General features: G+C 34.3%; 10 protein-coding genes and 8 pseudogenes across 15 annotated transcripts; 8 read left to right on the forward strand and 10 right to left on the reverse strand.

The window, feature by feature from the left end:
* The first annotated feature begins 944 nt into the window (after nucleotides 1-944).
* LOC120161021 (condensin complex subunit 2-like) lies at nucleotides 945-6,436 on the forward strand. The gene is made up of 13 exons (XM_039171326.1): nucleotides 945-1,310; nucleotides 1,537-1,638; nucleotides 2,283-2,400; nucleotides 2,923-2,993; nucleotides 3,063-3,123; nucleotides 3,200-3,400; nucleotides 3,495-3,778; nucleotides 3,862-4,006; nucleotides 4,102-4,358; nucleotides 4,453-4,486; nucleotides 5,037-5,173; nucleotides 5,405-5,515; nucleotides 5,966-6,436. The coding sequence occupies exons 1-13, from the start codon at nucleotides 1,053-1,055 to the stop codon at nucleotides 6,155-6,157; spliced, it is 1,971 nt and encodes a 656-aa protein (XP_039027257.1). The 5' UTR covers nucleotides 945-1,052; the 3' UTR covers nucleotides 6,158-6,436.
* A 210-nt stretch (nucleotides 6,437-6,646) lies between these two features.
* Nucleotides 6,647-8,200, reverse strand: LOC120161022 (annotated as a pseudogene).
* A 400-nt stretch (nucleotides 8,201-8,600) lies between these two features.
* On the forward strand, nucleotides 8,601-11,942 carry LOC120161370. 2 transcript variants are annotated; one of them, XM_039171648.1, is made up of 5 exons: nucleotides 8,601-9,006; nucleotides 9,113-9,554; nucleotides 9,657-9,818; nucleotides 9,912-11,109; nucleotides 11,691-11,942. In XM_039171648.1, exons 1-5 carry the CDS (start codon nucleotides 8,701-8,703, stop codon nucleotides 11,887-11,889), a joined length of 2,307 nt encoding a protein of 768 aa, XP_039027579.1. In that variant the 5' UTR covers nucleotides 8,601-8,700; the 3' UTR covers nucleotides 11,890-11,942. The 2 variants fall into 2 exon arrangements, with proteins under 2 accessions (XP_039027579.1, XP_039027578.1); XM_039171647.1 differs by having other exon boundaries at nucleotides 8,602-9,006; nucleotides 9,113-9,818.
* A 5,116-nt stretch (nucleotides 11,943-17,058) lies between these two features.
* Nucleotides 17,059-20,059, forward strand: LOC120161124 (annotated as a pseudogene).
* A 743-nt stretch (nucleotides 20,060-20,802) lies between these two features.
* Nucleotides 20,803-22,457, forward strand: LOC120161049 (annotated as a pseudogene).
* Nucleotides 22,458-25,206: 2,749 nt separating this feature from the next.
* LOC120161184 (zinc transporter 5-like) lies at nucleotides 25,207-26,636 on the reverse strand. The gene is made up of 3 exons (XM_039171448.1): nucleotides 25,998-26,636; nucleotides 25,770-25,919; nucleotides 25,207-25,683 (listed from the first exon to the last, which is right to left on the reverse strand). Exons 1-3 carry the CDS (start codon nucleotides 26,580-26,582, stop codon nucleotides 25,378-25,380), a joined length of 1,041 nt encoding a protein of 346 aa, XP_039027379.1. The 5' UTR covers nucleotides 26,583-26,636; the 3' UTR covers nucleotides 25,207-25,377.
* A 954-nt stretch (nucleotides 26,637-27,590) lies between these two features.
* Nucleotides 27,591-28,028, forward strand: LOC120161125 (23.6 kDa heat shock protein, mitochondrial-like; the record flags this gene model as incomplete). The annotated part of the gene is made up of 1 exon (XM_039171393.1): nucleotides 27,591-28,028. A coding segment is annotated over one exon (438 nt), but the record flags the coding sequence as incomplete, so codon positions are not given.
* A 9,074-nt stretch (nucleotides 28,029-37,102) lies between these two features.
* LOC120161126 (VQ motif-containing protein 22-like) lies at nucleotides 37,103-37,794 on the reverse strand. The gene has a single exon (XM_039171394.1). The coding sequence runs from the start codon at nucleotides 37,792-37,794 to the stop codon at nucleotides 37,150-37,152; it is 645 nt and encodes a 214-aa protein (XP_039027325.1). The 3' UTR covers nucleotides 37,103-37,149.
* Nucleotides 37,795-41,595: 3,801 nt separating this feature from the next.
* Nucleotides 41,596-67,037, forward strand: LOC120161325 (annotated as a pseudogene).
* Nucleotides 67,038-74,155: 7,118 nt separating this feature from the next.
* LOC120161234 (putative leucine-rich repeat-containing protein DDB_G0290503) lies at nucleotides 74,156-80,008 on the forward strand. The gene is made up of 7 exons (XM_039171501.1): nucleotides 74,156-74,171; nucleotides 74,919-75,008; nucleotides 75,118-78,336; nucleotides 78,419-78,661; nucleotides 78,760-78,918; nucleotides 79,157-79,309; nucleotides 79,512-80,008. The coding sequence occupies exons 2-7, from the start codon at nucleotides 74,925-74,927 to the stop codon at nucleotides 79,755-79,757; spliced, it is 4,104 nt and encodes a 1,367-aa protein (XP_039027432.1). The 5' UTR covers nucleotides 74,156-74,171; nucleotides 74,919-74,924; the 3' UTR covers nucleotides 79,758-80,008.
* A 397-nt stretch (nucleotides 80,009-80,405) lies between these two features.
* On the reverse strand, nucleotides 80,406-83,970 carry LOC120161236. 3 transcript variants are annotated; one of them, XM_039171503.1, is made up of 5 exons: nucleotides 83,738-83,968; nucleotides 81,867-83,626; nucleotides 81,406-81,607; nucleotides 81,110-81,309; nucleotides 80,406-81,036 (listed from the first exon to the last, which is right to left on the reverse strand). In XM_039171503.1, exons 1-5 carry the CDS (start codon nucleotides 83,767-83,769, stop codon nucleotides 80,981-80,983), a joined length of 2,250 nt encoding a protein of 749 aa, XP_039027434.1. In that variant the 5' UTR covers nucleotides 83,770-83,968; the 3' UTR covers nucleotides 80,406-80,980. The 3 variants fall into 3 exon arrangements, with proteins under 3 accessions (XP_039027434.1, XP_039027435.1, XP_039027433.1); XM_039171504.1 differs by having other exon boundaries at nucleotides 81,140-81,309; nucleotides 81,867-83,970; XM_039171502.1 differs by having other exon boundaries at nucleotides 81,867-83,968.
* On the reverse strand, nucleotides 81,467-92,260 carry LOC120161237 (annotated as a pseudogene).
* A 1,785-nt stretch (nucleotides 92,261-94,045) lies between these two features.
* LOC120161145 (cysteine-rich and transmembrane domain-containing protein WIH2-like) lies at nucleotides 94,046-94,759 on the reverse strand. Its single transcript, XM_039171406.1, has 4 exons — nucleotides 94,626-94,759; nucleotides 94,380-94,524; nucleotides 94,188-94,272; nucleotides 94,046-94,150 (listed from the first exon to the last, which is right to left on the reverse strand). Exons 1-3 carry the CDS (start codon nucleotides 94,663-94,665, stop codon nucleotides 94,227-94,229), a joined length of 231 nt encoding a protein of 76 aa, XP_039027337.1. The 5' UTR covers nucleotides 94,666-94,759; the 3' UTR covers nucleotides 94,046-94,150; nucleotides 94,188-94,226.
* A 9,196-nt stretch (nucleotides 94,760-103,955) lies between these two features.
* LOC120161266 (carnosine N-methyltransferase-like) lies at nucleotides 103,956-114,435 on the reverse strand. Its single transcript, XM_039171539.1, has 18 exons — nucleotides 114,200-114,435; nucleotides 113,479-113,551; nucleotides 112,575-112,618; nucleotides 112,245-112,287; nucleotides 111,941-112,150; nucleotides 111,697-111,813; nucleotides 110,166-110,237; nucleotides 109,857-109,901; nucleotides 109,649-109,728; nucleotides 109,259-109,323; nucleotides 109,108-109,174; nucleotides 108,877-108,990; nucleotides 108,168-108,241; nucleotides 105,520-105,617; nucleotides 105,377-105,436; nucleotides 104,759-104,827; nucleotides 104,590-104,643; nucleotides 103,956-104,200 (listed from the first exon to the last, which is right to left on the reverse strand). Exons 1-18 carry the CDS (start codon nucleotides 114,301-114,303, stop codon nucleotides 104,144-104,146), a joined length of 1,446 nt encoding a protein of 481 aa, XP_039027470.1. The 5' UTR covers nucleotides 114,304-114,435; the 3' UTR covers nucleotides 103,956-104,143.
* Nucleotides 114,436-117,639: 3,204 nt separating this feature from the next.
* Nucleotides 117,640-119,143, forward strand: LOC120161128 (annotated as a pseudogene).
* A 356-nt stretch (nucleotides 119,144-119,499) lies between these two features.
* Nucleotides 119,500-125,161, reverse strand: LOC120161267 (tobamovirus multiplication protein 1-like). 3 transcript variants are annotated; one of them, XM_039171540.1, is made up of 13 exons: nucleotides 124,909-125,161; nucleotides 123,940-123,990; nucleotides 123,445-123,478; nucleotides 122,650-122,736; nucleotides 122,490-122,541; nucleotides 122,058-122,235; nucleotides 121,881-121,976; nucleotides 121,239-121,299; nucleotides 120,661-120,725; nucleotides 120,443-120,517; nucleotides 120,260-120,335; nucleotides 119,937-120,106; nucleotides 119,500-119,821 (listed from the first exon to the last, which is right to left on the reverse strand). In XM_039171540.1, the coding sequence occupies exons 1-13, from the start codon at nucleotides 124,996-124,998 to the stop codon at nucleotides 119,798-119,800; spliced, it is 1,059 nt and encodes a 352-aa protein (XP_039027471.1). In that variant the 5' UTR covers nucleotides 124,999-125,161; the 3' UTR covers nucleotides 119,500-119,797. The 3 variants fall into 3 exon arrangements, with proteins under 3 accessions (XP_039027471.1, XP_039027472.1, XP_039027473.1); XM_039171541.1 differs by lacking the exon at nucleotides 124,909-125,161 and adding an exon at nucleotides 124,680-124,757; XM_039171542.1 differs by lacking the exon at nucleotides 124,909-125,161 and adding an exon at nucleotides 124,680-124,753 and having other exon boundaries at nucleotides 122,650-122,690.
* Nucleotides 125,162-126,968: 1,807 nt separating this feature from the next.
* On the reverse strand, nucleotides 126,969-127,951 carry LOC120161269 (annotated as a pseudogene).
* A 7,244-nt stretch (nucleotides 127,952-135,195) lies between these two features.
* Nucleotides 135,196-136,951, reverse strand: LOC120161018 (annotated as a pseudogene).
* Nucleotides 136,952-144,179: the final 7,228 nt, after the last annotated feature.

Consider the following 144,179-nt stretch of genomic DNA (forward strand, 5'->3'; position numbering starts at 1 on the left):
ACAAACAAATGTTTAAATTATACATATTTTTTCACTTTAGTGTCTAATATTTTTAGTTAATGTAGGTGCTTGACCTTTTTGACATTATTATTTTATATGTCTGGTTCGTCATAATCATTAAAAAATTCGTTAAAAATCAATCAACTACTCAAAATGTGACACGTGCTAAGTTTATAAATTTTTATTTTAAAAAATTTAAAATTTTTATTATTTTTTCAAAAAAAAAAAAAACTCCACCTTTTTTTTGTAAAATCTCAAAAAAAATCTTTCCTTAATCCCAAAACAACAATCCCCGTCGATCGTCTACTCACTCATCGTCAGTCACTTATAATAGTTTTAATCCTCAAAATCCTTAAACCCAATTATTTTTGTATAAGGACTATAAATAGTGGTTGACGAGTGAGTAGGTGAACGCCAACCATAATGACGATCGACAACAAGATTTTAGAGATATTTTTGGAGTTTTATAATGTTTGAGGTATTTTTTTGTATAATAGAAAATTTTATTTTTTAAAAAAATAAAAGGAAATTAAAAATTAAATCAAGTGTTAAATAATGATTGGTTGATTAATTTTTAACGATTGTGATAGATCATACATTTAAAATGATAACGTCGAAAACGTTAGACGACTATATTAAAAAAATATTTAAACGAAAAAAAGTATAATTTAAATATTTTTTATATTAAGTTTTTTTAAATTACATAAAATTATATGATACATCAAATTTTAGGTTTTTTTGTCAACAAAATTACAGGGTCAATGGGATTATGGAAAAACTTAAAAGTAAAATAAACCGACGGTTTTGATTCATAGATCTCGGACTCCGCACGCAACTAGAACTACAAAATTGTCTTTGAGATTCAAACCATGAAATTGGAGGGAAATGAAAATATATATTTATTGTTTAATTATTTTTCTTATAACGAGAGAGTGAAGAAACTGCATTTTTCCCCTTTTTCTTTTTCCGCCAATTTCAGACTACAGAAGCTCTGAACAAGGAGGCTCCGTCGAACTGTTAAAGAAGAAAAACGCCTAAGCCCCCTTTAGCCAATGGCCGAAGCGCTAAGCCCTAACCCTAGGCCACGGATCCCTATGGCTGCTCGCATCCAGTCCCCAACAAGCCCCTTCTTCTTGGGCTCTAACGACGACAAACTCGAGCGTGCGCAGGCTCGAGTCGCGCGAGCCGCAGCTATCCGCCGGAAGCCCATAACTTCACAGGCTCAGCCGCCAACTGATCCCGATCCTTGCCTCGATAAAGTTCAGATTCTAGAGTTGTTCCAAAATTGCATCAAATTGGCCAGTGAAAATGTCTCTAATTCCCGCTCAATCTCTCTATCCCATTAATGCGAGTTTTTGTTTTGTAGGTTTAAGTAAATGAAATTTAAAATCTTTGCGTTACTGCATCCTGTTTTCTTTTTCTTTTTTCAATTTAAGAAAATAGTAAGCGGTAGCATTTGAGTTTTGGTGGTTGGATTGTTCTAATGTCTTTTTATGTGTATTTAATTTATTATTTTTCTTTTTTTTTTGGAAGCAGAAAATTAATCAAAAGAATACTTGGGAGCTGAATTTAATAGACCATCTTCGCGACATTATCAAGGTTGAAGAAGAAAATGATGTGGAGACGAACTTTCAAAAGGTATGTTTAGCGTTTTTATTACGTTTAACATGGTAGGAAGTGGATTAAACAAGATATGAATTTGACCCCGATAACAAAATCAACAAAATAATTCCGAGGCTAATGTTGGGGACTATAATAGGTGTATTTAGGAATATGTTTCACCTTTATTGCTTATTATTACAGAAGGCATTTCCTTTTAGTTATTAATAGTGATTTTACCATCTAATATGGAAGTAAATCAATGCTTAGACTGAGAGTCCGAAACAAGAAGTTCCTTATGTTGTTCTGGATCAGTGCAACTGCATTTTCAACTGTGTCAGACTGAGTATCTGTCGTGTAAATGTGAGCTGAACCAGTTGCTTATAACTAGACCTCCTATATCCTTGTCGCGTTCATATATTTTGTTGTTCCATAATTATGTTTAGAGTATTGTATACTTGCATAAATATTTTTTTATACATTAATGAGTTTGTTTCTATAGATTTTCATAAATTTTTATATTTGTATCTGTGTCTAATATTGCTAAGTCTAGAGGTAACTGTGAAAGCCAAAACTATCAGAAATGTTTGGAGAAAAAAGGCTAAAAAAATTATAGCCTGATTAATTGATTATATTACCATTGTTTCTTCATGTTTAATGGAGTTGCAATATACTTTGTACAGGCCAGTTGTACTTTGGAAGCTGGTGTCAAGATTTACTCGTTGAGGGTGGATTCGGTTCATTCAGAGGCATACAAGGTTCTCGGCGGGATAAACAGAGCAGGTTATGAAAATGAGCAAGGTTAGATTTGTTTTATGCTGGTGCCTACATTATTTCTCTCTATCACTTTTTGTATGTCTGATTTGACATTTAGCGACATAAGCTCTCCATTGCATTTGCTTTTCTTCAGATTAGCGTCTTGTTTTTTTTAAACCTGTTAATTAAAGGAGCAGGCTATGCTAAGGGCGTAATCTGCCCAAGTGCTTGGCATGAAATGCAAGAGTCTGTACAAATGCTTGCTATGTTAAACATTTAATAAATATTACCAGACATTGTTGTTGATCCTAACTAATCATTTTCTTTAAGTACACACTGTAGTAGATGGTAGATAAAACAGACGAGTTAATCCACCTATGCTATCCAAAGTCCAAACATATATTTTATACCAACTTCAAGTTCTAGAACCTCAACAGATTCAGACTAATCAATCAGTATTTTTTTCATGGAAAATAAGAATAGGTTACAGTCAGATTTCTATCTGTTGACTTGCTCAGCTTTATCTGCCTGATTTTAGCTAAATGCTATGTTATGTTACAATGCTAGGTTCTGGGAAGGAGGATATCAATGCTGCCACCGCACAGAAAGGCAATCCAAAGAAAGAGTCAGAGAAAAAGGTTTGTGGTCTTTAAATTCAAAGAAATTTATTACTTAAACAATACATTAATGATTGTCTATGTATACAGATGTCACCTTTATCAACATTGGAATCTTCTTTTGAGGCTCTTAATGTAAAGAAATTTGATGGTAAATACACATACCAACAATCTTGATTCCAGTATGAGGCACAAGCTTTGGTTATGACACAATCTTTTTTGTTCAGTTGCCTTCGCAGTGGATCCTCTATATCATCAAACATCTGCACAATTTGATGAAGGTGGAGCCAAAGGTCTTTTGTTGAATAATCTTGGTGTTTATGCTGGATGCCGGGTTCTCTTTGATTCATTTGAAGTGCCAGGGAAGGAAATTCCTTGTTCAAATCAACATGATGTATCTGAAACAATTGATCTATCTTTTGGTGAAGGTTTGTCTTTGGTTTCCTTTGGTGTGTTTTGACATCTTTATTTGAGAAAAGTAGGTATTGATATTTATTACTTTCATTCTTTGATCTGTTACAGAATACCTTGAGCGTATGGTATTGAACATGCAAGCAAAGGATGAAATTTCACCGACTCTCAAGAATATAGTCAATCAATTTGATGAAGATAACAGAAGGCCACTGGAGAACTTTTCCTGCAGTCAGAGATCAGCAGACCAAGCTTATAGTATAAATAATGAAAATGAGTTCAATGGTGTTGCATTTGAGAGTTTTGAAACTGATGGTTTTGATCATGATGACCAGCCAAGCTATGTCGATGAGGAATTTAACAGAGTGGAACCATCTTTCACGAGTTATCACGAGGTTTAACATATTTTCTTCTCTTAATAGTTTAAAGTGGTTAAGAATAGATTTATGTGCTTATTAATCGTAATTGAATTCCACAGGATACAGAGCAATTTTCTTTTAACAATCGCGATGCAGATGGCATATTTGAAGAAGTTGATGAATATTTGTTTTTGAGCTTGGGATTTCCTTCGAAGCAAAATACTTGGGCCGGTCCTGATCATTGGAAATATCGGAAAACTAAAGGTACATGTCGCGGAGCTAGTGACAGGTGCTATATTTTATCAACATTTTTACCTTTCATGGCTCAATAACATGGTTTCGTGCGTTGAATACCATAGGTTCTGAGAATGTCTCTAACGAAGAAAATGCAACAACTTTAACAACAAAGAAAGCCAGAAATAAGAAACAAGCAGAGCCTGATATTGATTTCACAAAAGCCTTGGATAATGAAGTGCCAGACATCTTTGCTCCTCCTAAAAATCTAAAGTCATTACTGCTACCTTCAAATAGAGCACCTTGTAATACAAAGCTTCCTGAAGATTGCCACTATCAACCTGAGGATCTTGTCAAATTGTTTCTTTTACCAGATGCGATGGTAATGCACGATCACAAGTTTCCTACTAAAATATGACTTGGTCTAATGTTTTTCTCATTATTTGATTTTCATTTAATAAGACATTCTTTTGCAGTGCCTTGGCAGAAGGAGGAGAAGGAAGTTGTCTGGTAAATTTCTCATAGATACTTCTCAAATGGTAGTATTTTTCTTGAATGTTTGTAAACTGCCAATCAGTCTAACATATCTTTCCCATGTTGATTGGGACAACATTGTAGTCTGTCATATTTCGCTAGTTGTTTCTTGAAGTTTTTTCCCTCACATCATGATGGAGGGAGCTCTGTTGTCTGAACGAGTTAAAGCTAAAAGGATGGTTTTTACTTGTTCTTTAGCATAGAGGATACAATATTATTGTGTATGCATTTAAAATGTTCTAAAATATGTAATTTGATTATAATCTCTTACAGAAACTACTTACCAGCTCATGAATGCATACTAGGAAAGAAACTACTTACCAGCTCATGAATGCATACTAGGAACTTGTTTTTTCAAAAATGTTCATGTTAATGGTTGTCTTGTTTTGTTTCTAATAGATTACATCTTGTCTCATGGCTAAAAAGAAGGGATCTTGTTCAAATGCATCTATTGATTGTAAAATGTAGAACATTTACTGATGTGCTATGGTATAGTTATTATCTTCACATGTTACATGATTTTCAGACGAATCAAGGGAACAGTGCGGTGATTATGATCCACAGGCATCCTGGGAAGAGCAAGGTGCATTTGGTGGTTTTGATGATGAAGTTGATCATAGCGATCTTGATTACTCCGGCATGCTTGTTTCTCAGCCTCGACAGGTTGTTCTTTTAGATTTCTGGTGTTTCTCCATGCTGGCCCTAGATGGTCCTCTCTGGATTGAAACAAGGAATTGTAGCGACTGTTTTTTATTTCAGTAATTACAACCTTAACTACTGCTTTGCTAGTTTTTGGGATGGGTTATTTGTAATTTAAAATTTATCTCATACATTGAAATATGTAGTTAAATGCTAGTTATTTTATGGTTCTCACTTTCCTCATTTCATTTTCAGGTTAGTAAAATTGAAGTCGAGTATGATAAGGCATCAAAACAAGTTGATGTCCAAGCTTTGAAAGAAACTCTTTGGGATCAGATACAACAATCTCAAGAAACATCATTTCAGGTACCAATTTTCTTTTGCTTTCTGTAGCATAGATGATAGTCATCTTAATATCCTTATTTTTGCTCACTTAATAAGTGGTTAGAATATCCTCAAATTGGCTTTGCCTGCATCTGGAGGCCTCAAATTCATTCGTACTTTTTGTACCATTAGGAGTGCAAACACAAAACATTTAAGTAATGCTCCTCACATAAAAAGAAGATGAAAGAGAATATATCAAAAAGGTAAGCTATAAAATGAAGCTCAATAGCAATATCATGTATAATGAAGAATAGAATCAAAGCAGGATAATGAAATGAGAACTTGATTCTGTCCCCTAGAAATTTGATTTCTTTCATTGACTGATAATCTAACATTGATGTTGCCGGAGTCAATTTGATTGTTTGTCATTAAATGAGGACCGGGGCACTCACTGCTATCATTCTAATTTTCAACTTGTTTTCTTTTGTGAAGATCCCTGAAAAAAAGCTATCATTCAGGCATCTCTTGGCAAGCTTTCCTGCTGATTGCAAAGCAGCTGGAGCAACCAAGGAGATTTCGCCTCATCTGTTTTTCATATGCCTGCTACATTTGGCCAACGAGCATGGACTGTGCATCCACGGTCAGCCTGACATGTATGATCTTGGTATACAACTTCCTCACTAGGGGAAGTATACAAATGAAACGATCCAGTTCATCTTTGAAAACTCAATACTGCTTGTAAAAATTGTTTATTAGACCAGGTAGCTCAGCAACAACTGAGTTGCTGGGGCTTATGATAGTGATGTAAACTTGTTCTTGTTCATACTTTTAAGTAGGCTGCTTAAAATCTCTACCTCAACACTAAGAGATTGATGCTCTGTACCTCAGAATCCAATGTTCTTTCAGAACTGTTGATTTTTGCTACATAATGATTATTGTTGGGAGGTTATTTTCTGCCAATTGTTGGAGGAATTTTAACTATTAAGTATTTTGATATGATGCTGCAATTATTTATTCAGAATAAAAGAATAAATAAATTCCCACTAAATAATATAATATTTTGATTGATGTTATTATATAATTCATTATTGTTATAAACAATTGTGATATTATAAATGAGGTGAAGAGAACCTCAATGCTCGATGGAACTGGAACAAGTAACTATTCTTTTTCCTATATCACAAATCATAATCACTTTTAAGAGTTACTAGAATGCCAGAAGAATTAAAAACGGTCTTACAAGAGCAACAGTTCACAAAGAACACCAACATCTTCAAGCTTTTTAATGGATGTCGCTGTTGAGTGGCACCACGAAAAGCAAGGGTAACTATACTTAAGATCACAAGAGCAAAATCAGACTACATATAGGATTAACTCTGGAACCCTTGACTATAAGACCAGCTTTAACGGTAAGACGCGATAAGTTACTCCAGAATCCACATGCCTAGCACCAAGCAGTGTGAAAAACGAAATGCATCTTCTAATAGTTCTTTTACAAGGCCATGCTGGATCATTTAGACAGCTTGGACATTACCTTGCGAGTTTGTATGAGATTTAGCAACCCCTTCTCTCCACCCTTTTTGGCGAGCTCTTGCTTCCCACATCGCTGTCAATTTCTTCTGAGCCACCAGAGCCACTTCGGCTCTCTCCCTTGCTTCTTCACATGTTTCCATACCTGAACTAAACTTGTCTGCTTCCTTTTGATACTGCGATGCTATCTTCTTAGCCTAGAGTAATGCCATGTCGGCCTGTTGCTGACTTTCCAAAGCTTAAGCTTCAGTTCCCCAGTCAAAAGTTCTGCAAAGTTATTTTCAGTATCCTCGTCCATCTCTGGATCATGCTTCGCACAATCTGCAGAATATTGAAGTAAAACCTTCAAAACACGGGCTGTATAAAAGAACACAAATAGACCAGTATTACCCTGGAATAAATAGTTTCATTATTAATTCATACACAAGGGACCCAGTGATATAACCATTCTATAATTTTCCTAACGAACTGTTCCTAAAATCACAAATTTCCTTCAAATTGAGTTATTTAGTTCTATATTCCAATAAATATATCCATGACATCGACAGTAGAAAACTGACCTACTAAGGAAGCATTGCTCAGTCCTGCAAAAATTAAAGACAGAATCACAAATTTAGCATAGATTTGAACCAGTAAAAAAGGAGAAAGAAATAAACAATATGAGCTAACTAAATAAAGAAATTAAATGATTCCAGATCGACCAAACTAGATTGTTTACTACTATGGTGCAATTTGAGCTTGGGATATTGATGAAATCCAAGATAAATCACATTAAGAAAAAGAAGAAGAAACGGCTGAAGAAAAGAGATCTAACCCAGATCTGGAAATACCTTCGGGGATTGTGAGAAGCAGATGAGAAAAGCAGTCACAAAGGCAAGGTGGGCAAGTGTTGGAGGTGCGGCTGACGGCGGCTAACCCTTCCATGAGGTGCCAGTATAGCGGTGGACCAACTATGTACCCGAACAAACACAGGCCAACCCCACCTTTACCACCGCCGCCTGGTTCATGGCCATCTCTTTTTATCGGTCACTGTTGTTGGGTTCAGTGGGAGATCGAAATGGAGATAGAATTTTGCCAAAATCTTATAGATTCAGAGACTAGTTTGAGGTAGAAGTAGGCAAATGTCAAATCCTAGCATCACCTCCAACACTGATTTCTTCGACTTTATTACTGCTATTGTTTTATTGGTTTTTTTATTCAACTTTGTTTTGCCGGCCTTAAGTTTTCCATTGTTTAACCGTGCTGCCTTTGAGTGCAACGAATTAAGTTTGGTTGGATTTTTATCTACTCCGATTTTAATTTGATATAATGAACTTATAATTAGATTTTGATTTTAATATTATTTGATTTTATTCAATTTTAACTTTATAATTAAAATTACATTAAATTAAAATTCGTATACCATGTTAATTAATGTTTAATTAGATTAGATCCAAAAAATAAATTTGAAGTTTAACTATTTGATTCGATTATATCAAAATAGAACATGGGCCGACACCTAAACACCCAATTAAATAAAATGCAAATCGAAAACTGGGAAGGAAAACCAGTTATAAAACGGCACCGTTCAGTTACGAATCGAATCCCCCTGCCATCGTCATTCATCGGCTCGCCATTGGAATGATAAAGCGATGCCGATGAGATCAGATATGACACAAAGACGATAACTAGAAAAAGATCGTTAATTCAGAAGACAAATGGCTGTTGGAATCTCAAAGGATTTAATAAACCAACTCCAGATCTCACTTCGCAAGCAAGCCAACGTTCCATCCTACGATCCGAATGACCCATCGCTTCCCGGTCTCCCTTCCTTCCTTCACTCGACTGATGACTCTCCCAACCTCCGCTGCCACCACTGCAAGGCTCGTCTCCTCCGAGGCTCCGATTCTGTCCTTTGCATTTTCTGCGGCAAACGCCCCACCGAGACGTCGCCTCCGTCCATCAAATTCCAGTCCACTTCGGGTTACCGATGGTTTCTTCACTCTCTTAATTTGGATGGATCTGTAAGTCACTTTTTTATTTGTTTATGTTTTTATTTTGTCATAAAAAATGACGGGTTTTAGCTGTTGTTTCAAAATTTCTTAATGAAGTAAAAAATTGTTGTTGTAGGAAATTGTGGGAGAGACTTTAGACGGGAATGAAAGGGATAAAGAACGTAGAGAGGAGTCTTCTTTATCTGATATTTTAGGTTTAGAAATAAGGTGGAATGATTCAGAGCCTGAGGGGTTTGATTCTGGTTTAAGAAAGGGTAATCCGTTGAATTTGGCTGGATTTGATCTTGGTGATGATTTTTTAGCTGAAAGAAAAGAAGATTCTGATACGATACCCTCTGAAGGGACATCGGCGGCAAAGAAAGGGATTGATTCTACTGGAAGTACTGTGCTTGTCGAATCGGTTGGCAATTTTCAGGGTTCTGTCTCTGGTTGGCAGGCTGACTTTCAGTCTGCCGATTCTAGAGCTGATCAAGGTGCTATTAGCTCCGCGTCGTTTGATCCTTTTGTGAGTTCCTCAAAAGATATTTCTTCCAACATGGGCACGGTCTTCGGACAGGGTACTAGTTTATTTGATGGAAAAGAAAAAAGCAATCAAACTTCTTTGGTTTCCAAAACTTCAGACTGGTTTCAAGGTGATTTGAAGAGTAATTCCATTTCAGGTGATCAAGATCAAATCAGAACCAGCAATGCCCCTGGTGTCAGGACTCTTGATGTCGATGATGATTCCTGGAATGATTTTAAGGGTTCCACCATTGCACAAGATGTTGGTCAGAATTCTTCAGACCAGACTTCTGGTGGTTTGAAGTCAATGCATGAAAAAGGTAGTGATTCTTTTTCTTGATTGGGAGCTGACTCTGAATCTACTATTTTTGAAGCTCACCGTGAGGTATCCAAATCTATTGATCATTTTGCAGGTTCTTCTGCCGATCTTTCTACTCACGTGGATAGTGTCTTTGGTACAGGAGACTTCTTTGAGGGAGAAGCAGTAGATAACACTACTTCATCACAAACTACTAATTGGTTTCAGGATGATCTATGGAGTAGTTCCTCCTCAAAGACAGTTCATCATACTGTAGAATCTGATGAGAATCTGGGTGATAAGGATGGCAGGGCATTAGCAAATATAAATGATTCTTCTGTGAGTATAAACAAAATTCAAGATGATCAATGGCCATTGAGTGGAGTCGAAGCAGCTGACAGTGCAACCAATGATGAAGATGATGAATCATTTGGAGCTTGGAATGATTTTAAGAGCTCAAGTGTCCTGAATTCTTCAAAAAGTTCTTCGAAAGAACATGCTATCCATACTACTTCTACTGAAGTAAAGAGTAGGGACCCCTTTTCTGGATGGAACCCTGACTTCCAATCTGCCAAATTTGAAACTAATCACATGAGATCCAAATCATCTGATCCTTTTGTGGGTTCTTCAGTTGATCTTTATGATCATATTGATACTGTTTTTACATCGGGAAAAGATTTGTTTGATGGGAAAGCAAAAGATAGCTCTAATGCTTCTGATGCAAATAGGTGGTTTCAGGATGATCTATGGTCCAATTCTACCTCAAATTTAACTCAAGCTGAAAACTTGGATGCAACTGTTAATAGTATGGATTCTGGAACAGCTAGGGGTGTGCATGATCCTCCCTCAATGGATGTTGATTGGTTTCCTGATGATCAATGGTTAACAGGTAACCAGCAGAAGGCATCTGATAGAAAACCTATTGAGGAATCAGATGATTCATTTGGTGATTGGTTCGACTTCAAAAGCTCAATTACTAAGCAAGATTCTCTTAGTAATTCTTCGAAACAAGCTGTTAGAACTGATAATCAGACCATTGATGATAATAACAGCTTGTCTGCTACCTGGAATGATTTTTCAAGCTCAACTAGAGTGAAAGACCCTTCAAGTATTTCTGTAGAGCAAACTGCTGTCCATCAAGAAATGCTTTCCATTGAAACTTCAGAAGTGAACTTGTTCAGTGCGGATAACAATTCAACCGATAACAATTTTGGTAGTTCATCTCAACATGATTTCTTTTCAGGGGCATTCAGCAATCAAAATGGCTCAACTGAAACCAATATTTTCTGGTCTGCAGCTCCTCTTTCAGACTGGTGTGTACACTTATTCTATCATTTTACTTCCTACAGAACTGATATTTTACTTGCTGTTTAGTTTTAACATATTCTTCTTCATTATGGTGATTACAATGTTTAGTTTTAACTCAATTATTTTCTTGTTATTGAGAATATTTTGGGAAGAACCAGAGAGTAATTAGAATGATTCCTTTGATAAAGCCTAACTATAAATAGACACAACTTTTCACTTTTTTAGCTTCCATAATTGATAATTGATTAAATGCTGTCTAGACTCTATTTTTCTTAAGTATCTATTTTTGTCCGATACATATTTTGGACAAAGGTTCATGGATAGGAATGGAGCTCCCCCACTGAAAATTTTAATTTCTCACATAATATATATATATATTCTATTGATAATTTATTTTAGTCTTCCTAAAATTTTATAAGTTTGCATCCTTCATAAAATTTTACGTTTGTCTCTGATTCATAGACATGATTCTCCTCATATGTGGGAAAAAAGTGAGTATACCCATGACAAGAACATGCTTGTTTCCCACACTTGCCATGAGAAAGAGGGAGGAAAAATTTCTGATATGTGCATTCACATGTTTCAGTATGGGTGATGCAAATGTAAGAGGCAGTAGTGAAGCTGAAGGTGCAAAAGATGGTGATATCTGTAATGCTACATCAACAGGTTCAAAAAGTGATGAAATAGAGAGATTGATGTCGCAAATGCATGATCTTTCATTTATGTTAGAAAGCAATCTTTCAATACCTGCAAAAGTATATGAATGTGAACATTCTAATGACTGAGAGCCATTCGAGTTCTTTATCATATTATTAGATCTTGTTTGCCTTGCGTTCTAGTTTTGGTTGGTCCACGTATTTGTATTATTTCATCCTCTGTATCCTGTGGTGGTCATCTGTCTTGGTTCCTTGAATATTAGTTGAATGTATTATGAAACGATGATCCAAGAAAAAATTTGTTAAATTGCATTTTCGGCAATTATTTGTTCCATGTAAAATGTTTTTAATCGTTTATTGAAAAACAGTAATCATATTTGATTTGCTCCATTTTTTTTAATGTTGAGTTATTTGAGTTGAAAATTTTGAGTCAATTTGAATTTTTAATTTGCATTTTTAGTTTGAATTTATAAAGTTCAAATTATATTAGAAAATAAAAATTAAAATCTGTGTTTGAATTTATAAAGTTCAATAATTGCGGGACTGGGCAGCTGTCCGTGATCTTTGGCTGTGGATCTCCCTTCCCAGCTCATTTCAGGTTCTTTTCACCTGATGCTGCATGGTTTCTCTTAATCTCTCCGATGGCTTCCCCTCTCCATGTCCGACTACTCTATGGATTGTATTGTTCCCCACGATCTTGTGGCAGCTTTGGAAATGCAGAAATGCTCTTGTGGCAGCCTTGGAAACGCCGAAATAGTTACGTTTTCGCCGATGTATCTCCTTCGATGAACGATGTTCTACAAGGGAGTATAGTTTAGGCCTCAAATTTTGCAGGTTGCGTCCCTCCTCTCATTCACAAGTACCAAGGTCCTTCGAGCTAATTATGTGGAAGCCGCCTGCTGATGATTGTTGCTGCTTAAACACATGCTACTGCCGATCCCTGCTCAGGTTTAGCTTCTACAGGAGGCATCATTCGAGCGAACGATGGCTCATGGCTTGTTGGCTATAAAAAAGCAGTTGGCGTCTCCTCGCCTCTACAAGTTGAACTGTGGAGCATCTTCATGGGCCTGCAGCTTGCATGGTGTCGTAGTCGGAGAGGAAGAAGAGCGTTTAGACGAGAAGGAATTGGGAATTGAAGGTCGAGGGTTAGGGATTGAAGCCACCAAATTGAGGAATTCTATCTGCACGGCACGTGAGAAGCACGAGGGAGTTATAACACCCTCATCAGCCCGCTCGATGGATGCTGGATCAGCCCAGAAGAGGAAGCCCAATACACCTGCAAAGAGACGCCAGCTGGCATTTAATAGATTTTCAGTACAATGTAAACAAATAAAACATGGTACTCCGTGTAAATGAGGCATGCAATTTGTGAAAGAAATTTGTTTCTCTCAATTCTCTATTCTTTTCTCTTCTTCGATCCCAAACTTCTCTAAATTCAACGTAAGGATATAACGCATGGTCTTACGGTTTTTAAGTTCCTCCAGGTTTAATCCGATTGCGCTCAAGCAATTCAGCTGCTCAGTGATCCAAATGCGGGTCAAGGTTCGGTTCCTGCAATTTCTGCAATTCGTAGGCGTAGTTAGTTTACTGAATTCATATGGATCCCATGTGAAGAAAACATGGTATAGTAGACAAGCTGACGAAGTTTGATACTCCCAACACTTATTTAAGGTGATTACAACTGAAATGGGATCATAAATGTATATTTTCATGCATGTTTAACGTCTAAATCGTTCAGACCAATTCACTAGCAATGAACCACACAACTATGTTTCAAACACTTGTACAAGTAGGCAAACCAACATACAATAAATTTCAAGTAGTAGAGATAAGTTAGGAGCGTCATAGAGTACAGCTAACTCATCTGTCATTTGCAGATGATCTATTGATTTTTATAAAGATAAACCAGAATCTGTTGCAGGCATAGGGAGTATCCTTTCTCAATTTTATGAATTGTCAGGGTTGCAACTTAACTCCTCAAAGAGTGAGGTATGTGCTGCTGGTGTTTTATTGAAGGATTTGGAATTAATTAAAAGCATTATTGACTTTTAACTTGGTATGCTTTATGTTAGATACTTGGGATACCTTTGGTGATCAGGATATTATCTGAAAAGGATTATAGTCCACTGCTGCAGAAAATTAAAGCTAAGGTAACAGGTTAATTGGTATGCTTCGAAACTTAGATTTGCTATACGATTACAGTTTGTATTTCAAATGCAAAATTATTGGTGCATGCATTTTATCTTGCCTAAAGCAATACTCAAAAGGATTAATCAGATCTGTTCTAGATTCTTGGAAAGGAGATGATGTACCTACATTAAGAGCATGTGTTCAGTAGAGTAAAATATGCTCTCCCAAATCATAAGGGGGACTTGGAATAAAACAATTAGAGATGTGGAACAAAGCATGTATTGCTTGGTTCACTATGTGTTGCTTGGTTGTGTGAATATATATGGAAGGTAGACTCTATATGCAGGTTTTCCTTAAAGGAAATGCTAGTTGGTGCTGGAGGAAGATATTGAAGCTCAGAGAAGAGGCTGATCCCCGTCATTGCTAATCTTAGTAAAATGAATGAAAAGATAACAACTATCAATTTTAGCAAGGCTAAAATAATCTACAATATACTAATAATCTATTGGTGCGAAATTCAAAGATTTGACAATCATATCCGTTTAGTATGTCACCTTAGGAAGGGGCTCTTTCTTTTCCTTTTATTTCTCATCTTTCATTCATTTCTTACAAAAAAATATCACTCAATGACCATATCAATACCGCCATAACTATTTGCTCAAATTAAAAGGTGAGAACTCTTCACGACCAACTACCTAAATTATTCAATCAATTAAAATGGAGAACAAACGAAAATAAAGAAAAATACAAGGAAGGGAAAATTGGTGTGCATATATAATATTGTCATATCTTTTATTTACATTACTTTTACTTTTATTATATATATATATATATATATTTATATGTGTGTGTATAGATGTTAAAATTGGTAGCATATTGTGCTGTGCTTCCTTAGTGTTCTAATTCTATTTCATAATTGAACTATTAAGATTTTAATCATAAAAAATGTGACACAATAATATTATAATTGAAATAAAACATCCACACATATCTCTTTGCATTCACATCAAATTTGAGAAATAATAGGATTTTATAAACCACTCATGATTTCTAGTGACAATATTATATAGTCTCAATTAAATGAATCACGTTTTAATTCCAATCTTTTCACTTTCTGCTCACTACTTATATAAACTTGCATTCCTTTCCCTCTTTGTTTTCTTATAATAGTTTATCTCCTAAACATTATTTGCCTTTTAGAACAAGTTTTTCACTATTATTTTGACGTGAATTATGTGTTTCGTGTTTATCTATTTTAACAATTTAAATAAAATTTATTTAATTAAATCAATAAAATCACAAGAATAATAAAATAACGTAAATTATGACTACCATGTAAACTTTATATTATCTCAAATGAAACATATTTCATTTTTCAATAGTCTAGATTGATTACAAGGTAATATATGTTCAGAATTTTATTAATAATGCACACACGTTCTGCAAACATTATCATTCGAATCCAAAATCTTTATGAGATAAATATTCCTTTTACCAATGAAGCCGCTTGATAGATTCGAACATATTTCATTATATGTTAAGTAAAATATTTTTTAATAATGTCATTACAACAAATAAGTAAATCAAACGCTAAAATAAGTAGTAAGTGGAGAGGAGGAGGACCAAAGTCCAAAAGGACTTCCATTTTTTTTACTTAATTCTTCAAATAAAGAGGCGTATTTCACTAGCTCTTGCATTTTCCTTTTTGTTTTAACTTGCAAGTGCAACCACTATGCTTAATATTTACGTCCTCTGGATTATTTAAGTAATTAATAACTTAATTTCATAACAAATGAAGAATTAAAAAACAAATAATTTCATTTTTTTGAAAATGAAAAGAAATAATAATTATTTTTAAATAAATACGCATCAAATCAATATAAGCCGGTGGCCAAGCAAGTGGGGATGAATGCAAGGAATTCGGTCCATTCCATGTTTTCTCCATATGAAAAGGAGAGCAAAGGCAAGGCTATTAAGTCAACCCGGTTGCATCGGTCCAACCAGGAGACGACCAATCCTACGTGGAATATTAATAAAGTCAAAAATCAAGAATTATCCTAACAAGTGAAGTGGGCCGCATTCACTCGGTCATCAAGCATCTTCGGGTTGACTCGGATTACCTTTTTGTACACTGTTCCAACATGTGGGCTCTACTTGTTTGCCATATCTCCCTCTGATTAGATGAATTTCCCAAAAACAAGAAGATTTTTCTGTTACTGTTGCAGGCTAATATTATATATATTCAAGGATAATTTACTGTTGCAGGCTAAACATGCCTGCTTGTTTGAGCTGCTCCTTCCCTCTAGGCTTACAATTTGCTAGTCAGATTTTTCTGTTATTACAATTCACAATTTTTGCTTTCATTTCTAGGAGACAATGGGTTAGGGAAGAAGATTTAGCAAAGAAGTTAAAACTACATTCAAAGCAACTTCGGAGGACTCTATGGCTATTTGAGGAAGAAAAAATAATCACACGTGATCATAGAAAAGAGGTTAAAATCCGATAATGTCCACTTTTCTCTTCCCCTATACTCATGTTTCTAAGTTACATCTGCTTATTTTTCTATAAGTAAGTTCTTTGTATTTTTTTCTGAATCATGCTAACCATATCTAATTCTTAGTTTTATTGATTTGCTTGCATTCTGATGTTTGATTTGGTAACAGATGGCTAAAGGAGAAAAGATATATAGTGCTGCAGTTGCTGCAACAGTTGATGGTCAACCAGGAGGGAAAGAGGGAGAGGAGAAGGTTAAATTACACACTCACTCTTACTGTTGTCTGGATTATGCACAGGTAGCAATTTTATTTCTTCATTTTCTTTGCTTTCTCCAATTCTGATATGCATGTTTCAATTTGTCAATAATGGATTGGATGAGAAGTCAAAAGACCTCTTTTTCCATCTTATCATTCGCAGAGCAGATTTTGGCTTCTGACTGAAAATCTCTGAAGCAATGTGTTCTGTAGATATATGATGTTGTTCGGTATAGATTGCATCGTATGAAGAAAAAATTAAAGGATGAACTTGAGGACTAGAATACTGTTCAGGAGTATGTGTGCCCTGGATGTGGGAAAAGGTTTCTGTCACTGCCTTTCTCTTTCCTCCTCTTTTCTTCTTTCCCAAGGTTATTTGAGATGCGTATAGGACTTGAATTTGTAATTATGGAAAATTTATGGTGTCGTGTATCGTGTTTTCAGGTACAATGCTTTGGACGCATTGCGATTGATTTCCTTGGAGGATGAATCTTTTCATTGTGAAAGATGTAACGGAGAATTGGTGGCAGAGAGTGACAAGTTAGCAGCACAAGATGTAGGAGAGGGAGATGATAAAGCAAGACGAAGGCGACGTGAAAAATTGAAGGACATGCTTCAGAAAATGGAGGTATGTTTTCTTTTAAAGTTCCTTTTTATTACCTTAATTTGCATGCTCTTTTCTACTTGATCTATTACATGAATCTCTTGAAACGACAAAGTAAATCCCTTTACGAGAAAACAAAATTCTTAGCATGTTCACTGATTTTAAATAAATTTTGTATTGTGAAAAGATGTCATTCACATACGATTCCTTTTTACTAGCTGTAGTTGTTTTTGATGCCACTAGGAGTTGATTAAAGGTTGAAACATTAACTTTGGGTCAAACCAATGAGGTCCTTTTATATTAAGCTTAATTCTTTGTCCTTGGCTTGCAAATGTCAATGAATCTAGTGCTTCATGCAAATTCTTCTTGAAAAGGAAAAAAGGGAACTTATTATCAAAATTTTCTTGATAGGGATAAACGGAACTTAGTTATCAAAATTCTTGTTTTTATGATGTGTCGTGGCTATCGATTTTGGAATTTTTGTGCCTCTTGAAAAACACAGTTTGAGGACAATTTTTCCTGGGGTTAATGTCCTTCTGATAAGCCCAACTTACTTATCTAGTATGACCTTTTATTTATTATTGTCGATCTTGATTTTGTGATGAAACAGTGAGTGAAACTTAATCTATTGTTAAATGTGCTCCTATCAAAGAAATTAAAGAATCAATAATCTAAACATTGACGTTCAGTACATCATGAAGAGCTAGGGGAAAATGATTGCAAAATTGCTCCTCAGATTGCTCATCTCTTTCACTGTATCAAAATTTCCGTATTAAATAGCAGTGACAACGAATTTTGATAATCAACTGAATCCTTTCCAACTCCATTGTATTTAACTTATTTATTTGTTTCACGGTATATGTTCATAGAAATATGCAAATAAAAATTTTGATTTCATTGTCTGTGTTTTGGATGCCATTTTAAGAGTTAACAATGAAATGACTGCAGGTACAACTTAAACCATTAATGGAACAACTCAACAGGGTAAAAGACATGCCTATTCCAGAATTTGGAACTCTCCAAGCATGGGAAGCTCGAGCAGGTGCTGCTGGGCGTGGTTTCGGCGATCTTGTTTCTATCCTTCAAAAGCTCAGGGTTATGGTGGAACACCCATGCCATTTCTTGGGGAGACAAAGGTAAGATTTACTTTGGCATATTACTTGAGAAAATTATTAATTTAATCTTCTAGACTCTTTCATTCTTTGAATGGTATTTTCTGGTCATGTTTCCAGATTTGAAAGTTCAAACTTTGGCAACATGCTAATTTAGCTAAAAGGCATTGCTTCTCATTCCAAAGAATAAGTTCTCCAACCTCTGCTGGAGTTTGGATTTTCTATTCTTATCAATTTTACTAGAGATTTGCCTCAACAGTGTTGAACATGCTATTTCTTAACTTTAATTATTGGATATTCTACCATCAAGTTGGATTGAAATTAAAGCTTTTTGGCCATTGACAGGTTGAAGTTGCTTTTGCTGGTCTTGATAGCAAGGAAGATGTCAAAACTGAAAGTGCAAGAACATCCATGAAAGTTTTGCCACCTTGGATGATAAAGCAAGGAATGAACCTGACAAAGGAACAATGTGGAGAGGTCAAGCAGGAGGAGTCAAAGACAGATGGCAGTTCAGCACAACCAGATTTTAAAGATGACAAAAAGTCGGCCGTTGAAAATGATGATAAGAAGAATATACAGGTATGTACAATGAGATGGATTGTTATTCTTTCCTTCATCCTGTCTATGCCGTCTAGTTCTTTGATTCATTTTTCTTTTGCTTTTCCTGCCTTAGAGGTTTTACATTTACTAGAATTGACATTCTTTTTCTCCCCATTTTATATTGGAAGGACGAGTATCTTAAAGCTGATTATGCTGCTCTGTATAAGAAACAACAAGAACTAGAAGAAGCGGCTAAGAAACAACACGATTTGTCAGACATTCCTCTGGAAACAGGTCTTTCTGACTCTTCCGAGCGGCAAGTTGGCATTAAAGCTAAACGTGAAGATGATGATGAGGGAGATGATGATATTAACTGGGAAGAAGATCTCATTGCAGGTAAGCACCGGCTTTTATTTATTTATTTTATTCAGAGTATAACTTGGTTTCTCTTTGATGGCCATGAAAACTATTCAAAATTAAATGTTTGAATTATTAAGATTGTCATTGTGCTTGGTTGTTCTTATATGTAAAAAAAATGATTTTAAAAATATATTTAATATGCAAACAAGCTATGGAAAACCTTGCAAGGGAACTTTATCCTGAATCAAGTTAATGTAAATCCTTTAATGTTTTATCTATCAATATGTATGATCTTGGACCATCAATAATGGTTTTCTTCCCGAGTTTGACTGCTCTATGGATTCGATTACCTCTTTTATATCATTATTAAATACTACTTTTGGAAATTTTGTTCTTATTTACAGCGACAAATATGTCTCATGATCAAGGATTTTAGAGACTTTTTGCTAATAAGCAAGTTGATAAATGTTGAATCTTCATTATGTATCTTATTGATAATTACAAGTTCATTATGATTATGATGTATTTTATTGATAATTACAAGTTCGTTATGATTATGATGTATTTTATTGATAATTACAAGTTCATTACAAATTGACAATGTATCTTATTGATAATTACAAGTTCATTATGATTATGATGTTGGTGTATTCCTAAGTAAATATCTTCATACAATTTCAGGCAATACAACGGATGATTTCAAGGTCAATGACCTGAATGATGAAGTGGAAGCATCTGGCGGCGGTGATGAAGTGGAAGCATTTGTAGTACGAATTCACTTGTCAACTTATATATTGAATTAGGATTCGTCATTTAAAAAAAATGTAATAGCAATTTAGATATAGTTAGATATTCTGTTTCAGGTGTTGTACTAAGAAACATCAAGCAATGGCTTGTGCTCATAATCCAAAATTTTACTCGGCATATAATACTGATAAAACAAAACAAGAGTTAAGTGATAAAAAAAGATGTTAATTCCGTCACTTGAGCAGTGTATAAACATTTGGAATGGCCAGCTAATGAAAGGTGCTTGCTTTTTGATTTTGTTTCTATCTATCAATAAACCTTGTACCATATTCAAACTATACCAATGTAAGGGTCGTTTGCATACTTTTTAACCTATGAACTGAAAGCATAAAAAGGTTGCCTTTTTCAATTCTGAATACCCAAAGTAATCAGAACGCAACTTTAAACATCAACGTAAGACGATGACAGAGATGAACGAAGTTGGCAATCCCAATGTACAATTTGGTGATGCAAACCTTAAGCAAGTAGCAGCTTCCAATGGACAATTTGGTGAAGTAATTTCGGGAACCAGAAATAAGCCAATGATGGACCCTAACAAAACGATAATGATAAAGTAAAGTCTAAACTTTTCCATTTATTTGAGTGGCGGACCCATCTTGTTTGGTATGTAAGAAAATCTTTCAAGAAAGGACAGGGTGATCTGCAAGGCATGCCATCCACGTCCCTTAAACTTCAAGTGCATGCATGTTTATGGCTGATCATCCACTTACATACACCCCATTTATCCCACTACCAAAATTAATAACATAATGAGTCCCAAAAGCCTTTGCTTCACTCTTCTTGTTGCCGTTTTTGCTGTTCTTGCATCCAGGTTTGTCATCAACCCAAGCCCTCAGTTTCTCAACTATATTGTCGATATCAGTCTAACCATCTCATCTTCATCATCCATAGTTGCCAACTTCATCCCGTTTCGACCACATAAACACCCTGATAAGGGCAAACCAATCTCCGTTTGTGAAGGCTTCCCTCCCAACTTCCCACCTTCGGGAACCAATACGACGTTAACGCTTTGAGTCGACCGATTCGGATGTTGTAATTTCACGACGGTGCAAGCTACCGTCGATGCAGTCCCGAACCTTAGCATCAAAAGAACTGTAATTTGGATAAACTCGGGCATTTACTTGTGAGTTCCCATCCATATACATAATGTTACAATTGTTATTTAGCGATACATCCAAAAATATGGATACAAATTCATTTTCTTTTCTTTTACAGTGAGAAAGTAATTATTCCAAAAACCAAACCGAACATTACACTTCAAGGACAAGGCTATACATCCACTTCAATAGCTTGGAATGATACTGCAGTTTCTGCAAATGGAACATTTTACAGTGGTTCAGTTCAAGTTTTCTCCACCAACTTTATTGCCAAGAACATAAGCTTCATGGTGAGATAAACATAGTCAAATCAAACATGATATATTAAGATTAATGTATATTGATTTCTCTGATGTATGCGAGTTGTTATCATAGAACGTGGCTCCTATACCTCGTCCAGGTGATGTTGGGGCACAAGCAGTGGCCATTAGAATAGCCGGAGACCAAGCAGCCTTCTGGGGTTGCGGTTTATTCGGAGCTCAAGACACCCTCCACGACGACCGTGGCCGCCATTACTTCAAGGATTGCTATATTCAAGGCTCGATCGACTTCATTTTCGGGAACGGGAAGTCTTTTTACTAGGTAATACACTTTTACCATGCAAACAAGAAATAATTTAGAACATCATCGATATATGTCGCTTGATAAGATTCAATCTTGAACAGGACTGTCAGTTGTTATCCATGGCTAGCCCCGTGGCACCGGGATCGAAATCCATAAATGGAGCGGTGACGGCACAAGGACGAGCTTCGGCGGATGATAACTCCGGCTTTGCGTTCGCCAACTGCAGCGTGGGTGGAACCGGGAGAATATGGCTCGGCCGTGCATGGAAGCCGTTTTCTCGTGTCGTTTTCGCGTTCACATCTATGACGGATATCATTACACCAGAGGGATGGGATGACTTCAATGACCCTACACGAGACCAGTACGTATGAATTGAAAATTGAATACAATGAGTTAATGGTGACAACTTTTTTATATATAAATTTAGATATAAATTAATAAGAAAATACTTTAAACATATAATGAGAAAAGTGGTCAATTTTGAAAATAATATTGAATCCTTTAATTTAAAGTTGGAGAAAATTGTGATTAATTGATGGTTAATTAATGATATAGGACCATATTCTATGGAGAATACAATTGTACGGGTGCAGGAGCAAATATGAGTGGGAGGCCACCGTATGTTCAAAGGCTGAGCGATACGCAGGCTTCTGCTTTTCTCAATACGTCATTTGTCGATGGAGATCAATGGCTGCTGTCTTACGATAGTTAGATCATTTGTCAATGTTATATATGTTATTAATTGATGTAACAAAGAATTTAGAGACCAAGTTGGGGAAAATATGATTTATTATATTTTGATACATAATTTGGTTTTAAGGTGTAATTTAAAGTACCTGAACATGGATTTAAAGTTTAGCTTGATTGCTAAAGGTTCTTTTGATCCGATTAGGTACATGAATTAACTTATTAATTTAAATCGGTACCTGAATTTTACTTTTTGGTTCAAATTGATACTTAAAATTGATACTTATGGTAAATAATATATTTAATCCAATTTGAATTATGAGACCAACTTTAGGTGCTAATTTGAACCTAAAAGTCAAGTTCAAGTACATAATTTGACCAAAAAAAATAGTTTACGTGTCAAATTGTAATTTAAAGTCAAGTTCAGGTACTAAAATGTATAGTTACCCTAAAGTCACCTTTAACTATAACGTCGGTCTAACGCATTAGAGTCATTAGTTTATGCTACTTTCAGTTATTCTTTTGTGTTGGTTGAGATATACATTGTGCTTTAAATTTATATATTGTTTTATTCTTCTTCTTCTTCTTCTTCTTTTCAGTTTGGATTTTGTAGAAAGGTACAAACCACACCCCCATACTTCATATCATTAACAAATAATAAACAATATCGATCTCTAAGTCATATTTCATACATAAGAAACTATATTGTTCATAAAATGGACACCCCTTCAGCACATAGGTGTTTATATCCTGAATATAATATTGTATATTTGACTCCAAGTTTCTCAACTGACTTTTTTTTTCATTGATTTCTGTCTTTGATTTATTGTAGCATATTTATTTCTTGTTGTCTTGCATAAACAAATTGCAAATTTTCTATCAAGTTTAGTATCTTTGGATGTTTAATCAAATACTCATTTCTTGTTGGTATACTTCACCCTTGTTTTTATCATAAAAAGTAGGGTAAACTACGTATTTAATTATTATTATTTTTCAAAATCATACTTAACATTGCGTTTTGGTTCCATTTTGGTCACCCACTATTAAAAAATACCTACACTGTTATGGTTTTGGTGAGGCTCCTTCAAAGTTCAAATCATCCCCTTCATCTGTATTAAACTTAGGGGAGACCACATGATACACGTATAGGAAGGGTAAAACTGAAATCCTAAAATATCATTTGACTTGTAATAAATTTTCATACGAGATTTAGGTATTTCTAAGTTAATATATCTTCTTACGAAATGATGGAGCGTTAATTGTCTTTCCAATGCATCTTGAAACACCTCAATCAGATATCAAGAACTCAAAATATTTTTATTTTAGTGAAGACAATGCAATCAAAAAATTCTATACGGGTTCAATATGAGATTTTAAAAAAAAGAAGAACAAAATTTTATTAATTATCTATAATTAAATTTAACTTAATATCATACTATTAAGATCATATTTAATTATGTCGTTTAAATAATTTAAGATCATATTTAACATATATTTAATATATTAAGAGATTTGGATAAAATTAGATTTTATTCATTATTTATATTATTCAATCTTTTAGATAAATTCATAAACGATATCCAGTAAATTATCTCTACCTCTAACTAAAATTTAGGATTTTTTTCTAACTTAGGTTCTCCTCTTTTGTCCTTGAAAACATCAATTCATAACAATGAAAAGCAGACAAAAAAAATTTTGTGCTTCCTAGAAATATCAATAAAAGTAATTATTCCACCTTTTTATTGGTTCTGTTAATCTGACGAATATTTAGATGGAAGATAGTAATTGACAATTTTTTTCCGATAAATATAATATAAAATATGAGATATGATTTATTTTCAGATAATTTACGTATTTTACCCTACATTTTGACATTGAGTAAAAATATACCAAACATTTCAATTTAACTTATATAATTAAATTGTTAAAGTGGTAGAAAACAATGAGACAAGTTCGTCGGTGTGTCTAGGATGGTCATAAAAGACATCGAAGAATAACAATTTTTAGTGGTAGCTAAAAATAGAAGAAAATCCTAATTTTGATGAAAATGTGTTGTGTTGGAATAAGTTTTTTAGCTTTCACATTAGTACCAAACTACCACATCATCTTACTATTAATGAATTAACAGTCCAATGACAAAAAAAATTAATGTCAAAAGATTAGTGTTAAAATTAAAGGTTTTTAAAGTTTAGTGATGAAAATATTATATAAACTAAAGTTCATTGACTAACGAGATAATTTACCCTATAAAAATTGTAAGATAAAAATTCAAATCCAAGTACACCGGCAGACAACTACATGTAGGGGTGTGAAAAAATAGACCCGGTTGATTTGACCCGTCGACCCGAACTTAAAAAACGGAGTAATTTTTTTAAAAAATTACTTGATCGGGTCAGGTACCCGGTCCGACATTTTTCGGGTCAGGCCCGGGTCACCAAATTGAGTTTTTCCAGGTAATGGTTACCCGAGTACCTAGTTAGTTTATATATATATATATATATATATATATATATATATATATATGATTGTTTATATTATGGATTATTAGATTTTGTATTTCGAACTTTTAAATTTTATGTTCAGATATTGGAATATGTAATTCAAAGTTTCGAACATTTAAATTTGTGTATATATTTTTTAAATTAATAATTTAAAAAAGAAAAACAAACCGAATACTTGCAAAATCCGTAATCGGGTACCCGCAATATTTGGGTCGAAACACTGGTCGAGAAATCACCTACCCTGATGTTGCAGGTACCCGGGTTTGCACACCCCTAACTACAGGCACATGTCCGGTTTTAAGAAAAAACTAAGTGGTGAAGTATTTGTGCTAAGCTGATCCAAATGGTCAATGGTGCTTACATTATAGTAAATCTCCCGACATCGTATTTGCTATTTACAATATAAAGACAGTTATATTATTCGGAAATGATAAGAAGGCAACAGATTTGGATGACTCCAAGCTTTTAAGCCCAAACAGCCATGAGAGACATGAAGGCAGCTCCAAGAAGAAGAGAGACAGTAGCTCCCGCCTGAAGTGTTGCGTTGTTTTGCAACTTAGGGTTCATGAAATCAGCTGCGAGCAGATCCACAAGCGCCGTGTATATTAAAATCCCCGCCGATGCGGCGTTGAAAACCCCTTCGACGATAAGAGCCTTGGGGCTGCTGTCATTGTACCCTTTCGATATAATTATTCCTACAGCGATTCCAAATGGGGTTGTGAGAGAGAAAAAGAGTGCCATAATTGCAACCCCACCAAGCTTGAATTGTGCCTAACGAAAACAACAAAATCACAAAGATTCCTGAGATTTGTACCATGGGAACTAACGGAACTCATTAAAGATATATGTTAATTTACCTGGGAAATGCTTCCACCCAGTCCCATGCCTTCAAAGAACTGATGGAAGCTTAGTGCACCCACCAATGGCTTTATAGTATTTGGATTTTTTGAAGCTCCCAAAGATACTCCTATTATCACCGAATGCACCACTATCCCCAACTCCAAAACCTTTAAAAAAAATCAAATTATCAAAATCAAAAGTTTATCAAAATTGCATTAATCATGAATGAATTTCAGTTGTGTTACCTGAGATATTACTCGATAACGAAGAAGCTCAGACGAAACATGAGTATGAACATGCACGAAATTTCCATCATCATGTTCCTCGGTTTTCTCTTCATCACCACCATCAACCTGTGGTGTTTGATTCTTAAGGTGAGACTTGGTGTAATGAGAAGTAGCGTAAACATCGACGATCAATGTAGCGATCGCAAACGTCATCGCCACTAATCCGGCGAACGGGAACTTTCTCCAAGGACGTTCGTCGAGGCAATGGCATGTCAATTTCTCAGTAGCATCGGGAAGAACATGGATGAACCCGGTAGACAATATCACACCGGCAGCAAATGCTTTGATTAGGAAGAAAACGTTCTTCTCGGGACGTAAAGCATTGATGGTTTTCCCAAGAAGGGGAACGCAAACGCCAATAGATCCAGCAACAAGAATTGAAGCTATAGCAATGATCTTGTATCTAAGAGCTAAAGACTTTTTATTGGATTCATCAGTTTCTTCTTCGCACGTGCAGTTGTCATCTCCTCGTACAATGGAAGGAAATACGATGAAAAAACAGCAAAGAAACGCTAAGAGCCGAGCTTGCTTGAAGTTGGTCATGGCTGCTGTGAACTGAAAACTAAAATCCCATATTTTTTTTAAAAGATTTTGATGAGAAAGTTAATGGGTTAAAATGGGACTTGCAATTTGCAATGTCCTTTTTGTAAACTCCAGTAACCAATCAAGTGGCAACAGACAAGCAAACTATCTGTTCATGGAAAATATGACCATGTAAGGTCAAGGAAAGATTGTTGTTTTGTGTGAAATTAGCGTGTAGGACAAGGACGACTTAGGCTACTGATTACAAAGATTGAACACTCTGTGGGCAGTGGATTGGTAAATTATTTGCAATAATTTAAAGGGTTTAGGGTTAATATTTGATTTAGCTCTCTGTTTTCGACAATGTCACATCAAAGCTTAAACTGGTCCTAAATAGCATCTTTTGAATTTTCAAAAGCAGAGTTGTTACTTTCGTTACCATGCTCTGGAAAATGAAATGAAGTTCTTCTTAGGTCCACACTGTTTTCCTCTCGTAAATGCTTCCTTAGCTAAATCTATGCGCCACTTTATTCCCATCGATCTTTCCACGCATGCTTTAAAACATAAGAAACAAACTGATCTTTCACCTGTATGATGTTTAATAATCTGTTTTGATTTGGATAAAGAGTCCTTAAATAAAAATGGTAATCAAAGTGAAGACTCGAATTCAACTTCCTCTATTCAGGGAGGAAGAGCAAACAGAAAGAAAGATCCCTAATTTCCTTTGTTCTCCTCCACTCTATGGTAGAGAGAAAGAGTCTTCCTATATATTTTGTCTCTGACTATTAGAACTAAATAGCTAGAGTTAGTTAAGAGCAGTTAGTGTTGTTAGCAGTCAGTTGAGGAAGTTACAGAGCTTCTAGAATTGTGCCAAGCTTCTGTTAGCTATTATAAAACCATGTACACGATCACTGGAATTAATAAGAAAAGCATTCAATGTTTGTTGAACATTAAAGCTTAATCTAGCTTTCCAACATGATATCTTTCGCCAAAGTCCTAGAAATTTTGGTTTCACGCTTCTAAACTTTCTTCCCTAGCTCCTTGCGCATGGTACGCCCAGTGGCCATCGCTTCACCGACCTCCAGGCTCTTTAACAGCAACGCCATGCGTGAGTTCGATAGCGACAATGACGAGAGTGAGTTCAGTGATGATCGTTGCCGCGAACGCTCACTTTCTCGCTGTAGTGATGGTTTCTTCTCATATGTGTTTGATCCTTTCTCCCCAGCGAGGAACCTGAGCCAAGTCCTGAACATGATGAATCAATTCATGGAGAATCCATTTGTGGCTGCATCGCATGGCATGGGAGGAGGTCTTCGCCGAAGCTGGAGCGCTAAGGAAACGGAAGACGCCTTGAACCGTCGAATTGACATGCATGGGCTCGGGAAAGAGGATGTCAAAGTGTCCTTGGAACAGAACACTCTGGTCATCGAAGGCGAGGCCAAAGAATCTAACGAGGGGGGAATCTAAAATCCTCAGACGTTTCAACGTCAATGGCCATAAGACGCCTAAGGCAAATGTTTCAATGATGTTGCTGGTGTTTGGCTTGTTTCACATTGTTGTTATAGAATAAGGTTTTTTTTTAGAATTTTTTTTGGTGCATGTTCATTCACATCAAAAGTTTTTTTAAATTTTTTTTAGAATAGGCAAATGTCAAGAACCTTGTAAAAGAGGGTGAAGAAGAAAGAAATGAAAGTGAATAAGAAGAACGAAATGAAGCATCAGCACTTTCGATTCAAAGTGAACGGAAGGAAGCATCCGCACTTTCGATTCAAGAAGAACGAAAGGAAGTATCGGCACTTTCTATTCAAGTGAACGGAAGGAAACATCCGCACTTTCGATTCAATTGTCCATCTTTTCAATTGTTCAAGGCTAAGATGTGTATGTTACCTTGTTGAAGGAGGAGGAGAAAGTAGAGGTAATATTAGAACTAAATAGCTAGAGTTAATTAAGAGCAGTTAGTATTATTAGCAGTCAGTTGAGGAAGTTACAGAGCTTCTAGAATTGTGTAAAGCTTCTGTTAGCTATTATAAAATCATATACACGATCACTAGAATTAATAAGAAAAGCATTCAATATTTGTTGAACGTTAAAGCTTAATCTAGCTTTCCAATACTGACACCACATGGTACTAATAGATCGATGGATAATTGAGAATATATAAAACATTTAAATAGGTTGGTTTAGAGTCTATCATGTCAATTCAATATCGTACGTTTGATTTTAGTCATAGGAGGTGATTAAATAAATTATATTATTTTGTTTGAATAAAGAAGTACTTAGGGCTATAACTCTACTTTGAAATTAAGGCGTCAGAGAATGTTGAATGGTGTAATGCTTCAATAATGATTCCGATAGATCCTTTAAACCTATCAAGAATGGTCTATTGATGGTATGATATAACACATATTAGTTTGTTTTCATTGAAAAACATTTTAGATAATTTCTTAATTAATTAATACTATAGTTACTAATATAATCATATTGATAATTATATCTATTTTGTTAATGTATTAATTTGAATATTACATTATAATAATTTTAATAATATGTACTTAATATATAAAAAAATTTCATAAAATGAATGATAAGATTGGTTTAAATTATAAGAAGAAAAGGTGAAAATGTCCTGAAAATTATCTTCAATATCTAACATTACATGAGGAAGGACTGACATTGTCATTAAAATTATCACGTATTTAAAAATCTAGGCATTATATCAATAATCAGTTGGTCTAGTGGAATGAGACACTATGTCCCTTAACCAAGGTTAAGAGTTTGAATCCTGACGTTTGTGAATGAAACAAACTGGGTTAGGAGGGTCGCCCTCGTCTCTGCAGTACCTGATCTAAATTAGTCGGCCAATAAATCAGATATCAGTGATTAATTTAAAAAAAATCTCGACACTATTAAAAATATAAATTATCAACTCAAATTAATTTTTAAGAATCAGATGTATGAATATTACGTCAAAATATAATATTATTACATAAATCTCACAAGGTTTCAATGTTTATCTCATTTTTTAAAAAAAATAAAAAGAAATAAAAGATATTTTATGATTTATTTAATAATATAAAAATATTAGAGCTAGAGTCCAAAGAGAAATTTGTTCCCATTTCGCACGACGAGACATAAGGGTGAAAGACAACGTCAAAATTTCCAAACGATAGCATCCATGATATTTTCCTAAGATGTCAATAATAGGATTGTCTTTTCATTATTATTGATTCGATACTTGATATATAATAATCATATTTTTTTAATATATATATATATATATCAAAACTCACGCATATATATAAATTATAGTAAATTATATTGTGAAACTTAAATTATTAAAGAACAACAATTTTTTCTAATTACTAGAACTATTACAAGTTTATGAAAATCATATTTTTTTGTTGTTGATAAATCTAGAGTAAATACAAAATAATATATTTTCTCAATCCTTTAACAATAAAAGCTCAAGTTTTTATATAACAATATTTGAACCCACATATATAACAACAAAATCCTTAATCATTAAGGTAACTTAACTTAGTTCGTGCTCTTAAAGTCATACTTGAATATGCAATTATTGTATAATTGTAGTTTATTTAAAAAGGATAATTACATTGCTAATCACTTAATTAGTAAGATATTATGGAAACAAATGAAGAAGATGACAAATTATCACATAAGGGCAACCATTGTTCGTGGGTGTTTATTCCTCTTAGATTTGAGATAACACCGTTAATAAAAAGGGTAAACAATGTATTTAGTCACTCACTTATTCTCACGGTTTTATTTTGGTCACTCAATATTTTTTTAAAATAAAATTCAACGTTACGTTTTAGTTCCATTTTGATCACTTATCATTAAACAAATTAATGTGATGTTAATGTATCACCATAAGATAATTTCACATCATCATTAAAAAATAAAAAATTATCACGTTAACAGTTTTGTTTGTGAAACCAAAATGGAGCGTTTGGTATGATTTTGAAGAAAAAAAATACTTGGTGATTAAAACGGAACCACAATAATATATGGGTGACTAATTACGGAGTTTACCCTAATAAAAAACTTAGCATTTGTCTATCTATTTCTTTTTTATAAGATAACTCTTAACCATCTGACATTGAATGCTTAGACCACTGACATTCATAGGGCTCAAACCTGAAATCTAAAAAAATAACAACAATTCTTTTACCACCGAGATCGTTTAGTTTGAACATTTCTTTTTCTTTTTAAATGTCAAGATGTTAGTGAAATGAAAGTCAAACTATCAAAGACCACTCTAAGAAACCTTTGGAATCAAACCCAAGAATACTTAGAAAAGTAAAGGGTTGTGAAACATTTGATGCTTCGACCAGGAAAAAAAATGACACAACCAACACCAAATCTCAACTTCAACAAATTTTCAATCTTGCCGTGGAGAATGGCATCAATCTTTTTGATACTGCCTACTCTTATGGGATTGGAAGACTTAATGGACAGTGTGAGAAGCTTCATTACAGAATTTGCAGGTTGGTTCATTTCTTGTTCCAATCCAAATTCAACCCGCCCTGTATGAATTAACATTGAATTTTCCTTTGCCTTATCTTGTGTCAAAACGGTTTTCCGAATGGGGAAATAAGGGGTCTCGTGTCGAAATAATTTTTGATGACCGGTTAACGATAAAATGTGGTTCGAGGAGTTGCTACAAATCTTTGATTAGGGTGTGATTGGGATCCCAAAAAATTATTTGTCATTTTAATAAAATATCAATTTTAATTAAAACAACAAACTTACGGTATGCGCTACCAAAATTCGAGTTCAGGAGTCGGTTACGTGTGAGGAAGGATTAGCACCCCCACAGTGCCCTAAATCAGTACCTAGTCGATTAATTAATTAGTTGTCTTTACGATGAAATTTATGAGTTCGAGTCTGATTTAATTTAAGATCCCCTAAAAATAATATTCTTTGAATTTTTGGACGAAACATGATAAGATTTAATTATTTCATATCGAGAAGAATTGATCTCTCATACCTTAAATCAATCAATTCTTACTCCAGTCGAAATAAAGAAATATTAAAATTACATTCTAAAGTTCATTATTAATTCAAAATAACAACACCCAAAATAATTTTAAGAGAGAAAAATGATATTTAATTATTTCCAATCGATAATAAATGACCTCTCATGCCTTAAAACAATCATTTATCACTCCAATCGAAATGAAGAGATATCGCTATTCTGTCTTAAAATTCAAAATCGATTCGAGTGGAAACGATAATATCTAATGATTTTCAACTGAGAATAAATGACCTATCATACCTTAAAGCAGTCATTTATTGCTTCAATCGAAATGAAGAGATATCACTATTTCATCTTAATTAATTCGAGAGAAAACAGTAATATCGAATTATTTCCAATCGAAAATAAATGACCTCTCATGCCTTAAAGCAGTCATTTATTACTCCAACCGAAATGAAAATATATTACTATTTTCAATATCGATCTGAATGTTATTATTTTGAAAACCCATTGGAGAACACATGCAAAAATAAAGCAAATTAAAAGCATATCAAGCAAGTATAATTAATTAATTATTTTACCAATATTTAATGAGAATAAGGATGTTCAATTATTTAAATATCTCGAGACGAGACCTTAGATTAAAATCTAACAGTCTTTTCTCGATGAATTGAATTAAAAGAACGTGATCTTTTTCCAAATCCCCGAATTTTAAAATGAATTTGATGTAATTCGTGTCACTAAATGGGATATACTTTCGTTTTAAAATTATAGAAAGTAACTTTCTTATACGTTAAGACAGTCACTTTACGACAATATTAAAATGAACGAATATTACCCTTAGTCAATTTATTTCGATTCGAGCCAATAGATGCTTATGAGGGTATCATGCAAAATTAATTAAGGACTAAAATGAATTAACATGCAAGCAATATCCTAAAATAAAAATAAAATAAAAATAGGGCTAAAATATAAACAATCAAACCATCATGTCAAAATTAAAATAAAATAAAGTATATAAGTGACTAAAATGAGCATGCTTAATATTGGGTGCTAAAATTACAAAGAATAAAAATAAATAAAACATGGGGACTAAATTAAAATAAACTAAAATCGCATGGCTAAATTAAAATAAATAAAAAGATAGATTCTGGTTCGAAATACAAACATGCAAAACTACAGGGGCTATTTCCTAAATACTCCTTTTTTCCTAGCCTAAATATACATTCGAATAAAAAAAGAAAAAAAATTACTAAATCAGTCCATTAGCATTTAAAAAATTAAATAGTCACTACACGTGGCCAAAATGTAAAACAACATAAATATACAGGGACTAAACAGAAAATAACTCTAAAATTATATAACATGCATAAAAGTGAGTAAATTACAAAAACAGTCCCCACATGTGACTATCGTGCAAAAACATGGCTAAACTAGGGGACTAAACAACAAATAACCCTAAAAATATAAAGCATGCACGAAAAGGGGAAATAATAGGTTTGGTCCTTACAAATGAACGATTTTGCAAAAACAAGCATAACTTAGGGGGACCTAAGTGCAATTTCCCCCCTAAAATTTCCTATATGTCATTTTATCTTTTTTTTATTTTTTAATTTTCTCTTTGTTTTAAAAAATCTAGAGAGAGAGTTTCCCTTCTCTCTAAAATTCGGCCCCTCGTCGGCCGCCAATTGGAATTCTGAAACCTACCCAAAATGTCCCCCAAGTTCAGATCTACAACCCTAGACACAAAACCTAGGCCTAAAAGCTCCTTAAATACCCCAAAAAAGCTTCACTTTTTTTCAACTCCGGCTGCAGCGAAGACGAATCGGTTGGACGTTTCGACTCCCCCTCATGTATATTTCCTTGATATATCCCTCTTCTCTCTGTTTTTCTTACATGCAAGGTGGTTGTTTTTCCCCTTTTTTACTTCGAAATTGGAAAAACGAACAAAAATAAATACCTTCATTGCTCTTGAATTTCTTTTTGTTTTTTTATTGCTTTTTCAAACCGATAAGGAAACCCTTTTTATATTTTTTGTTAGGGTTTTTATAAGCATGTTTTTACAAATTTTCTCTGATATTAAATTATTACAAAAAATGATGTTTGCTTGTGTGTTGATTTGTGTTTCTGACATGGCAGGGGGCTCGGTTGATGGTAGTAATGGTGGTAGATGATTGGTGGAGATAGGCGGCGGCAGAGGCTCGATCTGGACTATTGGATGGGTCCAGATCGTGCAGCTGAGATGAATGGCGGCTAGAGCTATGGGTAAAACCCTAATCAGTCTCTGGAAAATGAGGAAACCCTATCGGGTTCGAGCCTCCATACATGAACAGTGGCATTGGGCTATGGGTTGTTGGGTTAGGATTTGTATTCTGGGCTCCGGGTTTGGGTTGTTTTGTGGCCCAATCGGGCTTGTTGCTTTTGTAAATTGGCCAAGAAAAATAAAATAAAATAATAATAATATGAAAACGTCGGACGATAACCGCTGTCCACATCTTTTCCATTGAATGCTCCCCCACAAGAGTTAGCGCTTTGGAACGGTTTAGTGGTAATTAATATATGAGAAGTTCAACCTTGAATTACTTTTACGTAGTTATTGTTCGATTTTATCATTCAATTATATTATTTTTTATTTTATTTATGTTTATATCACCCTCTAAAAAAAATAACTTTATTGTTCTGCGTAGGATAAAGATGCACCTTATCAAAACTACCTTCCAAAAAAATATGTTTTATGTAATGTCTTTCCCTTCCGTGATATAATCGGTTAAAAAAAAGGGGAATACGTGTTTTATAAAACGCGTTTTTTTAATTCTTTTATTTTTAATTTAGGTAATCAATTTAGGTTTTAGAATTGGGTGGTTTAGGTTTTTTTAATTATTGTCGGGGTATAATTCAATGCTTATTTTTATATTCAGCTTCAAGGAAGCATTGATTTGTGACTTTTTGGCTCCCGGCTAATCTTGCTAATATATATATATATATATATATATAAATTGTTGTGCGAAAGAAAGTGATTAGGGTTTTTAAGTTAAGGATTTTGAAAGGTTGTTTAGGACTTTAAACTTGACCAAATATAGAAAATATAAGCTGAGACTCAGATTGAGATAAAATCAAACTATTCGAGCTTGAGAGCGCTTACCAACTCTAATTATCATTTGCATGTAAAAGTGGGAATACTATATTAATGAAAAACACATTTAAGCTTATAAGTCATTCGAGTCAAGTGATATGTAAAGGTGTTGATAATCAGATTTTGTATTTTCGGCTATCCGAAATATTAAATATATGAGATTTTTTAATATCAAAAAGTCGGTCCGTATCCTAGCCCATTTCATTTAGATATATGTAAGTCGAATACTCGTAAAGCTCAAGTCTACATTTTCAGGTTATAGGTATTCGGTTCATATTTATTTTATTTTTTCTTTAAATTATATATATATATATATTAAATCAGATAGAAAAAATATAAAAAATAAAATTTAAAAGTGCATAATCCATAATTTACCCATATAATTTAGAAATTCGAATTACATAATTCAAAAGTAAAACTTAAGATTTCAAAAAATAAAAATAGAATTAAAGCAATACAACTAAATTTAGAATGTTTTGAGGTTAAAAGAAATAATTTAGAATCTAGGGTAAAATAATTTGAGAAATTTGAAATTTAGAATGTTATGGTGAAATATTTTGAAAATTTGAAATGAAAAATTAATATAAAATAAAAAAAACAGAGAACTGAATACCCGTCAATCTGACGGGCCTGAAATTTTGGCCCATGACCTGACCCGTGACTTGTAAAATTAACAAGTCATATACCCAGTGGGAGAATTCAAATATTTAAAAAGAAAGTTTAATTTTTATCCGAATCTATAAATCAACGAGTCAAATATGTTAACTAATTTTTTTAAAATATATTTAATTTTATAGTATTCAAATATAACTTGATCGATAATCCAATTATTATCCTATCAAATTCAATTTTTTAAATCAAATTTGAATCACTTACCAAAAATACTTTTTCATTAACACCATAGCAAAGACTAGCCTAAACATGACTTTGTCATTCCTATTTTCTTCCTTAATGTTATTTGGGTCCCATTGCACGGCTAAGATTCAGCCCCTCTTCCCAAATCATTTCACCCTCATATTTGTCCTTTCTTATTTTTCTATCAAATTTTGAATTCATTTATCTACCTTTTCTCTCTTTTCTTCATTTATTTATTTGCATCAATAAATATGCCGAAATAGTTACTTTTCCTTTTTTAAAGGAAATAAAGTTAAATTTTATTCCTATTTTTTCTATTTAATTAAGTTATAAATTTAATTTATATTCTCTAGTCCTCTGACTTTCTAAAATATGAAATTTTGGTATTAATCCAATAGTATCTGTAAATTTGTTAAGTCATTATTTTATTAGTCTCTATATTCTATATAAATTGTAAAATTTATTTATGTTTTTCAATTTGATTATTTCTTTTAAATATATATATAATGGGATTAACATTAATTAAACTAGAGTATATAGATCATATTCATAATTTATACATAATAAATTGGCTAATGATAAATTTTGATAAAATGTATTCACATTAATTTTCCCCTATTTTGTTTCTACTCCAAACTTGAAAATCAAAATTTAAAACAAAATATGTTTGGATTATTTTCATTGACTACCTTACTCGCATTATATTGTTGCATTGGTCAAGCTGCTCATCTTTGTTCTCTCATATTTTTAAGTCATGGGTTCTAGACTCATTAGGAGCACTATTCTCCTTCTCCTAGAGTTCCATATTCCCCTCCCATCTGGATAGGATTATGATTATATTTATAATTTGTCAAAAAAAGTTAAAATTATAAATAATTTAAGTATTATATAAAAATATTTTTATTATTTTCACACTAATATAAGATTTTTTGACAGAAACTAGATATATAATATAAATTCATTCAATCAACTCATAATAAAAAGGGAGAATACTTGCACAAATTGTATATAACTATATGTACTATCATAAAATTAGATGACATTAAAAATTTTAAGATGATATATGATCATTTCAATCATTCACAATATATAAAATTATATACTATAAATATATTAGATATTAACTTTTTAAAATAAAAGTTGATTGTATAAAAATATAAACATTAATATTTAAAGTTTAAATATTATAAATATCCACATTTATTTAATTAATTAATAACTACTATTAAAAGTTTTTTAAAAAATAAAAAATAAACCTTAAATCCAAACGTTGGAGGCCATCTAGTAGGAGCCAATAACATAAAAAGGTTGAAAAATAAAAGAAAAGAAAGTATAACAAAAAATAAAATATTTTTGAATAGTAAAAATAATTAAAAGATAATATGTGTTTAAAATCTTTATTAATCAATAATAAATATACCTTATAAATATTGATACTCAAATTCGAAACTTTTATAGAGAATACCAATCTATCTTATTACTAAAATCGCTTTAACAATTTGAAAAACAAAATATTTACATTGGTCAAGGTTTGTCGTGAACATTTTTTCTTTCTCTATCAAAGTCTGAAAAACATGTCTGACCAAAAACCAAAAGAAGACTCAAAACATGAATGAAGTGTGAGTCCTGTTCTCATTGGAGGAACCGGTTCTGGAAGAAATAACCTGCGAGGAAACACCCTCTGCAACAAAGCCTTCGGACACAGCCTCCACGTTCGGTCTAGGGTTACCCACAAGTCTTTGAACCAAATGGTCCCCTGCCCCAAGATTATTATCATTGCTGTTCAACATGTATACCTGGTTCTGATGTTGCATTAAATGTTGTTGTTGATATTGCAACTGGAATCCGACTGGAGGAACCGTGAGGGAACCGGAGTTAAGATGCACTTGACGTCCTCCGAAACCGAACTCGAAAGTTGGTCCACCAGGGTGAGCTGAGCCTGCTGCAAAACTAGGACAGCCGGTGAATTGTTGAACCATAGCTCGGAAATTTGTGGTGTCGGTATTGAGCAAAGTGGTAGGGGTTCTCCTTGAAGCCCTTGATCGTTTTCGAGCTGGTTTCCCAACGCGGCCGCCTTCAAGACTCAAATGGCCACCATTTGAACAAGCTGGGACTGAGCCTACTGCACTAGGTTTGCCCGTAGCGGTAACAACGGTGGTGTCGTAGGCCTGGTCGCCGAACATTGGCTCCTGATTCGAAAGATTTTGTTGGTAAAAGTGAAGCCAATCATCAGTGGGGCTAGACATGAGAGAGAAGAAGAACAATTATGGCAGTTAAAAATACTGAAGAAATGTGATTTCTCTTGGATGTGTGAGAAAGAAGTGAAGGGGAAGAAGAGAGCGTAAGATTATAGTATTTATGGTACCTTTGGTGACGGTCAAAAGGAGAATAATCGGAAACTCGTTGCCATTAATTTTCGTTGGATACGTGAAAGTAACACCAAGTGGGGCACGGCGGAAAAATAATAAGTGTTAGGTAGAATTGCGTGGGCTTCTTTTACTAAAAAAAAAGTTAATTCTTTTTTTCACCGTAACACATGTTTCTAATTAATTCTTAAAATGATACATTTTTATATCACATACAGTAAAAGTATATTCAATCAATCATATCTTTTAAAAATATGAATGACTGGACGTGTTTTTATCGTACAAACAATCAACATCATAATATTATTTTATTAACAAAATAAAGAAATACATCTTATGAAGTAATCTTTCATAAAATTTTAGAGAAAAAAATATGATTTTATGATTTAGTGTTTTAAAATTATATGGTTTAAGATTTTTATGTTTGAGATTTAAGGATGCTAATAGAATTAAATGTTTTTCATATCGTGACTCGTTTTTCTATAATATTTGCACCGTTTATGGTATTTAAAGCTTTCTTATATCTATATATTGTCGTAAATCTTACTCGATGTGGAATGACCTTTTAGAGTTCTACGCAATGAAGGATCCAATAACATTATAAACCTAGTGACACCTCCATTCTATTACATTTCGTTAATTGATCAAATAGATGAAGATATATGAGAGTAGGTATACATCATCTATGTATCTTATATAATCAATGTGGATATACGAATGTGGGGCAAAGATATTTAACTTCTTAAAAGAACCAACACTCACATCTTCAAACTATTAGATTCATTTAGTATGAGTAATTTATTAAATCTTTTATGGGTTGTGTTATCTGCGTAACACAACAAGTATAATTTCGTTAAAAAAAATCAATCTGACATCGCATTTTATTTTTAGCTTTATCTTCTAATTGTGCATTAAATTTGGATGAAAAATTATACTGGAATCTATCATAGCAACTATATCTCTCTGTACGTTTAAGATAAACGTAGACAACCGATAATATATTACTTTGATGAGAAAAATATTGGCAAATGGTGTGTCGACTATATCGATTCCTCATTCTATCTTTGAGTCCACGTTTTCTTACAGATTTTTTTTAATTGACACGTAACACTTCCGTTAAGGAGTTAATGGAAGTTAACGCTTGAGGGACTAAATCTGAACAAACCTATACTATAAGGGATCAAAATTATTCTTTTTTTCTAAATTGGTGATCAAAATTGATCAGACTAATAATATAAGGTACCATTTGTATAATTTACCCAAGAATAAATAATATATCAAATAAGGAAGTTAATTTCACATGATATCCTCAAACTATGACACCTATTTTAAATTGATTTTTAAATCTTAAAATATTCTATATCAATTATATTTTTATCCTTATTTTAAAGTATCATTAACTCTACTGTTTTTTTTTGTTGTTGTTGAAAATATAGGAATTAAACATTTGACATTTTAAAAAATTATTTTTTTATTTATAAATGTTCTATGAATTGGAATCGTGACCTTCTAAAAAATGTGATCTATTTTTGAAGGTCCCGTGAATTTTTAGAAGGTAAACTTTAATTCTCAATACCTTCAAAACAAAATATTTCTTTTAATCAGCAAAGTTAACAGCACTTTAACAAAATGATCAAAATGAAATAAGATTGATAGTTTAAGAACTAATATATAATATTTAAAGTTTAAGAATGATTTTAAAACATGATTATAATTTAAACACATATAAAATATTTTAAAATTTAAAAACCAGTTTAAAATAAAATTATAATTTGAAGATTTTTTATACAATTATCTTGAAATATTATCATTAAACTTATACATTTATAGGTTGTTATTTTAAATAAATTGGGTATCTCTAAAAAGAAGGATGAAATAATGGAATATTAATATTCACACGATCACTACAAAATATTTATAACAAATTGAGGAGCATGCATTAACAAGATATAAGCTAATAGAGTAGTACAACTCTCTCTCTCTCTCTCTCTCTCTCTCTATATATATATATATATATATATATATATATATAATGAGTAAATAATAAATTTTATCATTTAATTTTTATTTCACTCTTATTTCGGTCATTAAACTTTAAATATTTTTAAATTGATCACTCAATTTTGAAGGTTGATTTTTTTCCATTACTTCACCATTGTCTTTGTACCAATATGATGATATGCCTTATTTTATTAAAATTTGATTCATACAGACACCAAATAATATTCATGTATTTGAATTGAATGTTGTTAAAAGAAGACAGGTTGGTGTTAGGGCTGTAAACAAACTGAGTCGAGCTCGAGTATTGCTGAGCTGAGTCGAGCTCGAGTATTGCTGAGCTCGAACTCGAAAAGTTTAAAATTAGGCTTGACTCGACTCGAAAACTCGCGAGCTAAAGATTATCAAGTTCAGCTCGAACTCGAAATATAATATTGAAACTCAACTCGAACTCGAAAAGGCTCGAACTAAAAAAAAATTAGGAGCTCGGTTGAAGCTCGAGACTCGAGCTCGATTTTGAGCTCGATTCAAGCTCGAACTCAATTCAAGATTGAACTTAAACTCGAATTTGAACCTACAAAAATCTTATATTACATTTAAAAATATATTTTTAAAAATTTATAATTATCAATAATGTATTTTTAATATATTTTTAATAATGTAATTTTTAAAAAAAACTAAAATTATAATATAACATTTTTTCGAGTAGCTCGTAAATTTTTCGAGTCGAGTATTAAGTAGTTCGTTTTAGTTCGTTAAGAATTCGAGTTGAGTTCATTCGATTCGAGTGTTGATCGAGCTTTGACTGAGTCGATCTCAAGTAGCTTGCGATCTATCTCGTCTAATTTACAACCCTAATTGGTGTAACAAAAAATATTCATTTATAATTGAAAATATAGTGATCACTAAAATCAGTTAATTATTTTCATTACATCCATTGTCCCATCAAATATTGTTATGAAGAAAAAGATACAATTAGTCAAGAAAATTAATATGTCATTTTAAAAATTTCAAACGCGAAAAATGATCATATTCAGTTTTGAAGGGTCTTCAATGACCATATCTCCGATCAAACTCCACCCAACAACAAGCGACATTAATTGAAGAACACGAAACATAATCTAAATATATATTTGTGGATTTTGAGGTGTTTTCTATTAAACAAATAACGAATTCGTGATTAAGAAAATAAAATGAGGTTAATATACTAATATCAGGACTCATCAATCATCAATAATGATAGTCGATAGTGGTTAGAACGGTGAAGAACATAACGATAAACGATGACTGAAATATAGTTTGATTTAAGGAAAAGGAGAGAAAAAGAAATAATACAGAAGAAAATAAGGGCAGGAAAGAAAAAAAAAAGATTTTTTTTTTTATAAAGATCTAAAATAATGTTGTTTTGGTGTAAATTGTTAATGCATTATACCACTTGTGACTTAATGTCAGAGTGATTAAGAGTAATTCAAAAATCAAATGTTTTTAAAATTTAGTGATAAAAACAACAGTGAGGTAAAAGTTTATAGGTAAAATTTGTAGTTTACCCTTTTTTTATTGAGTAAAACAGAAAAGAAAAATGACCAGTTTATTACCTGGGAGGCCGCGATTTACTTCCTTTCTTTTTATGTCAACGATTTTCACTTTTGTCAAGTTCTGATTTTTTTCTTCTTCACATTCTCTACTTTCCTTTACTATTCTTTTATCTCTCACCGTTTCCCCTATATCATATGCCGCCCTCTTCTGTCTTCCATTCTTCCCTTATTTATTGCTTTCATTTGCTTTTCATGGACTAACTCTTGACTTCATACTGGGAACCCATTGCTAACATTCTCTCATTTCTTTGTTCTTTTGGACTATTTTTTGCGGGTTCTCAATTTGGTCTTTGGTTGCAAAGAGGAAAACCCGTTTTCTTTCTCTTTCCGTCTCTTCCATAACTGTTTTGTTTTGTGCTTGTTATGGGATTCTGTTCCTAGGGTCTTTTTTTGTAGTTAGTGTCGTAACCGGTTTTCGTCCGGGCACGAAATATTAATTTTAGCGGGAAAAGTGATGTGAATAAATGGTTTTGAAAATAATTTGGGAGTCGCCATCGGCCTTTTGGGTCAGGTAGGTCGAATACCTAAAAAAAATATTTTTTTTAAAAGAGTTTTAAGAAAACATCAATTAAAAAATTAAACTGATATGCGTTTATAACCAAAAATTCGTTCTTTTTAATAATAAAAAGGGATTCGTGGTCGGTTACGTTTAGGGAAGGATTAGCACCCCTACAACGCCCAAAATTGGTACTTTTTAATTATAAATTGTCTCTATTATTAAAATTTAAAAATTCAAAAATATATTTAATTTATAATCCTATTATTTTCAAAATTATATTTATTTAAAAATATCCGAAAAGAACTTCTAGGTGCCTTAAGACAGTTCTTTTCTTTGATATTGATAAATATTAATTTAAATAATATTATTTAATTTTTAATTTTAAAATATCAGAATAGGACATCCAGTTGTATTAAGACTGTCCTTTTCTTCGATATTAAAAATAAATATTTAAAAGTTACTATTTATTATATATATTTATGAATATATATCAAAATATTTAACAAGATAATAAAAGAAAAATTCTATTAAAACAATATATTTAAAAACAATAAATTAAAACATATAAAATAAATGACTAAATTTCAGTAAAAATAAAATTAAAAATCTAATTCATAATTAATCAAAACTATAGGGATTAAATAGGTTATTTTTTTATTTTATTTATTTAGTGATTAAAATAAAATTATCTAAAATTCGGATATTAGATTCAAATAAATTAAAAATATAAACTAGGGATTAAAAAATTATTTATTAAAATTAAGGGATTAAATCTGTCATTTATCCTAAATATATTATTTTAATAAAAGGGACTAAAATGAATAAAATTAAAATTCAAAGACTGAATTAAAATTATTATAAATTCAGTTTAGTGATCAAAATAAAACATTTACAAGTTGGGAGGACTACGGAAGGGATTTAACTATTTCATAATTACGCGCATAGTCCTTCCCGAAACGACGTCGTTCGGGAAGGACTATAAATGGTCCAAACCGGCTGGCCCGAAGGGCCAGCCATTTCATTTCTTCTTCTTTTTTCTTTAAGCAGAAAGAGAGAGAGAGAGAGAGAATTCTCTCTGGCCTCTCTCTAGATTCCCTCACCGGAGGGAATCCGGCAGCCGTCTGCCGCCGCGAGTGTCCCCGCCGGCCACCGCATCCGGTGGCCGGAAAATTTATTTTTATACTATTGGATAGATCGGACCGTCCTAAGGACGGTTCCGATGTTCTTTTTCCTTAAATGGCTCCCAATCGGAGCAGATCTATAAATATACCTTCGGTATTTTCGGTTCTCCGGCGATGTTCAGTGTTTCCGGCGACGGTCAAGGCTTCCTTGGTAAGCTTCTCTCCTCTCTTTTTCCTTCTGTTTTTGTTTTTGCTCTGTTGGGATCGTTGGTAGTTTTATATCTCTCTCTATTTTCCTTTTTTTTTCTTTTTGGTTCTGTCTCTGTCCCTGGTTTATGTCTCCTTTTTTTTTTCTTTCGCAGATGGGTGGTGACTTTTATAGCCACCACCGGTGTTCGTCTCAGACCGGTCCGAAGAGGGGGCCTCGGTGAGTCACCGGACTACCAGTGGTGACTCACCCCGTAGCCTTGCATGGACGGCTGGCGTTGATCTTCTGGAGTCTTCATTCGGGACGTGGCAGCGGCGGAGGCGGTGAGGGCTGTCAGCAGCCCCGTGGAAGCTGGAGCGGCGCCGCGTGGCCCTAGGGTATCAAACCCTAGGGTTTCTCTCTGGAACCATGTGGACCGTTGGATCTTGCCAGATCCAACGGTTGTGATGAGGCGGCTGGTTTAGATTAGGGTTAGGAAACCCTAACTGGAAACCCAAATATTTAGGGTTTCTGGTTGGATTTGGACCGGCTCTGGTTGGTTTGTAACTGGGCCGGTCCAGTTGTAATTGGGCCTGTAATTATATATATTTTTTATTTATTTTTAATAATATTTATATGTATTTAATATATTTAATAATAATAGTAATAATAATAATAATAATAATAATAATAATAATAATAATATGGATAAAAAAATTAGTATCTTCAGCTGCCCCTCTTTGCTCATTCTTGTGTTAACAAGAATAGGGCAAAGATGAAAATATAATAAAATTTTTTATCCATTTGACTTTACTTTGATCATCATGGAGATATTGAATAAATTCTTCTCTCTCTCCAAATAAGTTCTTCTTATTATGAACTTTCTGCTGGGGATGATGATGACCTCCTTTCCGTGATAGAGTCATTCAAAAGGTTGAATAAGCTCTTGATGAGTTCTTCTCATTATGAACTTTCTCTAGAAAAGATGATCCATCAAATGATGAATTCAGGTAAAAGGTTGAACAAATTCTTCTCATTATGAACTTCTTCTTCCTTCTTCAGATGAGTTCTTCTCATTATGAACTTTCTCTGGAAAAGATGATCCACCAAATGATGGATTCAGGTAAAAGGTTGAACAAATTCTTCTCATTATGAATTTCTTCTTCCTTCTTCAGATGAGTTCTTCTCATTATGAACTTTCTCTGGAAAAGATGATCCACCAAATGATGGATTCAGGTAAAAGGTTGAACAAATTCTTCTCATTATGAACTTCTTCTTCCTTCTTCAGATGAGTTCTTCTCATTATGAACTTTCTTCTGGAAAAGATGATCCACCAAATGATGGATTCAGGTAAAAGGTTGAACAAATTCTTCTCATTATGAACTTCTTCTTCCTTCTTCGGATGAGTTCTTCTCATTATGAACTCTTTCTGGAAAAGCTGATCCATCAAATGATGGATTTGAATCTTTGCTAAAATCTTTGAAATTCCTGTTAAAATTTCAACAAGAATAAAAATGAATGAAAATGCATCTATTTTTGCAAATGCCTAAATATGATGCATGAATGTTAAGTTGTTTGATTTCAAATTGGTGAATTGAGTATTTCTTCAATTGTAAAAACCCAATAGATCTTTCTTCTTCGAATCAGAGAATCTATCATCTTTGACAAATGTAGATGTAGATATAATGTCACAAAACCTCTTGAGAATAAAACTCAATAGTATAGGCTCTTGAAAAGCTTGCATTCAGGCAACATGTTGAGTCTGATAACAATTCATCTGATTATGAAGTGACCTTTCAAGATGATTTCACAGATATCGATAGTTCTTCTAATACCAAGAAATCTTGAATTCTGATTCTGATGAAGAGAATAAACTGTTATACTTGACAAAAATGGGATTCTCAGATGCTGAAGCTTCAATAGCCATGTAGAGACGTGGTCCAGATTCATCAATTGCAGAACTGATAAATTTTATATGTGCTGTGCAAATGACTAAGGCTGCTGATGCCCTTCTTCTGGTAAAAGATAGTAAGTCATTATGCAATGATCCCCATTACAAGAAAAAGTGAAATTTGGGCTATGATTTTTGAGAAGGGAATAAGCAAAAGAAGCTTGAAAAGAAACTTCTTAATGAAGATGATCACGCAGTTCATCTTTTAATTCCAACGATTGGTTCTGAGGTTCCTACTGAATCAGATCAAATAACTCAAAGAACACTTCCAGAAGATGCTATGGACATTCATCTTCCAAATTCAATGATTGGTTTTATCAAACCAGATCAGATAACTCAAAGAATACTTCCAGAAGATGCTATGAACATTCATCTTCCAAATTCAATGCTTGGTTCTGTCCAACCAGATCAGATAACTCAAAGAACACTTCCAGAAGATGCTATTGACATTCATCTTCCTAATTCAATGCTTGGTTCTGTCCAACCAGATCAGATAACTCAAAGAACACTTCCAGAAGATGCTATTGAGCCATTCATCTTATAAATTCAATGCTTGGTTTTATCAAACCAGATCAGATAACTCAAAGAATACTTCCAGAAGATGCTATGAACATTCATCTTCTAAATTCAATGCTTGGTTCTGTCCAACCAGCTCAGATAACTCAAAGAACACTTCCAGAAGATGCTATTGACATTCATCTTCCTAATTCAATGATTGGTTCTGTCTAACCAGATTAGATAACTCAAAGAACACTTCCAGAAGATGCTATGGACATTCATCTTCCAAATTCAATGCTTGGTTCTGTCCAACCAGATCAGATAACTCAAAGAACACTTCCAGAAGATGCTATTGACATTCATCTTCCTAATTCAATGATTGGTTTTATCAAACCATATCAGATAACTCAAAGAACACTTCCAGAAGATGTTATTGAGCCATTCATCTTATATATTCAATGATTGGTTCTGTCTAACCAGATCAGATAACTCAAAGAACACTTCCAGAAAATGCTATTGAGCCCATATAAAAGGTTGAATTGTTTATAAACATGTACAGGAAGTGCCAAATTGACAGAAAGGATCTGTAAGGCTTTTGAAGCTTATGACAATGAGACACCTTCGATTGTCCAGAAGTATGTTCTTAATGAGTGCTGAAAATGGAATCTAGTATGGGTTGGAAGGAACAAAGTTACTCCACTTGAACCTGATGAAGTGGAAATGCTTCTAGATTTCCTTAAAGACCATACACAAGGATCTGTATAGAAACGTATTTCCCAGTGATATCAACGTCTTGTTTCCTTTTGTTGGAATTAGTGCTGTAAAGATCACCTTCTATTGTCTTGGTATATTTTTGGAAACAGATGTGCAAGAACTGAATGGTGATCGGTTGGAGCAATTGATGAGTAGATTTGGCGGATTCGACCTGGTTGTCGGTAGCATCCCGTGTAACAATCTTGATGTTCATGGCTTTAAGATGGTGATGATTTGCCTACTTTGTATTCCATGTATTTAAAAGTATTAACATAAAGTGATATTCAGAAATCTTTAAATTATTTCAAAATTATGTTAAGTCAATAGAAAAGAATAAATTGAATTTCCAAAAATAAATTGAATCTCCAATAAATTGAACTTGAAATAGATAGAATTGTATTCAAAGTTATGGCAAACATAAGAATAAAAATTCAAATGTCTCAACAAATTATAAGCATAAGTATTTCTAAATTAATCAAGTTGATACAATTTAGAGAAATGATGTAAGCTTTTGTCTGGAAGATCTCAAACGTTGTCGAAATGCTTGTAGATGTGAAGTTTCTTCCAAACTGTCAAAATATTAAGAGGATTCAATTGCCAGATGCCTAATATCAACCTGTATTTGAGCCGCCTTTTCAGGTTTTCAACTCAAATCCTTCCTTTGGTTACAAGATGCCCTTTGCGGGTTTTCACCTTGACCCTCTTTTTTCTTTTTCTTTTTTCTTTTTTCCTTTTTTTTTTAATTAATTTTTTTTTTCTTCAAGCATAATATTTCTTGACAGAATCTGAGTTTATTGGATTTCTCAGAATTTTTCCATCCATTTCTGCCAAGATCAACGCTCCTCCGGAAAAAGCCTTTTTCACAACGTATGGCCCTTCCCAATTAGGCATCCATTTCCCACGGAAATCTTTATGTATAGGCAAGATCTTTTTTAATACTAGATCACCCTCTTGGAATTCTCTTGGATGTACTTTTTTGTCATGAGACTTCATCATCCGTTTCTGATACATCTGTCCATGGCAAATAGCTTTCAATCTTTTCTCCTCAATAAGGTTCAATTGATCAACTCTAGATTGGATCCATTCAGATTCATCCAATTTTGTTTCTCTCAATATTCGAAGCGATGGAATCTCAACTTCAATTGGTAAGACTGCTTCCATCCCATAGACTAAAGAAAAAGGAGTTGCCCCAGTAGATGTTCGAACAGTAGTTCGGTATGCATATAGAGCAAAAGGTAACTTCTCGTGCCAATCTTTGTAAGTTTCAGTAGTCTTTGTAATGATTCTCTTGATGTTCTTATTTGCTGCTTCAACTGCCCCATTCATCTTTGGACGATATGCCACTGAGTTTGAATGTTTGATCTTAAACTGTGTACAAAGTTCGGTCATCATTTTATTGTTCAGGTTCAGAGCATTATCTGTAATGATCCTCTCTGGTAGACCATACCGGCAAACTATCTCTTTCTTTATGAATTTACAAACTGTGGACCTCTTAATATTGGTGTATGAAGTAGCTTCAACCCATTTGGTAAAATAATCAATTGCCACAAGGATGAAACAATGTCCATTCGATGCTTTTGGTGTGATTGCTCCAATGACATCTATTCCCCACATAGAAAATGGCCAGGGTGCTGTCATTACATGTAAAGGAGATGGGGGTACATGAATCTTGTCTGCATATATCTGGCATTTATGACATTTTCTTGCATAATCAATGCAATCTGTGTACATAGTAGCCCAATAGTATCCATATCTCATTATCTTTCTGGCCATGGAAAGACCATTTGCATGTGTTCCACATATTCCACTATGTACTTCTTCAATGACATTTCGAGCTTCGCTGGTATTTAAACATCTCAATAGCATTTGATCACTGCTTCTTCTATACATAATCTCGCCATCAAGAAAATATCCAGCAGCCATTCTTCTCAAAGTTCTTTTATCAATTTCTGATGCATTTGGTGGATAACTTTGATTTTTGATATATTGCAGGATATCATGATACCATGGTTTACCATCTACCTCTTCTTCCACACTATAACAATGTGCAGGAATTTCATATACTTGCATTTTGATTGGCATCATATCAATTTTCTTAGTTGCCTGAAACATAGCAGCTAATGTAGCCAAAGCATCTGCCATTTGATTTTCTTCCCGAGGGAGATAATTGAAGGTAATTTTCTCAAATTCTTTCACTAATTCGAGTGTAAAATTTCGGTATTCCAACAATTTGGGATCTTTTGTTTCCCATTCTCCTCGCAATTGATACACCACCAAAGATGAATCTCCATATATCTTGAGAAATTTGATTTTTCTTTCTATAGCTGCTTTCAACCCCATGATACAAGCTTCATATTCCGCCATGTTATTGGTGCAAAAGAACTCCAGTCTACTTGTAAAGGGATAATAAACATTTTCTGGAGAAATTAACACTGCCCCGATTCCTCGTCCCAAAGCATTAGATGCTCCGTCAAAATAAAGCTTCCAAGTTGCAAATTCATCATTTGTTCTGACTTCTTCATTCATAGATATGCACAACAGATCTTCATCGGGAAAATTGAAGTTCAAAGGCTGATAATCATTTGATACACGACTAGCCAGAAAATCAGCTATGACACTTCCTTTTATTGCTTTTTGGTTGACATATACAATATCAAACTCAGATAATAACATCTGCCATCTAGCCATTCTGCATGTCAAAGCTGGTGATTCCATTAAGAATTTCAAAGGATCAAGTTTTGATATCAACCAAGTAGTATGGTATAACATATATTGTCTGAGTCTTCGAGTAGTCCATACCAGGGCACAACATAATTTTTGTATTGGTGGATATCGAACTTCACAATCAGTAAATTTCTTGCTCAGATAATAAATAGCTTTTTCTTTCCTTCCTGATTCATCATGCTGTCCTAGTACACATCCCATCGAATTTTCGAAGACTGTCAAGTAGAGAATTAATGGTCTATCAGGCATTGGTGATACTAAAATTGGGGCATTGGATAAATATTTCTTAATAATATCCAAAGTTTCTTGACATTCTTCATTCCAGACTTCAGGATTGTTTTTTCGAAGTAATTTGAACACTGGATCACATTTGTCAGTTAATTGAGAAATGAACCGAGATATATAATTTAATCTCCCCAAAAAGCCTCGAACTTCTTTTTTTGTATTGGGTGGTGGGAGCTCTTGAATTGCTTTTACTTTATCTGGATCAATCTCGATTCCTTTTTTGCTGACTACAAATCCCAAAAGCTTTCCAGAAGTTACCCCAAAAGTGCATTTTGCGGGGTTGAGCTTTAATTGATACTTCCTCAACCTCTGGAAAAGATTTCTCAGATTTTGAATATGTTCTTCTTCCGTTCTGGATTTGGCAATCATGTCATCTACATATACTTCAATCTCTTTGTGCATCATGTCATGAAACAAAGTTACCATGGCTCTTTGATACGTTGCCCCTGCATTTTTCAATCCAAATGGCATCACTTTATAACAGAATGTGCCCCACATGGTTATAAATGTCGTCTTTTCCATGTATTCAGGATTCATTTTTATCTGATTATATCCTGAAAATCCATCCATAAATGAAAACCATGCGTGTCCTGCAGTATTATCCACCAATGTGTCTATGTGGGGTAATGGAAAACTATCTTTTGGACTAGCTTTGTTGAGATCTCTGTAATCCACACACATTCGAACTTTTCCATTTTTCTTTGGTACGGGAACAATGTTGGCTACCCATTCTGGGTATTTAGATGCCTGTAGGAAACCTGCATTGATCTGTTTCATTACTTCTTCCTTGATTTGCAACAACATTTCTGGCCTCATTCTTCTGAGTTTTTGTTGGACTGGTTTATATTCTGGATTGATTGGAAGCTTATGTATCACTATATCTGTGCTCAAACCAGGCATATCTTGATATGACCAGGCAAATATATCTTTGAACTCTTGAAGGAGATTTATCAATTCTTGTTTTATCTGGATTGTCAGAGTAGTGCCAATTTTCACCTCTTTTCTGTCTTCATCTGTTCCCAAATTCACAGTCTCAACCTTTTCCTTGTGGGGTAGAATTTGTTTGTCTTCTTTTTCTATCAATCTTAATAGTTCAGTAGGAATATCACATTCCAGTTCATCCTCACAATCATTGATTTCTTCCAGACATATAGGCTGCTCTAAATTTATCACTGGATTAAATCTAGGAATAAACATGCTATTAACACTGTGACACCTGCAAATTTAAGTCGGACATATTTCCGAAAGAATATAGTAAATTTATGAAATAAATGTAAAAAATGTAAAGAATGATTGCCATATGGAAATTTTAAAGAAAATTTCTTATATTTAACATAATTTCTTTTACAAAATAACAAAACGTTTTCATATTTTTGAGCTAAACATAAAGATTAGTTCTGAATATTACTATGCATTAATATTAAAAACTATAGGAAGATCTTCAGCGGTCCAATTGGTGAGTGTTTCTCCAGGAAGACATGGTCGAATCCTATCCAAGTATTTGCCAGTTTTGTTGTCATTCATGATCATGTTGACAAATAATCCATTCATAGCTTCTTCAACTATGTCTTGATCTTTCGTCAACTTCTCTTCTTTAAAGGCTTCAACAAGCTGCTGTTCTACATTAATTGTTCCCCCTGATCTGAATATGGTTTTCAACTGTGGGAAAGACATGTGTTTCCAAAGGATTTCTCCTCCTTTCAATTTTGCCTTTCTGTCTTCACATCTTCTTTTCATCTCTTTGTTCTTTTGCTGAAGATTGGGCTTAAACCCTAGCCCAAAACGGTCTTTTTTCATCTTTATACTGATAGGAACTGAAATCCCTTGAAGATTCTTTCCTAGACCTCTCCCAGTTTTAGCTCTGATGCCTAAAGTTTGTTGTACCGTCATCTTGGTGCAATCAGACAATCTGGGATATGGAATTTTGCTTCCTTCTGCAATAAAGGTTGCATTTACAAATTCAAGAGCTCGAAAAGAGCATTCAAGAGCCTCATCATTGGTGTCGATATATGGAACATCGCTTGTTATAGACGCAATGATTTCTTCTTCAGCACTGACGCATATTAGTTGTCCATCAACAACAAATTTCAATTTCTGATGTAATGAAGAAGGAACGGCTCCTGCTGAATGAATCCATGGCCTCCCTAATAGACAATTATATGTGGGGTGGATGTCCATCACCACAAAGTCAATATTGTACACGACTGGGCCGATTAGCAACGGTATTTCCATTTTCCCAAGCACTTCTTTTTGAGTACCATCAAATGCTCGTACCACATTCTGATAACTCTTCATGTGTGATTGATCCATAGGCATTCTTTGAAGTGTAACTAGAGGCATCAAGTTGAGAGCAGATCCATTGTCAATCAATACTCCTGGCAACACATGACCATGACAATGTGTCGTGATGTTCAAAGCTTTTACTGACCCCATTCCGCCTTCTGGTATTTCATCATCTGTGAACGTTATGTAATTGTCAGCGGCTATATGTCCCACAATTCTGTCAAGTTTATTGAGGGATATATCTTCGGGGATAAATGTTTGATTGAGAATTTTCATCAAAGCATTCCTATGCGCTTCTGAATTCATCAATAGATCAAGAATAGAAATTCTCGCTTGTTGTTTGTGTAGTTGTTCAACCACACTATACTCACTATGTTTCAGGAATTTCAAAAATTCTTGAGCTTGTTTTTCTGTCACAGGCTCATTGAATGCTGGAAGGGATTCATCTTCAAATGCCTTCTGAGGTATTGCCATGGCTTTTCCTTTTGCTTTCATTTGTTCTGAAGCATTGGATGTCTCGGGAGAATAACATCTCCCACTTCTTGTAAAGAAACCGACCTCGCTCACTGCTTCAGACGTCGATGTGGTACCCAAACTCTGTATTTTCTCTTCTGTTTTATCTAGAGAAACAGATCCTCCTACCATTGAAACATTGGTAGTATAATTCCAAGGTACTCTGCGGGTATCTTTGTATGGAAATGGTAGAGGAGTGGTAATAACTACTTTTGGCTTTATTGGTGCATGAATCGCCGTAGATGATTTCACATTAATGATCACAGGATCATTTATTCTTTGACTTGGTTTAGAATCCTCTGATGAGCAAACATCATCTTCTTTTTTCCCTGGTTCTTCTTCAAAGAATTCTATTTCTCTGTTGTTCATTAACTTTTGCACCAAATCCCTAAACTCAGGACATAGTTGAATTTTATGCCCTTGCTCCTGATGATATTCACAATAATTCTTGCCTTCATTCTGCTTTGGCCTGAATTGTTGTGGAATTATACCGGCTAAAGAGAATTGTTGGAATACCCAAACAAACGGAGATTTAATTTCAGAAATGTCAGTTTTTGCTTTCTTTCTGTTCTCTTCCTGAATTACATTCACGTTTTTATCTCCATGATTTGGCAATGGATGATTTGATACAGATGGTGTATTGAATTCCAACTTCCCAGTGTTGATCAAATTTTGAACCACCCTTTTGAATGCTAAACAGTTTTCAATGGAATGACCCGTAATTCCTTCATGGTAAACACAGTGTGCCTTTGTATCATACCAAGGAGGGAATGGTGGTTGTATGGGAACCAAGGGATAAGGCCGTATAACATCTGCTTTTAACAGCGAATCATAGATCTCCGCATATGGTACTGGTAAAGGTGTAAAAGACAACCTTTCATTTTCCTTTTGAGATCCTCTGGACTCTGCTCGATTAGTGTTTGTTTCCTCTTTCTTAACCCTTGGCTGGGTTATTGTAACACTTTTCGATGAATCTTTGCTGTAAGAATTGGCATTGTTGACCTCATTCTCCTTTTTCCGGTATGTAGGTCTTTTGGAACTAGACCCATCATTTGATTCAATCTTGCCGCTTTTTAAGACATTTTCAATTAATTCTCCAGAAATGACCAAATCTGCAAAATTCCTGGTTGCATTCCCCATTAGATGGTTTAAATAAAGAGCCTTTAATGTATGGACAAACATTACTGTGGCTTCTTTTTCTGACAAAGGTGGTTGAACTTGAGCCGCAGTGTCACGCCATCTCTGGGCATACTGTCTGAATGTTTCATTATTCTTTTTCTCCAAGTTTTGGAGAGTCCATCTATCAGGGACCATGTCTGTCACATGGCGGTACTGCTCTAAAAATGCTTTAGCCAAATCTTTCCAGGATCTAATGTTGGCTTTGGTCAATTGAGTATACCATTTTAAAGCCGGTCCTGTCAAACTATCCTGGAAGCAGTGAATTAACAATTTCTCGTCCTTCACATATCCTGCCATTCTTCGACAAAACATAGTAATGTGGGATGAAGGGCATGTAGTACCATCATATTTATCAAATTCGGGAGCCTTGAACTTAATGGGAAGGATTAAGTCTGGAACCAAACTCAACTCACTAGCATCAAATCCATAGAACGATTCAGTTATTTCCACGGATTTCATTCGTTCTTCTAAGCTCTTGATCTGTCTGGTCAGTTCTTCATTTACTTTTTGTTTCTCATACAGCTCATTCAAATCTGGGATCAAATGCTCAGTATTAAGATCCCCTATTTTCACATCAGATATAAGCGGATTTTTGCTTGAAGATGCAGGATCCACTTGTTGATCCTCATGTGGTTTGACTTCTTGTAACGCAGATGTATGAGCATTGATTTGTATAGGTGGAGTACCAGAGTGATAAATTGGTTCTGGTGGAAAACCTAGAGGATATATGGGTTCTTGGTAAAAAGATACAGGATTTTCATGCATTTTTCCACTGATAGCCTGCCTTTTAAACATGTCCTCTATCTTCTTCATCATACTGTCTTGTGAATTTGCAATATTGGCTTCAATTTTTTCCAGCTTCATTCTCATTTCCTCTTGTTCTTTATGATGTTGTTCCTCAATACGCTGTATTTTATCCTCCATAATTCTCTTAGTGGCTTGTCTAGTACCGTAGTGATGTAGTATTTCTCTTTTGGCCAGAGTAACTGCGATTGAAAAATCTTTTAATATTATTTTTTCAAATTTTAATTAATGAATTTTAACATAATAAATAAAATAATAATTCATAGCGAAAATTATGAAATGAATGATGAATGTATGCAAAATGCATGTTTGTAAAAATATTGATCCCAAAAAAGTTAACTGTCATAGAACAACTTTCATCGGCATACAAAAGTTTCTTTATAATAGTTCATAACTACAGATAAGGCGTAGATTTCCTATTAAGCTCTATAATTTCCTTCATTAACCATGACACCTTCTTTCCGCACTTAGAAACTGGATCAACATGATGCTCAATTATTTTGGCTTCAACAGCTAGTTCTCCGACATATCTGGCAACTTCGCTCATTTGTACCATGGCCTCGAACACCATATTACTTCTTTCTTCACTTCTTTCAACATAAAACTCAGTTGACTTTTGCCACTGTTCATTCATTTCTCCAAGAGTCTGCTCTAACTCAGTGATCCTGATTTGACAATTGTGCAGAATTTTTTCAAGATCTCTAATGCGTCTTCGCAGTGAAGCATTTTCTTCATTACTTTCTTTGAGATCATTAGGCCCTAGACGAACCTTTTCTTGAAACAACGATTCCTCAAGTTGCAAAATGTAAGCATTAAACTCTGAGTTTTTGTTTCTAGACTGATCCATATCTTCTTCCAGTTTTGTTTGTGCTTCCTGCGTTCTTTGATTAAGCTTCTGGATTTGAACATCTTTGTTTCTGCATCTTTGCATCCAATTGCTAGCCACTTCTTGTTCTACCTCAAGTCTGGTGTTGAAATTTTTTCTTTCTAATTCCCATTTTTCTTTTTCAATATTGGATTCTTCCATCTTTTGGTCTCTGACTTCAAGCTCAGCAATCAACTGGTTCATTTCATATTCAAATCCCTTGAACATGATATTTTTCTCGCCTTCAAATTTATCAAAGATTTCATTCTTCATCTTTTCTAAATCTTTGGCTCGATCCCTTTCTCTTTGCATTTCATTCATGATCTCGCGGTGTTCAGCCTTGTGTTTTATAATTCGCTCTCTCCTGTCAACCTCGAAATCTTCCATTTTTTGCTTTCCTTTTTCCAGGCTTTTGAGTAGACAGCTATTCTTTCCTTTCAAATCTTCAACTCGTCTTTTCTCGATATTCAATTCTCTGGTTATCTGTACCGTCGATTAGCTAGGTCCTGATGCTTTTTGGGATTTATATAACTCCTGATAATCTTTCTGTAAGGCTCTGTACTCATCCTCACCTTTTTCTTTATCTTTTCTCAACATTGCACATTGTGATGAATGAAAGTCAATGTCAACCCCCAACATAGCTTTATCTTGTCTCATTTGCTCTAACTCTTTCGACCAGCCTTCTCTTTCTGCTTCAAAATCAGCTCTCAGGATTTCAATCTCTGATGGAACCACCTTGATGCGATCTTCCATAGAAATATCCTCATTTTGATCTGGTAGAGGAATATTTTCGTTTTTCCTGACAGATCTCCATTCTTCATAATCAGGAGTTAACATTTCTTTTGCTGCTTTAGCTCGGATGCAAAAAGTTGTTTTCCAAGCTGTAACGGCTTCCATGATGTTTCTTTTATAATTTTTGCTGTGGAATGCAAACTCAGATGACTGTAGTCCAGCAGTGACAGGTACAAATTGACGACCTTCATACTGTCTTATAACCAGAAGTGGTGCATATCCAATTCCTCCCCATAATCCGAGCAACATTATCCAGTTGTAATCACCACATTTGTAAATGAATTCCCTTTGTATTTGCCACGGGGCTCGCCAAATAACGTCATTGCTTTGCAGATTTCGAAAGGCATTAATCCACATATCTTTCTTAATTTCTTTAGGCCATTCCTGCTCCAGAAATTCCTTTAATGGTGAATAATCCGTATTAAAGCGTCGGTATGAAATCTTTTCTGTTCTCCAGAAATGACTACGGATCCAAACATATAACAACTGAGTACACCCTGAGAATCGTCCACTTCCTAGCCTTCTGCAAGCATTTAACGATCTGAAGGTTTCTGCTAGGATTGCAGAAACATGATTAATCTTCTTCGGTAGCTGTTCAAACAAGTCTACCACTGCAGCTTCAATATATCCCAATACTTTTGGGAAGATGACCATACCATATATACCCAGAGCAAATAGATCGAATCGTACTTTAATATCTGGATGGCTCTGAATAAGTTCTCTGATGTTGGTCCAAGCAATGCCTTCGCTTTCGCCTTTTTGTTTTGTACGGGATGCTACCCATTCTTCTCGTACTCCGGCAATTTTTGCTAATTTAACTCGGAAGGGTTGAGTTTTAATTGACTTTGAATAGATTCGATTCTCCAAAGCCCCTTCGATATGTAGCAAAGTTGTGTATTCTTCAATAGTAGGGACCAAGTCCTCCTTATTGAAAGTGAAGCAATTGTACCCTGGATTCCAGAATTGAACTAGGGCTCGGAGTAATTCATCATCAACTTCTACATAGAGCAGATATGGGATGTCTCCGTAAGTCTGATAAAACTGCAATTTTTTGTTTGAATCCCAACTTTCCCAAATGCTTCGCAAATCTTGCATATCATTTCTTTTTAGTGAAACTGAAGCATAACTGGCCAAGTCAGATACATAATCATCCTGCAGACTGTCTCCTTCTTGTCTTTGTAAATCCTCAGCCTACTGTCTTACTTCTGAGTTCAGAATTATTTGATTTGAACACTTTTTATCCATAGATGAAGGCTTTCCAATGAGACAATTAACACAAGGATCAATGTCTTTTATCCTTCATGATGCAATGCAAACAGAAAAATAAAGAACACGCAAAAAAGAAAATAAAGTAGTTTACATAAAAAATTCAATAATAACATTTATTTAATTTAAACATGCTTTTCTAAATTTAAATAATTTAAATAAACGTGTAATTTAAACAATAAATAAATTAACAGGAAAGACAGAATTCATTTCTCCTGTGTGTACACCTATTTTGGACAAAATTTCGGCATGACTTCGGATTGGAAGAGTTTCTAAGGTTTTTATATGCAGGGTTTCAGATCTAGGAGTAAAGGTACTCGAATTGTCCATGTTAGTGCCCCCCTTAGGCTGCTAACCCTCAATCCTAATCCATTACAGACTAAAGTGGATCGAGTTCAATTCGAGGGGATACATTTCTCTATGCCTGACACGGAGAATAAATTCTCACGAAGACATAGAGCATATGAACCCCGAAAGTTACTTGCTAGGTCTGACACGGAGAATAAATTCTCACGAAGACGTCGCTTTCACTCCCACTTAAAAGGGACAACTCAATTATAGAGTTTTATGTAATGCAATGCAAGTGTGGTGTGTGAGGAGAAATGTTCAAACCTATGACAAAATAAATAATGAAATAAAATACTTACAAATAAAATAAAACATGTAAATATTATGAAAATATAAAATAAAAAATTTGAAAAGAAAGAATTAAAAATTAAATATATAAATTTTAATTTTTAATTAATAGAGACAATTTATAATTGATTTTTAAAAGTTTGACCAATTCCCCAGCGGAGTCGCCAAGCTGTCGTAACCGGTTTTCGTCCGGGCACGAAATATTAATTTTAGCGGGAAAAGTGATGTGAATAAATGGTTTTGAAAATAATTTGGGAGTCGCCATCGGCCTTTTGGGTCAGGTAGGTCGAATACCTAAAAAAAATATTTTTTTTTAAGAAAACATCAATTAAAAAATTAAACTGATCTGCGTTTATAACCAAAAATTCGTTCTTTTTAATAATAAAAAGGGATTCGTGGTCGGTTACGTTTAGGGAAGGATTAACACCCCTACAACGCCCAAAATTGGTACTTTTTAATTATAAATTGTCTCTATTATTAAAATTTAAAAATTCAAAAATATATTTAATTTATAATCCTATTATTTTCAAAATTATATTTATTTAAAAATATCCGAAAAGAACTTCTAGGTGCCTTAAGACAGTTCTTTTCTTTGATATTGATAAATATTAATTTAAATAATATTATTTAATTTTTAATTTTAAAATATCAGAATAGGACATCCAGTTGTATTAAGACTGTCCTTTTCTTCGATATTAAAAATAAATATTTAAAAGTTACTATTTATTATATATATTTATGAATATATCAAAATATTTAACAAGATAATAAAAGAAAAATTCTATTAAAACAATATATTTAAAAACAATAAATTAAAACATATAAAATAAATGACTAAATTTCAGTAAAAATAAAATTAAAAATCTAATTCATAATTAATCAAAACTATAGGGATTAAATAGGTTATTTTTTATTTTATTTATTTAGTGATTAAAATAAAATTATCTAAAATTCGGATATTAGATTCAAATAAATTAAAAATATAAACTAGGGATTAAAAAATTATTTATTAAAATTAAGGGATTAAATCTGTCATTTATCCTAAATATATTATTTAATAAAAGGGACTAAAATGAATAAAATTAAAATTCAAAGACTGAATTAAAATTATTATAAATTCAGTTTAGTGATCAAAATAAAACATTTACAAGTTGGGAGGACTACGGAAGGGATTTAACTATTTCATAATTACGCGCATAGTCCTTCCCGAAACGACGTCGTTCGGGAAGGACTATAAATGGTCCAAACCGGCTGGCCCGAAGGGCCAGCCATTTCATTTCTTCTTTTTTTTTTCTTTAAGCAGAAAGAGAGAGAGAGAGAGAGAGAATTCTCTCTGGCCTCTCTCTAGATTCCCTCACCGGAGGGAATCCGGCAGCCGTCTGCCGCCGCGAGTGTCCCCGCCGGCCACCGCATCCGGTGGCCGGAAAATTTATTTTTATACTATTGGATAGATCGGACCGTCCTAAGGACGGTTCCGATGTTCTTTTTCCTTAAATGGCTCCCAATCGGAGCAGATCTATAAATATACCTTCGGTATTTTCGGTTCTCCGGCGATGTTCAGTGTTTCCGGCGACGGTCAAGGCTTCCTTGGTAAGCTTCTCTCCTCTCTTTTTCCTTCTGTTTTTGTTTTTGCTCTGTTGGGATCGTTGGTAGTTTTATATCTCTCTCTATTTTCCTTTTTTTTTTCTTTTTGGTTCTGTCTCCGTCCCTGGTTTCTGTCTCCTTTTTTTTTCTTTCGCAGATGGGTGGTGGCTTTTATAGCCACCACCGGTGTTCGTCTCAGACCGGTCCGAAGAGGGGGCCTCGGTGAGTCACCGGACTACCAGTGGTGACTCACCCCGTAGCCTTGCATGGACGGCTGGCGTTGATCTTCTGAAGTCTTCATTCGGGACGTGGCAGCGGCGGAGGCGGTGAGGGCTGTCAGCAGCCGCGTGGAAGCTGGAGCGGCGCCGCGTGGCCCTAGGGTATCAAACCCTAGGGTTTCTCTCTGGAACCATGTGAACCGTTGGATCTTGCCAGATCCAACGGTTGTGATGAGGCGGCTGGTTTAGATTAGGGTTAGGAAACCCTAACTGGAAACCCAAATATTTAGGGTTTCTGGTTGGATTTGGACCGGCTCTGGTTGGTTTGTAACTGGGCCGGTCCAGTTGTAATTGGGCCTGTAATTATATTTTTTTTATTATTTATTTATTTTTAATAATATTTATATGTATTTAATATATTTAATAATAATAGTAATAATAATAATAATAATAATAATAATAATAATAATATGGATAAAAAATTAGTATCTTCAGTTAGGGTTTTGGGTTTTCTGGGTAGGTGTTGGGGTGTGAATTTTGCAGGGCAGCTATGGTGAGGAAGCATGGATGGAAGCTACCTGCTCACACCTTCCAGGTAATGTCCCTTTGGTTTTGTTTTTTATGCATGTTTCGACAAGAAGCGGCTCCGAATTTCTTTTGGATCCATGTTTTCTATGTGGAGCTTAGCTGTTTTCTGCTTAAATTCATGTGAATTGCCCTCGATTTAGTGATTTTCCTCCTATTTAGCGGTGACATTTATTATTGAAATATGTTTTTTTAATTTATTTTTTGTTCCTTTTATGCTTTAGTTTCTGTGGAAATATCATTGACTTTCTTCAATTTTATGGGTTAGCATGGCTCATTATACGTTTTCTGTCGTATTCCTTTCTTAGCTGTGTAGTACTATTGTTTTGAACTAATAGACTGACGTATTGAGGGTTCGGTTTTTCATGAATTAATTGTAGATTCTTGCAATTCAGTAGGGTAGCATTGGACTTTAGTGATGTTCCAATTATTAACTGTATGGATGAGTAAAGATTCTTGATTTGACAGATCTGGGTTGTTCTTTAGAATTACTTATAGTGTTGAATTAGAGAATGATGCTTAAGAAAGTGAGGAAGGAATCTTATTTTCTTTCTTCATACCAGAGAAGCCATCTGCATTTATGCTAGCTAGAGTTGATTGTCAAAGTATATAACTACATGCATAGTTGATCTGTCTGAGGGTGTTCAGAAGTTTCCGTGTATTCTTACAAAAGCTTATTAAGAACATATTCTTTAAGTGGGTTGTGGACAGACTAAAATGCTTTTGGACTCCCAAATGGTTCCTGACTTTGTCTGGCTTCTTGCAGCTCCTTCAAATCTGTCTCCATAAGTTAGCTGGATGAAAACAGCCATCTCTGAATTAGGCATACTTAACTATAATAGATTAGGAAACTCTAGAAGAGGAAGCTATGTACAGAACTTGATGCTTAATTGTGATTTAATTGTGAACTTTATCTCTAAGCCTAACCTGGAAGGATGAGAATGAGGTTTAGTCCGTCCTTGACTCTCTAATTTCGCCTACTTTGTGCCAATTACTATGAAATTGCAGTGCATGTTTTCTTAGACAAGTCTCTGATATGGGTACACTGAAATAGTTTTATCCAACTACTCTGGTCAGTGTAAGAAGAAGACAAACTAAGGCACACGGTCGGTAAAACAAGTGTCAGCAGTGTTTTAAAAAGCGCGCCTGAGGCGCTAGGCGAGACGAGGCGTTTAGAAGAAAGCCTCCGACCACCAAGGTGGCAGCGAGTACATGAGGTGGCGATTCAGTCGTCGGAGGCGGCGACGAGGCGATGCTTTTAGCGATTCACGTACAATGACCCATTTATGTTCTGAGGAGACAGTATTAGGTGGAGTTCCAGGGCAGCAGATTGTGTTGGGGGTTTGTATTGATGGGAGAGAAAGGAGTTTAAGCATGGGGGTTGTCACCTTGGGCCAAGATAAGGCTGATCAAGAAGATGGGTGCAATGTTAAAACAAGTATGTTAGAAGTTAGTGGGCTGCCAGTTGGCAGTGATAATAGGACAAAAATAAGTGGGAAGCACGTGGGTCTGGAATCGAGAAATACAAACTACTCGGATGATTATGCACGTTCAGTTGACTATGGTGTTGCACCTACTTCAATTGGGAAATCTAACCATACTGGGCCTGTTAAGTGGGTTGGGAATGAGAAGTCTATTGGGGGGAAGAATGGTGAGTTGCAACCTGAAACGGATGATGTTTTGATCCAGTGGCAGTCTGTAGGGCCGAGTAGGGGTGACGGGGATCATGGTGTCAATACAATTATTTTTGGAATCCAAGAGAGGGGGAAAGGTTATGTGGAACTCAAAAGAAGCGCCTCGCGTACGTGAATCCCTCGCCTCAAAGCGCCTCAAAAATTGAGGCTCTCGGGTAGCTAATTGCCTTGGAGCGCCTCGTGCCTTTTAAAACATAGTGTCAGTATCGTAGAGGTTCAAAGGTAGACATGTTTCTAAGTTGGATCCAACCAGTACAGTACTTGATGTTTAATCCTAATCCATGGATCCAACCAGTACAGTACTTGATGTTTAACACACTTATCGGCTAAGTTCATTCATTGGGGTTTGAACCATGAATCTGATTTACACTTTTTCTGAAGGTCAAGCCTAAATTTCAAAGATAGGCCAATATCCTCTTTAGAGGAACCTCAACTAAGAAAAATGTGATGGGCCAAAACTGATACCAGGCAAAGCTTGGGAGGTATTGGTTTGAGAATCTCCGCTCTATAACAATTCAAATCTGTGGATACTGTATGTTGAAATTATCTAGTGATTTTTTTTAGGATAAAGATGTCAAATATGTTCTGCTTTATTATGATTTCTATTCCTAAATATTAACTAGAACTTAGGGTAGACATCTCATCCTTCTAACATCCCCCCTTCTTATTTTTTCCCTTTAAGGAGAACAAATTAAGTAACTTCTCCACCTATAGAAGCTGAAAAGATTAAAAGACATTTCAAAGTTATTTTCCAGCATTGTCAGTGTCTTTTTGTGATTACCTTTGTGTTGCACCCACATGCAAATGACACCAATCAATAACTCTTTCAGATTACTTACATATGTTTATATTTCCTTTTAATTGATCTTAACTTTATAGGTTGTTGCAATTACTGTGTTCTGCTTGTTAGTGGTTGCTTTTTATGCTTTCTTCTCTCCTTTCCTTGGAGGACGCATCTGGGAATATGCACTGGTTGCAGCTTACTCACTGGTGGTATGTGAGTTCATTTGTTTTATTTATTCATATTAGGGCTACAGAATATCCTTTATTGTACATTTTTGCATGAAAGATCCATATGCATTTTTAGAACATTTTAATACATGCTAGTATGTTTAGATCCAAGTAACATGGCTCTTGCCCTATGAGCAAATAATTTTTGGTGAGAAAAGAATTTTCTCTTTTAATCTGCATAACACAATGCAAGCATAACCACTGAATCTTATGTCACTACCATTTTTCTCTTGATTGCTATGCAGGCACTCCTTGTTTTTATACTTTATGTTCGGTGTACTACAATTAACCCTGCTGATCCTGGCATCATGTCAAAATTTAATGGGGAATCAAACAAATTTGAAAACCATGGTTTATCAGTGAAGGATTTACCCAGAAAATATGATGAGTTTGGCAGTGGGCTGCATTCATCACCATCAACTGTTTCCAGAAGCTCCAGGGCAGCACCGAACTCAAGCATGAAAGGTTCAGTGGGAGATCCTGGAACTAATGATGCTCCAGCACAATATGCAAGCAGGACGTCTTGTTGCATTGGAGGAATCTTTTGTGCTTTATTTGCTCATGAAGATTGTCGCAAGCAGGACCCGCCTAATGAGCAAGACAATGAAGATGCTTTGTTCTGCACGTTGTGCAATGCCGAGGTATTTCGGAACCTATTTGGCTAGCATTTTTTATCATATTCTATCAGCTTTAAGTTTCATCATTTTTTAGTAAATTTATGTCCATGATGTCCTTAACATTCCCCACAATAAATTTGAAACTTGCTTTTATCTTGTTTGTCATGCAATTATGGGGGTTAGGGTAACACTCTGGAGTCGGAATTAATTTTGCCGAGATCAAATAAAGGGGAAAGTACACTACATTTTCATTACTGTTCAGAGTGTCTCAGCACCTCTACTTCGGTATTTTCTACTATGTTTTCTTCGCCACTCCTTGGATTTTCATGACATTCTTAGCACCAATCTTATCATCCACTGCAAGTCCAGGTGACTAGCTATTACTTATGTCTGCATTTGTTAATGCTACTGTCAGATGTACTGTAAGGCAACAGTAAAATAAAGCTGATTCCAGAAAATTGAACACCTTCAACCAAATTTTTGGATTCCAACTATCAAAACAAATAAAATATATGGGAAGGTATTGGTCCTTTAGAGATCTTTTTTCATTGATCAAAATTTTATTTTTCTTTTTAACTAATAAATTAAGTTTGGATAGCTGGGTTTTATATATATATATATATATATAGGATCACTTGATTGTTATATCCAAACATATTGCTGATCTGGATTTGAAAGGTGTTAGTATCTTAAAATGGTGTATGGCTTTCTTTCTCACTTATGAATGATTTCTACGGTGCAGGTGCGCAAGTTTAGTAAACATTGTAGAAGTTGTGATAAATGTGTAGATTGTTTTGATCATCACTGCCGGGTAAATATTTTCATGTTGCTTCAATTGTTCTTTATGGTCATAATTGTAATATCTTTCAACTTGTATGGTATTGGCATAAGCTGGTTATTTGTTTGTGGAAATGAATCTCTATCTCATGTGTCTGCAGTGGTTAAACAATTGTGTTGGACAAAAAAACTATATCACATTCATCTCTCTCATGGCCATCAGTATTGTTTGGGTATGTTTTTTAGTCAGTTGCTTGTTATATAAAAATAACACTTCCTAGATTCTGATGATGCTTTTGTCTCCCCATGGTTCAGCTAGTAATGGAAGCTGGCGTCGGTATTGCTGTCTTAGTTCGTTGCTTTGTTAACAAGAAGGGTATGGTATATCCCTTAACAAATGCCTTGAAGTTGATATATAACATGTGATTTTGTATTCTCATGCGTATTTAAGTTGGATCCAAAAATTTTTAGGCGGTATGTACTGCAGTTTCTGTCCTGGCTTGTGTACCACTGGGTGAACTTTTCTTCTTCCATATTATACTAATCAGAAAGGTAAGTTCCCAAGAAATACATTGCTGCCATCTTATTGGGAAGACACTTGTTCCCAAGAAATACATTGCTGCCATCTTATTGGGAAGACACTAAAGCAATTCTGACTCTTACATGGAATCAGGGTATTACAACCTACGAATATGTTGTAGCAATGAGAGCAATGAGTGAAGCACCTGCCGGAGCATCTGTGTATGAGGAAATGCCAAATGTGATGTATTCTCCATCTGGATCAGCTACAACCGGCATGAGTGGAGGAAGTTCTCTTGGCCTGCAGTACAAGGGGGCATGGTGTACTCCTCCTAGGGTTTTTGTGGATTATCAGGTACTTCCATTTAAACTTTTACTTTATTTGTTTTGTTTGTATGAAGCTCATAAAGTAATGTGATCTAAGAGTACAGAACATTTAAGTTATCCTTAAGGTTGCTGAACATGATTCAAATTACTAAATCTGAAAATTTTAGACCCCGAGTAATTATTAGTTGAGGGCTAGGTCAATTGATGCTGTTGATAGTTGCAGTTGTAAATAGTTGCATAAATTTATTCATGTGACGTTCTTTTGGTGCCTTTTTCATTATAAATTAATTTGAGCCTACCTTCTACGAAGTAGATTCATCCCAAGTCTCCAGTTTGACTTCTGGAGTTGTGTTGCCTTTTGCATCTTTGTTCTACTCTTGATGTGTATTTCTTTTAGTACAATACTGATGGTTTAAAACCTCTGTTGGACATGGCCACATCAGGATGAAGTTGTGCCCCATTTGGAGCCTGGAATGCTCCCATCCACTGTTGACCCAGATGCAGCTGGTTTTGCAGAAAGAGGGAACAAGGGACCCAAAAAGCCTGTTCGTATTAATGCATGGAAGCTGGCAAAGTTAGATTCTACTGATGCCACTAGAGCTGCAGCCAGGGCAAGAGCATCTTCTTCTATTCTACGGCCTGTTGAAAACCGCCATATGGGAGATCCTGAACTTAGTTCCAGTGGCAACATGAGCATTAGAAGTAGTGTTAGCACAGATATAGGTGCAAATAAAGAGATAAAGAATGATCAGCAATTATCGCCACTGGGAAACTCTTTTGCTCCAAGTCAAGGTAGCCGTGATGAGTACGAAACAGGAACTCAAAGTGTAAGTAGTTTCAGCAGCCCAAACCACATTCATGAGTCAGTCATGCTTAGCCCACTTCCTCAACCTCAAGGTGGTCGTTTCAATATGGCTACCTCTGCTCCCGGCCTGCAAGATCGTACCTTTATGTCAAATGCTCCATTACCTGCTATCAACAATCCCATCAGACCTGGTCCATCTGCTTCCGATGAAAGGGTAATTCATAAGGGTGGGACTGTTGATCCATTGTTGCTTTCTGCTCCTGCTGCTTCCCTTCTTAGAGATGTCAAAAGGACTTCAGTTGTATGGGATCAAGAAGCTGGTAGGTACGTATCAGTCCCCGTCTCTGCAACTGATGCTCGGAATAGATCATCCATGCAAATAGGTTTGCCAAATTCTAGTGGAGAAACTAGCACGCAGGGTAGAAGGGCAGTTTTTCCACTGCAGGAGTCGTCTTTGGGAGCAAGGGGTCCAGCACAACAGGCAGAGAAGCTACTGTATACAGGGGACTCTGTTTTCTTTGTTGGTCCACTTTTGAGTGTTCCTGTTAGAGATAGTTTGAGAAATGACAAGGGTTTGGGTTCAAGGGAAGCTCAAGACAGACTAGGTCTGAACTTGCCTCGAGAGTCTAGATTCAAAAGGGACTCGGTCTCTAACCAACTTCCTGTGTTTGTCCCTGGAGGCTTTGAAAACCCAGCTGCATCTAGTTCTGGTTTAAGGTAGACTTCATTAAAACTCCTAACAAAGCTTCTGCACATTTTCCCCTCAATTCATCAAGATTAATGTGAAAGGGTAACAGAGATGAACCACTCGGATGAGATGTTCGTACACTGGAACCTTGCAATTTTGAGATGTTGCAAACTAGATTATTGCATAGTTCAAGTGGCATCTTCTCAAGTGATTCGCATCTGAAAAATCTCAAAAATTTAAAATTTCCACAAGATTATTTAATTTCAGTTGGATTTTGTACTGCTGCTTGTAAGGTGATTTTCAAGGTTTATATGGATGATGGTTAGAAACATTTGTTGACATTACTGCACTTTATGGTTATGCTTCAATCTCAGAACGTTGTCAAAGGCAGCTCTCAAAGACCTCCTGGAAAGGAAAGCATATTTTTCAAGGGAAACATATTAACTACAATGCAGAATCTTCTTACAATCAATGGCCACAGTGATCCTTTCTGCAAAGACAAAAAATAAAGCTCATCTATTATGCTCCAAAATTTTTGCAACAAACCAATTTTGTGGCTGAACCTATTTGTACATATGAACCAAAGATGATCAAAATTGGATGACAACGATAGAAACCTGTAAGAATCAACGATAAAAAAATGTCATGTTAATAGTAGTTCTGTTAATTTTTTAATTGCGGGTGATCAAAATGAAACTAAAACGTAACATTATGTATAATTTTGAAAAAAAAATAGTTGGGTGACCAAAACAGAACTGCTCAAATAGTTGGGTGACTAAATACACAGTTTACCCAAAAATGAATGATAGCTTTAGGTGGAAGGAGAATCTCAATCATTGCCTGATTAATCTCTCAAAAGTTCATGACGTTCACAGTCGAGCTGAGGTTGAGCAAAGACTCAAATGCAGTAGGAGCAAACTTCCGTGCAAAGAGATAATAACACATATGTTTGCTCGTCGTTATATTCACAAAGTGTTCCGTTATTCCTTCTAGTTTGTATAAAACCCTCTGTGACATTAACTAGAAAGCAGGGAGTTAATGTGGGGACAATGTACGTGGCAACTGACGTCCCATCTCGAACCATTGTGATCCTTTTCGCCATTGATAGAGCTTAATGTGGGGAAGCATCTAGCGGTTGTAGCTTAATATGGCACAAACTGTGGTTCCAAAAAAATAATAACGAAGATGGGGGAAAAGCAGAGGCAACTGAATGGAAGCAAGTGGACAAAAGAAGAGAACAACACAAGGTTAAGAGGAAATCATATCATATGTCATTTGTCAGAGCAGGTAATACAAAGCAGAGCTATTTATAACTTCCTTGATGATCATCTGGGAGCAATAGAAAGAGAAGCAGTGTTGATGCCACATGCTTAACCAGTGGAATAAAAACTGGGTCATTCTTATATGCATCACCATGGCAAACGAAATTAAGAAATACGAGCTTCTGCAATATAGGGTTGAGCTGAGAAGATGGTTCTAAGATTAAAAAAAAAAGGAATGAAGTGAAAAAAAGGAGTGAAGTTTGACCAAAAAACATGAAATGTCATGAGCACCAAGAACAAAAAGGATTTTTATTGTTTCATGACAAATGTTTAAAGATTTTGATAGACTTTTGTGGTATAGAAGGTTTGAACTTGGAAGTCCTGAGATCTAACTCGAGATGAAAAGCAGTGGAAGGGAGACAACACTCGTTATTGGTACAGCTCTTGAAACCTTTACAACAGATTTCACAGCAGATTTCAGCATCCAAACTCTTCAGATGGCCCTGGAGGATTTGTAATAAACAAACAGATTCATCTGAAAATAAAATGGAAATGGGTTGATTTGTAAATCTTTTACCTTGAAAATCTACAAAAGGAATATCACATTTATATTGAAATACTTATCCAGAATAAGAACACATCATAGAACATGTGATTGCTTTATAATTTCTACGAGTCATTCAACCTTTATTATGTATGACATTTAACCATTTTTTACGGTTCAACAACACTCCAAAAAAGAAGAGGCCTCAATGGTTAAAGGGAATGGTGTTATCTTTAGAGGTCATACAATAAAAAGAAATATTATTCTCTCTAGATGTTTCGAGTTCGAGCAACTATGAAGGGTATATGTGTGCGTTGTCAATTAGTTAAGAAAATTATGAACATATTACATTATAATCATATCATAGTATTCAAAAAGAAGAAGAAAATTTGATGGAAAAATATTAATGCAATTATGAAGGACTCGAGAAATCGATGGAAGAAAGAATATTTAAAAAGTTATAATCAAATTATATATTAAACTAAATAGAATGTAAAGTTGAGAGATTAAATTAAAAAGAAAAAAAATTGATGTCGAAAAGAAGAATTGAAATTACACAAATATTCTCATTAATTGTATGCTAAAATATTTAAACTCTACTCGTTTAATAATTCAAATTCAAGTTTGTTAAAAGAATTATACTGAAGTGTAGTATTTAATATTAAATCGTATTTTAAAATAATAAACCACAATTAGTTTTTTATCTTTTCGTAAAATTTTTAATACATATTATATATATCTTGGTCCCCCAAAAAAATATGCTAAAAGATATGAAAAAAGATGAGACGATTTCATTCATAAAAACAACTGTTTGCGAAAACAGTAATGATATGAATGGCATATATGTGATCCATATGGATACTTGTATAACAAAGAATTGACATTGCTCAAATCTTATCCTATTTTATTAATCCACTAGGCACTAGGCAGTAAGCAATAAGGAATAAGAAAAGATGGGGAAAGGAAGTCCAAAAATAAATAAAATGAAAAACACTCCTTTGAGGAATTTAACCACTTAAATATTTATGTAGTTATATTGTCAAAATTGAATGTGTGATGGTCATATGAACACTAATCTCATAGTTAAGTGGTCATTTGAGGAATTTAACCTAATATCAATATGTGGACTTAAGAGAAAGTGCCGGGCCATGGAAAGCCAGCCAGTCCACTCCTTTGCATCGATTGCTTGGTTCCACTTCCACCACCCTCATTATTGTAGCCTAGCTTATCCCAACCGATCACAGACCAATCGATTCAAACTAAACAAAACTTAAAGAACAATAAATAATTGAAACTAAACTCTCCATTTTCCTTTGCATATAGATTTGTCGATAAGCTATTCTCATCTAAGTTCAGATTTTGATTCTGAGTCTCAGAGCATCGTCGATCATTACTTACAGATGAAAAGCCTTTTCATTTGAAGTAAAGAATACGTTAATTAGTGGTGGACTAAAAAATGTTGGACGGTGAGTATATATATATATATATGTATATATATATATATATTAATAACATAATTATTATATGGGAGAGCACTATTAATAAAATAAGTAATTAACTAAATAAAATTTAGATTATGTCCACCTAGAGAATGCATGGATCTATCGCTGATGTCGATCTTAGAACTGAACGCGTTGCTTGGTTAATCAGGCGGATAAACCCACCATCTATCGTGATTCACTGCCCTTCTACCCTTGTAGGAGCTTCTTCAATTCATACACTCTATGTGATAAAGGATTTATTTACCTTCTTTAGCCAAAATATATGTCGCGTTATTCTGGTGTTAACTCGCATGATAAATATTAAAATTCTCTAACCATAAATTCATTTTGCACAACTACACTAATTTCATACTGATCTTGTGTAATATCAATCATTTTGTTAATAACCATCAATGTATCACCTTTTTATAACCCTAAATTAAAAAGATTCAGACTTCTTAAAAATTTAATATTTAAAATCATTGATCTCTTCAAGAAACTTAAAATCATTAGATTTTAGGTTTTTAGAAATATTTTAAATTAAAAATCTTTTTTGAAATATTAAACTTTTCATTAAATCTCAAATTATTTAAAAATTTTAACTTCATATTTATAAAATCTCTAATAAACTCTAAAAAAAATTTGTTAAAAGCTTGTGGTCGACCCATTGTTGAGAGCCGCTAGTTTGGAAGATTGAAAATTTGCAAGTCTTAAAACTACAACGGAGAAACTCAGCCGGTCATGACTTGGTCAATATCCAAACTGTTTGGGTCCCTCATTGCAATTTGCAAATAAAATAAATACTACTAAGTCCCCTCTTTTTAATTTTTAGCCATTTCACTCTAACGGATCCCCAAAAGACTTGTATATACACTCAAGATCATTACAAATTCTATAAGTTAGGTCATTAACATCATTTTTTATATAAGGTATAAATCTTTAATTTCATCCGATTATATTATTAACCTTTTGTTATTAATAAATTAAATCATTTATATTAATTAAGTTTAATAAGTTCCAACTGCCTTTTTTATTTTTCTCTTACACTCTCTTCTTTTAGGTTTTTTATATATATTTTTTTACTGCCATTAATTATACTAAGTTCAAATTGATCGTTAATTGTTGACTTTTTTCCTCTTTTCTCCTTTAATCCGGGTTAAATTATCATTTTTAATTAATCTTCGTCTTTTCTATTGCCGTCTAGTTTTGTATGAACTCACACAGTGTAATCGTACAAAATACCCTTTACAAAAAAAACAAAATTGGTTGCAAAAATGCATATATCTCATGAAAGATGAAATAGCCTATTCCATTTTCATTATGTGCTAATGTGATTGACAAAGGAAGCTCACCAAATTATCAATATAAATTAATTTGATATGTAATGAATATATAAGTAACTATGATGATTGTGAAGATGCAAGTAGTGATGGCAGATCATAATACAACCATTTAAGAATAAAATGTTCTTTTCATTTTTCTATACAGATTCATAGAATACTCATAGAAATTAGAATATAAAATCCAAACAAGTTACGTCACAAATGAAAGTTGAGTTACTAAAATGTAAACTTACTCATAATTAAGTGATTGATATATATAAATTTACCCAAAAATAATATTAGCCTGACATTTAACGACACAATGATCTATTTTTGCAATCGATTAATTGAGTGACTAGATTGTGATATTTTGAAATATAATGATCCAATTGTAAACTTACTAATAACATAGTGATATATTGTGTAATTCATCGTAATTAATATCAGAGTAAACTACATTTTTATCACTCAACCTTGCCCATATTTTTGTTTTGGCTACTCAACTTTAAAATTTTCAATTTCATTATTCAACTTTCATTTTTTTAATCTTTTTGGTCACTCAACCATTAAGTCTTCAACTTCGTTTAATTTTTGGGTAAATTTATGAAGAAAAAGAAACTCATGAAACTTTTTTTCAAACCCAAATTTTTGTACTCCCTTCGATTAACCAATGCGAAAGTAGTTCTTCCAAATCTGAATGATATAAAGGTCCAGGAGGAAAAAACGATATATCTTGATTTCACGCTGATAAGATAATAGGGATTATAGATCAAACCAAGTTAAAATTGAAGTTTTGATTTGAATTTTATCAATTTAGAGGAATTTTTAAAGAAAATCAAATTGAAAAAAAAGAAAGGAGAGAAAAATGGGAATATTTTGATACCAATTACATCACAAATAATGATAGACGGTTGCCAAATTGTTCTAGAGAATGGTGTCAATTATAGGGAAGAAAATATTAAAAGTTTTGGTCAATTTTAAAAATAAAAGCCCCAAAACGTAGTGTTTTGGTATTAGCGTTAAAATTTTAATGTTTGAGTGAACAAAAAGAGCCAAATCCAAAGATCGAGTTATGAAATTGAACTTTTTTGAAGAAATAATATAAATAAATATATAGAAAAAGTTGAATAACCAAAAACATAATTTACCCTTATTATTAGGCGGGTAGGACAAATTGATAACTCAAATCTGACTCAGCTGATCAGTTGCCGATACTATTTTTGGTGATACTGTCTAATGTTGCCAACTAAATAATATCGAGTGAAAAAATAACAAGTAGGAAAAATATATAACCAATTTCTTTGGGAAATAAATAATAATATGATTGTTAATTTGTAAAATATTATTTTAATCATTATTAACAAGATGCAAGTTTTATTTAAAATATCTTAAAAAAAACTTTTATTTAAAATAATGTTTGACCTTAATTTTTCTGTTATGCAAATTAAAATGACAACACTTTCGCTGACAAATTCAGACTCAATTATTTCAACTGGGTGACACTAATCAATTATTATTTATAATTATTAAATAAAAAAAGGAAGAGGACCTGAAAATTTTGGGGAAAATAACCTAGAAATTAATAAACATTGAAGCCGATCCAGATCCGATATTTTAATATTTTTTTAATATGGGTCTAAAATAAAGAAATAAAGGGCAAATGTCTTTATCATCCAATGAAAGACAGAGTCCGCCTTCACCTTTGGTTACCCACATAAAACATAGAAGGGCGGTTTGGTCGGTCGTGTGATTGAATGGCCGCCAACTTGAGACCAAAAAGCAGCCCGACATCTCTCTGTGTTCTCCAATGACCAATCAAACCTTCCTCCTGTCTTAATCCTCCTAAACACCATTCCTTGTTTCACCGTGCTATATTTTTTTTTTCATTTTTTTCCAATATAAATGATGTTATAAATCAATTGAAATAAATTATATATATATATATATATATATTGCCTTGAGAATGATAAGTTTCCAATTAAGAAGATTAATTATGGATAGTTGAGTACATGTTATTTATGGATATAATCCTTTATGTGTTGTGGATTCTCACCTTAAATGATTTGGCATTATTACTTAAGCAATTGGTTCTTCTATAACTATAAAAAAATTAAGATATTTGTTTAAATTATTATCCTTATTTATCTATTCAATAAATTTAATCTTAATGATTAAGAAAATCATTGCAGCATATTAAAGAAAAAATTGTTAAATGAGATCTATTAATTGATTAAGAGGTTAGGATGTTTATGTATCGTATCTTATGTAGATTTGAATTTCGACGTTTGTCTTGAAAATATAATATATCTCTACTTAATAAAAAATTATTAAATAAGTGGATTATTCATAACATATAAATGTGTAGTATAATTTTTTATTTGATAGTTTAAATTTTGTTTCAAACAATATTTTTTTGCATAATTATCCATGTCTAATATATTAATCAACTAATTTGGATCGAATACTATAGAGAGAGGACGACTTTCCCAAACATATAGAGGTCTAATATCCCATGAAACAATATAATTTAATGTTTTAAGAGGATATAATTTAATTTTTATTTAAAAATAGTTAAATTACCGGAAAAAGGTAAAAAGTGAAGAAACTGAAAAAAAATGAGATTGGTGTTGGCATGAAATGTAATTAGGGAGAAATCTATGGGCGTTGTATGAGGGAATTGGCAGCGTTCTATTGTGGTATTGGCTGTTAAAATGAGGCCCCACGTACTCTGTCTCGCTATATATACCGAAGATTCTCTCTCACAATTTTTTCATTCATCGTCTTTACCTTTTACTTATTTCTGAAAAATTCCGCCATTTTGAGCAAATCGAAAGAGCAGAGCAAAAGCAAATCCATTCACATTTTTCTCACCAGGCAAGGATCAAATCCCTTTTTAATATTTCCTACATGTGTATATATATACATATATCTATGCATGATCACTTGTCTCAGGTGAATAATTTTAGATATTCTCTGCTAATTCTGTGTTTGTTGTTTTTTTTTCTTTTTGAATTTGTGCTGTGGCCTTGGATTTCTGTTGACTGTTGTTTTTTTTATCCACTAAAGATCAAAATGGCTTCTACTCTTTCAACGTTTCTGTTGACTGTTGATTTTGATCCTCGATCCTCTTGATCATATCACCGATTCCGTCTCTTTTGATCACCGTTTTGTTTGTTGCAGTTTAATTAATTAATCAAATAAAATTTATCTGCAGATCAATAAGTATAGGATTATATGCAAAGTTATACACTGTTTCTAACTTTTTGTTTTCTTCTTTTCGCTGAGTGCTGCCTGGTAGGCATAGTGTTTTAGATCTCAAAGGAATCTATAACGTCTAGAATTCCTTTTAGTTGGCCAAAAAAAAAGGCTTTTTAATAATAAAAATAATAATAATATTTTGATTGGGATGTGCACTTAACCTTCCACTTACTACTCTTTGTATTGGTTGATAGAACCGTAGAAGTGAAAAACACGATGTTTTTTCTCTTTAAAGAAAGTAATCAATTTTGTAAAAATATATGAGTTATATAATTATAACTTTGTTTTTTTTTATATTTTTAACTAAGTTTGTATTAGCCTGTTATTTAAAAATTCAAACTTGATTAATTAATATGATCACAGGTGAATATGGAAGGAGACAACACAGCGAGTATTGAAATCCCAGTGAAGGAAGCTGTTGAGGGCACTGGAATTGTTCCCGATCCTATTAAGGTATAGGCATATCTGAAATTCTTATCAGTTCTCTTTCAAAACTTCAAATTTTGTTGTAATAATAAAACTGTATGTGTTTGAGGTTCACAATTCGTTTCTAATTATACAGGCCTCTAATGGAGACTTGACGGAAGGAAAGAAAGAAGCGGAAGAAACCATCCTAGATGGAGAGTTCATTAAAGTAGAGAAGGAAACACTAGAGCTGAAAGATGGTTCTAATTTGGCTAATCCTGCATCTGGACAGGATAATGAATCAGCCATCGAAAGAAGTTCAAGCGGATCTAGTAGAGAATTACTTGAAGCCCAAGAAAAGACGAAAGAACTCGAGCTTGAATTGGAAAGAGTGATTGGAGCATTAAAGCTTTCTGAATCAGAAAACAGCAGATTGAAGGATGAAGTTCTGCTTGCAGAGGAGAAGTTGGATGAAGTGGGGAAAAAGTATGAAGAACTTGATCTTGGTCATAAGAAATTGCAAGAACAGATCGTTGAAGCTGAGCAGAGATATAGTTTACAACTAACCAGTTTGCAAGAGGCTTTGCAAGCTCAAGAGAAAAAACAGAAGGAACTCACTGAAGTAAAGGAAGCATATGATGGTCTCAACATTGAGATCGAAAACTCAAGAAAGAAGATGCAAGAGTTGGAGCAGGATCTGCAGAGTTCTGTTGAAGAGGCACGGAAGTTTGCAGAACTTCACAAACAAAGTGGCTCACACGCTGAGTCTGAGACACAGAGAGCTTTGGAGTTTGAGAGATTGCTTGAAACTTCAAAACTTAGTGTAAAAGAATTGGAAGATCAGATGACCGTCCTGAGAGAAGAAGTCAAGGGCCTGTATGAGAAGGTTGCTGAAAGCCAGAAGGTCGAAGCAGCACTTCAAAGTACAACAGCTGAACTTTCTGCGGCAACGGAGGAGTTGGCACTTTCTAAATCACTAGTGTTGGACTTGGAGCAAAAACTTGGTTCAAGGGAAGCTCTTATAAATGAGCTGACTGAGGAGTTGGACCTGAAAAAGGCTTTAGAATCCAAGGTGAAGGAAGATATCTCAACCCTTGAGAATAGTTTTGCTGCAACTAAAGAAGATCTTCAAGCAAAGGTTTCTGAGCTGGAAGATATCAAGTTGAAACTGGAGGAGGAAGTCAAAGTAAGGGAATTGGTTGAAGCTAGGCTGAAGGAACAGGAACTAAACATTTCAACTGTACAAGAAGAATCAAGTAAAGTGCTGAAAGAAAAAGAAGCTCTAGAAACAACCATTGCAGATCTTAACAGTAATGCAGCACTGTCGAAGGAGTTGTGCAGTAAACTTGAAGAAAAACTGAAGCTTTCAAATGAGAATTTCAGTAAAACTGATTCTCTATTGTCTCAGGCTCTGTCTAATAATGAGGAGCTTGAACAGAAATTGAGATCTCTCGAAGATCTCCATAGTGAATCAGGAGCTGCTGCAGCAACTGCTACTCAAAAGAATCTTGAGCTGGAGGATATACTTCGGGCTTCAAATGAGGCAGCAGAAGATGCAAAATCGAAACTCAGGGAGCTTGAGGCACGTCTTATAGCAACCGAGCAGAGGAATGTGGAGCTTGAACAACAGCTAAACTTGGTAGAGCTAAAAGGCTTTGAAACTGAGAAAGAACTAAAGGAATCTTCAGGGAAAATATCTGAACTAGAGACAAAGTTGGGAGAGGTTGAGGAAGAAAAGAAGAAGCTGAACAATCAAATGCAGGAATATGAGGAGAAGATAAATGAACTAGAATCAGCTCTAAATCAGTCGGCAGAGAAGAACTCAGAGCTCACAAAGGAATTGGAGATTGCTTTAGAGAGAAGTGCTCACCATGAGGACAGAGCTAATATGAGTCATCAGCACAGCCTTGAGCTAGAGGATCTGTTCCAGACCTCTCATTCCAAATTAGAGGGTGCCGACAAGAAGGTCAATGAGTTGGAGTTGTTAATTGAAGCAGAGAATTACAGGATCCAGGAACTCGAGGAACAGATCAGCAAATTAGAAAAGAGATGTGGAGATGCAGAAAGTGAGTCCACTAGATACTCTGATAAGGTATCTGAACTTGCATCTGAGCTCGAGGTATTCCAAGCTAGAACATCGAGCCTTGAAATTGCACTGCAGATGGCCAATGAGAAGGAAAAGGAATTGACAGAGTGCTTAAATTTGGCAGCAGATGAGAAGAAAAAGTTAGAAGAGACATCGCAAAGCTCCAGTGAAAAGCTTGTAGAAGCAGAAAATCTGGTGGAAATCTTGCGGAGTGATTTAAATATGACACAACAGAAGTTGGAAAGCATCGAAAATGATCTCAAGGCTATTGGTTTGAGAGAAAGTGATGTTATGGAAAAGCTCAAGTCTACTGAAGAGCAACTAGAGCAAGCTAAGGCAAGAAACTCAGAGCTTGAGTCATTACATGAATCTCTAGCAAGGGATTCAGAGCTTAAGCTCCAAGAAGTGATGGAAAACTTCACCAACAAGGATTCAGAAGCGAAATCTCTGTTAGAGAAACTCAAATCGCTTGAGGATCAGATAAAGGTGTACGAAGAACAGGTTGCTCAATCAGCTGGACAGTCCGTATCTCTAAAAGAAGAATTGGATCAGAGATTAGTGAAACTGGCTTCTTTGGAAGGCACAAATGAACAAATCAGAAAAGATTTATTGGAGGTAAAAAATAAAGCCCTTCAGTCTTCCTCAGAGAATGAGCTTTTAGTCCAGACAAACATTCAGCTCAAGAGCAGAGTTGATGAGCTTCAAGAATTGCTTAACTCAGCTGTTTCTGAGAAGGAAGTCACTGCTCAAGAGATTTCTTCCCACATGTCCACAATTAGAGAATTATCAGATCAGCATACAAAGGCCTCAGAACTCCGAGCTGAAGCTGAATCACAAATTGTAGAAGCAGAGGCACAGTTACATGAGGCTATTGAAAAATACTCTATGAAAGAATTGGAAGCCAATGAGCTGGTTGAAAAGTTGAACGTGCTTGAAGGCCAAATTAGAACATATGAAGAACAAGCTCATGAGGCATCCACAATTGCTGTATCTCGACAAGTTGAGGTGGAAGAGACTCTTGTAAAATTAAAGCAGCTGGAAAGCTTTGTTGAGGAACTGCAAACCAAGTCAGCTCACTTTGAAAAGGAGAGTGAAGGACTAGCCGAGGCAAATTTGAAGCTTACTCAGGAACTTGCCGAATATGAGGCAAAACTCGGTGATTTGGAAGGCAAACTGGCAGCAGCATTGAAAGAGAAGGATGAAACAACTGAACAGCTTCATATTTCAAAGAAAGCTACAGAAGATCTAACACAGAAGATTACCTCTGAAGGGCAAAGTTTACAGTCTCAGGTTTGTTAAAAAATTTATTAGCATCTTAATAACTAAAATATGAAGATTTTCCATTTTTATTTAATTTTGCCTTGTGTTACAGATTTCTTCACTAATGGAGGAGAATAACCTGCTCAATGAAACACATCAAAATACAAAGAAGGGACTTAAATCTTTAATATTACAGCTTGAAGAGCAATTGAAAGATCAAAAAGAAAATGAAGAATCTCTAAAATTGGAGATTGGAAATCTCAAGGCTGAGATTGCGGAGCATTCCTTATTGCAAATTCGTGTCAAAGAACTTGAAGAACAGTTGGTGACCGTTGAAACTCAATTAAAAGAAGAGGTACTATACTCTGTGTTAATAAAGAAGGAATCTGACAGTTGACATTTTCCAAATCAAATGCCAAGATCAGTTCTAAGTATTTGGTCTTTTGCTTGTAGGTTGAAAGTGTTAAGACAGCTGCCTCTGTAAGAGAGACCGAGTTAACTTCAAAATTGGAGGATCATGCACAAAAAATCAGTGATAGAGATGCTATAAATGAACAAGTGCTTCAACTTCAAAGAGATTTACAACTCGCTCAGACAACCATTGCTCAACAGGTTAGACAATAAATTTATTAAATATTACACATCTTTGTCTTCCTTTTTCTTCATGTTGAATTGACGAACACAAATTCTGACACCTACTTAAAGATAACACCAAAATAAGAATTCAAAATTTATTATGAAATCTAAATCTAGAATTTTAGATTTCTTATCATTTTTATGCTGGAAATTATCAATTCTGAAGGATTGGGAATGGCATTTCTTATTCTTTGTCAAAATGTCGAACAAACAGAAAGAAGCTGATTCCCAGAAAGAGTTGGAACAGGAAGCGGCTCTAAAGCGTTCGATTGAAGAGATTGAAGCCAAAAAGAAAGAAGCGTTACTTCTGAAGAAGCAGGTCAAAGAGTTGAAAGATAAATTGCAAGTAGCTGAAGCTAAACTGAAGGTCAGTTCAAATTTCCTCTCCAACTTTACTAGGTTAATTTTGTTTACATCTTGCGATGCTAATATATTTTCTTACTAGAACAAATCAACAAATATAAAGTGCTCAACCTGACTGCTTTTCAACTCGATACACTGTTCAAAATAATTTTTGCTACGTTTTCTGAAAATTTTGAGAGTTGCTTACCCTAAAACGTGTGTTTCAGGATGCGAGCAGTGCAGCCGAATCTAAGGATGGCTTAGAGATGAAATCCCGAGACATTGATGGATTAACATTTTCAACACCATCAAAACGTAAGGGTAAGAAAAAGTTGGAAGCAGCTTCTGTGCAATCTGCCTCTTCTTCATCAACTACCCATGCCGAGGCTTCTCCTTTGACAACCTTAAAGTTCGTTTTGGGAGTAGCCATTGTGTCGGTGGTTGTCGGTGTTATTCTGGGAATGCGTTATTAGTTCAAGAGTTTTGTGTTTCTTGATTTTGGTTTTGCTCCTTCGTTTATTTTTCCCCTTTGCATTTTCCTTTTCATTTAAGTTTCACATGCAAAGCAGAATAGAAAGCTTTATAGCTGAGGTTTTGAGGTTGGTTGGGCAACTTGTTCTGATTCTTTCCCTTGCCTGTTTGCAAAGAACAGTTGGTTAATGCATTGTAAAATCTAAGTTTGTATTCAGTAAAATTTGATCGGAACGAAAATATTTCTGGTTCATATCTCCTATCAATTCTATATATTACAACGTTGCTCCACCTATTTATTTTCCCTAAAGCATCTACGTTCGAAACCTATATACAGCACACACTCGGACATGAGTATGTGGGCTCCAAATCGAATATATCCGTGTCAAAGACGTACCTATATCAAACACTCGTCTGAGTAACATAGAACTACAAGTAAAACCTTTCCGATATCAGCAGAGGTGATACAAGTTTTTTTATTTAGTCCAAACTCCAGATCCCCGGCTTTCATACCTATGAAAAAGGCTATCATGAAGCTTACCAACTCTAGCCTGTAAGCCTTTTAATCCTTAACAAAACCCATCATTTTCTCAGAGAAGAAACTTATGAGGCATTCTTACAGAAACTGCATATAACCTATAAAAATTGGTAAATGCAAATTACAAGCTGTGATTGCAACAAGAATCAAGAAATTCTAACCCGGGTTTAGTCTGTATTCTTATTTCCAGTATTTGAACTCATGACTAAAAATCATATTAAACAAATTGCACAAAATGGCTCTCATGAGACCAGCAACCTTAAATTACAACCGCATTCTTTGATAAAAAAACTCTTTCCAGGATTGTACAGCTTTGCCCCTTCAGTCCATTAGCAAGTGCGGAAAACTAGACTTTAAAGTAGTTTTCTCAACCTTACAGGGAGAAAATTTTCTAAGCCCATTGCTAGTTATTCCGAGAACTCTAGCAACTCTCTTTCTACATATTTCTTAGGTAATATGTACCTGTGCACCAAAGCATTATCTTCATATCTCCTCCTTGACCATGGAATCAACGATGGATAAAGGATTTTAAACACCTACGACATAGTCAGACATAATCAGCCACGACCACGGAATCAACAAGGGATAAAGGATTTTAAACTACAAGCTCACGTGACGGTGGAAATAATAATCAGCAACCTAAAGTAGGTGAGAATTTAACCGTTTTGGTGCACCATAGCATTATCTTCATATCTCCTCTTTGACCCCCTTCAATCCATTGAAAATGTCTAAATCTATAAACCCTGCACATGGGTAACAATTATGAGTTTATCATTTTCGCCAATGAGCAAATAAAATACATCCAACTGTATGTACCTGTGCCCAAGAAGTCTTCGATTTCATCACCTGGGAGTGCTAAAGTTGTTCTGTTATCAACTGGGGGATCAAGTGACATCCAATCTGAACCCTCATAATCTTCAGGGTATACCTCATTATCGGCAATCCAATCTTCAAGAATATATTTGTTGTTAAATGAGAGAGGATCCACAGCATGCTTTTCTTGGTTTCTAAGAACCCTGCAAAAGAAATTAATGGAAACTCAACACTTCCTTACCATCCAGTTACTGTAAACTTCCAAAATATTGAAGTATGGTTTGGCGTTTTAGACTTACATTTGTCTCAGATACAAATTGTATTGAACAAAGACAAGATCACTAAGTCTTTGACGGTTGAGAAAATTTCTTGTGTCATGTATTTCTTCAATGGAAATCTTATTTGGCTTACACCCAATTAAACTGCAAGTTTGACTGAGAATGCGGATGGCCAACTGTTGCAAATTTGGGCAGCCTCCACCATATATAGACCACCATTCACCTAATAATATGGATGAATATGAAGAAAATGCAATTATATCCCAATCCAAATCTGTAACTTAGATACATAACGGACTGCATTAAGAAAAAGGCAGACAAACTCTTATAAAGCATGTCATAGACCTATAAAATTCATACCGTAACTATTTGTGTTAGGCATGAGAAGGGGGTTATTTTCTTGAAACTTTCTTAAAAGTAGCAATGACAATAAACGAGAACAAGCAATTTTGAAATTCCACTCTATAGATGGATATCCTTACCAGGAAGTAAATTATCTAAGGCTCTAACTGCCACTGGCCTTCCTAGATCTCCACTAGCATTCCTGTATAAATTTATTTCTCTGACAATTTGGTCCTGGGTGTTTGCATCAGGAACCAATCTCTCTATGCTATCAAACAATGACGATAGGATACCATTGTGCATATTTCCCTCGGTGCTGTAGAAAAACTTGGGGTTAAGGAAGAAACCAGCAGCATAAAGAGGAAGATGTCGCTGTTGTTCCCATCTATTATCTATAATTTTCCAGTAGACCATATAATCATTTTTCTTGACAAGTTCTTTCTTAATTGTTTCTTTTGCTCTGTAAATTCCCGCATAAATGTATCCCATTGCGGCTTTCTTCTTGCTACCAGCTATTTCTAGAACCCGCAAGAGGGGATTTGTTATTCGCGCAATCAAGATGCATGAATTCCAAAATGACCTATTTCTAACAATGTCCGACATTGCTAGACCCCCTGGTTTCTTTGCATAAGGGCATTCCAGCCAATCCTGTGAGCTAACCATAGCCTGCAAATTTAGCTTAAGACCAGCCATTCTTTTCAGAGTTGCAAAGTTAGTAGCAAAACGAGTAAGTACTGGTTCCACAATGTCGTTACCACCAGTAAATCTTCTCATCATATTCAGAACCACACTACGATTGTAGACGAATCTTGTCAGAGATTTAGCATGTTCAATTGTTTCATTTATCCAATGAAGGCTACCAAAATCCTGAAGCATCATATCCACACAATGTGTTAAGCAAGGAGCCCAATAAAGTGAAGGAAATGACTCCATCAACCTCTTCCCGGTCAAGAAATATTGTTCATCACAATTAGTGATTACTTGCACAACATTCTCAGCCCCTACTTCTTCAACCACCTGCTTAAGCAATTCAAACAAATAATCTGGGGAATAAAATGCATGGGATGCATCCACAGATTTTAAAAATACAGTTGCTTGAGGACAGTAAACCAAAAAACTTAACAAAATTCTGCTGTTTTTCGAGCTCCACTGCTCAACTATAATAGAACACCCTGTCTTATGCCACATTGCTTTGTTTCTATTGATATCCTCCTTCACTTCCTGAATTACATTCTTCAATATCCATCCCCGAAGGTCTTCATAGGAGGGAGGTACAGTCCCAGATCCACCAGAAACAATAGCATCAATCATTGGTTGAAAATGAACCGAGTACACGGAATCCAAGTCAACTCCAATGTCATACAGGAAACGCCCTATCGCCATATGAACTGGATTCTCAACCCTTATCGGAACCAATTCAATATCGTTTTTTGCACAAGGATCACTCTTTGCTACCAAACTTTGATCCCTTTGCCGTTTCCTACCTCTACTTCCCTTATTGACTTCCCTTATCCCATTCAATGCCAAATCAGAATCAGCTTCTAAAGTGTTTAAAACCGAAATTGGTATGATACCATCTTTCGTATCATCATGGGAGGCAGAATTTTCTTTCTCAGCAACGTGTGGACTACTACTACCGCAGGAGAATAATTTGGGAATTGCTTTTTGCTTGTTATCGTGTTTGCCTAAAACCCCATTCAAGCTATCCTGCATAAGAGCTCGAACCTCTTGTGGAACTTGTTCACATATCGGACCCTGACCTTTCCGACCGGCTAAATGTTCCTTAAACCTATGAATTCCTCCCCCTTTAAACATTTTGCAGCAATACATACATTTAATTTGCAATCTTTCGCCATTTTTAAAAACTTGACAATGGCTCCAAGCCGGATCATGCTTTTGTCTTGTATTTGATATAGGCACCAAATTCAACTCCATTTAAGCAAACCCTTTTTTAAAAACACACACCCTTTAATCAGAGCAGTAAATTTTGGCAAGAATTAGAGGAACTTACTGGGTTTTTTTTTTCTGGGTTTGGTGGTTCATCTGATTATATGAACCAAGTGAACCGGTTGTGTTGACCCAAATTGGTTTGAAGTTTGAGGTTGAGGCTTCAACGGAAGATTTAACAGTGTTGATTTGGAAGAAGTTTTTGGATCGACGAAAGAGTAAATGTTTTCTGATTATAACTGGTTAGAGGTTAATGGCGATAGGTCGGAGTCAGACCGGCTAATTCTGTCTGGTTATATCCCACGCCAACGAACATACACTTTCCCCCTTGTTTAATTGAGGAAATAAGATTTAGATGAATTTTCCTTTTTTCAGTTATCAATTATCATTTAAATACTATTTAATTATATATTTAAAAAATATTAAATTTTACTGAATTAAAGAAAATAAAAACTTAATAACGAATCTATACTATTTGAAAGTCTGATTAAATTAATTTTACCAGTTCCTTGGGTACCAACCCATGGTTAAAAAATAATTAAATTAATTTCATTGATTATAATTAATTGATTGAAATATTTTGTACATAAGGTTCTTTAAGTTTTCTGTTGTGACGCAGTCTTAAATGCACATAGTATACCTTGTAATTTTTTCAATCACGCTCCTCTAGATTTTCCCATCTATTATAATTATATGAGATAATTTTTACTTGTATATGATCGTTTTCCATACAAAAATTTTCATTTGTACCTTAATTGACCATCTCCGACACCAAATTAAGATTACCCTAGTCAAGTAATCTTCGAATTAAAATTTTAGATTGATTTGTACAGAAACTGAAAGAATAGTGATGGATGGTGATGTTGTGTAGGAATCTTTGACAAATAAATGGATCGAGATCTACTAACTTTAAAAAGTTAGGAACCTTTGATATAACAAATGGATAGAATATAGAACTTGATTCGCTGTCTATTGAAGAGATAAGAACCAAAGTTATAATTTGATGGTTTGAATGTCATACTTATGAAAGTGATAAGTTCGGAAGATGAAAAACACTACTAGACTAACTTCACAAGTATACAATAGAAAATAGATAAAATTCATTTTGGCAATGATAAGGAAGACACATGATTCAATATAACTATGATACGTGTTTATAAAAATGGAATATGGTAGCCTAATTATAGACTTTTCACAAAGCATATGAAAGGATGGATAATAAAGCAAATATAAACTAAATACATGAATTAGACTTTGATGCACTTAAGGTGAATGAATGGCTTTTGATCTTTCAATGCTTGGTTCATGACTCTAATGTACTTGAAGGATGAACAAATATAATGAATAGTCACTTGAGAAATACAATGTATAATTGAATGAGATTGAATCTTTGATTTATAGAAAGAATTCCTCCAAGCTTGCATCCATCTCTTCTACTCCTCCATTGCCTTGCTTGTAGAAGAAGAATGGTTGCTTAAATCTCCCATTGCTTTTGTTATTCAACGTGAACACAAACAAATTGTCAATTCATCCTCATTATAATGTGAACACAAGTAAGCATGTCACATGCAGGCACCTCTAGTAAACACGTCTCCAAACCCAAGCAAGCACCTCAAGGTTACAATGTAACAAGCCATTGTGAAGTCACACGTTAAAGCCATGCATGAGTGAATACAAGGTGTACATCCAAGCTTGATAAAGTGCTTCGAATCACATAGGGATGGAAGTCCTAGCTTCGAAGCTCTTCACACGCTAATGACATGCTTTGTTTGGTGATTGGACCGACCAATTAAACCCACATGCATAGTCATGCTCATGTATGAACATAACGCACACCTTAACCTCTGAATATGTCATATATGTGGTAATTATAGCATAAAAACAAATAAGTGGCTAATTAAAATCCCCTCATCTCGAATTAAATTCGTAGGAGCTTTTTGAGGCTTATTGGGCATAAGAATCTTGCCGCGATCAAATGGTCTAGTAAAAACTGTCGAGAGCCTCTCAAGGCACGTAGCCGCGTTAGTATCATCATGTAGGTGTTGTATTGAGACAAACGATCCATTGGATCTCTGGTGCCGTCGTGCACCTCTTTTGGTAACTTTAAATTGACGAGATATGTCGGTGTCAATAACTGAGAGATTAAAGGATTTTTTTACTTTCGAAGTTTAATTAGAGATAAGATCTTTAGCAATTTTCAACTCTTCCATTACCATTTCAAATTTTTGCTACCATGTAAATTCATTAAGGTTCTACAAATAGTACCAATTGTTGTCTTTTATGGTCTTTTATTGTTGTTGTCCGTACAATTAATGCTGTTAATATAATACTTGAAAAACCCTAAAGGGCCTAAACTACTCATAACGTTGTCTAAGTTAAACCTGTAACGAAATCAACTAGAAGGGACTATAATTCTATGAAAGCCTTAGATTGCTTAACCACACCATATATGCACATATATAACGATGATGATCCTATGAAGAAAACCATGAAAGCTGAAGAACTAATTCAAAAATTAACTTATAAAACCCAGATAAATGACATCCAAACGGGATCCAAGAACGCAGCTCACTTACAAATCAAGCAGCAATGATTAAAACAAAAATACATAAACATTGGAATAATTCTAACATTAGAATTACTTCATTCTCACTTTCTGAAGATCCGTAAAACAAAAATATGCATATAATAGAACACATAGAAAAGTTAAAAAAAAAAGCACGAATTTCTAACAGAAATGAGAAACATGTACCATCATATTAAAAACAATAGTAACCTAGAAATGTTGAAAATTGGCACACCAAATTGCATCAATTGTCAATATTATGAGTGGCAATTTGGTGGCATTAATGGGGTGACAAAATTGGTCAGATTTGGCCACTAAATTGTTGAAAATTTTGGATGGTAAAACTATGCAATTAGTCATTGTAATTTAGGGTATTTACAAATTAGTCCTTAAAGCTTCAACTATAAATACCCTAGCTCATTTAGCTTCAAAACCATCCCAAAACATTCTAGCTTTCTTCCAATACTAGAGAGAATTTAGAGAGTTTATTGAGAGTTGTTTTCTCCTTTTTATCAAGAGAGAATTATCATTGTTTTCTCCTTGGTAGATCGAGAGAGGTTGTAATTCCTATTTTCTCATAGTGAAATTCTTCTACCGTTGCTCGTGGTTTTTACCCTATATAATTTAGGGGTTTTCCACGTAAATTTTGTGTCTCTTTTTATCTTCATTTTTATTTTCTCAAATTATCAGTTGCGATTTTGCTCTATATAGCTGTATTCCGCAACAATTGGTATCCGAGCTAGATTAGAGTGTGTAATATCTACTTATTGTCTTTGTAGTTGCCACCAAAAGGTGGATCCTCCAACATAAGAAAATAAGAAGTTATTATCCATTCTTTGAAGGTTCTAGAGAACTATTCACGATAGTGAAATAGTGGGAGCTATCCGTAAAAGAATCTATGACAACGAAATTTGATATTGAAAAATTCAATGGGAGAAATTTCTCATTGTGGAAATTGAAGATGAAGGTCATCCTAAGGAAAGACGGGTGTCTAGCGGCTATCAATGAAAGACCGATGGATTTCGCAGATGACATCAAATGGAACGAGATGGACGGGAATGCTATGGCAAACTTTCATCTAGTATTAGCAGATGAAGTATTGTCAAGCATCGAGGAGAAGAAGACAGCTAAGGAGATATGGGATCATCTTACCAAATTGTACGAGGCCACATCGCTGCACAATAAAATTTTCCTTAAGAGGAAATTGTACACTCTCCGTATGTCAGAATCTACTTCAGTGACGGAGCACTTAAATACACTGAACACCTTATTTTCTCAGCTTACATCCTTAAGCTGTAAAATAGGAGAACAAGAACGTGCTGAACTTCTACTTCAAAGTCTACCGGATTCATATGATCAACTCATCATCAACTTGACAAACAATAATGTCACCAGTCTAGTCTTTGATGACGTTGCAGCTGCTGTTCTACAAGAAGAAAATCGGCGCAAGAACAAGGAAGACAGACAAGTAAATCTGCAACAAGCAGAAGCGTTGACAACGATGACAACGATGAGATGGAGATCAACAGAACATGGCCAAAGCAGCAGTCACAAACATGGTAGATCGAAGTCGAGAAGCAAGAAGAATTTAAAGTGTTACAACTTTGGAAAGAAGGGTCACTTGAAGAAGGATTGTTGGAGTCTAAATAAAAACTCCAACCCGTAAGGCAATATCGCAAACACTTCAGATGATGGAGATGATCTATGTTGTGAAGCGTCAACCACCGTGGAAGGAAGAAAACGATTTGCAGATATATGGTTCATTGATTCGGGAGCAACATATCACATGACCTCAAGAAGAGAATGGTTCCATCATTATGAACCTGTCTCAGGAGGATTTGTGTATAGTTGCAATGATCATGCCTTAGAGATCGTTGGCGTGGGAACCATCAAATTGAAGATGTATGATGGAACAATTAAAGTTGTTCGAGATGTGCGGCACGTGAAAGGTCTGAAGAAAAACTTATTATCTTAAGGATTGTTGGATAATAATGCTAGCAAGATTGAAACACGGAAAGGAATCATGAAGGTGTTCCGTGGAGCGCTTGTGGTGCTGAAAGGTGAAAAGATAGCTGCAAACTTGTACATGCTGAAGGGAGAGACATTGCTAGAAGCAGAAGCCTTTGTTGCCTCATGTAGTTCAGATTCTGCAATGCTATGGCATAAGAAACTTGGGCACATGTCAGAACAAGGAATGAAAGTCCTTATGGAGCAAAAGCTACTTCCAGGCTTAACAAAGGTATCACTTACTTTATGTGAGCATTGCATAACAAGTAAGCAGCACCGGTTGAAATTCAACACATCAAATTCTAGAGGCAAAAGTGTTCTAGAACTGGTTCACTCTGACGTATAGCAAGCACCAGTTACATCCCTAGGCGGAGCAAAATATTTTTTCTCATTTATTGATGACTACTCCAGGAGAAGTTGGGTGTACCCTATTAAGAAGAAGTCCGATGTGTTTTCAACTTTCAAAAACTTCAAAGCGCGGGTGGAACTTGACTCTGGAAATAAAATCAAGTGTTTCAGAACAGATAATGGAGGAGAATACACAAGTGAAGAATTTGATGACTTTTGCAGAAAAGAAGACATCAAAAGACAGTTCACAGTGGCGAACACTCCTCAACAAAATGGAGTGGCAGAGCGGATGAACATAACCTTGTTAGAAAGAACAAGAGCAATGTTGAGGGATGCAGGCCTAGAAAAATCATTTTGGGCAGAAGCAGTCAATACCGCCTATTATTTGGTGAATCGAGCTCCATCAACTGCAATAGAGCTGAAGACACCAATGGAGATGTGAACTGCTAAACCAGTTGATTATTCAAACCTCCATGTATTTGGAAGTATTGTGTACATGATGTACAACGCCCAAGAAATTTCAAAGCTGGATCCAAAATCCAGGAAATGCAAATTCTTGGGGAATGCTGATTGAGTAAAGGGGTATCGCTTGTGGGATCCTACTGCCCGCAAAGTGATCATTAGCAGGGATGTTATCTTTGTAGAAGATAAGTTACAAAGGAAAGAAGATGATGATAGCGCTGAAAAGTCAGAGACTATACAGATACATGTGGAAAATGAGGTTGAACAAGGAGATTCTTTTGAAGCAGAACCAACACATGATGAACAAGAACCAGGGAGTTCTGAAACTCCAACAACTCGTCAATCAGATCGTGTGAGAAGACGTCCCAATTGGCACTCAGATTATGTTATAGAAGGTAATATTGCATACTGCCTTTTAACAGAGGACGGTGAGCCATCAACATACCAGGAGGCAATACACAGCTCAGATGTTTCACTGTGGATGATGGCGATGCAAGAAGAAATCGAAGCCCTTCATAAAAATAATACATGGGACCTTGTGCCACTACCACAAGGAAGGAAGCCAATTGGTAACAAATGGGTTTTCAAAATCAAGCGAAATGGTGATGATCAAGTGGAGATGTATCGTGCAAGACTGGTGGTCAAAGGATATGCTCAAAAAGAATGTATTGATTTCAATGAAATATTTTCTCCTGTAGTTCGACTAACAACAGTTCGAGTAGTTTTGAAAATGTGTGCTACATTGGACTTACATCTAGAGCAGTTAGATGTTAAAATAGCTTTTCTTCATGGAAATCTTGAAGAAGAAATTTATATGCTCCAGCCTGAAGGTTTTGAAGAAAAAGAAAAGAAGAACTTGGTTTGCAGGTTGAACAAATCTCTGTACAGTCTAAAGTAGGCGTTGAGGTGTTGGTATAAGAGATTTGATTCCTTCATTATGTGCCTTGGATACAATAGACTTAATGCAGACCCTTGTGCTTATTTCAAGAGGTCTGGTGATAACGATTTTGTTATATTGCTGTTGTATGTGGATGACATGTTGGTTGCATGACCCAACAAAGATCATATTGAAGAATTGAAGGCACAACTGGCTAGGAAATTTGAAATGAAGGACTTGGGATCAGCAAACAAGATTCTAGGGATGCAAATTCACCGAGACAGAAGTAATAGGAAGATTTGGCTTTCACAAAAGAATTACTTGAAGAAAATCTTGTCACGATTTAGCATGCAAGATTGTAAGCCAATTTCTACCCCTCTTCCTATTAACTTCAAATTATCCTCCAGTATGAGTCCTAGCAGTGAAGAAGAGAGGATGGAGATGTCTCGAGTACCGTATGCATCAGCAGTGGGAAGTTTAATGTTCGCTATGATATGCACAAGACCAGACATTGCACAAGCAGTGGGAGTGGTTAGTCGGTACATGGCGAATCCAGGCAAAGAGCATTGGAATATTGTAAAGAGGATCCTAAGATACATCAAAGGGACCTCAAATGTTGCATTATGTTACGGAGGATCAAACTTACTAATCAATGAGTATGTAGATTCTGACTACGCAGGGGATTTGGATAAAAGCAAATCTACTACATGATATGTGTTCAAAGTTGCTGGTGGAGCTGTAAGTTAGGTTTCAAAATTGCAGTCAGTTGTGGCTACGTCCACAACAGAGGCAGAATATGTAGCAGCTACACAAGCCAGTAAAGAAGCAATTTGGTTGAAGATGCTATTGGAGGAGCTTGAGCACAATCAAGAGTATGTCTCTCTGTTTTGTGACAGTCAAAGCGCCTTGCATCTAGCAAGGAATCCAGCATTTCATTCAATGACTAAGCACATACGAGTTCAGTACCATTTCATTCGTGAAAAGGTGGAAGAAGGAACGGTAGATATGCAGAAGATCCATACCAAAGACAACATAGCAGATTTCATGACGAAGGCAATCAATGTTGATAAATTTACCTGGTGTCGATCCTCATGTGGCATGTCGGAAACGTAAGCAACATGAAAGGTACAAGGTAGAAAGAATGGTGTGAAGATATGATTGTTCCAATCAAATCTTCAAGTGGGAGATTGTTGAAAATTATCACACCAAATTGCATCAATTGTCAACATTATGGGTGGCAATTTGGTGGCATTAATGGGGTGAAAAAATTGGTCAAATTTGGCCACAAAATTGTTGAAAATTTTGGATGGTAAAACTATGCAATTAGTCATTGTAATTTAGGGTATTTACAAATTAGTCCTTAAAGCTTCAACTATAAATACACTAGCTCATTTAGCTTCAAAACCATCCCAAAGCATTCTAGCTTTCTTCCAATACTAGAGAGAATTTAGAGAGTTTCTTGAGAGTTGTTTTCTCCTTTTTATCAAGAGAGAATTATCATTGTTTTCTCCTTGGTAGCTCGAGAGATGTTGTAATTTCTATTTTCTCATAGTGAAATTCTTCTATCGTTGCCCGTGGTTTTTACCCTATATAGTTTAGGGGTTTTCCACGTAAATTTTGTGTCTCTTTTTATCTTCATTTTTATTTTCTCAAATTATCAGTTACGATTTTATTCTATCCGATAACCGTCTTCCGCAACAAGAAATACCTCATCGAAACAGATTCGAATCTTTCCATGAAATCCAAAATGTTAAGACACTACAAAAAGCTCAAAACCTAAGCTTGGTAAAGAACCACCTGTTCTTTCCAGTCTTTAACCTCTCTTGAAACCGCTCCTTGGTGGCCTTACAAGCGGCCACCTTCTTGTCTTTGGTCTGAAGGGCATCGACGGTAACCACGTTTTTCAAGTTCACGACCAGGGTGTATCGCGTGGGCATCAGATGCTAGTAATTTACGTGCTTGACGAAGCACTTGACGCGCGACTTCTTGGCTGTTTTCTTGGCGGAGTCCTTGCGGATAACCTTGCTCGGGTACTTCTTTATTCCTGCAACCAAACAGTGGCCGTTGGGCCGGTCACGTGTGCCATTGTCAAAAGATTTCACACTCACGGCTTTGCGTCCGGCGTATCTGCCTTGGAGGACGATTACGGCCTTGTTGGGTTTAAGAAACTTAACCATGGCGGCAGCGGGTGCAGCGGCTCTGAATCTGAATGGCGAAATTGATACACTTGAAAATGAGGGGATATATAATCGTATCCATTGAATGGAACCCTAGCGCCTTTAGGAAATTGATGGATATCAGTGGGCTCTTTTTATGAATAAAATTGGGCCTTAATTGAGTAGACCTCCATTATTTATATTTTGGACCATTACCAAAATTTTAAACTTGTATCTCACGTAATTTAAAGTGTACTCTGATTAAATGATATTATTTTGTTGATTCCTTCGACTATTAAAAATTATAAAATAATCCTCTGACTATAAGACGTTGCTTTTTTTAGTTGTCCGACTATTAAAAGTTAAAAAAATATAGCATTTGACTATTCATATATTCTAAATACGTCATTTTTCGTTAAAACAATTGACGATTGTCTGAGTTGGATATTAACATGTTAACTGAGATATGGTAAAATCATATTTAAATGATGTCTACTGGAACAACCGTTACTTTCAAGCACTAACTCGACGATATAATGTAAACAAATAGTCAATTCACAAAATACAACACAGATGGTTCAAGCATCATATTTCATTATATCCTAGTCAATATGTTAATGTCCAACTCATATAGCCATCAATTTTTTAATGAAAAAAGATGAGTTTGGAACATATTATTAGTCATGTGACCATTTTGTAACTTTTAATAGTAAGGAAACTCAACAAAACATCGTCTTATAATCGAAGAATCATTTTGTAACTTTTAATAATCAAGAGACTCAACAAAGCAATAACCTATAATCGAGGGATTATTTATGTATTTTATCCTAATTTAAATATCAGGATATATTAAAAAATACGAGATGAAAATACATACTCTTATATGTGTAATTTTTTTATTTGCCTGATTTATAAAATTAAATGAATTAATTTTAAATTTTAGTATATTATTATAGTATTTGACTTACAAATATTACGATAAGTTATAATCGAAGATTATAAGCAAGGTGTAATATAGAATGTAATTGAAAAATATTATTGGATTTACCAGATAGATTTTTACATTGTTCAAAGAAATTGTTGTTGAAAAAATAAATGAATGAATTGATGTTATTTATAATATATTAATAATAAGTTATAATATTTGATGAATAGATTTAATTTTTAATTTAAAGTTTCATTTATTCAATTATATTTATTAAATAATTTTTTTGTTAAAAGATTAATTTTTTTCGCTAAAATGATAAATCATTTCATCAAAAGATTTTAACATTTTAATCTAATTTCTCTATTATATATAGTTGGAGCACAAATCTTAGACATAACAACACAGCTTGGAATAAGAAAAATACATATAATTTTTTTTTTCTAAATCCCTTTTTTCTAGTGATAAAAAAAAATAAAATTGTGTTTGATTGATCATTATCATTGTGCTTGTTGTTTGATCATTTTTTATTGTATCATGAAAGATCGACATCCAACATTATTCGAAAAAGATGACAAATATATCTTAAAGAAATAGTTCATACAAGCCTAAACAAAAAAAATATTCGATTTTATTCCTATGATTCCATGTTTATATACAAATAAATAATTTGTTCCTATTTTTAATAATATTTGTTTATTATTTATCTGACATTTTGAGTAACAATTGTGCTTGCAATTATTTTTAAAAATTAAATTATATTATTGTATTATTAAAAAGGAACTTAATTTTGTAAGAAAAATGCTCCAAGAAATAATTTGTTAAAACATGAGAGATATTTTAACAATAAATGCGTTTCATAATTTCAACTCAGCTTGTTAATGTCTAAAAATAAACAATCTTTTAAAAGGATATTTTATTTATTCACATAAATGATGTTTGGAGCTTCTGGAAATATGTATAGACACGTGGAAGAATCTTACTTCACCAGAAAAAAGATCGAAGGGATTGCGACAACAAAACAACTACCATTGAAAAAAATAATAATAATAGTTTTATTCAAAACACAAGTAAATGGGCAGATAAAGAGTCCCCATTTATACAAAACAATGAACAAGGGAAACCAAACCCTACAGTTCCCATCATCAAACAATCAATCCAACTATATAATCTATAAACAAATCAAACTCTTCATAATCATACAAGAACGCTTCAAAAGCATGCATCCAGAAGACAACAGCAACACAGCGCTGCACAACTGCAATTTCACACAACATTTTCATCAATATTTACTTGTAATCGCCCACACTGATTCTGTATATATATATATGTGTGGTAGAAAGGAAGATTATTTTTAATACTTACCATCCCTTCCAGAAACCATCACCTCTGGACTTGGTTTCTAGAGCACCGGGTTTTTGGGACTCATCTTTGCTCATCGGATAACCAGCTGGTGGTGCGGTCACATAAGGTTCTGGCATCCTAGATGTCGGCGGTGGTGGATATGCAGCTGTTGAATCATTAACAAGAAACAAACCATGTTAATATTGCTGGTTTTTTTTCATAATTGAGAAACCGTAATCTATAAATTTGAAGGAGAAGAGAACAGACCTGCTGAGGGCTGGTTGAATTGTTGCTGGTTGTGATTCATCCTTGAATTTTTAAGCTGAAAGGAGATTATGGGAGTGATTCAGACTTTAGAGTAAAATAAATGCTTGGAGAAGAAGAAGAATTAATGGATATAGAAGAAAGGATGAAGATGTATATATATATATATAGAGAGAGAGAGAGGATCAATATATGAAGCCTGGAGGTTTCGTAGAAAGCCAAGTTTTCATTTTGCTTTGCGAAAGCAGGTCGGCGGCTTGCACCGCGTGGCAGTTGGGGTCGACGGTTGTCCAAGGAGTTTAGACTTTGACATAAACGCGTTATATTAAAATAATATTTGTTTATTATGTCTCGACGTATTTTCTCTTTCCATGTAACCTAATCAATAAGTTATAGACGTAAGATTTTAGCGTTAGAATATAAATTTATATTATTTTTAAAAAACAAATTTATAAAAAATTTAAATGTTGAAAATACGTCATCAATAAAAAAGTTAAAATGATGTTTAAAGTAAATAAAAATTTAATTTTTTTAAAAATAATGGACCTTCTTCCATCCATCAAAATAACTTAGATAAACACCACTGAATTGAATTGATTATAAAATAAAGAGGAATCCTAAAAATTGTATAACGTGACGAAAAGGGGAAGGAAGTATTATCCCGTGCTGCATGCGTATTGCTTAATGAAGACGTTTGTGTTATTTGTGTAAAGTATAAAATAGACGGTCAGATTGTTTGGTTACCATGGTTTTGATCAGTTAGCGAATCGGTCATGCTATCGGTTTATTGGTTTAACCGGTTGAATCGATTAAATCGGTCGGAAGAACCGGACGATGTCATAATTATTTAAAAAATTAAATAAAAATACCAAAAATATTTAATAAAAAATATTTTTTTATATCACAAGTGATATTCAAAGCAAGTCATAATATATATAAGTTAAAAACTATAAAATCAAGTGAAACAAAATGATTCAAATTAACTACAACATAATATTTAAGGTAAAATATATTAAATAATAAATATAATTATATAACTATAATTAAAAAATAAATTTGAGGTTAAAAAAATCATAACAAAATGATATTGTTTGGTTTAATTTTTTTTTAAAAACAATCTCACATGGCTAAGAAACATAGAAGAGCACCCCAAAAGTCTAAAGAGTAAAAATATGAGAACAAAACAATCTCACATTGCTAAGAAACATAGAAGCACATCACAACTATCTTCTATAAATAATAGAGGTAATTTGGCATTCAAAATCATGGAGCCTTTTGGTGAGCATTGAGTGAACTATTCTTTCACTTCAATCAAGCTCGAATTTTAGGCTTCAATCGAGCTTCTAATTTTTTTTGAGTTCAAGCCTTTTTGAGTTCAAGTTTCAATATTATATTTCGAGTTTGAGTTGAACTTGATAATTTTTAGCTTGTGAGTTTGAGTTGAGTTGAGCTTACTTTTAAAGTTTTCAAGTTCGAGTCGAGCTCAGCAATACTCGAGTTCGACTTGGCTCGTTTAACAAACGACGTTGTTTGGTTTAATTTTTTTTTTAAAAAACAAAAATCCCAGTTTTTCAGCCGGTCAGGTTTGAACGGTTCTGGTCGGTTCACTAATTGCGGTTCAATCGGTTTAGATTGAACCGAACTAAACAACGGTTCCCGGTTGATCCGGTTGAACCGACCGATCCGGTCCGATTTTCAAAACAGAGTTGGTTACGGTTCTTATACTTCTGGCCACGTGTCTGTTAAGATGCCGTTGTTGAACAAAGACACGTTTATGGAACATATAATACCTATCTTAATTATATATTTTAAAACAAACGTCAATGTTCATTCAAAAATACAATAATTTATTAAGAAAGAAAAAGGGAAACATCAATCACCGGTGGGTCCAATAAGCCCTGCAAAATGTCTTGTTCGTTTTTCCTTCTAATCTAAACTTGCTTGATATTCGGTTGTCACATTAGACTTTGAATCAATTATAATCAACCAAAGTCTACTTCTTAAACGAGAGATTGGATTCTCACATCATCTTTTATTATCTATAAAATATGAACTCCAAATTTTATTTGAGTTATATTATTTTCATATGTAAAAGTTATTAATATTCTTTCATAAGTTAAAAGAATGTAAAAATAATTATATTATAAAACGTAATGTTAACGATAATTATAAAATAAATTACAACAAATAAAATAAATTTATTATGTTGTGATGAATTTCATTGTCTCAGAAGTGATAGGATTTTTTTTAAAAAAAAGAGAAATTTGAAATTTAGGATGTTATATTATTAAGAAATTTATTGTTATGTTCTTTTACTAATTTTGGAATGATGCGGTCAAACGAATTAAATTTAAAAGAGCGTAAAATATAAAAACTTAAGATATAAAGGTTTATATCATAGATAACAATGTCAATATAATTTAATTATTAGGATAATGGAACTATAAATTCGAATAATTTTTCATTGAATGTAATAAAGCTAAGTAAATTTGAGTTATTATATGAAATCAATTTTTTATAACCATATGTAAGTATATGATTTGTTGAACTATATTTTATAATGTTTTGATATAACAAATTAAGGTAAAATGTTTTTAGATTTGATTGAGTTTGTTCAAAATTTTCAAAAATAATTCAAATTCCGTTAAATTAGAATTTGAGCACAAAAAATGTTTTCAGGGTACGTAGTACCGATACTATTCTTACAATATCGATACTACATGAACAATACCGATATTGTTCATGTGGAACTGATACCAAAAATAAGAGAAGTATCATTACTCTCTAGGTATTATCGATATTACCATATGTTTTTCAAACAGCTCAAATTCCAAAATATAAAATAGGCACCGATACTACTTTACATAGTAGTATCGATACCATAATCATAGTACCGATATTGGTCAAACCCAATGGTCTTTAAATGCTAGTTTATTTAAAAATTATAAAGGTAGTACCGATGCTCGTTAAAGGAGTACCGAATACTTCCTGTCCTGGACAGTTTTATTTTACAGAAAAATTATCTCCAACGGCTCCAAATCATCTCCAACGGCTAGAAACTGCCAAAAACTCATTCCAACATATAAAAACAAGTTGATGACACTTGAAGAAGGGTTAGAACACTTATCCAAACAATCAAACACGATAAGAGTTTTAAATTTTTATTTTCTTTTTTCTTGTAAATATTAGTGTCTTGAGCTCATTGCAAATCTTTTATTTGTTATCTTGTGAGCTTAATTTTTTTGTAAACACCCTATCTTAGAGAGGTTTTCTTGTTTACATCTTATTCTTTTTGTAAAAGGAGATTAGTTCTAGCTAAGTCTTTGAGAAGCTACAGATCTCAACATTGAGATTCATCTCCTCTTGACAATTATTCGGTTGTTCAATTGAGATTCATCTTAAATCCCAACATTGATCAAATAATTAAAAAATAAGTACATTATAGATCTATTAGAAGACAATTTTGTCAACGCACTATTCAAAATTTTTGTTTGTCAATTCAACTTGCACCATTTACAACATCAAATTTTGAATTTTAAACATTTTTTAAAAAAATTGACGTCTCATCTTATTAGATTAATTAACAAGCGATATAAAATTGATTTTATTATTTAAACTTATCACACAAATTATATTTGAGTTTGATATTTGTTCTCAAATTGATGCTTGAACCTCTTTTTTATCTCAAATTGATAAATCAACTTAATTTTTTTTTCTCAAATTGATACCCTATGGTGACTTGGCATCTCAACACTCAATTAAGTTATTGAAGTTGCATTGATCTCTCAGAATCATAATATAATTATCACATGCCATAATTTGATTGATTGTTAAAATATCACATCAACATTAAGTATCAATTTGAAGAAAAAAATCAAATTCAAAATACTAATTAGAGAATTTAATTTAAGTTCATATACTAATTTAAGACAAAAATATTCGAATACTGATATAAGAAAAATTGTCCGGTACTAATTTATATAATAAGCTTATATCAAATGAATAAGAAAAATTATCTTATTAAGTTTCCCATGATCAAATCATGTCAACTTGTAACCCCCATACCGATGCGGGTAGCCCGATCCGATCCGGGAAGTCACATTAGGGCAACCGGAGCGACCCACTGTAAAAATAGTAGAAAATTTAAAACTTTTTATCAGAACATGTAAACTTATAAAATAAATTTTCACTATTTAAAAATAAAACAGATTTCCAAACTCGTATATAAATCAAAATACAATTACATGCCCCCTAATCACATGTACCATACTCTGCAACAACGTCGGACGAACTCCCTTACTGAAGTCGATAGATACACTAGTACAATTCTTTTAACCTGAAAAAGTGAGTAATAGAGTGAGCTTTGGAAAGCTCACTCTCAGTAATACAGAACTACCAGATGATGCTGATGAACGTACAGATACAGATAAATATATATTTCCTTATTGTTTCCGATCATTTACAGATTTTTATGCTGAGCAGAGATCCTACTGATATTTCAGGTGATAACGGACAATGAGCTTTCAGTTCAGACAAATATTTCGGATGACTGAGTTCAGAAGATCAGAATATGTTATCTAGTGTGTTCCCGCAAAACTTGTGAAAAGATGCATATCTTTTCTTTTAAAACAGTGGCAATTTAAAACATATTTTTATTCAAAAACTATATTAATCCATCCAACCAAACACACCATAATGTGTAGGTTCCCCAGAACCATACACCACCAATACACCAAGTAAGGCTCTGAGCACAAAGCAGAGGAGCCTGCAGTAACGGTAACGATAACTTCCTCCAACAACACCCTCCCATAAAACATTTATCAAAAACCATAGTAATCCCTCCAACCGAACACATCATAATGTGTAGGTTTCCCAGAACCATACACCCACCAACACACCATAATGTGTAGGTTCCCCAGAACCATACACCCACCAACACACCAAGTAAGGCCCCGAGCATAAAGCCGAGTAACCTGCATATATAGTAACCTCCAACAATACCCCCAAATAAAACATGTTCCGTCCGTAAACGGATATATCAAAAATCAAAACATAATTCATGTCAAGTATCATATCAAAATCCAGGTCAAGTATCATATCAGAATCCAAGTCAAGTATCAGATCAGAATCCATGTCGAGTATCAGATCAGAATTCAAATCGAAAATCAAATAAAATATTCATGTGGGTAGGGAACACACCAGAGTTTACAGATATTATTCATAAATACAGAATAATCTTATCAGATAGAGAAACACGGATCTTCAATATATCGATAGAATGTTGGGATTTATAATCACTATTGGAAGAGTTCAATAACTGATGGAATCATAAGTTATTCAGAATGTGAATTATCAGGATATTATCTTATTCGGACAGTTTTCAGAAGCTGTACGTAATCAGAAGGGTATTCAGAATCCTTTACATCCATGTCAATTGATCTGATAATCGAACAACTTGAGAACAAAGATTCAGAACCTTAACAATCTATGTCGATTGATCGCATTATCGAACAACTCTTAGATGAATAGTTCCCAGAACTAATACTTATTGACTGATCATTTCGTGTCCTTCTATGGTATTTACACTTTAATACCAAAAATTCTTATCCATAGATCATTTCGTGTCCTTCTAGGGTATTTACACTTTATTTCATTTTTACGCTTCCACTATATCATGAAATACTGACGTGTTTGATTAGTAGTTCATGATCCAGAAGAACAGTACATCGTGTATGTTCATTAACGTTTCCAGGCTCATCCAAATCATTTATTAAAATCTTAGTCATTGAGGTTACTTATTTCACTTAGTAGTTAAATCCATTCCAATTACTTCAGAGTTTCCCAGAGTAAATCAGACATTTTCTGAATTTTAGATACATATTGTACTTTCGTTCAGTTCAGTATTCGTGGTTGATTTGTCGAACAAATATCCAATTCTTAGTACTGAATATGATCTAGAGTTGAGTTGAGCTGAATACTTCCAAATTTATCATCGAGCCAAACTTGAGAAGACGAACACATATTCCAGTAATATCTATGCCATTCAGGTATTGACATAGCTTTAGGGTTGATCTATTCACTTAAATTATTTTCCATTACCTTTAAAGGTAGTCCAATACTTATATGCTTACTTGGATTCCTTAATTAATCCAAGACATTTACTTAATTTAGGCCATAAGGGTATTTTGGTAATTTTGATGTTCAGTTTTATTCCATTCATTTCAGAGCTCGAGGATATTCAATCATTCCTGAGCTTGGTGATATTCTTGAGTCATTTACATTACAGGGGTATTTTGGTCATTTTATAGATTCAGCATATTTCAATCATTTCATTCCGTCTGATCTTACTATTAAATTCAATCTTATCATTTATTTCATTCCTTTCGAACAATTATGACAGCATAATACCCCCGATAAATTACTCTTCAAGTATTTACTCATTATTCGAATATTTTCGGGTCAAGTGTCTTCTCAGATTTTACAAACGAAAAATCAGGACTTTTCTTGAACTAAGTCAGGATCTTAACAATCAAATCCGTACTTAATCGAGTTAAGTACGAATCCTCAAAGTATTTTCTCATTCAGCGTTAACTAGGACTATTTTACCTCTCAAGGGCATTTCCGTAATTTCTTAACCAGATAATTTCGATATTAGCTCTTAACGAAAATAATTATAATTTAAAGATCCTATGATCAATTGCTTTCCCGAACATTCTCTTATCTTGAAATGATTCCTTAATAGAATTCTAATATCTTGCACAAACCCTCTAGGGTTAAAAACCGGTTATCCAAAATATCCAAGTAAAACTAACATTTCTTAAGCACATCAATATTTTTTTATCAGATCAATATGTCTGTAAAAACCTCTTATCCAACTTCCATATTCCAATCTTGTCTTTTTATAACACAAGGGTATTTTCGTAATTTTATCCTACCGGAGTATTCTCATAATTTCTCATCCAAATACCTTTAACATTTAACCTTTGATGAAATAAATTATAAGTTACAGATACAGGTTGATTTCTTTATCACTAAGCACATAACTTGTAATTTAATTCTAAAAATCCCTTAATTTCTTATAAAAGTCATCTGAACCATAATCAATTACTGAACCTTTTTACCGTATTCAGATCGAGTGTAGAACTTCATTAATTACACATATGAGACCAAACATTTCCATTCATGCATTTACCAATACCAATATGTTCTATAAAGCATAAAGAGGTAGTAAAGTATTACCTCGATTTTCGTGTAATAATGATCAACCATAAAAATTCCATTCGAACGCCTTTGATCTTCCATTCAACTTCCAATAATTCCTCAGATACATATCAACATAAATTATATCAGAAACATAGCTTAATTGCGATAAACGGATCGAATCGGATGATAAATCAGTTAAAACCAACTTACCGGGTTCGAATTTGGTGAAACCGACTTCGGATTCGGATTCAGGACGTCGAAATCATAAAATGTGACTTTTCAAAAATTTGAAATTTTCGGTCAAAATCAAAGTCAACGGGTTTGACCAGCAATTTCGAGGCTTTCGGGTTTGAATTTCGAAAAACGGACAGCGGAATCGAATTTGGAACGTCGAAAAATGTCAGGATAGGTATACTCGGTCGAAGTCAAAGGTCGTTTAATGCCCGGTCAAAGCCGGTCAAAGTTTTGATCAACAGTGGTCAACGCCGGTCAATGAGTCAACGGGTCGGGTTACGACCGGTCAAACCGGTCATTTGAACCATCCCCACGTGCAGTGACGGCGCGTGGGGAAGCGTGGTGCCCCTTCCGGCTGCCTAAAAATCACGGAAAAATTCTTAAAAATTATTTTGACCGATTTCAAGATACTTACAAAGCTCGGTTCACAATTTTGAACGACGTAGAGCTCGATTTCAACAAATCAGAAACTTTGACCGCTTCACCTCCTCACGCACCGCCGTCGACGGAGACCAAGGATGACACCGACGAACTCGGAACGATGCAACGAACACGATGGTACGGGAGGTGTCGTAAACGGATGACCCGATCGTCGTGAATCGATGAAAAACCAACTAAAACCGAGTTATTACCGACGATACTTCCGATTAAAATTAACGACGAACGAAGATGATTCACGACGAAAGGTTTGAGGAGTTTTGTTCCTCGGTTGACAACAAACACGATGGTGGTTTCAGCTCGTCGATTGGAGGTCGGACGACGAATAGATCGGAATTCAAAGAGGGGTTGATGAAGAGGAAAATCTGAAAAAATTTCCAGAAAACATACGGAGAGAGATTTATAATTCTCTCCAAAATAAAAGTGACTAAATCATAGGTTTAGCCATTGAATTTCCTATACTTCTTAAAACAGTCTGTCAACTTTGAAATCTTATAATTTAATCCCCAATTTCTTCTAAAAATACCAATTAAATTTACCAATTTATATTTTCTTAAATTTAACCCCTAAATTGAGATGTTACACAACTTGATTGTGAAGTACAACACATGCATAATTGATCACTAAATGGCATATCTTTATATTTAAGCTTCGTTATATTTCCAGGCACCCTCCTTTCGATTTTCCCATCCCGTCTTTTTTGGTGCTAACAGAAAACTCAATCATGGAATTTTCCAAAAGGAGTTCTTCAATATTAAAATAGATCGACATTTTGTTGATACTTTTTACTCTCATTTTTCTAATTTTAATCATATTTAAAAAAAAAGGGATATAAGCATAACTAAGGTGCACTGATTTATCCAAAAAAAAAGTGCACTGACGAAATAAATAAATAAATAAATTTATTTTAAAATAGAATCATAAATTTTCTCAAGCAATAAACTTGCATATTTCTTCTCTACACAAATTTATAATTTCATATTGAACCCTAAAAATTTGTTTCTTTTAATTCATGCTTGCTTTTTATACAAAAGGGAAAACACATTACCATTAAACCAACTTTGAAACAAATGAAATATATTCTAAAACCTATTAGACATTAAAAAAAATACAAAAATAGAGCAATAAAAATAGAATTTTACTAATAGTATCCTAAAATAATTTAGTTATTTGTCTGAATAAAATCAAATTAGAAACTGAAATCTTCTCAATGGTTTCTTACTTTCTTACCGTTTTTTGTTAATCATATTTGAACAGACATTACAATTAAAAGTTGTTTATAGGAAAGATCAAAGATTTAATTCTAAAGCCCAAAGCAAATGACAAAACAAAATGAATAACTGGACTCGCTATATACCATCTCTACTCTAAGCCATCTTACTCTAATTCGAACTTTTCAAGGAAAATTAAGAGTTCGTTTAACAAAACCCTAAACCACCGGAAACAAAGTTTCAATGCTAAACAGAATATGCTGATTGCATAAATCTATATTTTATCAAAGAAATGATTGTAAAAATGGCAGTTTATGTTTTGTAATAATCCAAACTAACAACAAACGGGAAATTATGTCTTTATATATAGAAAAATCCAAATGAAAAATATAACCTGAGTCTGTTAATAAAGGAACGCATATTATCTCTTGCATGCTATGTTGTAGACGTTTTTTTCTTTCGCATTGTCCAAAATGCAGCATAGTAGTGGTTCTGCAAAGAACATAATCAGAAAGTAAACATTTAGGATACTTCATATTTAACTATGCAAATAGCATTATCTGAGACAGCGCTAAGAGTAAAACTCGGGTTTAATGCATCTCGGTGTTTTTGATCGACATATAATTGACTGGCTAAAAGCACAGGCAAGCATAGGCAAACAAGCATTGTTGAGTAGTTTGATTATGAACATGAAAGCTTTGATGTTTCATTACAAGAAGATTATGACATTTATACCCGTTTTGATGGGAGATCTAAGAATTGCAAAAACACACACATATTAACATGGCGTCACTAAAGGAAGAGCACCATTTCCATTTAGATTTAATATAAAGCATGAAAGACATGGGAATTTACTAGAGAACCAAGGTTAAAAAACTTACTTGCATCATGGATCGGGGATTTGTAGTATAGGTTGTCTCAACGGTTTGCTCTTTCTGCAGTCATGAGAATGTTACAGTATCAATCATAGTTATTCCAAGACTTGGCCAAAAATAATCAGACAGAGATTTAAGGTTCAAATAAGAACAAAAAGGTGTGTACGAAAGTTACCTCTAACTCAAAACCATAATGAAAAGCAGTCTTCTTTACATCGTCCAAGCTCAATTCAAGTGACATCTCCTGAAAAGGAGAAAAAAGGGTAAGGGAGGAAGATAGAATAGTAGTGGTATAAACAGAGACATATGTGCTTACAAGCTTCTTGTGCTTGACTCGAAGAGACTCAAGTTTGGCTTAGTCATTGTCAAGCCAAGCTCGAGTTATTAAGTGAACCAAGTTTGAGTATCCAAATGTCCACAGCTTGAGTGGCTCACAAGCCTAATCATGCTTTTTTTTTATTGCAAACTTCTATTTTCATTAGTGATGACAAGTCTCAATTTTTGCTCATATTTGTGCACAAATAAAATAATCAAGTTTTAGACAGGGCAAGAGAATCAAGCTCATGTTTTAGTAGATAATTGAACCAATTGAACAAGCTCAAGTAGTTTGGTTTATCAAAAATCAAACTCAAGTCAGAATTTCGAATGTCAAGTCAACTTCAAATTCAAACTTCTTACTGCTTAGGTTTGGCTCAATTACACCCATAAAGCTGGGGTGAGTGGAGCAACATTAAGATCAATTGATCAACCAATTAGTTTGTTTTGGCATAGAAGTGTTCATAATACAACTTACATCTTCCTGACCGTACATGTCTGCAAAGTGATACAGTAGAGGTCCAAAGTTTATCCAAACCTACCATCAAACCAACTCAGAGCCATGTGAAAGATAAACTGAATAAAACTAAGGAAACTGAATGAGAGTTAAGGATAACTCACTCCACCCTCCTTCAAAATTCTGGATATAATTTCAATGTACTCAATGATGTTGTGTGCTGTGTCGATAAAGAAACAAGTCACAACAGCATCCCAGAATCCTGCAGACAACATAAATCCTCTCCATAAGGTTTTACAATCAGGTAAACATATACAGTACATCTAGTGTGAGTGTATGTATATACATGCACCACCAACTTTAAAAAATGCACTCCTAGTGTGGAACGTATTGTAGCCAACGCAAATACATCCATTCAAGGATTAGAAAATTCTGGATATAATTTCAATGTACTCAATGATGTTGTGTGCTGTGTCGATAAAGAAACAAGTCACAACAGCATCCCAGAATCCTGCAGACAACATAAATCCTCTCCATAAGGTTTTTTTTTTTTGATAGGAATGGCAGGCCTCGTTAAAACCCCCTTCATGATTAATGGAACATAAAGTGCTCCTTAATCAGCGGAAGGAGGGAAAGAGTGCCTTATAATTCATTAAAACGCATAAATTACATAATACTTAGGGAACAATCATATAGACTCCCTATACACACCAACCCATAGCTTAAAAATAACAGACCCAAACATAACCAAAAGACTTTAAAGCTAGCCAATACCAGCCTTTGCTAAGGCATCAGCCTCAACATTAGCTGACCTAGCAACCCATCTAATAATGCCTCCCAAACCTCTTAACTTAGTAACAATTTCGTTCACAAGGGCTACATATACATTGGGACATCTATCATAGTTCTTGATCTAGTCCACCGCAATTTTACTATCAGTTTCAACAATCAAGCGATCCTCAAACTGTTGCTGGATTGAAGCAAAGAAAAACAAACCCTTCTTAATTGCCATTAGTTCTATCAAAATGGGAGGACCCGGACCAGAAGCCTCTTGAAAAGAACCCACCACCGAGCCATTCTCCACTCTTAGAATTCCCCCAACTCCACTTTTTCTCCAATCTGCAGTAACAGCTGCATCCACATTCAACTTTATATAGCCCTTTGGAGGCTGAGTCCAGGCCTTAATTTTAATGACTGAAGATCTAGAATTTGCGCAACAATCCCCAAGCGAAGGATCACAAATAAGACAGTCCATTAGAATAGACGTCTACTTATAGACAGCTAAGAACCATGCAGCCAGCCGACATCTTGCCATAAAGAAAAGATCAGTCTGATCTAAACTCCCCTTATCAAACACAATCACATTCCTACATTTCCAGATTGTCCAAAACACCACTCCCGGAATGAAAGACCAAATTATAGAACTAGGCACCAAATCTCCCCAAGCTAACAAAAAACTTTTAGCATCAGCTTGTAAAACTGAACAAACTCCCCAAAATCTCAAAAAAATATTCCAAACAGACCACACGACCGAGCAAGTAAAAAATAAATGAGAAGAGGATTCATCCACCTTCTTACATAATGGACAAACAACATCAACAATTGCTGAAACTCCTCTCTTCTGTAATTCAAGTTTAACTGGCAACCTTTGATACACGACCTGCCACATGAAGATCTCCACTCTAGGAGGCACCAAACCCCTCCAAATGTGCTTCATCCAAAAAGAATCTGATGTCAAAACAGGACAGCAAGACTTCAAACACGAATTAACAGAAAAAATTCCTTCCCCATTCCCTCTCCAAACCATACCATCTGACATCTCATTATTTAGTGTGAAATTTTGGATAACATCCATTAACTCAGCAAACTGATCCAATTCCCAATCACTTAAATTCCTTCTCAATTGAATATGCCAAACCCAAACTGAAGACCGAAACTCCCCAAACTCATTAAGCTTCCCATTTTTGTTTATCGATAGAGCAAACAATCTTTGGAAAACCACTTTAAGAGGGACATCAAGCGCCCAACTATCAAACCAAAATCTGATACTCCCACCATTCCCCATCCTAACATTAAACAAACTTCGAAACTTAGTTCCAAATTGATCCTCATTGAAATGGTTCTTAACCATCGATTTCCAGATCCAAGAAGCATTAGTAGGTAGTTTTTCATTGAACGACAACAAACTAGAGTCCAAATTATATTTACTGCAGATTACCTTTTTCCACACTGAATCGCAGTCATTAGCAAACCTCCAACTCCATTTCCCAAGTAGAGCTCTATTCATAAAATTAAGATCCACAACACCAAGACCACCCACCCGTTTATCAGAGCAAACTGTCGACCAATTAACCCAATGAATTTTTTTTGCGTCAACCCCTCCTCCCCATAAAAATCTAGCCATGATAGCATTGAGTTTATCATATACCGAAACAGGAATCTTGAACAAGGACATATAGTAGGTTGGTAAAGCACACAAAACTGCCTTTAATAAAACCAATCTGCCTGCCATAGACATTTTCTTAGCCTTCCAATCTCCATAAGGTTTTACAATCAGGTAAACATATACAGTACATCTAGTGTGAGTGTATGTATATACATGCACCACCAACTTTAAAAAATGCACTCCTAGTGTGGAATGTATTGTAGCCAACGCAAATACATCCATTCAAGGATTAGTGAGAATGTTCCATCATTGGATGAGTTATTAATGAATAAGTGCCATACATTAAAACATTCTTATTCAATAGATAAAAATTGCAATATGCATAAAACAAGTGGACATAGGTAAAAGAAGTGCTAGTAGTTTTACTGATCTGGCTGGAATCATTATAGACTTCAACAAAATCCCCACCACACATAGAAAATCCTTCAGTAATCCCTGCACTGCCAGAAACCAGAAAAGCCAATGGCAATTGAGCAATGAAATTCACGCAAATATTACGAAACATAGACCATTAATTGAATCAAGATAATTTTTTTTTTATAGGAATGGAAGGCCTCGTTAAAAACCCCCTTCTTGATTAAAGGAACTTAGTGGTAAGCTCCTTAATCAGCGGAAGGAGGAAAAGAGTGCCTTAAAAACTTTATTGATAATATAATCTTACATAAGATTTAAACACTACACCACAATACATCCCATAAAACTTAACAACAATTTTCTAATAGACCTTCTCGCTGGACCAGAAAATCCAGTGACAGGTCCTTACAGTCAACCTATCCCTTTCTTAGCTAAGCTATCAGCCTCCCCATTGCTCGCTCTTGGAATCCACCTCACTGAATGAACCTTGCCATTTGAAAGAATCAAGATAATTTTTATAAGGCCATTTTCTATCACTAGAGTCTAGGAGTTCTATAAAGAATAAAAACTAAAAGAAAATTAACGATTGATAGTCATGGCAAAAAAGCTTCTCCTAAGCACCAAAGTTTACTCGGAAGGCATATTGCACAGAACATGTTCAAGACAAAGTAAAAAACATAAACCTGTAAAGCTTTCATAGAAACAATCAGTAGTTTAATACCTTGCTGGAAGAATATCTGGTATCGAAACAGGACGAAGTTGATCATTGTCTGAACGTGAATTGCAATTGCTGTGGATCCAAGGATATATTGTCCATTGTCCAGTTGTCTCAGTACTGGAAATGGAAAAGAACAAATACATTTTTATGCCCTTTGGAGAAAGATAGGATAGATGTAGCAGAATCTCCAACTGTATCAAGAAGTTCTAGTATGCATAGATGGAAAGTTCTTACCGATTAAGAATAAAACTTGAACATATCATCATGTAGTATGAAAATTCGTTTCCTTGACTTATGAAACCTGTTTTATAAAATAAGAAAACTTAAAAGACAATAGTAGTCTCCTTCAAGTCAAAGAAGTAACAGTTTGACATAAAATTCATACCAAGGCATGAAATCTCTAGGGCAAGCCGCCCAAGTCCAGCACCAGGAATTAAACATGCAGGAGGGCTGTACAACAAAATATATGGTTTTACTATACTAGTAAAACATAATACAATCAAATGCCACAAAACACAGTTACAGAAAAATATATGGATTTCTCATCAGTTGTTACACTCTTATACAAGCAGGAAGCTTGCTGTCTATAAGGAGCTACACCCAAAATTAACACAATATTAATGGTTTGCTAGACTCAGAGGGAAAATGCATATTCATACCAAAATTGAAAATAATGCTATCACCGTATCACCACAATCATTAGACAGGAAAGAAGCATGAATTTTCGCAATGTATGAAAAGACAAAGTCCAAAGTAAAAAATTAAAGATTTGTACCTCTCTTTGGACCGATTGGGAAATAGAGCATCAAGTTCTTCAAGAATGGGCTTATAGCACTGATCACGTTCTTTCATTCCCTGTAAAAAAGTAATAATTCTACATGTACCAAAAGAGCCATACAAGAAGGAACTTATACAAGTTTGCACTGAACCATCCAAAGCGACTCCATACTTGAAAATCAATTAAAATAACATATAAGCAATACCTCTGCTGCCCAGTCTCGAACTATATTTCTTATTATGCAACGGACCTGAAGAAATAAAAGTAGACATGAACTATGGCACTTTTTTGCATAAATACAGTAAGTTTAAACAACTAAACATACTTCATGTCAAAAATTCCAAACCAAATTTCTAACTATGGAAGCAAAGTGCAAGTTAGAATAAGTCTATCTTAAATAACCTTAGCACAATGTTTTAAGAGATAAAACAAAAGGATGTACTAGTGGCTGCATACAAATTCTTAGGACTGACAGTTCAATTCAACACACTTAACAGCAAGAACACCAACAAACCTTATCAACATCAGCCAGTGGAACATTCAACTGCAATGATGGATTCAACCAGTCATGTGGAGATGAAAACATCTGAATTTAAAAGAAGATACACAGTGATAGTTAGGATAGAATGGCAAAGAAAATAGTTTGAATATCACACTTAAAAAATTAGAGGCATTGATGTCAAAGAAAGTGCATGAAATGTTTGTTTCTAAATTAGCCAATACAAGAACTTGAAGGAAGTCAAATATCAATCTTTTCTTTATCTTCTTCAAATAGAGAAAATAACTTGAGTGACTGAAAATGCCTTATAATATATGATTTTAACCAACTTTTTTTGGATTTGCAAAAATAACCAACGAATTCGCAACACAGTTTTCGAATTCGCAACGAAAATTTACATTTTGCAACACGAATTTGCCAAATTTGCAACTCAGTTTTCAAATTCGCAACTCGAATTTGCCAATTTTGCAACTCAATTTTCGAATTCGTAACTTGAATATGGATTTCGCAACTCGAAAATCGAATTCGCAACTCGAAATTCAAATTCACTACTCGAAACTCAAATTCGCAACTCGAAATTAAAATTCACAACTCGAAAATTGAATTCGCAACTCGAATTTCATTTGTGTTGCGAATTCGGAAACTGTGTTGCGAAATTGGCTTTCGTGTTGCGAATTTGAAATTGAGTTGCGAATTCGTTGGCTATTTTTGCAAATCCAAAAAAAGTTGGTTAAAATCGTATATTATAAGGCATTTTGGGTCACTCAAGTTATTTTCTCCTTCAAATACAACAACATTGCATAATCACTTGTTCCGGAAATTTCCAACCAACATCGGCAAAAACACAAGAGAATGATAGGAAATAGCATTAAAAAAAAGATAAAGATATCTTTTCATAAGATGCCAATGCAGCCCATACAACTCTCATATATCTAGCCTCAACTTGTGTCCAAATGGTAGTTAAGAAATTCTATTTTATTCAATATTTATGTCCCTCTAGAAAGGGAAACTTCCTAAATGTCCAAAGTTGTGTCAGTATGAGTACTTGTATGCATTGAATGAATACATTTTGATCAAACAGACAGTAACTATTACAGACAAGAACTAGTTCTCCAAGTTTATACAGACATCTTGGAACATAAGAATAAAAAAGAGAGGAGAGGGATGTAGATAGAAAAACAACATAAGTCTCCCTAGTCCTAAATAACATAGAAATATATAACTATAAAAATTAGGGTAAAACAATATTTTTTTTTCTTGTTCTGGGGTAGGGGGAGAGAGATAAAATCCTACAGTTAGAATAGGGAATTGTACACCAAATATTTGGGCCAAATGCAGGGTTGCAGAATGAAATTATGGTATATCAAAAGACTCCACCCCTAATTTTCTTATTTATTTGGTAAAATTACCACACCTAATTTACTAACTTGCGATATCTTTAAGCACATTTTACAAATGCAAAACTAAATTTTCATCATGACAACATCCAACATCTCATTTTTCTTGGCTTAAGATAAACAGCATGTAAAGAATAAAAAAGTATTACATTCCCATTGCAATCGATGACATCATTTCCACAACTCGCAGATATGTCTTTGTAATTTCCCACTTCTCCAGCACTGCTTCCAGAGATGGGCACATGTTGATGTTCACTTTGCACCTCCTGCAGCTATCTACAAAAGTCAAATTTCTAAATGAAAAAAAAATAAATCAAGAACCAATCCAGTGGTGGAATTTTGATACTTATTATACAATAAATTATATTTCAAAAGGGCCCTGTGAATGGTCACCTGTGCTGTTGGATTGCTCATTACACAGCTTCTTTCCTGAGAACACACTTGAGCATGGTTGGAACAACACATTCTTCCACTGGTTGATGCAGAACAGCAAGAGGATGCATTTCTCTCCTCAGAGTGGCAATGTTCATGTTCAATGTTTTCTAGGTGTGGATCCTCACAACCATCCACATCCTGGCTCATATCTAAAGGAGGTTCAAATGCCTACAGAACAATATAGCACTTTGAGTATGTTCTCTTCGAAATTACCTCACCTCTTCAGAGTGTAAAATAGTGGAGAAAATGCACTCTGGCGCACCTGAAGCATGGAAAATATGAAATACGAATTCATAGAAATACACCTGCACCAATAAATGTGAGAAATTATAATTTTTCAACATCAAGAAAAGATTTTAATTGAGATACACCATGCAAAAACTAGTTTCCCTGACAGGTTAAGTAGGAATATAGTTCTTGTGCTCATGCAAATTGTTTAAAAGAAGTGAATCTAGTTTTTGTACTTTCACAAAAGTTTCAGTTAGGTCAAACATAAGTCTCAAGTCAAGATTTAGCAACTGTTCTCAATTAAGGACACATACACTGAAACCAGATATTAAACCGCAAAAAGAGCAAGTAAATAGAAATTTACCTTCTTAGATTTTGGAACTTTAAAGGATAGTGGGGCAACAAAGCCTGGAAAGTACAAAATAAATTGAGGAAGTAATATAACAATGATAAGAAAGGTAACCATTTAAGAGCAGAACAATTTTGCACAAAAAGCTCCAATTCTACTGAAGATTTTGCAGCATCATTTTAGATAAGGCCAGTACAGTTCCAAGCAATGATACAAGTAAAGTATGATGAAGTAAATAGCAAATCATACAGTTGGAATATTGAGACAGACAAATTGACATTATTCTCCATAAGCATGCCTGGGTATTTTCTTACTCCAATTAAGCAGATCACTCAAACATTTCCTTTTCTCCTTATTGCTTTCACCCCTTCTTTTTTTTAGATTTGGCATACAAAAATACCTTTGCATCCACCCTTGGCAACAGCAGCAACTAAGACAACAGCTGAGTTCCCTTTGCTTCATAGCAATAAGGAGGCACATTCTCTCAAAGCATGTAATTATGAATGTCTCAGTTATGGTTAATGTTACACCAAGCTGTCTTGAGCACTTTTTTTCAGATTCTGGAGTCTGAAATATGGAAGCATATATGTTTCGTAATGGAAAATTCATTTAGTCATTGCTACACTTTCCTAACTGTGAAGCACACCAGAAAAGAATTTAACAAAATTTCCCTCTATAGTTTGCTTTAGACTCAAAGGAAAGGGTTTCGCCACCTTAACAACTAAAAGACCCAATCTTCGTATTGAGCAAAATAAGGTCTAAATTCATATTGCTCTCTCTCCAAATATATTAGCTAATCATCATAATGAACATGGTCTCGAGCATGTTATAATAGTAAAATATAAATAGCCAAAGTATATGAATATCTAGGGTTCTGCTGCAAAAAAGAAATTTTAACAATTAATCAAGGAGAGAGCACCTTGTGAGCAGGTTGAAGCTTCTTAAACGATCTTTCATATCTTCTGACATCCTCCTCTGCAGCCTCTGGATAACTGCATACATTATCCATGCAAGAAAGTAAAAATACCATTCATAAATGAAAGGTTGGCACTTGTCATATAAGGTTAGAAAATGTCATTGCTAAAGATCATTACTAGGTGAAGCAATATGGAATAATCAAACCCACTTTGTCTTTTAAGGTTAGATCATCCTTCTAACACTTGCTCTAGCTTCGGAAATGAGAGATACATATGCATTTAAGATATAAAAGCACAGAATATTTTTAAAAAATCAAAAGCTCTTTTTGAATAGAAAATAGAATCTGTCATTGATTTTACATTTTAAGACTTTTACTCTATGCATTGGCGGTGCGCATCAAAACAATTATATTTGAATGAGCAAACCAAAAACATCTCGTCCTCACCTTCACTTCAAGCTCTTTAATTACCGAAAGTTAGTCCACATACATTCTAATTATTTTTAGTTTAAACTAAAATAAAAATAAAAAATAGTTTATATATCGGATCAGATTATATTTAACTGTAGTGGAACAGTAGCCGAAATTATTAAAAAAAACTAAAAATAATATGCCTACTCTTTCCTCTTGAAAATAAATTTAACCTACTCAAATTGATGGAGAGATCCCGCGAGACAAAACATACAAACAAAAATTACAGTGATAGTATAACGGAGAAACGTACTTGAGGTAGGCACTGATAATACGGCGAAGGGATTTGACTTCAAGAGCTTCTTCAAGCTTCCTTTGACGACGTCGTTCCTCGTCTTCTTCAATCTCCCCGGACATTTTCTCCTTTTCGCTCTAGTCGTTTCTCTTTGCACTTTCCTTTTTCTGACTGATCGTAAAAGTGAAATGAAAAGGAAAAGAATGCCTCCTTTTCAGAATAAAGCCCTAAAGCGTACTGTAAGCTTACGACTGTTATTGTTCCAGTTAGTGATTCCCCCCCCCCCCCTCCTCTTTTTACCTAGATAAGATATTTTTTCCCATTGTATGATGTATCTAGATAAGATTTTTTTTAGAAAAATAAAATATTTGTTTAATTTTCCTTTTTTTATAAAATATGAAACTCACAAAAATATATATTAGAAAAATTCTATAATGTTCAGTTAACAATGAGTATTATTAAATTAATTTATAAAATATTAAATTATAAAATACTAAACATATAATTATAAATTAATTTAAAATCTAAATGTAATTTAATTAAAATACAATATTTATAAAACAATAATTTTTATAATCTTATTTTAATTATAATTAGATCACATATTAATTTAAGAAATTTATAAAACTAATTTATTTTCATAGCTTTGAAGTTCTTACCGTTGCCATCATCACCGTCGCTGCAACGACTTCAAAATTATAAAAATAAATTAGAGTTTACAAATTTCTCAAATTAATATATGATCTAATTATAATTAAAATAAGATTATAAAAATTAATGTTTTATAAATATTGTATTTTAATTAAATTATATTTAGATTTTTAAGTAATTTATAATTATATGTTTAATATTTTATAATTTAACGTTTTATAAATTAATTTAATAATCCTCATTATTAACCATGCTCATCCGTATTCGTCGAGTGTGAAAACATCACCCTATCTTTTACTATTGATTTTTAAGATGATGATGTAACTGGGTAAGCATCTTTAAAATTACTCCATGCAGTATATTTGATTAATTGATTTATCGATTTAGATAAAAAATTATTAGACATTTTTTTTATTAAAATATCTTATTTTTATGTCATGGATTCCTAAATCAATTTTTAACCTCATAAATGTTTTAAATTTTATTGTATTTTTAATATTTTTTTAATCTTCAAAGTATGTAATTTGAATTTTTAAATTATATGTTTGGATTATGTATTACGAGTTTTTATGTTTTATATTTTTAATATAATTTTTTAAAAATAATAATTTAAAGTAAAAAAAGTGGATATCATGACATAAAATATGAGTATTCAAATTTTACGAATATTCGATTTACATATAAAATCATTGATGTTCTTAAAGATCATTAGTTTGAGCACTAACGACGGTAAGTGTGATTGAACGTTCATTATTAAATAATTAAAATATTTAAAACATATACTATTTTATAATCACTTTAACTTAATAGAAAAAATCATGAGCCTAGACATATACTAACTTTTTTATACTCAGGAAATTGAGTACTAACTTTTTTATACTAAAAAAATTGAGTACCTGATACCTTAGGTACACAAATATGCGAATATCCAATAAAGAACACCCCAATAATTGATAAATAATTTATTTATTACAACGACCAAATTCGACTCGGTTTGAAAATTTGTGAGTCTAAAATTTTTAAACTCGACTCGAACTCAAAATAATGGTTTGAAGCTCGAAAAAGCTTGAAATAAAAAAAAAATCTTAAACTTAAATCGGTTGAAGCTCCAGCTCAAACTCGAACCTAAATCTTAAGTACATAAAAGCCTTATATTACATTTTTAATAAATAAACACATAAATGTTAATATTATTATAAATTTATTATTTTAAAATAAAATTTTAATATATTATTTTTTCGAGTTGCTCGTAAACTTTTCAAGTCAAGTGTCAAATAGCTTGTTTCAACTCGAAGAACTCGAGTGGAGTATTTATCGAGCTTTGACCGATTCGATCTCAAGTAGCTCACGATCTATCTCGTCTCATTTACAACTATAGTTTCTTCTATCTCATCTCATCTATACTAAATCCACGGTAAAGAAGCCAGTTGCAAAATCACTACTAAACATTAGGGGTGAGTGTTCAATCGGGTTGAGTCGAGTTAAATTTTTTTGAGTTATTCGAGTTGATGAATCTTATTTTATAACTCAAATTTGATTTGAAATTTTTTTCGAGTCGAGTTGTTCTGATTTATGTTTAAATTTAATTGAAAATATTTATAATATTATGACACTGTTTGATTTCAATCTAAACATTTTTCTATAATCATATACAGTACATATATATTTTCTTCATGTTTTTTTTCATATGTGATATATATCATATAGAATCGAAGAACTCGACTAAAACTTGAAAATTAATCTACTAATTATTGGTAATGCTCAATCTCACATAGATTGAGAAATACAATTCGGAATGGGCATTTAAGACCTGCATTCTTCACACCCTTTTTCAATGATAAAGAATAAGGGAGACTCTGACACACCGCCACGTCCGTCTTGTGGTAGAGTATATTTTTAGAGAAAATATTGAAACCTTACTTTATTATTATGAACTACTTGATGGCTCTAATCGATTTCGATTACTCTGATCCTCATGAATTTCTTGGTGATCCTCTGACTTCCAAATAATATCATATTTATCAACTATCACCTCCAACTCAATAATAATAACAATCTTGCATGCATGGAATTGAAAATAAGGTCAAGAAGACAAGTAACACTATAAGCTACACACATATCTTTCGTATTTTCTCTAAGTCGATCAGTCAGTTAAAGTGTGACATCACTTTAGTATTATATCACACCTAATAATAACAATTAACGGTGAATAATCGATTTATTATAAATTAATATCTATAATAATCAAATTATTAATTTTAAAACATTAGTAAAAAAAACTTATTCTAACAGATATGATCATTTATATAATTTATCCTCAAAATTAATATCAAATGAACTCCTTATATTAGTTTAATCATATATATATATATTTATATTAAAATATTAAAAATGACGTGCGTACGAAATGACACGTTAAAGCATCAATATTACAACGTCATTATGAATGAAAAAAATTATTACAAATTTAAAAATATAATACTACCAAAATCTATTTCCGGGTAAAGAACTTGACTAAGGAAAAAACGTGTCGATAAAAAGATGTGAATGTAAACAATTTTCTCAAACGTCTCTAAGAACTCTGTGGGAGCAATCGACTCTCTACTTTTTAAAAAAAAAAATTGAAGATGGGATAATGTGTGAGTGGAGGCGAATGTTAAGCTTTTTAACTCAATTTTTATGCCATACATTATTGTTTTTGAAAAAACATACAAAGGTTCTAAGAGTGAACAGAAACATGTACCACTCTCACCTCTATTTTAAGACCGATTACCTGTTTTGGGGGCTGTATACACTCTTGACTCGCTTCACGGTATACGATATTCCATTGAAAAGCATTTTATATTTTGATAAAATGGGAAGTGAATCAAGAAAAACATTCCTTCCCCTCGATCCAATGAGCTTCACAAACGAGTCCAAAGCAGTGGTTGATTTCATTGCCGATTACTATGAAAATGTTGAGAAATACCCAGTTCGGAGCAACGTCGAGCCTGGTTATTTGTCCACCATGCTGCCTGAGTTACCACCTTATTGCCCCGAGTCACTCAAGGATATACTCAAAAATGTCAATGATTGTATCATTCCGGGCCTCACTCTTTGGCAAAGTCCAAACTTCTTCGCCTACTTCCAAGCAACTGCTAGCACTGCTGGCTTTCTTGGGGAAATGCTTTGCTCCGATTTTAATGTTGTTGGTTTCAATTGGATTTCATCGCCGGCAGCGACCGAGCTCAAATCGATTGTGTTGGATTGGATGGGGATGTTGGTTAAGCTACCGTCTTCGTTTTTGTTTGCTGGAACCGGTGGTGGAGTCTTGCATGGCAGTACATGTGAGGCTGCTGTCTGCGTTTTGGCCGCTGCAAGAGAGAGCTTTGAACGAGCTTGGTGGGTGGGAACATGTAACAAAGTTAGTCATTTATGCGTCGGATCAAACGCATTTCACTTTCCAAAAAGCTGCACAATCAGTAGGCATACCCCCATCGAATTTTCGTTTGATCGAAACATTGTTTTCGACCCAGTTTTCAATGTCGCCCTAAAAAGTTCGTATCGCCATTGAAGATGATATGAAATCAGGTTTAGTGCCATTATTTTTATGTGCAACCGTTGGGACAACACCCACCGGAGCTGTCGATCCTATTGCAGAGTTAGGCGAAGTTGCCTTGAAGTACAAACTTTGGCTTCACGTTGACTCAGCATACGCAGGGAGTGCCTGCATTTGCCCTGAGCTCCGCCATTATCTTGATGGAGTAGAGCTTGCTAACTCCATCAGCATGAACCCACATAAATGGTTTCTCACAAACATGGATGCTGTTGTTTGTGGATCAAGGAACCAAAGTTGTTATCCGGCTCATTGTCAAGTGACCCTGAAATTCTAAGAAACAGGGCAAGTAAATCCAAGTGGTGGATTACAAATATTGGCAGATCCCATTGAGTAGACGATTCAGGGCTTTGAAGCTTTGGATTGTGATCCGTAAACACGCTCTGGCTAACCTGATGTACCACATTCAAAGCGATATCGCCATGGCTAAATGCTTCGAAGCACTTGTGAGGAAAGATGAGAGGTTCGAGGTCATAGTGCCGAGAAAGTTTGCATTGGTTTGCTTCAGGTTGAAGCCCAAGATGAAGGAGGATGAATGGAACTGGAAATTGGAGGCCATAAATTCAAGTGGGAGAGCTTTCGTGAGTCACGCAGTGGTGGGTGGAATTTATGTAATTCGATGCGCTATTGGAGCAACTCTGCCTCAAGAACACCATGTGGTTAACTTGTGGAAACTCATCCAGGAAAAAGCTCAAAGTTTATTAACGGAAAACTAATTTTGGTCTAATAATTCTTGATAATCAACTGTAAAAGTATTATTTTATAATCAACTATAAAATCGGCTAATGTTAATAGAAATTTTTATAATCAACTTAATATGAAAATATTTTTCTCCCAATTTTCGTTAACAACATTGATCAAAATGAAAACATTCCTTAAGGTCAATGACTCCAATACAAATATCAAAAGTTTGGTGATCAAAATACAAATGTTCTAAAAGTTCTTGGACCATTAGTATAGTTTACCCTTTAACTTTTTGCTCATTTAACGATGAGCCGGCTCAAAATGATAATGTGAATAAATCTGTTAATGCATTGACAACCATAGAGTCAATAAATTGTTCAAGCTTCTGTGTTCAACCTGAGGATTAATTTACAACATAATCCTTAAGAATCATAGATCCTAAAACAAAAATCACCAGATCATCTATTTGTTCCTATAACACTCATGCATCACCTACATACATAGTTTTTAAAATCATGTCAAATTATGGTGACATAAACAGGCTCATTTGAATCGGGAATGCACCGATTAGTTCCGCCAATTGGCGACTGCTGGCATTGTAAAATCTCCATCCCCGTTCATCCTTGGAGCCAGGCCAGGAGAGAAACATAGAGATCTATTCTGTAGTTGTTTGGATAAATACATGCTTAAATTGGACTTGCTCTTGATACCTGCAATATAGAAGTAAAACCAGGTTTCGGGTTTGTCATCCATCATTCAGACACCAAGAATGAACAGTCCGGAAAAGGCATATGACACCGACGATCATCGTTATGATACAGATACCTGATTTCCCAAACTTGTTGCAGTAGCCCAGTCCTGATGATGATGAGGCCTTCCTACTGGTCCATAAGTAATAAAAGTTGCTGCTCTTGGCTGCACTTGCCTATTACTTGTAGATGGAGCCGGCAGCTCTCTCATGAACCATAGTCCAAAAGCGACTGGGACCGATGAACCTGCCGATAGACCTTAAAGATTAATATTTTATAATCAAAATTAAAAAAATATTTGAACCGTTTATGAAAGCTATTTCATTAGAAATTTTAGTTTGCTCAAATCAGTATCGAAGCTGTTGTATAAACCCAGTCTTCAAAGACTGAATGAAATACCTAAAACATAGTGCAAAATAAGAAGAATAGGTGCTTCTACGCCATTGATCTCCTTTGGATTCCAGTGATGAGAAAGCTGCCAACAGAGAGAACAAACTTAACCCCATAAGAAAGACCACATGCCTAGTTCAGGAAAACAAAAAGAAAACTTCACATTGAGGTCTTCAGTTATCAAATACTTACAGGAAGATCCGTAAGAATAGCTATTAAAGAACTAGATGTGAAACACAAGACTGAGACAACTGCTAAACCAACCACCTGCAAAATGTCACAAGCTTCTAGAGTCATTCCAAATCATTTTACCACCAAGGTCTCGATAATTTGTTTTCAGCATGTTTAAGCATCAAGAGTTCCATGCATACAAAAAGAACGTGAAATGAAGAATAGGTACAAGTGCAAACCTTCCACATTTCAGATGAAGCTTTCTCGGAGCGGACTCTCCTCAATTTAGAAAATAGAAGGAAACCTGTGAATGATTAAAGAAAAAATTTAAGATAAAAACAAAACGACTAAACGGAATAAAAAAAGGTAGTGACAAAAAGAATTGTTTAGGAAAAGTTTGATGCAACCATTAAAGATCTTGCCCCGTTATTCTTTGTTAGGTAATATCAGTTTATCAGTGTATGATTTATGTTAAAATTTAAGATTCTTTCCTTTTTCAGAAGCACTGTAACTTGATTAGGAGTATGTTACTCGAACTCAAGTGTGAATATTGAATGTGGCCATGTATCCAACATCGGAATGTTTACTTTTTCTAACTTGTCCTCAGAGGGTCATATCCTTATACCCATGTCCGGATATGTATTAACATGGTTCTTTAGGAAAAATGAAGAGTCACCATGAATGCCAAGGAAAATTTCTTAAAACCTTCAAATAACTGATGCCGTATTGCCCACATCCAAGGGGGAAAGATAAAAAGCGGTGAAAAGCTCAAATCCACGCATATGATTAACAAACATTAGAAAGAAGTCATTCTCACCATAGCAACCGAAAGCTCCAGCCATTAAAAGCTCAATTATGGCAAGAAAATCTATATATACCTGCACAAGAATTGAAATTATGGACCAATAAATACTAGTCCCACTGAAAATATAAAATGTTATCTACTGATTCTACTCCTGGATATAGAACTTAGTTCCCATGAATGTTAACAAGTAGAGAAATTCAGCATTCACAATTTCAATCTAGAGTGAACACCATTTTCCATTTGCTTCGATGCTACCAAAAGCACCAAGGTCAATACATGCTTAAAAAACGTTAACATTGGATATCTTAACATATTGAAGATCTACAAAAGAAAGAAAGATAATCAAATATACTGATAAAATGAATTATGGATATTTTTCACAAGAGCAGGAAGTTAAGGTATCAATCATAACTCGGATTTTAACAGAATATCCCTTTAAATAAGCTTAACCTAAACTGATGCAGATTGGCAAAACCACAGCAAGAGCTGTGAGAAGGTGATTAACAACCTAGCCTTTGGTTATTTGTATGAATTTACAAATTTATTACCCTTATTGAGTTAAACAAATGCAAATGACTTACTACAGAAACATATCAAGGGATATTTAGATGTTATAATCACCATATCATAATTTGGGAGTAATATGATCCGTACCCGAGCAACTACTAAAGAATTACTAGAATTCTTCCCTGCACCAATCCGGATTATTGCAGCAAAGGCAATCATTAAGAAGACATTGAGAATAATGACCTGGTGGGAGAATGGAAGAAAAATTAACTAAACTACCGATGATAATATTGCATCGTAAATAGAAATTATTCGTCTGCATACCACAATGACAAATTTTTGTCTGCTACCAACACGAAAGCCTTGGAATGAGCAACATTTCCGACGAATATCAATGTTTGACAAGCCTGCCTTGTTCTTTGAACTTTCCAATAAAGGATGTTGACTATAATGTTCTTCATCACCATCCTCTTCATCATTTGCCTGATGGCAAAGGTCGGCCCTATAAAATCATTGCCCATAAAAGCATATATGTACCTTATAAATTACGCTACACTGTTTCCTGGAAAAATGTCTCAAATGCAATTACTAGCATATGCTTCAAAAGCTTTCAAAAATTGTTGGAATATGATTCAAAATTTGCTGGAATATGATTCAAAATATACCATTGAGAATAACTTGATATTTCCCCCGTGCAAAATCAACATGACAGATTTTTCAGGAAAAAAAAACCCATTAAGACGTGGTCCAACTTACCAGAAAGATAGGAGAAGAAGAAATGCAGCCAAAAATAGAATCTTGGGCAAGGCTGCAGGAATGTTTTCACCATTAAACCACAGGCAGATCTCATTCAAAATGGCTCTAGAAACAAGTACCAAAAGTAAAGAAAAGTTGTTGTCATTCGAGAGAAACATACCCATAAGAACAAAGCCACACACATTAGACCAGCAAAGCCACCTTTTGCATGTGGCAACAACCATGCACAAAAAATAAATGAAATAACCTGTCAGAAGACAAAAGAAATCCAAAGATAATTATCTGACGCAGAAAAAAAATTAAACACTACTGAACATTATAGCTTTGTATTTCAGGGCCAAGGAACTCATTTGAAATTTCTTTAGACCACATTGAAGGCAACAAAATTTTCAAGAATGGTTCAACATGAAAGTAAATGATGAAGTCCCTTTCCCGGGATCGAAGCAGAAAGCCAGAAACATTTTGAAAGGCATACACACTGTGTATGTACTTGAATGATAGCAATGACAATAAGAAGGCATAAAGGGGGTCTAGGAGCTTGGAACTTGAGAAACTGTTAGATTGACCACTGTGACCACCGTGGATTAGCTCTTCTTGATGAATTCTGGTTGGATAAAACTACATAAAATCTATCAAAACAACCAATAGTTCCGACATTGCAAAATATGCTAGTAAATGAAATTTATTCAATAACAATTATCCTGTAAACTCATGTTCTTCATCTTAGAAGGACGCTGAAATATATCAATCGATGACCCATTTCTCATTCAAGGAAAAGTCTTACTTTATATTGTGGCTTTAAAACTATGAAATTGATATCATTTCCAGAAACACTAGATATAAATTCCAACTGGATCCATGCTACTTTACAAATTTGGCTAATAAATTAGTATGCTAACAAAAATATCTTCACTAGATAGAACAAAGCTTCTCAACATCTTAGTTAAGCTCTTACCACAATTAGAGGAGCCTATCATGAGATGAAGAACCTGCATTTATTATTTGGCTCCATGAGTATAGTTTCATTAAAAAAGACAAAAGAGAAACAGCATCGAATTTGTTTTTAGAAGAAGTATTATAGATCACAGATACACATAAAATTAGAATCATAGACATAGATGCCAAAGTAAATCATGTGCTTTTATACAGCAATCTGAAGCCAAAAGATGTGAAAATTAAGCAATACAAAGTATCAGAATCAAAGTGTGTATCATCATAAAACGAATGGAAGTTCCAGGTTTCTATTATGCAAATAGGAGGCCAGAGAGATAGAAAACTTTATACAAATGAGCTAAGTTATTCGGACTTTAGTTATATAAAAGCATCATGAAATACTATGACATCCCATACATTTATCACATACTCCTCTTGCATGAAAGAACAACATGAACAAGAACACGCAATGATCAACCACAGAAGACTAGGGAAATAATTCGAAGATTTTTCTTACCTTTTGACGTGTCCACCCAACTTGTTGATTCCGTAGGTGAATCCTACAAAGCTGGTTAAACAAAGGCTACAATATGTCAGGGGGGAAAGTTCTGAAACATATAGTTAAGAAAGTGAACTCAAAATATGGATTTGTCGACTTCAGTATTTATTGCGACTCTTCTACTTTTATAATGCCTTTTAAGGTATGTCAAAAATATATAAATCAAGTTAATTATAAACGTCAGTTGTTATGTATCAAATTTTGAAATATGGTTCTTTTAAAATCTACAAAGGTAGTACCTGAAAGGCATATATATGCCTTAATGGTTCAACTAGACGTTTAGAACCATTCGGGTGGGTGTGCTTGTTCGAAACAAATATTTAATAGACATGGTTACCCATTACCCTCTATTTTCCTAAGTATGTCTATATTTGGAAGTCAGACCTCTATAACCATTGACATCAAATATGTACAGGTCTACACTTCAAAGAAAATGAAGAATTGAAGCAAATTTTAAGCCATATTTTTATTTTGGATCACTCTTTTTACTACTTTACATCAGAAAGGATTCATTCAAAGCCAACAAAAGCTTGGATTCAGAAATTTCAACATAAAAAAGCGCCAAAATCATCACTGATTGATACAAAAGGAAAAAGAAAAAAGAAAGGCATGAAATTTTCAACAGAATATATTAGGACAGAAGTAACCATTCAATTGGTTCGAAAGCTGAAATGCACTGAAAACAAATCCATAATAACCTTTAAAAACTAAAATTTTCAATCAATGTCTGTACGATTCTAGAGGTTTATATGTTTTTTCCCTAACATTTTCTCAGTAACCAAGAAAGACCCAGATTTCCCAATCGATTTTTTTTGTTAAATCCCCATTAACAATAGAAATTAAAGCCCACATAAGTAATTAGATACCATGACAGAAGGCAAATGCATTAAGCAAAACAAAACATAAAAAGGGGAGCACAAAACAGACCTGAAAGAAGGCAATAAATGCAAGAAGAACATCAAGGCAAAGCAGAAGGATATTCACAAAGAGAAGGTTGAAGGGGTAACACTTAACCATTGCTTTGATATACAAAGGAATGACTTTTTTTTCTCTTTTTCGTTTTCCTTTGGTTTTGGACCCCCAAAGGAAAGGAAGTTAGAAAGTAAAGGAGGAGAAGATATGTAGGAAACTGAATCCAAAAATAACTCTTTAATTTTTGTATCAAAAACACACCCGCTGACAGACAAATAGCTAATAGAGAAACACAAGATTTTTTTTTTTTAATGTTCTTCTGTTTCACGGCCTCTGTTTGACCTTTGGGGATCTGATTTTTCGGTCCTTTCATTGTTTGATTTTTGCTAATTATAATCAATGTACGTTGAATAAACGTGGTTTAGTTGAGTATTTCACTCAAATTAAAATGTTAATCGGACTCCTTTTTGTCTTTTAATATTTATTGTTTTTAAGATATTGTAATTCTATCGGAATAATTAATTAGATTACTTTTTTTTAATAAAAGATAAATCGAATTGTATTATGCGACTTTTTAAAAATAAAACTAAAATCGAATGACATAAAATTAATTTTTTTATTTGATTTAGTTCGATTTTATGATTTTTAATTGATCATCATTTTTTAAACTTGACATAAAAATACAAACTTCAAATTTAAATTAAGTGCAAATACAAAAATTCAAATTTATAAAAAAATAATATCGATAATTCTAAGAATTTAATTTTTAAGTTTACCTTCTAACAAATTCAAATAAATTTGATTTAAATATTTTTCTAAAATTTGATTTGATTTGAAACAAACATGTTTCATAAGAAGTAATTAAACTGAGTTACAAAATAAAAATTCCAAATTGAATTGAATTATATAATCTGATTCGAATTTTTATTTTATTTTTTCGATTTTATTATTCAACCCTAAGAATAATAATATTTTTTTATTATTTATGTAAATAGAATCCGAAACTATAGCGTCCAAAAAGAACATGAATTGGCAATAATAAACTTTCTTTCTTTTATAATATTCTTTATTATATAATTAGTGTCCAAAATTATTAAATGTTTATAGAATAGATATTTGGTATAAAGAACAATAATGTCATTTATGATTTAACTTGGGTTGAATCTCATGACTTATTGAAAATATTAAAAATAATAATTAAAAATCTTTATGGTTCATAACTAATAAAGGATTAATATCTATTTTAATATTTGATTCAAAATTTTGTGTACGTAGACAAATCTCATTTAGAGATTCATCACTAAAATCAGGAGTACGATATGAGTCCAGGTTAATCAGGATAAAATCATAAAAAATCAAGAGGGCAACAAAAGAAATATATGAATTTAATTTTCTTAGTTTAAATTATTTAAAAATTACAAGTACTTGTTGAATTAAAAAGTCAAATTTAGATTATTTTTTTTGAAAGGGAAGTCAAATTTAGATATTGATTTGGTATTTAAAAATTAGTTTTAAAGTTTAATTTGGTATCTAATTCTTTTATCCTATTAGATATTTGAACTTGATTTTAAAATTTAATTTAGTTTGGAACAAACAAGTTAAACATTTATCTAAGCTGGTAATTTCTTCACGTATCTTTGCCATTACTTCATCTGGAGGTCGAGTAAACTCGTGTAGGCCTTGGAAGTTTCCATGCATGCTTTGCTAGAGCATCTGCTACCTCGTTGATGTCTCTCGATAGACGATTGAATTGCAACTCCATTCTCAGGCTAGAATTATATTAAGCCTTGACATCATTGATTGTTGCATATGTATAATGAAACATTTTTAGATCAAATGTAAAGAACAATGAAAGAATATATAAAATGATTATATCTATATTTATGAGAAATGAGGTATACATGTGCTGATATAAATAAACAAGAAAAAGCAGACAAACCAACATATTAAAAAAAACATGCACACAGTATTTTGAAAGACAAGGAAAGATCTTTGGCAACTGACTCATCCCTTTGTTATCTTGGCCTTCTCTGAGCTTGCGTAGCTGGGAGGCTGTACAAGGACTTCAATTGTCGACTTATCAACTTGCTCTTATTTAGATCAAGCTGGAGATCCAAGTCATCTGACCACCACTGCTCCAATCCGTGAGCCTCAAGAAACTTTTGTTTCCCTTTCAACATCACAAATAACTTCGCCGCAACTTGTTCGTTTGAAGGTCCAACATTCTCCTTGTCTGCATCATTTTCCTATGTTCTGTCGGGGTCGGTTTAGTGGCAACAGATGTAATCACTATTATTCACATATAAGTGAGACACTCGTTGTTTCAATCCGACTGAAGCCTTCTCACCATATATATGACCTAACCAATTCTTTAGGCCTCGAGAGTTATCCTTGATCCCTTCAACATCACTGGCCTGAGGTTCACTGCTCGGAGGAAACATCGACTTGAGCCTTTTCCAAGCAAACCCCGCATTTTCTCTGATATTTCTTAAGCTCATAGCCAGAGAAATAGAGGGCAATTTAAACAAATGAGCATCCACATAAATACCTTTTTAGCCAATGCTTTTCCCACTTGTAAAGCAAAACCAGCTCCCAAGGAATGGCATGAAATACATACATTGTTGCTTCCATACCTTTCAGCGATTGCTTTTAATGCCTCGAATGCTCCCTTAAACCTTACAGAACCTTTCAAGCTTTCCCAAGATAGAAAGCGGAGATCATCCTCAATGTTCCTTATGATAGTTGGACCTTTGAGTAAAGTTCCTCGAAGCACTAAAACAGCCTTTGGTGCTCCACTAGGTCTAATGAGGACAAAGTCAGCCAGCGCTGCCGATTGATCCCAATCTAATACTACTCCAAATATGGACTCATCCCTTTCATCAATCAAAGTTTGGGTCAACTTGTACTTAAAATTCATTCATCACTTTGGAGCAAGAGCATTTTCAACTGTTATGTTCTCTTGTCTGTCCAATTCGAGCAAATATACGGCTTGAATGAAGCATGCGATTACGGATCTCTTATAGTTTGCATCATTCCTGCAATTGTGAATCATTCATTAGATTGACTAGCAAAGATATCCAAAAATAATTATAATTCAGTATCATAACTACACCGTATTCCCTAATAACTCTGATAACACCTGTTTATGTAGAAAGTCAAATATGGGAGGAAGATTTCGGTGCATTAATGCACCGAATGTGCAATTGTCAAAAGGGCTGCATAAATTGTTTCAATAATGGTAGAACCTCAATTTTAGCCATTGTAATTTAGGGTAATTACAAATTAGTCCTTAAGCTTCAACTATAAATACCCTAGCTCATTTAGCTTAAAAACCATCCAAAATCATTCTAGCTTTCTCCCAACACTAGAGAGTTTCTTGAGAGTTGTTTTCTCCTTTTTATCAAGAGAGAATTATTATTGTTTTCTCCTTGGTAGATAGAGAGAAGTTGTAATTCCTATTTTCTCATAGTGAACTTCTACCGTTGCCTTAGTTTTTACCCTATATTATTTATGAGTTTTCCACGTAAATTTTGTGTCTCTTTTATCTTCATTTTTTATTTTCTTAAATTATCAGTTGTAATTTTACTCTATTCGATAGCCGTCTTCCGCAATAATTGGTATCAGAGCCAGATTTGAGTGTGTAATATCTGTTTATTGTCTTTGTGGTTGTCACCAAAAGGTGGATCCTCCAACATAAGAAATTAAAAAGGTATTACCCATTCTTTGAATGTTCAAGAGAACTATTTACGATAGTGAAATAATGAGAGCTATCCATAGCATCTATCAGTGAAATGCCGTTAGATTTCACATTTGATAACAAATTGATCGAAATGGACGGGAATGCTATGACAAACTTTCATATAGCATTATCAGATGAAGTATTGTCAAGCATCGAGGAGAAGAAGACAACTAAGGAGATATGAGATCATCTTACCAAATTGTATGAGGCCACATCGTTGCACAATAAAATTTTCCTTAAGAGGAAATTGTACACTCTCCGTATGTCAGAATCTACTTCAGTGACGGAGCACTTAAACACACTGAACACGTTATTTTCTCAGCTTACATCCTTAAGATGTACAATAGGAGAACAAGAACGTGCTGAACTTCTACTTCAAAGTCTACCTGATTCGTAAGATCAACTCATCATCAACTTGACAAACAGTAATGTCACCAGTCTAGTTTTCGATGACGTTGCAGCTGCTGTTCTCTAAAAAGAAAATCGCCGCAAGAACAAGGAAAACAAACAAGTAAATCTGCAACAAGCAGAAGCGTTGACAACAATGAGAGGGAGATCAACTGAACGTGGCCAAAGCAGCAGTCACAAACATGGTAGATCAAGGTCGAGAAATAAGAAGAATTTAAAATTCTACAACTGTGGAAAGAATGGTCACTTGAAGAATGATTGTTAGAGTCTAAATAAAAACTCCAATCCACAAGGCAACACCGCAAACACTTCAGATGATGGAAATACTCTATGTTGTGAAGCATCAACCACAATGGAAGGTAGAAAGAGATATGCAGATATATGTCTCATTGATTCGGGAGCAACATATCACATGACCTCAAGAAGAGAATGGTTTCATCATTATGAATCTGTCTCAGGATGATCTGTGTATAGTTACAATGATCATGCCTTAGAGATCATTGGCGTGAGAACCATCAAATTAAAGATGTATGATGGAACAATTAAAGTTGTTCGAGATGTGCGGCACGTGAAAGGCCTGAAGAAAAATTTATTATCCTACGGATTGTAGGATAATAATGCAAGCAAGATTGAAACACGGAAATCAATCATGAAGGTGTTCCGTGGAGCGCTTATGGTGTTGAAAGGCGAAAAGATAGCAGCAAACTTGTACATGCTGAAGGAAGAAACTTTTCTAGAAGCAGAAGCCTCTGTTGCCTCATGTAGTTCAAATTCTGTAATGTTATGGCATCAGAAACTTGGACACATGTCATAATAAGGAATGAAAGTCCTTGTGGAGCAAAAGATACTTCTAGGCTTAACAAAGGTATCACTTACTTTGTGTGAACATTGCATAACAAGTAAGCAACACCGGTTGAAATTTAACACATCAAATTCTAGAGGTAAAAGTGTTCTAGAATTGGTTCACTCTGACGTATGGCAAGCACCAGTTACATCCCTAGGCGTAGTAAAGTACTTTGTCTCATTTATTGATGACTACTCCAGGAGATGTTGGGTGTACCCTATTAAGAATATGTCATATGTGTTTTCCACTTTCAAAAACTTTAAAGAGCGGGTGGAACTTGATTCTAAAAATAAGATCAAGTGTTTCATAATAGATAATGGAGGAGAATACACAAGTGAAGAATTTGATGACTTTTGCAGGAAAGAATGCATCAAAAGACAGTTCACAGTGGTGAACACTCCTCAACAAAATACAGTGGCAGAGCAGATGAACATAACCTTGTTAGAAAGAACAAGAGCAATGTTGAGGGATGCAGGCCTAGAAAAATCATTATGGACAGAAGTAGTCAATACCGCATGTTATTTGGTGAATCGAGCTCCATCAACTGCAATAGAGTTGAAGACACCAGGAAATACAAATTCTTGGGGTATGTTGATGGTGTAAAGGGCTATCGCTTGTGGGATCTCACTGCCCGCAAAGTGATTATCAGTAGGGATGTTATATTTGTAGAAGATAAACTACAAAGCAAAGAAGATGATAATAGCGCTGAAAAGTCAGAGACTACAAAGATACACGTAGAAAAGGAGTTTGAACAAGAAGATTCTTCTGAAGCAGAACCAACACATGATGAATAAGAACCGGAGAGTTCTGAAGCTCCAACAACTCGTCAATCAGATCGTATGAGAAGGCGTCCCAATTGGCACTCAGATTATGTTATAGAATGTAATATTGCATACTACCTTTTAATAGAGGACAGTGAGCCATCAACATATCAGAAGGCAATAAATAGCTCAGATGTTTCACTATAAATGATGGCGATGCAAGAAGAAATTGAAGCCTTTCATAAAAATAATACATGAGACCTTGTGCCACTACCACAAGGAAGTAAGCCAATTGGAAACAAATGGGTCTTCAAAATCAAGCGAAATGGTGACGATCAAGTGGAGAGGTATCATGCAAGACAGGTGGTCAAAGGATATGCTAAAAAAGAAGGTATTATTTCAATGAAATCTTTTCTCATGTGGTTCGACTAACAACAGTTCGAGTAGTTTTGGCAATATGTGCTACATTGAACTTACATCTAGAGCAACTAGATGTTAAAACAACTCTTCTTCATGGAAATCTTGAAGAAGAGATTTACATGCTCCAGCCTGAAGGTTTTGAAGAAGACGAAAAAAATAACTTGGTTTGCAGGTTGAACAAATCTCTGTACGGTCTAAAGTAGGCGCCGAGGTATTGATATAAGAGATTTGTTTCCTTCATTATGTGCCTTAGATACAACAGACTTAAAGCAGACCCTTGTGTTTATTTCCAGAGGTCAGGTGATAACGATTTTGTTATATTGTTGTTGTATGTGGATGACATGTTGGTTGCAGGACCCAACAAATATCATATTGAAGAATTGAAGGCACAACTGGCTAGGGAATTTGAAATGAAGGACGTGAGATCAGCAAACAAGATTCTAGGGATGCAAATTCACCGAGAAAGAAGTAATAAAAAGATTTGGCTTTCACAAAAAAATTACTGAAAAAGATATTGTCACAGTTCAACATGCAAGATTGTAAGCCAATTTCTACCCCTCTGCCTATTAGCTTCAAATTATCCTCTAGTATGAGTCCTAGCACTAAAAAAAATATGATGGAGATGTCTCGTACCATATGCATCGACAGTGGGAAGTTTAATGTTCGTTATGATATGCATAAGACCAGACATTGCACAAGCAATGGGAGTGGTTAGTCGATACATGGCGAATACAGGCAAAGAGAATTTAGAATACAGTAAAGAGGATTCTGAGATACATCAAAGGGACCTCAAATGTTGCATTATGTTACGAAAGGATCAAACTTACTAATCAATGTGTATGTAGATTCTGACTATGCAGGGGATTTAGTTAAAAGCAAATCTACAACAGGATATGTATTCAAAGTTGCTGGTGGAGCTGTAAGCTGGGTTTCAAAATTGCAGTAAATTGTGGCTACGTCAACAACATAAGCAGAATATGTAGCAGCTACACAAGCCAATAAAGAAGCAATTTGGTTGAATATGCTATTGAATGAGCTTGGGCACAATCAAGAGTATGTCTCTCTGTTTAGTGGCAGTCAAAGCGCCTTGCATCTAGCAAGGAATCCAACATTTCATTCAAGGACAAAGCATATACGAGTTCAGTACCATTTCATTCGTGAAAAGTTGGAAGAATGGACGGTAGATATGCAGAAGATCCATACCAAAGACAACATAGCAGATTTCATGACAAAGGCGATCAATGCTGATAAATTTACTAAGTGTCGATCCTCTTGTGGTTTGTCAGAGACATAAGCAACATGATGGTATAAGGTAGAAAGAATAGGGTGAAGATATGATTGTTCCAATCAAATCTTCAAGTGGGAGATTGCAGAAAGTCAAATATGAGAGGAAGATTTCGGTGCATTAATTAACCGAATGTACAATTGTCAAAAGGGCTGCAGAAATTGTTGTTTTTTCAACAATGGTAGAACCTCAATTTTAGCCATTATAATTTAGGGTATTTACAAATTAGTCCTTAAGCTTCAACTATAAATACCCTAACTCATTTAGCTTAAAAACCATCCCAAATCATTTTAGTTTTCTCCCAACACTAGTGAGTTTCTTGAGAGTTGTTTTTTCATTTTTATCAAGAGAGAATTATTATTGTTTTCTCCTTGGTAGATACAGAGAAGTTGTAATTCCTATTTTCTCATAGTGAAATTCTTCTACTGTTGCCCGTGGTTTTTACCCCATATTATTTAGTTTTCCACTTAAGTTTTGTGTCTCTTTTATCTTCATTTTTTATTTTCTCAAATTATCAGTTGTGATTTTTCTCTATTCGATAGCCGTCTTTCGCAATAGTTTAGAAGATTAAACCATCTGCATAATAAAATGGCCATGTATGCTTCTTACATATTCCAAAAGCAAACAAATAATAATAGAAAAAACAAAGTTGAGGAAGACAATTTAGGTTATTATGGCAAGCTTTTAGGTTGTGGAATTGTGGGAAAAAACTGCATGTAGATTGTGTCCCCTCTAGTGTTCATCCCATCCAAATATTGCACTCGATTCTCAACTCCTTTTTTATTCTTTGGATCCTCTAATTTTCATGGTCCTCTACTGGATGTTTCAATTCATTCACAATGCTAAATAATGTAAACCTTTTTTTTATTCAATATGACTTTTAAATTGAGAAAAAAACTCATTTGATCATTTGACTATCATAACTAAAGTTGATCATTACGATGTTGATATGACAGTCATGATATCGATATGATGGTTCACAATGAATTATGATTTGATAGTGGGATTAAATTATTTTTTTTTTGTCAAATTCGAGGGTTAAATTGTTTTGTTTAAAAAGTTAGAGGGTTTATTTATTTTTTTGAAAAAATAAAAAATTATTTTAAGTTTAAAATATAAAAATATTCAAATATTCAAAAAATACTAAAAATAAAATTTAAATTGCAAAAAAATTATTAAAAATTAAAAATATATCATAAGATATAAAATAATAAATTATTAATTATTTAAAATAAATATTTAAAAATCATATATTATACTTAAGTCTTAATATATACATGTAACATATATGTACGAAGACAAATTAATCATATTCAAATAGTTAGATTAATATAATCAATATGTTTTTATTATATATATATATATACTAAATATGATTTATTATCATACAATCATATCATCAACATTTATACGAAGTATTCTTATAAGGTTAGTTAAACTTTCGAATTATGCATATAAATATAGATAAAAAAACATTACAAATTATTCGTATTAATATACACATCTAATTATAATTTAGACAATTTTTAAATAATATTTTATACGAACTATATGATGTGATTGATGTCCAATAATTTGCGAATAGAACTTAGAATTAATTTGTTATAGATTAATAGATTTGATTCTTTAAATACTTAAAAGTAGATAATATATTAATTATTAAAAAGTCAATTAAAAATGAAAAAAAATACAGGAATCTATATGGTAAGTGGATTGCGTAGGGCCTTGAGTAGACGTGACGACCAAAAAACGAAATAAGAATAGGTATAATACCAAAATTAGTCATCAATGTTTATTAAAATAATCATTTTGATCCTTATAATTTTGGAGTATTTTAACCCCTATAATTTATTTTGGGGCAAAAATATCCCTTTATAGATGGAAAGTATTAGTTAACACACGATTAATGCTCCAAAATAGGAAATTTTTATCCTAAAATAAAACGTTGAGGGCTAAAATACTTCAGGGAAAAAGATTAAAGGTCAAAGTGACTATTTCATCAATTGTTATAATCTTTTTTACTCTAAAATGAAATATTTAGAGTCAAAATACTAAAAAAGAGGAACAAGAACCAAACTAACTATTTTGGTAAACAGGCTAATTTTAATATTATACCATAAGAATATTAAGAAGTTTAGAACTTATTTAGTGAAATAAACCATTTGGAAAAAAAAAATAGGAAATGGAGGTATTGGAAAATTAATTTGAGATATAGATCATTTGTTATGGTGTACTTGAAACTAATTGAGTCATGTTTCATAAAATATAATAAATAATTGAAACTTTTAGTGTGATGACGAGTTCTATTTTTTTTAATTTGCTTTATAGAACTCACAGTGTAGACATAATAAATTTCATATGTACCATAATAAATAATATAGATATCAAATTAATTACCTAACAACTGCTTTTCCTAATTCTTTTTCCTGTCAACAATATTTCCAAATTTGGCTGGAAGTTTGGTTGTCATCCAACACTTGAATTAACTTGAAATTCAAATACTAATAGCTGACATATTCTTTATATCTGAATTTTCTCGGAAAACTAATATTATACCTTTCCTTTTAGGAATTTATCATTATCACAATCCCTGAGACCATAACCTAAAGGAACTGAGAATAATATGGCAAGTTCTGCATATTTAAAGACAAAAGAATGAACAGGGCATTTATCGCTACTTATACAACAATTCAAGAATGTCTTCATTCTGTGTATGATCAATTTTATCACCTGAATCTTACAAAAAGGAGTAAAAAATAAACAAATGAATCTATTTCTTTGTATGTTTTTATCTGATCTAATTTTGAAAGGAGAACTTAAAAAAGAATCTCCCACAACTATCATGTTATACATCAACACACTTCATAGGAGCATATCCCAGCCTAGACTTCTTTGTGTCATAATATATGGAAATTCTGCTGCTGATAGTTCCCTATAATCGAAAGCCCTGATCTCGGAGTCCCCAGAATTGCTAAACAAACCACATCCTCTTCAAGCCAGATGAAGTAGTTCTCCACCGGGAAATTCCATACCGCCCAGTTGAACTGGATCCCGAAATCTGGGAACTCTACGTTTTCGACTCCAGAAACATTGTAGCATGGATCCAAGACTGGAAAATCTTTCATGACTGAATACCCTTTTGTTTTATTCACGAATGCATCCTTAATGATCTGATAAGTAGGGTCTGCAAAGTAACTTAGTGTTGTGCCTGAATCAACGATGGTGCCACCAGCACCAACAGCTGATACATGTCTCCTCTGGTATATTCAACGCTTCACCTCCGACAAAGATGGATTTTATCTGGAAATAGTAAAATGTATCGACAGAATTTTCTTTGCCGGCCACCAAAGATGCGAAATTCAAATCAGGGTGGCTCAATAGATCTTTGTTCTCCCCGAAAATCAGCTTGCTACTCACATTGGTATCACTGTTCCTATCCACAAGGCAGTAGGAAAAGGAATGACCATATAGTGATTGCAGCTGCGAGGCAAACGAAAGAGGCCCTCTACCAAGACCTAACAACCCTGCAGCGCCCTGGAAGAGACCTCGATTCCAATTACCGCAACCGAACATTACATTCTCCACCAGCCTAAATTCCGAGTTCCCGGTGGGAGATGTGAGATTGACGGTAAATGTCTCGAGTGCGAAATCGCCAGTGGTATTGGAACTATCTCCATACCAATAATAGTAAGGACAAGTCTGATTCTCAGCTTTGCAAAGTTGAGGAGGATCAGGTGATGAAACCAAATGGCACCTCGGATCTTTGCAGCTTACATTCCTAAAGGAAATTGATTCCTTAGGATCATAATACAGACCATTTTGCTCGAAACAACCGTAACAAGGAACACACTGAATCCAATTAAGGTCACTGCCAGTATCAAGTATCAAAGAGAAGAGATTAGGAGGATTACCGGCGAACACATCGATAAAATACTCGCCCGAGCCAAGGCTTACACCGGACTCCAATGTTGCTACAAGCTGGCCAGGAACCCCATCTGCATATGATTCTGGAACCACTGGCTTCAAATGCCGATCCGGATGCTTCTTGTTACTGTTGAGCCTTGAAATGACATTTTGGTTCTTCTTCTCAATAACCCTTTTATGAAGTGTCTGAATTCTGGTCAAATCCCTCACAGTTGATTCCAAGATAGATTTTTTTGGCTCAACCTTTCCATCCATCTGCCTGTGCTTCAAGTGGATCTTCGCCGTCTTCTTGGGTTCATCATCATTTTCATCTTCTTGGGAAGCTGCTATCCTTTGGGATTGTTTTGAGAGGCTGCAATCACTGCTAATTGTAGAAGAAGAAACTGCATTGAAGCTCATGTGATGAGGGAATTCTATGGCAGCTAAAGTGGAGATATAGGATTTTTGTTATTTTTAATGCGATCGTAAGCTGTTGCTTCAAAAGCACCAAAGGAAATTGAAAGGAGGACAACAAGACCCAGAGAAATTCTCACCAACATTGCACCGATCTTTTCCTGTTCGATCACTGAGAAAAATCCACATCCAAATGGAGAATAAGAGCCCAGAATCTGAAGAAAAAAAAACAAAACCAGGAATCTTTTTTCCAGTTCAATAACAAAGCGCGCACACACAAAAAAACAGAAAGGAAAAGATGGTTAAAAGTGTTGGGTCCTTTCTTGGAGAAGAGAATAAGTTTCTTGCAGGAAAAACAAAAAGAATGGAGAGAGAGGAAATAAAAAAAAGAACAACGTAAATATGAAGAAGGGAAATGGAAAGAGGGGAACCTAAAGAAGGAAAGTAAATTTCTTTAATTATTTATTGGTGTAGTGTAGGTGATCATCTTTAAATCAGAGTTAATTTGACTTTGAATCAAACGGTATAAAAGTCTACTTTTTGAACAACGCGTTTTCATATCAAAATATAAATGCACCCAAAAATTACCAACCACTTTAATATATTATTTACCCAGTCTTCTTCTTGATGAGTTCATCTCTGTTTCCTTTAAAACCTCATTGATTTGGTTTTCGAGCTCTTAAGTGCTGTGGTTTCAAGCAAAGGCAGTTCACATTTACAGCTTTTCTGACATCTGTTAGCAATGTCCAAGTCAAAGCCAAGCTCTTACTCTCTGTATTTCGCTTTCATGGCCTTTTTTTTCTTTTTACTTTCTCTTTTCTTCGTTTTCAACCCTTGATTTTGACATTATTTTTGCTGGAATTCTTTATTCTGACTGAAGAATGTTGGCGGGTTGCAAGACATTTTACAATTAATAAATAAAAATTTTCCAGCTTCAATTTTACGCTCATATCCAAAGACTGAAAATATTGCTCGAAAGAGGTAGAAAATTTGGGGTTATTGACTTGTTTCTGGTCAACTGAAAGATTCATAACAAATAGGGAATTTTATTTTTTTTTCATGTAAAAATTTCATCTTTTAAATCGTTTAAATAAGATTTTCATATTTTCATATTTACTTAAATAAAAGCATCATGTTTTAAGAAAATCATAACGGTTTAAAGTTTTTAGTAAATTATATAAATGATCATCGACAATATAGATCTTATGTAAAGAACATATCAACATAAATTTTTTATAATTTTGATTTTAAGATTGAACAAATCCTAATAAATTTGGAGAAATCGACTTGTCAGCTACCTCCTTGGTCACGTATCACCCCTTTACACGACGCTTGATCATTTGGTTTAGCTCTGGCACCATTGGTGTTTAACTTAAACCATTCCACAATATTTTCACCTGAGGAGGATACCAGAAATTAGGACTACCCCCTATCAAAGAATCCACGCGGCTAGGAGTACATGTATCAACAAAAGCACGTTGCATAATTACTATAAGGTCTCGGCTCCTTTCTATAACAGATCCACCAAACACCATTGGATTCCCAAAGGCTATAGCATTCCCGTAAAGCCTAAGGTTCCAAACTTCCAAATAATTACACCGAAAAATAAATCCCAATCACTTAAGTTAATTGCGAAATATTGCAGGTTTGTGATATTCAAATCAATACAGCATCGAAGATCCATTCTGAGAAATCCCCATAACTTGTTCCTTCTGATCAGTGTCGACCAAATAGAGCATGCAAGAGGACATAAATGAAACATTGGCTAATGTCTTCCACATCCATAGAACAAATCGGACAATGGCTATCCGTAGTAAAGTGTCTCCGCACTCTCTTGTCATTGGTCATCAATTTACCTTCCGGTCGAGGCATACTATCTAAGCGACTCTCCTTTTGGGTTACTTCTTTTGAACAGATCCACCCGCTCTATCTTATATATGTCACCTGCTTCACAGCACACCAACCACATGAACATTTTGATGCGTTGTAGCACTCGATAGCTGTGAAGTGTGAACATGTTTCCAAAGCTGATCCACTGTGACCTCGACCATACCACTTCGGATTTCATATGTTGATTTCACCGAGAAGATATGATCCTCAAAACCCAACCATCCCACAGTGTCTCTCATAAGCGAAGACTTTGGTCCCTTTATTGTAGCAATGCCTAATATCGACCAAGGAAGTAACCGTTAGAAGAACTCCCACCTTGCTGATCCATCATGTTTGACACTCGAACACATCCAATACTTTGAGCAATATTCAAATGCACATATTAATTAGAGGACCCGTGTTTGGGACCCAATCATCACGCCAAAAATCCACATTTCTCCCATTACTAATACTCCAACATATTTGGCGCGAAGAAAACAAACCCACAAGACATATTACTTAGAAACTAAATTAAAAGTTAATTTCATGATGAAAGTTTAATTTTGAGTACTCATCGATTCGGAATCCGAGACCTCCTTGCAAACTTCTTCCCATCGAAAAAGATGGACGCTCTTGTTATTCAACGAGATCCCCCATATGAAACGACGAATTAATCTTTCCAATTCTATATAAATTCGCTTCGGGAGCACCGTCATTTGCATCGTATATGAAGGTATTGTTGAAAAGTCAAGTGGCACTACCACTTGTCAAACTTTAGGTGCAAAGTTGAGGAAAACAAAATATTAAATTTGTCAAATTTAGAGGCACCGAATGCACAGATGAAATTGTTGATTTTTTGGGCAATGAGATAATTAATTTTAGTCATTGTAATTTAGGGTATTTACAAATTAGTCCTTAAGCTTCAACTATAAATATCCTGGCTCATTTAGCTTCAAAACCATCCCAAAGCATTCTAGCTTTCTTCTAATACTAGAGAGAATTTAGAGAGTTTCTTGAGATTTGTTTTCTCCTTTTTATCAAGAGAGAATTATCATTGTTTTCTCCTTGGTAGATCGAGAGAAGTTGTAATTCCTATTTTCTCATAGTGAAATTCTTCTACAATTGCTCGTGGTTTTTACCATATATTATTTAGGGGTTTTCCACGTAAATTTTGTGTCTCTTTTATCTTCATTTTTATTTTCTCAAATTATCAGTTGCGATTTTGCTCTATCCGATAGCCGTCTTCCGCAACAATTGGTATCCGAGCCAGGTTTGAGTGTGTAATATCTGCTTATTGTCTTTGTGGTTGCCACCAAAAGGTGGATCCTCCAACATAAGAAAGTAAGAAGTTATTACCCATTCTTTGAAGGTTCCAGAGAACTATTCACGATAGTGAAATAGTGGGAGCTATCCGTAAAAGAAGCTATGGCAACGAAATTTGATATTGAAAAATTCAATGGGAGAAATTTCTCATTATAGAAATTGAAGATAAAGGCCATCCAGAGGAAAGACGGTTGTCTAGCAACTATCAGTGAAAGACCGGTGGATTTCACAGATGATAACAAATGGATCGGAATGGACGAGAATGCTATGGTAAACTTTCATCTAGCATTAGCAGATGAAGTATTGTCAAGCATCGAGGAGAAGAAGACAACTAAGGAGATATGTGATCATCTCACCAAATTGTATGAGGCCACATCGCTGCACAATAAACTTTTTCTTAAGAGGAAATTGTACACTCTCCGGATACCAAAATATACTTCAGTGACGGAGCACTTAAACACGTTTAACACTTTATTTTCTCAGCTTAAATCCTTAAGATGTACAATAGGAGAACAAGAACGTGCTGAACTTCTACTTCAAAGTCTACCTGATTCGTATGATCAACTCATCATCAACTTGACAAATAGTAATGTCACCACTCTAGTCTTCGATGACGTTGCAGCTGCTGTTCTCCAAGAAGAAAATTGGCGTAAGAACAAGGAAGACAAACAAGTAAATCTGCAACAAGCAGAAGCGTTGAAAACGATGAGAGGGAGATCAATAGAACGTGGCCAAAGCAGCAATCACAAACATGGTAGATCGAAGTCGAAGAACAAGAAGAATTTAAAGTGCTACAACTGTGGAAAGAAGGGTCACTTGAAGAATGATTTTTGGAGTCTAAATAAAAACTCCAATCCACAAGGCAATACTGCAAACACTTCAGATGATGGAGATGCTTGTTAACTTCCTAAAAAGGCTACTTTTAAAGCCTTTTTCACTTAAGTTATTGTTTGTTTAAAAGCTCATTTTAATCATTTTAGGACCATGTAGTTGCATATAGTTGCATATAGTTGCATTTGTAGTGGTTGTACTATTTTATTTCTTAATGGTGCTGTTTGAGGGAAAGGTGCAGTTTGTCTATAGTGTGCAGGGAATAACAAGAAAAAGGATTCTTTGGGAAGTAATGCCGCGGCATCACACGTTGCTAAAGCAGATTGAAATGCCTTGGCATTTTCGGCGTAGAAAAAGACAAAAAGATATTTCTGCATCAGGACAGCTGGCACTGGATAGCTGTCTCTGCACGTGAAGGACTGCTGTAACCGCCTTCCAGAGCTGCCAATTGACCACCGCCACTTGGAGGATAAGGATCATGCACAACATGTGATTCTAGGGGTATGAGGGGTATTTTGCACCCAACAAACTCATCATTACCCCTAGATATTTTTTATTATATATGACACCTCATGGGAGAGAGAGAGAGAGGACGGACAGAGAGCACACGTATAGAGCATAAAAATCACATTTTTATTCTTTTTTCCTTTCTTCTTCCTTGGGATATTCCTCCATTGATAAAGCTCCAAGGAGTGGCAAGCTAGGCGCCGGAAGGAGCTAGCGAGCTAAATGGTTCGTGGTGGCCGAGAGGAGACCTCTGGTGGCACGTCGAAAGCTTCTTCTCACTTCCCTTTTTGCTGCTATTTTTATATTATTTTGTGGGTTGTTGGAACGAATATTTTCATGACTTTGTGTTTGGATATTTCGAACCCCACCATGAACTAACTTATTTGGTGGTGGTTGGTTGAATGGTTATTTGAACTTTATTTTCAATAGTATATTTAAGTTTATTTTGGTTCTTTATTTGCTTTGCTTATGAATGCTTCACCATCTAGGCTTGTAAGAGGCATGGAAATGTCCATTTCTTAGATGAAGGTTAGGTATTCGGAAGAATCCTAAGCTAAAAATACTTGTAAGTATTCGGAAGAAACGCAAGATAAGATCCTCATAAGCAATGGGTTATGGTATTTTCAAGGGGCTTTGAACCGGCCTAGGAATATTATAACTTAATCCCTTAGATCTCGGAAGAGACTAGGATATAATTTCAACGACTAAAAAGGGTGTCTTTATCAATAGGATAGGCTGTCCAACATCGTTGAGTGAGAGCAGATGCCTTGGCATTCTATTCTGTTAGGTTCTTTTGAACACTTTAGGAAAGCCCTGTCGAGTAAGTAAAGACCAGTTAGCTTAAATATACTTGAGAAATAAGTTTAGCAACCTTAGACCAATCATTACCATTCATTTCATTGGAAGCTTGTCACGTGAGGATTATTTTCTTCTTATTTTATTTATCTTTTTATTTATTGTCTTTACCATTTCTCATTGCCTTGACATTTCACCATACTCAATATTAAACATCCATCATTGCCACTGCATTTCCATTTGCTACACCATCACACCATCAATCCACATCCACCAGCATACACATATCCATTGCCGTGACATTTGTATATATCAAGACTAACTATACTTAGATAATTTAGTGTGTTGCTTTGGTTAGACTTTCGTAATTTCACCCAATCCCTGTGGAGACAATACTCAGTCATCATTATATTACTTGAGCGATTATGTATACTTGCACATTATTTGCGTATATTTTATAGTACTCACAAAACGCAAACAATGCTCTATGCTGTGAAGCGTCAACCACCGTAGAAGGCAGAAAAATATTTGCAGATATATGGCTCATTGATTCAGGAGCAACATATCACATGACCTCAAGAAGAGAATGGTTCCATCATTATGAGCCTGTCTCAGGAGGATCTGTGTATAGTTGCAATGATCATGCCTTAGAGATCATTGGCGTGGGAACCATCAAATTGAAGATGTATGATGGAACAATTAAAGTTGTTCGAGATGTGCGACATGTGAAAGGCCTGAAGAAAAATTTATTATCTTACGGATTGTTGGATAATAATGCAAGCAAGACTGAAACACGGAAAGGAATCATGAAGGTGTTTCGTGGAGCGCTTGTGGTGCTGAAAGGTGAAAAGATAGCTGTAAACTTGTAAATGCTGAAGGGAGAGACTTTGGTAGAAGCAGAAGCCTCTGTTGCCTCATGTAGTTCAGATTCGACAATGTTATGGCATCAGAAACTTGGACACATGTCAGAACAAGGAATGAAAGTCCTTGTGGAGCAAAAGCTACTTTCAGGCTTAACAAATGTATCACTTACCTTGTGTGAGCATTGCATAACAAGTAAGCAGCACCGGTTGAAATTCAACACGTCAAATTCTAGAGGCAAAAGTGTTCTAGAATTGGTTCACTCTGACGTATGGAAAGCACCGGTTACATCCCTAGGCGGAGCAAAATACTTTGTCTCATTTATTGATGACTACTCTAGGAGATGCTGGGTGTACCCTATTAAGAAGAAGTCAGATGTGTTTTCAACTTTCAAAAACTTCAAAGCGCGGGTGGAACTTGATTCTGGAAATAAGATCAAGTGTTTCAGAAAAGATAATAGAGGAGAATACACAAGCGAAGAATTTGATGACTTTTGCACGAAAGAAGGCATCAAAAGACAGTTCACAGTGGCGAACACTCCTCAACAAAATAGAGTGGCAGAGCGGATGAACATAACCTTGTTAGAAAGAACAAGAGCAATGTTGAGGGATGCAGGCCTAGAAAAATCATTCTGGGTATAAGCAGTCAATACCGCTTGTTATTTGGTGTATCGAGCTCCATCAATTGCAATAGAGCTGAAGACACCAATGGAGATATGGACTGGTAAACCAGCTGATTATTCAAACCTCCATGTATTTGGAAGTATAGTTTACGTGATGTACAACTCCCAAGAAATTTCAAAGCTGAATCCAAAATCCAGGAAATGCAAATTCTTGGGGTATGTTGATGAAGTAAAGGGGTATCGCTTGTGGGATCCCACTGCCCACAAAGTGATCATGAACAGGGATGTTATCTTTGTAGAAGATAAGCTACAAAGAAAAGAAGATGATGATAACACTGAAAAGTCAGAGACTACACAGATACATGTGGAAAGGGATTTTGAACAAGGAGATTCTTCTGAAGCAGAACCAACACATGATGAACACGAACCAGAGAGTTCTGAAGCTCCAACAACTCGTCAATCAGATCGTGTGAGAAGACGTACCAATTGGCACTCAGATTATGTTATAGAAGGTAATATTGCATACTACCTTTTAACAGAGGACGGTGAGCTATCAACATACGAGGAGGCAATAAACAACTCAGATGCTTCACTGTGGATGATGGCGATGCAAGAACAAATCAAAGCCCTTCATAAAAATAATACATGGGACCTTGTGCCACTACCACAAGGAAGGAAGCCAATTGGTAACAAATGGGTCTTCA

This window comes from Hibiscus syriacus, unplaced genomic scaffold (assembly GCF_006381635.1).
Source record: "Hibiscus syriacus cultivar Baekdansim isolate YM2019G1 unplaced genomic scaffold, ASM638163v2 tig00111398_pilon, whole genome shotgun sequence".
Lineage (NCBI taxonomy): Eukaryota > Viridiplantae > Streptophyta > Magnoliopsida > Malvales > Malvaceae > Hibiscus > Hibiscus syriacus.

Coding starts and splice junctions, on each gene's coding strand:
- LOC120161184 (XM_039171448.1), bottom strand. CDS start 26,582: ATGACCAACTTCAAGCAAGCTCGGCTCTTAGCGTTTCTTTGCTGTTTT. Junction 25,920..25,997: donor GTTATCGAGTAATATCTCAG/GTAACACAACTG, acceptor TTTTTTTTAAAG/GTTTTGGAGTTGGGGATAGT. Junction 25,684..25,769: donor TGGGTGGAAGCATTTCCCAG/GTAAATTAACAT, acceptor TGTTTTCGTTAG/GCACAATTCAAGCTTGGTGG.
- LOC120161126 (XM_039171394.1), bottom strand. CDS start 37,794: ATGTCTAGCCCCACTGATGATTGGCTTCACTTTTACCAACAAAATCTT.
- LOC120161021 (XM_039171326.1), top strand. CDS start 1,053: ATGGCCGAAGCGCTAAGCCCTAACCCTAGGCCACGGATCCCTATGGCT. Junction 3,124..3,199: donor TAATGTAAAGAAATTTGATG/GTAAATACACAT, acceptor TTTTTTGTTCAG/TTGCCTTCGCAGTGGATCCT. Junction 5,174..5,404: donor TTGTTTCTCAGCCTCGACAG/GTTGTTCTTTTA, acceptor TTTCATTTTCAG/GTTAGTAAAATTGAAGTCGA.
- LOC120161370 (XM_039171647.1), top strand. CDS start 8,701: ATGGCTGTTGGAATCTCAAAGGATTTAATAAACCAACTCCAGATCTCA. Junction 9,819..9,911: donor GAAGTCAATGCATGAAAAAG/GTAGTGATTCTT, acceptor ATCATTTTGCAG/GTTCTTCTGCCGATCTTTCT. Junction 11,110..11,690: donor GCAGCTCCTCTTTCAGACTG/GTGTGTACACTT, acceptor CACATGTTTCAG/TATGGGTGATGCAAATGTAA.
- LOC120161266 (XM_039171539.1), bottom strand. CDS start 114,303: ATGTCCGGGGAGATTGAAGAAGACGAGGAACGACGTCGTCAAAGGAAG. Junction 109,175..109,258: donor CCTAGAGATTTCATGCCTTG/GTATGAATTTTA, acceptor TTTATAAAACAG/GTTTCATAAGTCAAGGAAAC. Junction 105,437..105,519: donor GAATTTTGAAGGAGGGTGGA/GTGAGTTATCCT, acceptor GTTTGATGGTAG/GTTTGGATAAACTTTGGACC.
- LOC120161145 (XM_039171406.1), bottom strand. CDS start 94,665: ATGAATCACAACCAGCAACAATTCAACCAGCCCTCAGCAG. Junction 94,525..94,625: donor ATTCAACCAGCCCTCAGCAG/GTCTGTTCTCTT, acceptor ATGATTCAACAG/CTGCATATCCACCACCGCCG. Junction 94,273..94,379: donor GATGGTTTCTGGAAGGGATG/GTAAGTATTAAA, acceptor GTGAAATTGCAG/TTGTGCAGCGCTGTGTTGCT.
- LOC120161267 (XM_039171540.1), bottom strand. CDS start 124,998: ATGGTTAAGTGTTACCCCTTCAACCTTCTCTTTGTGAATATCCTTCTG. Junction 122,236..122,489: donor CTTCTTCTCCTATCTTTCTG/GTAAGTTGGACC, acceptor ATGATTTTATAG/GGCCGACCTTTGCCATCAGG. Junction 120,336..120,442: donor CTATTCTTACGGATCTTCCT/GTAAGTATTTGA, acceptor CTCTGTTGGCAG/CTTTCTCATCACTGGAATCC.
- LOC120161234 (XM_039171501.1), top strand. CDS start 74,925: ATGGAAGGAGACAACACAGCGAGTATTGAAATCCCAGTGAAGGAAGCT. Junction 78,919..79,156: donor AGACAACCATTGCTCAACAG/GTTAGACAATAA, acceptor TCGAACAAACAG/AAAGAAGCTGATTCCCAGAA. Junction 79,310..79,511: donor TAGCTGAAGCTAAACTGAAG/GTCAGTTCAAAT, acceptor CGTGTGTTTCAG/GATGCGAGCAGTGCAGCCGA.
- LOC120161236 (XM_039171502.1), bottom strand. CDS start 83,661: ATGGAGTTGAATTTGGTGCCTATATCAAATACAAGACAAAAGCATGAT. Junction 81,608..81,866: donor CTTAGATAATTTACTTCCTG/GTAAGGATATCC, acceptor CCATATTATTAG/GTGAATGGTGGTCTATATAT. Junction 81,310..81,405: donor AATTTGTATCTGAGACAAAT/GTAAGTCTAAAA, acceptor TTTCTTTTGCAG/GGTTCTTAGAAACCAAGAAA.